The sequence below is a fragment of the Solea senegalensis genome, linkage group LG12 (genome assembly GCF_019176455.1).
Source record: "Solea senegalensis isolate Sse05_10M linkage group LG12, IFAPA_SoseM_1, whole genome shotgun sequence".
Classification (NCBI taxonomy): Eukaryota; Metazoa; Chordata; class Actinopteri; order Pleuronectiformes; family Soleidae; genus Solea; species Solea senegalensis.
Window position 1 is genome coordinate 17,854,544 of NC_058032.1, and position 142,963 is coordinate 17,997,506.

Consider the following 142,963-nt stretch of genomic DNA (forward strand, 5'->3'; position numbering starts at 1 on the left):
TATGTTATATGAAAATAATAATACCTAAGTAAAGCCTTAAGGCAATTGCAAACTGGTGAATATACATTAATATTGTGAGCATATTCTTTAATGTTGCACAAATGTGACTTTTTGGGTTTTTTTGTTGTCAGCGGAGGGAGTTCATGATGTATTCTGAAACAGTTACAAATTCCAGGTGCATCTTTTAAATGAGTTTCTTAAATTAACCTTGGATTATGTTCTGGCCCGTCATCTAATGGCTAAGAAAAATGTTGGCCCTCAACCAAACGAATGCCGTTTTCACACTGGATACATGCACAGTGTGTGATGGCAGCATTGCTGATCTGCCGCACCTCGCACGCATCTCTGCTCTGGAGCTTCTGCTATGTTTTATGCAGAGTTTTCCTTTGAAAATCATAAAAATACTCTAAATACTTCTCTGTACTCAACAAAATACCAGGACACTTCAATTATGCATCCATCTGCATAAATAAATGGAATCAGGGAACTGAAAGACTTTTACTTTGAAACAGCATGTGTTGTGTTTGCAACACATGTGACAGATAGAGATGATGAAACTGTGTTGAAAAAACATTTTGACTGTATAATTTTCACTAAAAGAGCCATGCAGTAGTGTGTTTCTGTCCCAAATGGAAGAAGATCTCTTCTATCTCTTCTTCCTGGTTAAACTAAACTATTGTCTTCCACTGTGACGATCGTTTAACGCGCCTCCAACTAACTTCCGTGTCTCTGGATCATTGTTGTCGTCGTCGTTCGAGTTGAAAATATATCTGAGCAACCAAGATGTTCAGAATAAAACGGATCTGTAAAAATCCGATCAGAATCGCATTCAAAACCACCTCTGAATGTGGTTTGAATCAGCTTTGGAAAAATCAGATCTCATGTTTTTTTTTTGCTGTCCAGACTGCCTAAAAAAATCCAGCTAGATTCAATCTGGATGTGCTTAAAAATCCGATTTGGGCTGCAGTCTAAACAAGGCCTTAGTTCCTGGGGGTTATTCCATCAAAGTCGCTAAACAAAGACAGACTCACCCAAAAAAAGTCTAAAGACTAAAACTAGCACCATCTCCCAATTAAGCCTGAAGTCGTTCCACTAACCCAACTCAGCTTTGTCTCATCCAGGCTGATGCAAGACAGACTTGCGTCGTCTCAGTGCACGAACCTGGGATATTAAAGAAGCCCAAATAAATGGATGAACGAACAGTCGATGAAATGAGTCACACAGAGAGCGCTCTTTTCTTCATCAAACACTTCTAATGGAGCTGCATGAAGAATGCAAACATATAATCATGAAAAAGTAAACAGTAAAAGGTCTACATAGTTACACCTGAAATCAGTGCATACTAAAGCCTATGTAGAGGGACATTGACTTAACATGGTATGATTCACAAACATTACAACATAAAATAATAAAGTCTAACTTTGACCACTGACTATGGATAGACCAGACTATATAGCATTTATTGTCCCATGGCATGCAGGTTCTGAAAATAGTTTTTAATAAGTAAAGAAACATGGACAAAACAGGGGTCTTTGTATAAAACTGCTCCCTCCTGTGGTACATTATGGAAACTGCAGTTGTATGGAAGAGACATCAAGAGGAATGGGAAAAGGCAATTTTAAATAAATATATTAAACTTTTGTGTAACATTACAGATAACATTGGTGCAGATGAAACATATAAGTAATATTATGGGTTTATTATGACTGTGTGTCCCTCACACTCTCTGTCGTCATGCAGGGTTTGGTCCCAGCTTAAATAGGTCTTGCTTTATTTTATTTATTTTTTTTACCAACCAATCATAGACAGAGTGGGGTGGGTCTTTGTGGAATTAATGAAATAAGGATTTATTTTTTAACAATTATAAATATATGTTGCCACTCTTTGCATTTGACTTTTGCGATATTGTTAAGGTTTTTATTAAATCAAATTTATTCTGGAGACAATGAAAGTGCTGAGATGTTAATAGGCTTTATTATTTTTATTACATGACTGGAAGACTGTTTCCACCTTTTGGCCGAAGCTAAAACAAAGCTTGACAGTTAGCCTGGTCCGGAGCAGACTTGTTCACCAGCACAAGTTACTATGGTAACCAAGTGGTGATTCATTTAAGCCATGGTGAAGGAACGGAACTCCCACTTAAATGAGACTTTCCCTTAATCCTGATTCATGGAATAATAGAATAATGGAATAATGGTGTTAGTTTTGCTTTTCTTCCATGCTAAGCTAACAGTGCGCTAACTCCAGTTCCAGCCCATGTACCATATCAATCTTTTTATGTGATCATAAACCGAAAATGAATAATGCTTTTAAAATGTCATGTTCATTTAGTCTGAAAACACAATGCTACTACATAACAATTCTTCTTAAAGTACTGCCAGTACTGCAGTGGTTTGATGAGTGTGTGTGTGTGTGTGTGTGTGGATCCTGGGTCCCGAGCCACCACATCAGACAGCATCTAAAACTGACAGAAGCCAAAAACCTAATTTTGTTTATGAGTCATTGCACCTGTGGCAGATTCGGGGTACCTTGGGGCATTTTATATGTGTGTGTGTGTGTGCATGTGTGTGTGTGTGTTAGAGAGTTTGCGTGCTGCCAGTACCTCAGTTCTTCTCAAGTCTGTCCAAGCACAACACTAGCATGGTAGCAAAATGGCCATAGCGGGCGCCTGGCGAGGCAATCCAGTGGGACAGCGCCAGGCTGAGGCAGCAAGAATCAAGTCTATGCAGAAAAAGGTCACACCCTCACCTCTGCCCTACATTCCTCGCTGCCACAACACACGCTTGTCGGACAAATTAGCAGCTCATTGTAGCAAATTACACACCTGGATATCAAATGGCATGGGAGTTCATGTTCGTATTATCAAATATATTCTTAACGGTTATTATTCAAATGTAGGTCTATGCCGTGCAAAGGTCTTAAGTAGTAAGATGCTAGTTATTGGAACACATCTAGAAAATATGGGACCCGGTGACCCAAGTATAATATAGGTTAAACCCTGTGTTTGTCCTACTATTTCATCTGTTTCATCAATATTTGCTGAGAAAAAAATCTACTAGGCCAGATTTATTCAAAACATGCTTGACCATTACATACACATGTTAAAGTTTAAAGTCGGTTTGCAACATGACAGAAATGAGACATACAAAGCTGCTGGGGCCCTTGTATATACATATATATATATGTGTGTATATATATATATATATATATATATACACACACATATATGTACACATATATACAATACTGTGCAGAAGGCTGGCTTTGGTCTCAGGAGTTTGACATTATTCAAACAGAAGCACAGAAATCCTCCCTATATGTCTTTGGGTTGCAACATAACTATTTCAAGGATTTCTGGGAAAAAAGAACCACTGATGGATTATTATTTGTCAGACCAAGCTTTACCACTCTCCACCACAGGGGAACAGTAATTAAACAACATATGGAATATTCAATTCAGGGAGGAATGGCGGGGGTGGCTAGATAGATTCAGCATCCCTTCTGTGCTGGACAGAGCCTCCGAAATGTCCTCCATTAAGGCATATGTTCTGATGGGTGATTCAGTGTGTCTATATAGGGCAGGAACTTGAAACAGTGACATGAAAACGCACTTGGCAGCAGCTTCACAAATCCCACATCAGGCCCAGGGAAACCATAATCACCACTTTCATTTTTCAGCCTTGTTTATTTCAGAGGCTGGGGTTACAATTAAGACCATTTGCCTTGCAATTACTGTGTTAAAAATAATAAAACAATTTCTCCCTACCTAAAATACCTGCATTTTGTGTAATGATTCAGGGCGTGCAAATTGAAATTGCAATGTTTGGACATTGTCAGGGAGCTGTGTGAAGCTGCCAGAGTGATAGAACTATGTTTGTCTGGATGTTTGTCTGCCTCTGGATTGCTAGCACTTTGTCAGAATGCAGCCAAACCCCTGGTCACAATTTCTGCCTGACCTTCACAGGATAATTTTAGCTGTGTGGATGTATAATGTCATGATTTACAGCAGGGATTAGTTTTTCAACAGCCACAACGTAACTGAGGAACGTCTCCCAAGGGCCAGTAAGTAAATTCTCCTGTCAGTAACAACCCCCCCCTGCTCCGAACAGCTCCCTCTCCACCCACATGCTCCCCACCACAACACTTACCCTAATTTTCCCAATAAAGTCACACAGCGCAGCCAGTCTGTGCCCTCAGCCAGCACCATATACAACCACTGTGAAGGGCAAAGGCTTGGTTCACAAACTGACCCTTACACACACATCAGGCTGTCACCATCCGAGTCCAGGGTTTGGCTCTATATAATGTATATAAAAAGTGAATGACAAACCCTTCTATAATTGAAGAGGTTGGAGCAGAATTACACCCTTTTTTTCTACATATGAGGAAGCAGAATATTCAATGTCCACCGAATATGGTTGACATTCACAAACTTTTATTATGATTTTGAGCATCCAATAATCATAAATTGTATCATAAGCCTGGAGCCGTTTATACTCTGTCACTCAACACTTTCATGTTGCACATTTTAACATCTTCCCTCTGTTGCTCTTTTGACTGTTTCAACTGATGCACTCCATTTCTTGTCCTCCCATTGTCCTCTCAGTAAATTTAAAATATGCTCCCCCTCATGATATCAACAACTTTTGTCAAATCCATCTATTCTATCCATCTACAAAAATGAAGAAAAATAAGCAGATCTACCGGTCAGAATGATACAATGTGCAAAACGCAGGAAGCAAATGAACCAAATAAGACATTGAGAGAGAGATAAGACAGAGATTAGGGAGGCAGAGATAATCAAACACAGGTCTTGATTGTAGACTCATTAGCGTGAGGCACACAATCAAGACAGAAGACGGGACCAGAAGTAAAACAAGGGGCAACTACAAAATAAAACAGGAAACAAAGAACAGAAAATCAGACACAAAGAACTAAAAACCTGAGGCTAAAAATAACACAAAGACCAAAAAAAGTCCAAATAACATAATCCAATGAAAATCACTTGGAGTAATCCAGAGGTCATGGCAGTTACAGTGTAAACTGGTAACAACATGGCTGTCAGAGCGCTGGTAGCTTCTGCATCTTTACGTATACATTTATAAACACATTATAAACACTATGTCCTGATACAACTTTTTCACTTCCGATACAATACCGATATTGCAGCCTTTATTACTGGCCGATATCAATCCGATATGATATCAGCACGAATCATACATACTTTAATTACTTATTTTGTATTGAGGAATGTTAGAATAGGCTTGATCCAGTGATATTACTTAAACAAAGAACAATAGTCAGCAACAGTAGGTGTGAAAAAAACTGACCCATATTATTATTAATTATACAGTCTATGGTTAATTTCATCAGGAGGAAAGTACCAAGTGCTAATGGGGGTGTTTTCAGAGCACCCGTGTTTCACAGGTACCAGCGTGTCTTCAGAGAACACCCCCCTTGTTTTCACTATTTTGGATTAGCGGCTTCTAGCGGCTTCATACACTCTGATTAAATGTTTATTACCTATTACCTCTGAAATAGCAGGAGCACACACACACACTGTCGTTGTGATCATGTGGGCTCTACATGCATCCAACACGCAGAGCCCACGTGATCACAACGGGCGCTGCTGGATAGAAGTGCTGGAGCGGAATGGACTGCTTGTATCAGAGCGCTTATATCAGAGAATGTAGAGTCTGATATTATCCAATACTCGTTTTTTGGCTGATATCGGACCGATATCAATACCGGATCGGGACATCCCTAAAAACACAAGGAACATCAGTCTGTCTGTCAAATATTTACATAACTGCCCAACAGTTTGCTTGACAGGCTTCAAACTCAGCAGGTGACTTACTCAGGGCATTAGTGTGTGCAGTGCCGACTTTGACCTTGTTTGTGTAAGAAGTGACATATCGCTACAAGAGTCACTTCTGCCTCACGCAGCAAACAGCAAACGTATTGAATGGGTAGTGCGTTAGTGATGATGATGACTCATCATGGGGACTACACCGATTCCCATCCAGTCAAGCATTGTGCCGCCCTAATCGGACATTCCATTCAAATGCATCAACTCCATTGCATGGATGAGCCTGCATTTCTCGGGCCTCACTCCAGAAATGTCCTCCTCCTCCTCCTGTAGACAAGAAGCTGGTTGTTGTGTGTTATTCGCTCAGCAATGTAGCCCATTTTCATTTGTAAAATTTGCCTAATCCCCAAATCTGCATGTCTTTGGACGTTCTGCACTGGATCATTAACACAGCCATGACCAAATGACAATTTGATATTCAAAAAAACAACAACATTTTAATTCATTTAGCTCAACCTCGGTGTGGACTGCAGCTTTTCCTCAGGAAGTACAGTACATCTCCAAAGCGACTCCCCCCCACACGTTGATCCATGTTAAGAATATGGAACTATGACAGCATTTTAAATGGGACTTCCGATCTGTGGAAGGCAGTATGCCAGAACAACACAAGAAACATAGACTGTATATGGTGGACATGGTCTTCCTGTTTGCAGGGTGAACCTAACCTGGAAGTAACAATTTATTGACAAGCTGAATAGACACTAGAGAGCGATCTCACCGGTCATAAAGATAATTTCACTTGAAAGGAATGTCTGTGGAGAAAATGAGCCGACCTCTCATTTGATTTCTAATGTCAGTAAACATTGTGGTAACCCTTTATTTTACAGTCCGCTAATTACCTGGTATTTAGTAAGAAACTAGATGGTAACAATGTTCCAAAATAACTTCATGTAATTACTAAGTTATTACCTAGTAAGAACATGGAAACTAGATTGTAATACAATCTATGTATTAAGAAAGAACCCATACAGAAAGGATAGTAAGTACTACTTTATTACTTAATAAGTACATGGAAAAACTACCAAGAAAATGGATGAAATACAATCTATTTACTAAGAAAGTACCCATATGGAACGGATGTAAGTACTGAGTTATAACATACTAAGTACATGAAAACATACTAGAAAAGCAGATGGTATTTCAATATACATATTAACCAAGTACTTGAAAGAAAGATTAAAGTACAACGTTATTACCAAGTAATTAAATGGAAACGTACTAGGAAATTAGATGCTAATACAATACACATATTAGGAAAGTATCATAGTAAAAGACAGTTAGTACTAAGTTATTACCTAGTAAGTACCTACAATACATTGGTGAGCACTTATTTACCTTTAAATAGCATTTACTGCCAATCTGGAAGTATTCTATTCTGGCTTGATGATGTGTCATGGGTGCTTAATCAACTGTCAAAGTGCCATGTTCTTTTTCACTAAAATATCACTTTTTGTGTAATTAACATGTACTAAGACTGTAAAATAAAGCGGTGCATGTGTCCCTATAAATATAGAGTACTTTCTTACCAAATAAACATAGTCAACATTTAGGTGGATATGTATTAGATGTATTTAAGTATTGAAGTACTAAATTACCCATACTAAAAGGATAGGAAGTTCAAAGATATTATCTATTAGGTACATGGAAACCTACTAGGAAGCCATGGTAAATGTATGCTCTTTAGGAAAGTACCCAAATAAATGTTTAGGGAGTACTGAGTTATCACCCCACATGTACATGATACTTACAGATAAACACCACAATATGTACATGTATATAACATAGAAATGGCAACGTTAAAATGGTTGGATTGATTAATCCATCAGTCTCCTTTAACATTTACACTTCATTAAATTACCCCTCGTTAAAGCCCACAGATGTTCTTTTATATAACTAATAAATACTAATACTAATACTAATAAATATATTTGATAATAAATATCAAATATATTTAACAATTTTACCAAGTACACTGACAGTCAAGCTTCACTGGCTTGAATTACTCATTTTATTGTGAATAATTAATAATGAAGTGATGCTACTAGCATAACATTCACATGAAACTGTATGAAGTAAGTCCTCTTGGACCTTACTGCAGCGTTTGACACAGTTAACTACCAGATCCTTACTTCCTCCCTTCAGGAACTTGGTGTCTCTGCACTTGCCTGGCTCTGAACTTGCCCTATTCTCATCCTATCTTCAAAACCTAACATACAGTAACCTGGGGCCTTATGTATAAATGTTGCGTACGCACAAAAACGTGGCGTACGTCCTTTTCCACACTCACGTTCAGATGTATAAAGCGTGAAATGTGCAGTGCCCCACGCCAACTTCATGGCTGGCGTATGCAGCATGTAAATAGGCAAGGACAGAATTTACTTGTACACAAGTGCATTTATTGATTTGCTTCTATCACTGAGTACATTAATTAGTTGATCCAGACGATCATTTATGCCACCGATGGCTCTCACTATTTCCTCCTGTGATTCCAGCACAGCTCGGGTGAGGACACGGCCAGTCGGGCGGACGTCAGCAGTACTTACTAAGTAATAACATAGTTATAATTAGTTAATAATTACATTAAGTTATTTTGGAACTTTCCTATTAATTATGTTTTGTTACCATCTAGTTTCCTAGTAAATACCAGGTAACATTTCTCCTGAGGGGTGAAGGGTCCCAATCTCTAGTTTCAGTTTTGGAAATGATGTTCCCATTTCGAGGAAAATAGACAGTTAAGCACAGGACATTTGAGCGACTGACCGCTTGTACTGTCTAATACTGGTGGCAGGTGACATCTGTAAACTCGCAGTTACAAAAACTGACATGATGCCGGTCAAACTGCAAATTTTGAGGCTTCAAAACGGCAGTTTGTTTTGCCACCAAAGGAGAAAAAGTCGAGGCTCCAAACGATTAAAAAAAAAAAAAAGAAAAGAAATTAAAAGGAAAAAAAGTATTTATCATAAAACAACTTTTTTTTTACATTCCTTGATTACTTGATTTCATTGCAGTAAGCAAAAAATTGCTTTTGTTTTCCCACTGTCTTGGGTTTGGTTCTGCATGGGCAGGTTAGTGCGTACAGTAAATATATCAGTGTTTTTGTGTTGAAAGCATCTGTCTTACAGTGGTGTGAGAGTGAACCAAAACCAAAAAATCTTGGACCATAAATCCAAAACAACGAGCTGCAAAATGCTAAACAGACTTCAGTCATGGTTTCGGTGCACTTGTCACCACGAGCAAATCATTTCCCATCGCGCGGTGATTTCATTAAATGCTGGTGTGAAGACGTGTTTTCAGCAAATTGTGAGACAAAGAGCAGATGATCTTTTTTGACATTCCTAATTACACTGTGGTCATTATTTTACACATTCAAACCTCTTTGTGATTTTGCTTTATTTGAATGCTTTCTGACAAGCTATTCACTTTGCTGCATCCCGTGAACTTTACCCCACAGCTTTACTTCTCTCCAGCCCTCTGTTGTCTTTCAAAAGCTCCAATACAAATCCTCCTGCAAGAATTGTGAGACATTTGGCACTGATGAGCACCGCAGCGTGTTTGCGGGGGCGGCACACGGATATGGATGTCTGTGTTTCCGATGTTTGCGATCCAGTTGTTGTGGAATCTTATTCAGACTGTGACACATGTGCTGCTGAGATGAGAAATAGTGAGCCCATAAAAGATGTGCGTCACATCCCACGCAATAAAAAGCCGTATACGCATGAGAGTCTGGCCGTGTCGTGCCGGGGACAGATCACGGTGCACGGAAAGCTCATGTCTTACACCGAGCTCTGTGCTGCAGGCCCACGTTCACTAATTAGACCTGATATACAGTCTGATGTGAGCTGATTGAAAGCAGGCTCATGTAACTCAGGACAGGGTCCTGTTGCACTGCTGTGCAACGCCGGAGGGTGTCATTTCGTTGCCAGGCAGTGGCCTAAGGTCAGTGTCATGGTGTCCTGATAAATGTCTTTGGTAGTGATTTAGTGAGAGCGTTCTTCCCCATCTTATCGACGGCGTTGTGCTCTCTGCAGCTCGCAATAAGCTGTCCATGCTTCGCACAGAAATGAGTGGCATTCCCGAGGAAGCACAGACCACGGCAGTATGCCAACCATGCCAGGCACTCCCTCTGTGCCTCTTGCAGCATGCACCCTGTTGAATGTGCTAGATTTTAACTCCTTGCCAAGAAAAGTGATAACATAGACAATAAGCCCCTCATCTCGTCGTCCCGTTTCATTCATGTCATACAGTTTGTGTGTCATACATCATAGCAAGGTACATCCATTATCCTCTCTGTCTCATGAAATGGATCAGTTGGTAGACTAGAGCATCTGGAACATCCATAATCAACCTTTTAGCTAAAGGCGTTGCTATTTTCTGTCATGTCAGTTAATGTATTTGTTCTTCGTTTCGATGTGGATTCCAGTAGGAATGATATGACATGAGCTTGGATGTGAGGCTTTCACTTCAGGACATATCCAGTGCATCCTCAAGAATAGAACAGAAGCATCCTCAGTGACCTTGAGCAGTTTTGCCAAAGTGAAAATGTGCAAAATGTCTTCATTCCGACTGGTATTTATATTTCCATTGTTTACATAGTCGGAAAATTAAACAATCTGAGTGTGGTGTGCACACACATGCATCAAAGGTTTAGTCAGAATGGACTATTTTGACATGCACAGTGTTGTCTAATTCTCCGGTCATAGAGACAGAAGAAGAAGCTTCACTTCCGCTTCCATTGTAAGCAAACGTTGAACGTGTCTGCTCGTCCCCTCGCTGTCCTCCTCTTCCACGTCTGTATGTATCTGCTCGTCATTCTTTTTTGGAATGGTATTTTCCAGCAGTAACAAAACAGACAAATGTCACGTTCAAGTGGATGAGACACGCGAGGACCGGACAGACTGTTTATTTGAACAGCGATCCGAATGATGGTCAGCGTATAACAGCCCTCTTGTTTCCGAATGAGCTGTATCGGATCAGATCGACATGTTTACCTGACATATTTTCATTCCAGTTTTTTATTCCCTAAATTTGTGTCGATGAAAACATAGCTAATGTTGCAGTCTGGTGAAAAAAAAACAACAAAAATTGTTATGTTTAAGGTGGAAAAACCACTATGATCCTTTTCCCAACATTTGTCTTTGTAATCAACCAAAACTGGAACAGGAACCAAAGATAGATTTTTGTACAAAGCTTTTTGTACAAAGCCTAAACACATTGTGTTCCAGTGACACGCAGGTGATTTGAATTTCCTACAATGTGCACATCATTAGTCAAAATAGCTCATCGTGTGTGTGCAATCAGCTCGGTTGCTGAGTTGACAGGTGGTGGACACTGCTGAATAAAATAAAATCACCTGTGGTTTGTGGGGGTTTTTCCAAGCTCATAGGCATGGCTAACACTGCTGGCACAACTGAATACTTGACAGTATGGGACTAATACTGAGAGGCTACGTTGCAGATGGGATGCTCTTCTCACTCTTGCTCTGATGTAGTTAAAGTTAGTGTGTAACATTTAGGTCGAAATTGAATATAATACCCATAATTGTGTTGCTATAAGTGTTTAATTACTTATACATATACTTAAAGCACAGGCTTTCCTTTACAGAGGCCACCATTTTGTGCCGCAATGTTTCCACAGCAACTCAGACAGACAAGAGCACGAGTGTGTTTCACTTTTTGAAGCAGAAGAGAAGAAGAACATCCTTTCTGGTATGTGAAGGCTACCGTAGTTACAGTCTGTGGTCTCACAATTAGATTTCACAGACTCTTAGATACTGGACGTTTTGTATATAATATGCACCTCTGACTACCAGCACTCATTGATCATATTTGTAGTGTAAAAACAACTACAATCTGTCACACCAGACATTCACACACGACCCGTAACTCGGAGAATTTCTTTAATTTAAGTTGTCAGTTGTCCTTTTTTGCCGCATCCTTGACGAGTTTCGTTCCGCAATCTCCGCAGTGTGAATGCGTTGTGCGGTTGTACAGAAAAGACAGCATAAATATAGAATGTGTTTGGAACTGGTCCCAGCCAAATGTAGCACGTCAAGGCAGATGTCATGAACACTCCCACCACAAATTTACTTTTCATGTCATTATTGGTGCACTTCAAATTTAAAGCTTCTCTCTCTCTCTCTCTCTCTCGCTCTCTCTCTCGCTCTCTCTCTCTTTTGAAATACCAGACATCTTACAGAATGACATGCCTATGAGCCAACATAGAGACACAAGTCTGGTGGAAGGATATGCTGATTCAGCTGTTATATACTGAACACTGTGTTTGAAAGAGAGCAGGCTGTGCAACTGACAGCGGATGAATGTGGGAGAGATGCATGATGGGGGGACACTGGCTTGACCTGTGATTAAGCTACCAGATGGAACATGTCGCAGTGACACTGTTTCACTTATACAAGTCATTTCAGTAGCGCCGGCTAAGGCCAGCGGTAATCACGAGTTGCAGGATGCCAACCGCACGGTGGACACTGTCTCACCAACTGCCTCCTCAGTCTGTCTGCGCAGACTTACACCTGGAGTGTTTGGGAAGGGAGGAATGTGCCAGAAAACACCCTGTCATTTTTATCCGCTTATCAAACTGAGCTTTCCTACTGTGTGCGCGTGCACAGAGGAAGCCATTGATGCAAACACGGAGGGCTCTTAAAACGTTCTACACACAGGTGATACCGTTGACACAGTTAATATTTGACTCTATTCGTGTTGTCTTACTTGCTCTTCTTTCTCGCCATCCAAATGTCTTCTTCCCGTCTCTCCTCCTCCTCCTCCTCCTCCTCCTCCGTCCCTTTTCTGTCTCCCACTTGAAGCTGCTTCTCCTCTCTGTTGACAGCTTTGCTCAGCTGAAAAAAAGAGGCAGAATTACTGAGTAAAAGGGAAAAAGAGAGCAAATAACAGCTCTTAGAATGTTTGGATTGTGAAACCAGAACATTAGTACAAACCATAATGGCTGGCCCAGAGAGTCCTGCAGAGCCTCTCCAGAACTTCACTCTCACAGGCAATGATGTAACGCCAGCCATTTCACATGAAGCTTTCGCTTGTTGCACTCCTCAAAGTCTATTTATACCTTGTTCGTCTACTCAAAATAAAGCAGTCTATGTTCGACTGATGTCCTTTAAATAGCTTTAGATAGTTTGTTAAAGCTGAGGGAAGTAGGGTGTCACTTTATGGTGGCGATAGCTCGCAGTAACTCAGTGAGACGTTGGATGGCTGCGTTCTCGCAAAGACGGCTAGAGACACGAGGCATCTATCACAAGCTCACCTGTTTGTGCTGATGTCCTGCTCTCAGATAGTTATAAACGACTTAATTAATGGACATAAAATGCAAGTGACTCACTCAACTGGCAGGTACAACCTGCTGCGCTGACCAGGATAGATACTTTTACTATTATTACAAAGCAGAGAGTGTGTGTGTGTGTGTGTGGGTCAGTCAGTGGGTGGGTGGGGGTTGCGGGGGGAACACGTGTGTTTGTGGTGCCAACCAGGCCTCAGTGTATACTACGCAGCAGAATAAACAAGTCTGTCTGTGTTCACAGTCTGTAATTAAAGCCGTATAAAAGTGCACACGCATGCAGTAACAGCACACGTCATGGCCCTGAGCGACTCTGTTTCCCTCAGCCCTCAGCATGGGTTTGACAACAGCTGACCTAAACCACCTATGGCTCGCTTCTCCGCACATATGAAACATAAAAACCTTGCTTTTTTTTGTTGTTGTTGTTGAAAAGGCCACATCTTAAGCGTCTTCAAAGCTGGAGTGACAGAGCAACTCTCTGCGTCTGCCTCTGCAGGGAGTTTTGATCGTGCCGACTTAATTTCAAAGGGCGATCAGACCTCCCAATGACTCGACCACCACCTCAGCCATAAAAATAACCTAGACATGAGAAACGATCGCGTCATGCCGAGTCCTGCCAGAGTTTGGCTTGAACCAAGACAAACTCCAGCAGCTCATAATCTACCACGAGGACAGCTTAAAAAATGAGTCTGTATGAAGACCTCACAGCGCACACACACACACACATCAGCTACCTGTTAAAGTATGACCACTGTGAACACTGAAATAAATTCAGGGCCCAATTCATCATCACACTAAATGGGATATTTTCATCAAAGTCAGCTGTAAGTGCCAATCATGGCATTACAGGAGAAGGAGGTTATTTTAGTGTTCGCTCAGTCTGGTATACATCCACATCTACAGCATATGCACCGCAGAATGTGCAATAAACTGTTCACGCTGTGAACTGTTTAGACTATATGTTACCACGGGTGAAAGAATGCAAATGCTGACATGAGGGGGTTTATATATATGTGTGTGTGTGTGTGTGTGAATACATGCACGGGAGCTTGAGAGAGACTCTCCATTATAGTTTCTGACCAGATTTTGCCCTCTGCTGGTGCACTCCAGGCAGCACTGGTGTGGCGTCAGCTCACTCAACAAGTGGAAAGCGTCTCAAACAGAATGCAGACCACACACGCATGATGACATTTCACTGCTTAAATGCACACATGTGCCACAAATTGATCAGCAGCTTTAACGTTTCAGATCTCACAGAAGCAGAGTGAAGTCAGACAGATTGTGACTGAGTGAGCAAAGCCAAATCAAATGAAGGGCTCTGCACTTGGCTTTTTGAATCATCATTATTATTATTATTAATATTATTGTTATCATCATTATTATTATTATTATTATTGCAACCTTTATTTCACCAGAAAAAAAGGATAATTGAAATTAAAGATACAAAGTGGTCAACACAGTATTCTTGTATGTGTATCTTCATGGGGACCCAAAAACTATAAACCACAGGGAGTGAGGACATTTTGTCAATTCCTCACAACTTTATAGGTTAAGACCCATAAAGGTTTTATTATTAGGGTTAGAAATAGGTTTAAGCTTGGGTTATATGGTAAGGTTAAGGCCTTTAGTTGTGATGGTTAAGGTTAGGGTAAAACCAGTACTCCTCACCTCATGGAGACCAAAACCTGGTCATAATGAGGCAGAACCAAATTTCTGAAAAAAAACCCAGTTACATTTAGGGCTAATGTTTGAATTGTGGTTGGGGTTAAGGCTTTGTTTAGGTTGTCTTAATGGAGTTCAATGCAGTGTCCTACAAAGTATAGCTGCACAAACCCGTGTGTGTGTGTGTATATATCCATGCATACATGTATGTCAGTTTGTGTGTGTCAGTCACCACCAAACACATCCCCTCTGAGATGGTCCAGAGGTCCCACGCATTTCCCATGCTCACTCACACCAGGCAGTTAGTTCCACCACACTCTCTCTCCTCTGCCTTGTCTCTCATATTCACCCTGTCATGTCCTCTTCTACTCTCCTTTTCACTCTCTCTCTCACCCTCGCTCTTGTCGTCTCAGCTGTCATTATCGTCCCACTTTTTTTTTTTTTCTCCGCTGATTTTCAGCCTGACCTCATCTCTAGGGGAGGACAATTACCAAATGGGGACACCGTGTTTTAACAGTGATTTTGAGGTCAACTCCTCGCTCACGTTTACTGGTCGTTTTTGTTCTCAGCTATGAAACTTGCCAGTGTGCTTGTTCAACTCCCCCTCTTCCTCCTCCTCCTCCATCTCTCCTCTGACCCCTGTGCATACATCATTCCATAGTGAGATTGCTTTAGGAATAATCACTGTAATCTCTCACTGTCGGAGGACTTGGCAGTGCACCCTCCACGTCGTGGAACATTGTGTCCATGCAGTGCTAGATGTTAAAGAGTGGTGATTGCGGAGAATGTGGCATGGTTTCGCAGAATGCCAGCCTATTAAGTTCAGCCATGCCCAAGCTATATTTGTGTTCCAAATGTTCTGCTGAATTGCAAAATACAATGTACTGTACATTTCTAAATGTGCACAACACAAGAAAAGGTTTGACTTTCACACAAAACAATTAAAAAACTATATCTAGCCCTCATAATTGTCCGCATTTTATGTGTGTGTGTGTGGAGCCTGAGAGGCTGCTATGTGGCCACGTGTACTGTAGTTTTCATTTGTGTGACCTGGTTAGGGGACGGTGTTGGAGCAGGTGGTCAGTGGGATGACAGGGCAGAAAAATGGGGGCGCTGAGGGAGTACTGTACCGTGCAGGGCTGACAGGAGCTGCACTGGCACTCCACTCACCTTCAGCATTTAAAACACTATCCCTGTGGACGCAGCGTGAGGCTGGGGGAAGGAGCTGGACACGGATCAGCATGGGACTGAGGCTGCCTCGGCCATGGAGGTCAACTGCAGCAAAAGCTTCACATCAGTGTCACCTTGATCCTGCACGTGAACAAAACAAGAAAGAGGAAGTAGTGAGTTATCGGGCTAATAAATCAACATGACCCTCATAGCTGGCATGCCATTTTAATCAAATTCCATTCACGGGATAGTTCAGCTTTTTGATTTTATCAACACTGATTTCTGGACGCTCACTCTTACTGATAATATGGCTGCCAACAGGGACAGGAGATAAAAAGTGACTTCAGTCCTTTCACAAGAGGTTTACCAAATAAAACCTACACATGCTTAAAGCTTCAGTGGTGAATTTCAATGTTATTATTCTGCGTCTGTATGGTCTCATCTTGAAATGTGCTCTGTGACCAGACTGAGAGAGCGTTTGTGTGTATACAGTGGCAGTGCAGGGGTGGGCGGGGACAAGAAGCGCTTATCCCATCAAACTGCTGAACGACTGTTTTCTTTTTAGCAGTAAAATTCACTTTTGGAACTTTTTGTAGGCCCCTTTTTCATTAGTAGTAGTGCATTTTCATTCACTCTCCAACCTGTATGTTGCTTCTGCCTCCATCTGTCTTAAAACAAATGACTTCCTGAGTGTAGGAATGTTGCAGAGCGACACAAGATTTAAACACTGCTGTATGAAGAAACACAAAGAGGCAAGGCAAGTTTATTTGTACAGCACTATTCATACACAGGGCAACTCAAATGGCCCTTTATGGTCCCAGCTTGCCTCGGCACAGCACGGCATGGTTTAGGTTGGTTTTTCACTACAAAAAAAGTACGTACTCAACGTGGGAAGAGTCAGCACTGCACTGCACGGCTGCATGAAACTGTGGTGACTTAGTTTTAAAGCCCACATAGACCGGAAGCTCCAATTAACGCTGCGTTTGTGTGTGTATCTGCGTCATTACCTCGTTTATGAAACCCTAAAGTTTCAGAACAAACAGTTCAGCCACTGCTGAGAAAATAGTGTTGTATTGTTTTCCTGGGCTCTGCGAAGCGGATCGGCACTTCCGTAATTTGATGTCGTCATCAGAAATCCTCACCACTCCTCTCACCACCGTAGCGCCTCCCGGTGCGGGCACTAGTCCGGGCACATCCGGTTGCGTACATTCAACCGCAGAAGAAGAAGAACTACTCTCGTTGTAGCTGCTGAGATGCAGAGCATCCACCGTGCCAGAAGGGGGAGCTGTGTATCTGAGAGCTGGCCTATCTATTACGTCACTTCCAGGTACCTGGCCAATCACAGGACAGTGGGAAAGCTCTTGTTGGCTGGCCAATCACAACACAGTCCACGTTCTGGGGGTGTGGTTTTGGTCTGAAACAGCGCGGCTGACTACAGCGTCAGTGAGGAGATATTTTGACCGGCTCGTTTGCAGCGATTAGGAGGTTTTTAACCATGAAAACAAGTTAATATATGTAAGTAGACCTCCATAAAAAACATATATGTGTGATACAAGCATTCGATGTCGCCTTTAAACGCGACACACACAAACAAGTGACTAGTGACTTTTAAGCAGTTGTTTTCAGTGTAACTGAATCATTAGAATCAGTTAATTAAAACTATTAGTTCAGTACGTCCTCCATGACTGCAGCACAGGCTCCGTCTGACACAGTTACTGGACTGAAATACAGCGGCAGGGTTTGTGATGCCGCTCGGGATCAGCAGTGCTTCCACTAAACACACCAGACTCCTCTCTTAAATATTGAGATTTAATGTTTGTAGGACTGTTAAGTCTTTTTAACTGAGCTACAATTAGGTATTGCTCGGTTTGATTCTTATGTCGGACGTCTCTTCCTGTGACGGCACTCTGACCAATCAGTGGTATAAAAAAACGTTATGAATTCATTATTGTCTAAAAAATGCGACAACATTTGAAAATTTAAGAGAAAGCTTCAGTAAACAGTAATGTTTTCAGGCCTGATTTAAATGCATTGACAGTCTGAGCAGACCTCAGGTATTTAGGAAGTTTGTTCCACAGGTGAGGAGCAGAAACTGAATAACTCAATGCTGCTTCACTTTGTTTGGTTCTGCATCTTGGAAACACACCTGTCCCTGATGATCTTAGGGCTCTGGGAGTTTCATAGTGAACTAATGAATCAATAATGTATTTTAATCCAAGATTATTCAGTGCTTTGTAGACCAAGAGTACGATTTTGAAATCTATCCTTTGACTCACAGGAAGCCAGTTCAGTGATCTGAGGACTGTTGTGATGTGGTCCAGTTTCCTGGTATTAGTCAGAGAGAGTCGTGTGGAACTTTCCATAGTACAGTTCTAGCTCTACTTGGCTCTACTTGGCTCTACTTGGCTCTACTTGGCTCTACTGTACTCAGATTAGTTCAGTTCTTCCTGCATGACCGGAGCACAGACTCCAACTGACAGTGACTGAACAGAAATCCCACTGAATGGGTCGTGTTTTGCCTCACGATCACCGGCTTACACCAGACTCCTCTGTTAAATATTAAGATTTTAGAAATGTCCTTGCTAAATGTTGGATTAACGCACGTTTTCTTGATTTTTAAGTCTTTTTAACTGGACGACGGACGAAGCGCTTGTGACTCTTCCCGTGACAACACTCTCTGATCAATCGGTGGCCGGCAGTCTGTCAATGTCACACAGCAAGTACCAAAGATACCAGGCATTACTATCGCTAATGGAAAAGCAAAAAAATTGAGTAGCGTCAAGCCGAGAAGTGCTAAAATGGTATAAAGAAAAGTGGCATTAATCAGCATTGTGTAAACTAATTTAACAATGGTTTGAATGTAATGAACAATTTATATTCAAAATTACACACACACACACAAAATACAGGTTTAAGTTAATGACATCTCAGTAGGTTTGCTGCTTTTTCTCACGTTAGACACACACCCTTTATGACTGGAAACTAAAGTGGGGAAACACAGGAGCTGCTGGTCTACTGGTCTCAGGCTGGTTCACAGGTTCCATGCCCTGCGGAGTCATTGTTGATGATGTGTCGATACCTTACACAACCACACTTCAAAAAACTTGCACTATCCCATTAATCCACACCCATCACTGCCCTATTCATTCCACAGTGACGCCCATCACTGGCCTTTACGTGTCTGTGAGTGCGTGTGTGTGTGAAGGAGCAGCATTCAGGGAATGCAACTCATGTCGTACGTGCCTCGATGTTGCCACAAAAATGAAGCACATAGGTGTAAAGAAATGCCAGTCAGCCTCTCCGTGGCTGCTTCAGTGCAGCTCCTGGCAGAGTACTGGTGAGGCCCGAGGCCCAGGAATCTCTGTGCCCATCTGTCAACACAGAGCTGCCTTCCCTGGCAGATGCCACAGAGAGGATTTTTGTAACCTGGCCCTGGGTGGATTTCATAACCTGGCCTGGCACTGAAGCAGCGAAGGCCTTAGGGCTACAGGAAGATTATGTGCTGGGAAAAGCTGCATACCTGTGTGTGTGTGTGTGTCTGCGTGTACTTGACTGTATATGATTGTGAGGACCATTTTGAATTATAAACCTAGTAAGTAGGAATATTTTGGCTGGACAAGACAAACACTAATGCGGTAGCTACGGCAACTTTCTGTTGTTCACTGGTCACTTTCCTGTTCCTGCACAAACTACAACTCACTTGTTAAGGCCCATTTACACGCAAAATACGGAGACAGACGGAGCTTTTCGTCCATAGTTTGTGTTCATTTCGTCCGTCATTGTACACCTCGCAGGGGAGCTTACGATAATAGACAAAATGGAGCAACATCTGAAATCGTGGGGGTAGTATAGAGTTAATAGTCCAGTCAGTCAGAAAAATGACCTAGAAGAGTATATAAGCCAGAGTTTGCAGAGTTTATCCCTGCAGCCAGGAAATGGAGAGTGACTAGCTGGCTTCCGCTTCAGTCACTTTGCGCTGTGGTTTGATTTGAGGGGCTATCCACGATCTGCTAAGGTTTCAGTCTATTTTGGTTCAAGCACAATAAAATAACCTCTTCATGGTACATGGTACTAACTTGGTACACTGCCCTCTAGAGGTAGTATTGCATAAACGCCCGTACCAACACAAACAGTGCATGGAGGTATGTAGGATAGTGATGGAGTGTGTATGTGTGAGTCAAGGTTGTTTTTTTAAGTTTTTTTAAAAACGACAACTAAGTGAAACTGAAATGTGTGTTTATAAAACTAACTAACGTTGTAATGAAAATGTGCTTAGTTTTCATCTTTGTAAATTAATTTCATATATAAGCCTTTTGGGATCATATGAAGTGTATTTATTTTTTCCTCTGCCAGCAATTTTGAAAGGTTGTATTTGAGACAGCCTTTTCATTCATAATAATAAAAAAAAATTGTTTACAACGTGGGACATATAGCTATGCAGGTCAAACATAACATTTATTATGTAGTTAGTTGGGTTGAGTTTGTTCATCTAAGTGAATCAAACCTCTAGTCTTTTATTAGTTTGGGTTTTTTTTTTAAATTGTGCTCATGTTTTTCATTATTGAGCTCCCTGAGACTCCTGGCTCACAAACAATGTGTTCTTATTATTTATGCTGTTGTGTTTATGTGTGTCTTTAGGTCTTTTGGCTATATTTTTTTACCTTTCACACTAACTGCATCCAACCACAACAACTTTTTTTTAACCCTAACGTCATGGTTAAAGTCAAAACTAAAAAAAAACTAAAGAAAAATCCCAAACTATTATAACCTTTGTATGGGTATCTTTGTGAGGACAAAAAAACAACAACTTAGAAACCATGTTCAGTCACCCCTTAAAGGAGGTTTTAGGGTTATGGTTAGATACAATAAGGTTTAGGTTATGGTTCTTAGTTGTGATGATTAAGGTTAGGGTAACAGGTTACAGAATGTATTATGGTTATGATGTGTCCTCACTAAGGCATAAAAACAAGTTTGTGTGTGTGTGTGTAACCTCTGGGATGAGTGGATTATAGAAGACACTAAACGTCTTGCCTCTGTAGAATTTATTGAAATGTCACCTAGCAAACATTTACCATCTACCTGTGCTGCACTCCTCCACTCTCATTGTCTGCATATCTCCTCCTCCGCCTCCTCCTCTGCTTCTTTGCCCTCTCATATCTCTTCCCACCACTCATGCTCTGCCCCTCTAGCTCTGATATTTATAATGAATGGTGTTCTCTATGTGGGGCCTAAATTTGTGCGGTGGAGCCAAGGGAACACCACCTGAGTGATGATTCTGTCTGCCCAACAAACACACACAAACACACACACCAACACACATGCACACACTCACTCTCACACACTCTCACACACATATGCCTGAACTGCTGGGAACACAGGGTCTTGCTGTATCAGGCCTCTGTGGCAGGAGCAATTAGAAAGGTCCAGACAGAGCACAAGCTCTCTTCTCATACTGTCCCCATTAGAGATGGAGAGACAGGCAGTGAGGGAAGACAGGAAGAGGACACACATTAACACACTGTCGGTCTGCCTCCCTCTCCCACTCTCTCGCTCTCTCTCACACACACACGCACACATATTGGCTGTACAGTAACCATTTGCCACCTTCTGCTTGCTTAAAGTGACTTTGTGGCTATGTCTTCACCTGCTCAACAGACTCCTCAGTGAGTGTCCAGGACCTGTGTCCAGCCTCCACGCTGCTGTCCCACAAGTCCACTGTCAGACTAATTGGCTGGTGTTGGATGCAGCACTGTTCGATTCAGGCCAGCCGAGCTCTCGGTGCCAAGATGACGACATGATGATTGATGCACTGAATGGTGCAGAACTCGCCACACAATTAGAGTTACTGAAAATGGGTTGAGAGTAACTGAACGATGTGTTTGTGTTTGTGTGCACTGCCAGAGTTTATGCACAGGAGCCACTCATACTGAGGCCAAGGATGTGGTGACCTCCCTGGCAATGTACAGTATGTACATCACAGCTTAATATGTGTCAGTGTGTGTGTGTCTGTGTTGCCTATTTAGGACCTTTTCTGACATAAACTCTGACCTTGCCAGGACCAGTAAGCCCTAATGGAGACCAAAACCTTGTCCTAATGAGGCAGAACTTAATTTCTGAGGAACTGGTTCAGTTTTGGGCTAAGATTTGAATCGTGGTTAGGTTACGGTCAGGGGTAGACATGAACTGGTTATAGTTAAGGTTGGAACATTGCTTTGTTCAGGCTATCCAAATGAATGGAAGTCCCAGTGTGCTGTCTGCTTGACTGGGGATGGGAGTGGCGTGAGCACCGCCTGTCATGTACTTTCAGTGTTGCCGTAGTTGACCCGGAAGTTGTTACATAGGTTAATGTCCATTATTTTTTCATCGTCTGGCATCGAAAAACATTTGCCTTAAGTATGTGTACGTTCTACCGCGTTATTATTGTTTGTGAAAACGGCGTGTGATGTCAACGAATGTTTGAAATACGTAGTAGAGTGTGTAACCGTTAGCTGACTCGCGGCCGATGCTAACCGCTAGTTTGTGCGTGTATTTTGCTACGGACGTTAGCGTGAAGCTAACGTAGCGACTTTATACTGTGCTTTCTGTACACCGAATTAATGTGCGTGTTCTTGTATGCTTAGTTTAACAGTGTTTCTCAAGAAAAGTTCGAAAGATGAACTTCTGGAGCGGAATATGTCTTGTCGAGTTGTGATAGCAGCGACAGAATTCAATGAGAGTCCTTAAAAGTGTGGCTACACGAGCCTGTGTGTGTTAGAGGTAGAGAACCTTATGAGTGGCAGTGGCCTCACCCTTGACCAGAGACTAGTGTTCTTTCCACATTACCTCTGTCTCCACATGAATTATCTATCAGGCCAACAGTGGTAATCAAGCTGCTCCTGCTCTGCCTTATTGCAATGGTGGTCATTTAGCCTATTAGCAAGGCTCTTACCTCATTTCTTGGTCAACTCCAATTGCATGGAAACCTTAGCAGTCAGCATGTTAAATGGGCTCAGGGAAGACTCTGCGAATTAAGGACCATAAAGCGACGGCAGCTGATACAGCACAAACGGGAGATATGCTGTAAAACCTCAGAGCACATAGTCGGTGCTTGGTCACTGAAACACTCTGGTATGATGAGATCACAATCATGAAAACTAATATTTAAAGAGGGGACACAGAGTTTGTCTGTATATTTACAAATACGCTAAGCATTAGGGGAAATTATATAGCTGCTAGTACAGCAGTCAAGTGTAATTTAAAGTTTAAGTTTGGACGAGGAAGAGTTAAGATAAACAAACTCCAGACGCCAGAATCACTTGTAAAGAAGTAGGTAGGCAACATGGGATGGAAAAAATATCTGGATAAAGAAAATTCACATTCAATCGGCATATTGAAACGATACAATGGTTATTAGTTGTACAAAAAAAGAGTAAGAGATTACAGCCATTTCAGTGGGACAGTTAAAAAAGCGTTGTATGATGCTGCCCCCCTGTGGTCAATTTGCAGGCAAACGCAGCAAAACTCAGTCAGATGCCACAGTCGATCAGTCAGCAGCATTGTTAGTTATCAGTGGGGAAATTGACATTGTCATAGCAGTAAAGATAATAAATATTGAGCATACATTTCCAAGACAGTACAACATATAAAGATATTAACAATCGAAGAATATATACAGTATGGGTTTGATATTTACAGTATAAACAAGGATTGAACGTGATATATTGTGTATGTATATTGCACTTATGCAAAGTATGTTATTATATACATACATTATATTGCACGTGAGATTTTAGATCCTACTGTCAAACGCAAAATAATGTTTTGTCATCTTCCCCCTTTACGTCGCCACAGTACCAACTGTCCTCTTGTCCTCCTTCACAACAGCCATGATCCTCCCTCTTTTCCTGCTGCCCTGCAGCTCTATCATCTACCAAACAGGTAGAATAATAACATCAACAACAATAAAAGCGCTGCAGCTTTAAATGTTTAATATGGTTGTTTTTATTTCTGTTGCACATCCAGACAACATATGTCATCGTAGCACAACCTGTCCCTTAAAGTCCATTCATCAGCTCATGAGCTGCAGCACAGCAGTATCCCACGAGTGACCTCTCACACATCAGCTGTAGACAAAACTAAATCAGGCACAGAGTAAGATCCATCCTCTCCAGTTCCCCAGAAGCCTTAGCATCACCTTGAACTCAGCAGAGAACTGTGTGAAGCTCTGCCAAGCATCTGAACATGTGTGTGTGAAGGCTGTGAGAAGCAGGAGGCGTGGGGGGGGGATGGAGGGCAGATGAATGGGCTGCTGCTCCCTCCATCACAGACAAGACAAATGATGCACAGACAGATGGCACTCGACATCGCTGCCATATTCAGCCAGTTTCCATTTGCACAGGACCTGACTCTGGCCCAGCGGATGCTTATGGTTGCTGTCACGTCATGCAGTGAGTGACATGGTGTGCAGGATCTCTACGGTTTTCTTTTTCACTACAGAACGTTGCCATCATCACCAACAAGTCATGTGTTCTTGCAGCAACCATGTGGTGGCACTGTGGCTAAATACAGGGGTAATCAGCAGAGATAAAAGCATTTAACTCATCAGGCCTTCAACCACATCAGTCACAGTGCAGTTACTAATATTACATGACAGCAGAGATGGAGATGAAGTTGCCAAGACCTGACCTTGGACTATAAAGCACATTTGACTCTGCACTGGCCTCAGACTGCTACATGTAAGTAAGAAAACCCTCAAGGGGAAATAAAACACATAACAAAGTCTTTAAAAAGGAGGATGGAAAAACAGGTGGTGATGTGAATTAATCACTGTATCAGGCTACAGATATGATGAGCTGAGATGTCAGACCATTAAGGGGACTGTTTTATTTTAACTTGATATTTCATAAATTATTTTGTGTTTTAAATGGACAGGTCACATTTGAAGTTTTTTGTGTGCATGACACCACATGGTACATAGAATATGTTTATTCTGGAGCAGTGTGTTGTTTCACTGGATTATTATTACATTATTTGAGAGGTTGGTTGACTGAATGGGTTATACTCCAGGATTTGTTAATGACAGTGGGAAAGTGATGTGATAAATTACTGTAGGATTAGTTTTTCATCTTGGCTTGTAATGTCAATTTCAGAATAAAATAAACTTGTAATATCCACCAAATTGAGCTGATTTCCTTTATTTTATATTTGTTTCAAATGAAAGAAACAATGGTATTTTCCTCTAATCTGGTTTATTTACATTTCCTCATCAAATGGCTGCAGGTAATCTGAATCTATCAAAATAGTGCCAACAGGTGAATTGGGACACAAAAATGTGAGGGTTGCTCTCTCTCAACAACAACAAGGAGAAGAAGAAAAATAATAACAGCATAAAATAAAATAAAAACAATTGTGCAGTTGTGTTTTGGGCCACAGCTAATGACTTTTTCCAGCATTTAATACTTTTCTTCTTCTTCTGCACTGTCTCTCTCCATCTCTCTCTCTCTCCCTCCCTCTCTCTCTCTCTCTCTTACACACACACACATAGGAAGAGAGAGAGACTCCACGCTCAAACATCCTCAAAATCAACAGCTAAATGGCTGCAAATAGCATATAAGCTTAACATATTTGGTTTGATTTTGTAGTTGAATATTTGCTTATTTAGTGCTCATCTCTTCGATGTTTTAAAAACCAAAGGTTAGGATACTTGTTTAATTCAAGTTCAGTATCACCACATTAATTCTAGGCCACTTCTATAGGTGATTTTACTGCCCTCATTTGTGTCAATAATAGTCAAGCAGCTACTCCAAGGTGGCTGGAGGGAGGAAGGGAGGGAGGGAGGCTCCCCCAAATCTAATTCTGCACAGGGCCCCATAAAGGCTTGGGCCGGCACTGCTCTAAATACTCACACATCGGTGCAGCGGAAGTTTTTAAGCAACCTTATCTGCAGCTTTATCTGAGCTGGAGATGTGCTGCAGACAGACAGGTCAAAGGGGAGGACAGGCTGCTGCAGGACCAAGCATTAGGGAAATGAAACACATGCCAGACCTGTCATGTTCAATTTACAGTTAGAAAGTAGGGTTTTCAGTTTAAGAAGTGGATTATTTTTGACACGTTTAAATGTATACTTCTTTCTTTTATATATATATATATATAGGCAGAAAACAATGGAAAACAACATATACAGTCAAACTGCACAGGGACAGAGGAAATGAATCATGTCTTGTGCTTCTCTCCGCTGTGCGTTTACTTTATATCGCCTATTATTTCAGCGAGAGCTGGGTCCGTGTTGACTCTCAGCGCGCTCAGCGCGCCGGGGGAAGATTTTACTGCCATTCATCAGCTGGCGACGCGCACAAATAGTCTTTAAAAACTATAAACACCATCGCTGGGTCGGAGACAGGGAGACCCATTTACCCCTGTGGCTGCGCTAAACGCTGAAGATAAAACAAACGATAATACTGTCTGTCTCCTGTGACCGTCTCCACAGGCATTAATAGCAGCTTTAGTGCCAACCGCGCGGGGGGAACGCCGTGGAAGGCCATGCGTCATTGCGCACGCTTGTCTCGCTTTTACTGCCGCGAGGTGAAATGATTTGCACGTTGTTATTGTAACATATAAACAGCGTGTTAATCGTGTGCTAAGTTGAACATCAGCTCCTATAAGCTCGAGAATCCAGCAGTGGAGACGAGCTTTAAGGAGACATGGTTCTGGACAAAAAATTCACAACGACGGTAAAAAAAAGGTTAAAGGACACAAAATGGGGTCCATTAATTGGATAAAGCTTGGGTGTCATTTGCGACACTTCTTTCAGGATACCCTGCAGCGTGGGTGGGAGTGTGTGTCTGTGTGTGTGTGTGTGTGTGAGGTGCAGGTTTGTTGTCATCTGTTATCACGTCCTGATAAGACAGACAGTGGCTCCAGAATCTCTTGGAGGCAGACAGCACAGCAGAGTGTGTCGCTCCATGGTTTCACATTCGGTGTCCAGACTCTCGTCCTGCTCTCTGTCCTTTTTTTCTCCTTCCTTCCTTTAAAAAAAAAAAGTCTGTTCCGTATCCCGTCGGATGAAGGACAGACCAAGGCCTCAAAACTCATCATCATACAAGTCACTGGATATATGATATATGATTGGAAAATAATCTAAATAATCCACATGTCAGGGCTGGTGGAAGCCTGTATGGGGGCCCCTCCCACCACCTCAGAGTAGCTGTAACACTTTAAATTGCATCAATTATAGTTGTGTTATTTACACCAAACCAGGGTCACCCTTGTGTTTTTTTAACCTTAGAGGGCAGTAAAATCACTGTAAAATGACTCAATGTATTCAAGTGTGGTTTCACTTAACTTGAATTATTAAACAAGTAAACCCGTCTTTATTAAAACATGAAAATGTGCAGTAAATGAGCAAATGAAATAAAATAACGAGCTCAACACTATTTACATATCTAAATATATCTAAAAAATATCTAGATTTCTTTAATATGTTAAAGTGCTTTTTGGCGGCCCCCTGGTCATCAAGGGCCCCATTACACATATCCACAAATATAGAAATGATAAGGTGATTACACTGTCATGTAAAGGGCTCTTTACACAGCAGCCATGTTGACAGGTCACAAAGGTGAAAAACACAGGTGTAAATTGTGCAGTTAAAAACACTAACTGCACAGAGCAGCATACATGTGATCAGTAACACCCACAGCTGGCTCAAGGCATAAGTGGCTGCTTGCTAAAGTTTTTTTTGAACATATTTAAGACATCTAAAAAGTGTTTATCTTAAGTTTTTTGGTTTTATTATGCAGTTGACAAGTGCACATTTGGTGCACATCCGCACATCTGTTTTAATTTTAAACACAATTCATTAAACTGGTTAAAATTCATTACAGCAAATGCAGTGTCTGCTGTTGTGTTTTGTTATGTTTTTAATTCAAACTCAGTGTCAACACACGTTGCACTTACCTTAGAATATGAAAGTGCAAATGACTACTGAGGTTTTTAATGACCTCTGAGGTGAAAACAAAAACAAAAAACATGTATAGTGTTACAACTGTATCAAGCACAGGTGACTCTGAGGTGGTGATTCTGCTTAGGGCCCCATACAGGCTTGGGCCGGCACTGGTAACACCTGTACTTTTTCAACATACAAAAAATGGCTGCTGTGCAAAGAGATGATTAGGGCAAAATTTATCTGTCTTAATCAGACAAAGAAACTGGCTGATTTATGGAAATATAAACAGCATTTTTATTTTTCTAACAGATGAACCCCTTCTCCTCCTCCTCCTCCTCCTCCTCCTCCCTGCGTCACTGGGGAGGAGAGGGAGGCCATGAAGAGAAAAGTTTGGAGACAGAGTTGACATTCAAAATGCACACTTCACTCAAGCTCAGTCTGGTGTTCCAAACTGATACTTAAATCCAGTAAATATTACCAGACAAGAGAGGAAGTTTGTTGACGTCTCCCTGTTGCGTCCATATGACAGGTTAATAGTTTTTCTTCTTCTTTATTTCTAAGTCCTCGTGACAATGTTTGCCAGTGGCAGCACGTCCACTCCCTTCTCTGTGAAGGATATATTAAACTTGGAGCAGAGTCATGGCGTCATGGTGTCTTCTCTGGACGTTTCTGCGCGCATGGACTGCTGCACAGTGCCGGACTCTTCACTCTCCTCCTCATCCTCCTCCTCTTCTCCCTCCTGCATGCTGGCCCGCATGAAGCAGGAGCCTCTGCGGGACATGGCGACCGCAGCAGCCGCAGCTGCAGCCGCAGCCGCCGCGTCCTCGCTGTTTGGAGAAGAGCTGCAGGAGTCCAGAGCAGGCAGAGGGAGCTCTGCGCTCAGCTTTGCCTCCAACTTTTATGGCAAATCGCTCTTGGATATGGATTTAATGAAGGATGAGAAACCAGACGGGTTTGAGGGGAAACGCAGAAAAGGTAAGATGATAACCTGGAGGTGACTTTGTGATTAGAGGCCTAAACTCTGTTGTTAATCAATTAAACAACAGACTAAACACAACCGAACTCCACAAAAAAACCCAAATCAGAATCAGTTTATTGTCACTTCCAAATACAAGTCAGGCAAACCATGATACATGGAGAACATATTGTACACTAAGGTTTACACAAGAAAAACATGCAATTTTTAATCTACCGAATAATGGATATTTTTGTATAGTTCAGACATGCAGTGTAAGAATTATTTTAGAAAACGTTGCATTAACATCAATTAAATAATTCAAATAAATGTAATTATTAAATTAATGTGTTGATATGCATTAATATGTTGTTGTATTTCGTGGTTTTAGCAGCCTACAAACAATCAGAATCCGATTATTGCCACTTCAGTTTGGCAACAATAATTAAAGACAGACAATTTAACAGTTATTAAAAAACAATTACAGCAAAAGTTGCATTGGAACACTTTAAATGTATTATATACATTGTCCTGTAGACTGCGCATCTTTTTTCCAAGCTTACTCTAAATGCCTCTTTAATGGGAACTGAACCAACACACATGGTAGAATTTACACTATGATATAATATAATATAATATAATATAATATAATATAATATAATATGATATGATATAATATAATGTTGAATTGAACGTGTGATTATGAACAAATGAAAAGACACTTAAAGTAAAATATAAACACGTCCTTTTACAAAACTCACATTTACATTAATCTATTGTTTTGTGTTGTTATATCAGTGGAGTTCACTTCTGCTCTCGGGTCCGTGGAGGACGTTAAATCCCAGGATGCGGATCCACCAAAGCCCCGCAGACGCAGGAAGCCGCGGGTCCTCTTCTCTCAGGCGCAGGTGTATGAGCTGGAGCGCCGCTTCAAGCAGCAGAGGTACCTGTCCGCCCCGGAGAGGGACCACCTGGCCGGGCTGCTCAAACTCACCCCGACCCAGGTGAAGATTTGGTTCCAGAACAGGAGGTACAAGTGCAAGCGGCAGCGGCAGGACCAGAGCCTGGAGATGGTGTCTCTGCCGCCGCCCAGGCGGGTGTCAGTGCCGGTGCTGGTGCGGGACGGGAGGCCCTGCATGGCGGCGGACACGAGCTCCTACAACCCGTCCTACATCAACCATTTCAACTACAACAATTACCCGCCTTTCACTAACTACACCGGGCCCGGCTGCAACACAAACTACGCGTGTAATTACCCCGCAGCCACAATGCAAACTGTGCAGGGATCCAACAACAACAACAGCGGGACTTACATGAACTTTGCACCGGGGGATCTGAACAACGTGCAGAGCATGTTTCCCTCCACTAACGGCCTACATGGCATCAGGACATGGTGAATATCAAACACAGGATCATTATTGTTGTTATTATTATTATTATTGTTGTTGTTGTTGTTGTTGTTATTATTATTATTATAATTATTGTTATTATTATTGTTATTGTTGTTATTATTTTGCTGACTGCATGCATTTGTAAACGTGGTGGAGTTTGTGTAAAGTCTCTCATATTTAATGACTTGATTTTGGTTGTGTCTGTTTTGTTTTGAGCACCATAAAATAAATAAATTACAATTTGCAATTTAGGTTCTATGAATAATTTAAAAATGCCCCACACTTAAGTGAAATGCCATTCTAATTATTAGTTGTGGCTTTGGAGATAATTAAAACATTTGGATGAAATTGTATTATTATACTTATTAAGTCTTGTTTAAATTATACACTCATATTTCATTTGAAAACTATTAAACCTACAGTATATAATTTATATAAAAATTAACTTTTATAATGAAAGTCAGTTGTGTAGGAACAAAATCTTGGTAAGATTATGGTGAATGCAGAAATAAAGACTATAAGCAAAACAGTTGTCTTTGTGTTTTATTCTTAGCAGAGCACACAGTATCACAGCAGTCACATTTGGCCTAAATTGGCAGGAATATACCTGTCTCTGCACATTATGAACAGCAAATAGTGAGTAGACGGTGGTGCCATGACAGACAGAGAATACAAGAAATCAGTTAATAAACCGTAAACTTTCTATTACAAAATCTCCGACTGATTGAGATGGCTCCAGGTCCACTTCAAGGAGCCCAACATCTGCCACATGGTTTGTGTCTGGTTAAAATGTTCAAGTGGCTATTAGGATGTTTCCTTCAATATGCTCCTGAGGGTTCAAAGGTTGTTAAAAAAGTTTACACTTTCTTACAACCCCCGCTGTCAGCCACGTGTACACGCCACGGGTGTTCAAGAGCCACCGTAGGACAGTGACGCTTGAATAAATGTTTAAAAGGAAATGGGGATATTATTGTTAAAGCCACACTAAAAGTCACCTGACATGTAACTGTTAGGACATTAGAGATGTGAGCCCGTCAATGACACTACAACAGATTATCAAAAGTTCACTATTTGTAAGGTAATGTGCCGCGAAGCCTGAGTAGACCAGGTTTAGCAGGACTCGGGCTCAATGGTGAACGAGTTAACACTGGAGATTACAGCACAGCAACAATATGGTAATAATTTTGTATTTGGGGAGTAATATTATGGTAATACCATGTTATTTCTATGGTAATCACCAAGTAATAACAGCGGAAAAACATGCAACCAAGCTATGACCTGGTTAGTACTGTGGAAATAACATAATATTACTGTTATTGTACTGTAAATCCCACTAGAAATAAGGTGCATTACCATAGTTTAAAAAACTGTAAAGTGTTACAGGTGAGGCTGACGATAATGTAGATGAAAGTAGCTGTTGAGTTTACTGCTCAGGTATCAGGTCACGGTTTGTTTCCTGTGTTTACAGCGTCAGTTTGGTGCCGTGTGTGTTCCTGTGAGACCTTGACCCACTTGTCCACATACAAACCAAAACACTCGACGGACACTGTCGCAGTGCTAAATTCAAGAATAGTCCAATTTGCTTGACAGAGAGCCAGAGGCCTGGTCTAAGTGTGCAGTTATATGAACAGGCTAAGAACCAGCTCAGCCCAACAGCGGCCACTTTACATGAGTACGCAATGCTTGGGGGTCTCTTCACGCACTCTGTTGTCTTTTGTATCACTTGAAAAACAATATTCACTCACTAACACACACACACACACACGTGTCCAACATATGAAAGGAGACTTTGACTCTGTGTTTATTGGTAAATCAGTACTGACAGCTTTTACATACCAATAACAACGTAGCAATGCCAGGCGATTGCACAGAAGGGTGGCAAGGTCATGTAGCTCCTCTGGCCACCCTCTCCTCCGAGGCGCTGAAAAGGCAATGTCAGATAACAGCGCCATGCAAACCTAAAAATACTCCCACCTCAACCTCCACCCACGGTGGACAGGGAGAGGGAAACGGGTTGGAATAATCTGCTTTTCCGGGTCTTATCTGAAGAAAGGCAGGAGTGAATGCTGCTCTATATCTTTGCCAGTGTGATGACTGCCACTGCTTTTCTGAGCTTTTCTGCTGAAGGCCAGAGACAGAGGACACTGTGTCCACTCTTACCAGGAATAAAGTTTCTTTTTTCCCCCGCTGTTTGCTAATGAGTCAACAACTGTGAGCGAGTGCAGACGTGCTTAAATCATGATAAAGTTAAAAAGCATTTAAAAATAGTACCAGCTCAATATGATCTAATAATAAATTATACCTTTCAGTAATTATACAGTATAGCATTATAAATAACAATTACAACACAGGCTTGTTTTTTAGAATAATTGTCAAAAAAAACAAAACAGCCATTGGTCACTAGTTTGTTTAAATGTTACTGAGGAAAGTATGTTAATAAAAACTGATATGAACAGTGCTAATAGATAATCACATCAAATTATAAATCATATTCAGGTAGTTTCCCCTCAAGATTCTGATTCTTTAGACTTGTGATTTCAATGTGTGACATCCTACACTTTGAGTTCTACAGCTAAAAACACACAGGTACAGTACTGTGCTTCCACCTTTGCTTCAGCGGGAAATGGCTTCACAGGAGTGTGTCAGAGAAACTATTTGTATGGGTCGTCCCTCCTTCCATGTCTGACTTTCACAGCATCACTGTCTCACTCCCTGAACACGAACCTCTGGAATGACTCCTTTCAAAATCAACCTAAAAATCTTTTTTAGTAAATGAAAAAGCACAGCGTAGAGATATACAGTAGGTGCAGAGGTTGGTGTTGTGGTTAATACTTTAGCCTCAGTGACATCACAGTTCAGAAGACAACATTGCTCGTTGATCATGCGAGTGCGATTTGGCACAAAGGATTAAGAGATTTGTTTGAGGAAAGTACGGCATTTGTGGTTATGGGAGAGTTCCTCTGTGGTACCTTGGTCTACAGGAAGGGGAACAGTCTCTTCTTGAGGATGTAGAGGACTGTGGCGAGGAAGAGAGCCACTGCCAGGAAGATGAGCAGTTTATCTGTGAGCTCCCTGCGGTTGTACTTGGTGATGAGCTTTCTCCCGAGCTGGATGGTCCCCGTCATGGCCTTAAACTCTTCGTTGGTCTCCTGGATTGTCCTCGAGGAGGTTGCTTCAAACAGAAGAGAAAGTCACTTTCAGCACAGAGGAGGGTGGTCTGCATTAAACCAGATTAACCTCAAAAACTATACTTGAGCACATTGAGTTTATTTAAAGAAGCAGGATGATTAGGATTTGGGTAAACAATCCTTCACTAACCCAGTGATGTCATGGTCTCCTCGCTCTGCTGAACCTGCTGCGCCATCATCCGGCTGATGCTCATCAGGTTTTCTGTGATGTCGCTGCTCGTCTGTGCCAGACCCTCTTTGGTCATCTTCCTGGAATAAGAAATACAATATACAAGATTTTTATCTGTGTCCTAACGTTAAACACATCCCAAATGTGGTGATCTAAATACAACCCTAATAATATGACATTTGAGGATAATCTGAGCAGTAAAACTGATGCCTGTGTCTCTTTTGCCATGATGACAGAGTGTCAGCTCACCTCTGTCTCACTGTGCTGTCTGCTTCATTAAGAAGTGCCTGCTTCTCCATGTTGTCTATAGACAGTTTGCTGGCAAGGTTAGCTTTCCTCCAAGCTGTCTGATTACTGTGAACACACATAAATCACAAAAGGAAAAATACTGAAGAATATTAAAGGCAATTCAACAGCATTCACAACTCAGAAAACAGACGTTACCTCAGCATCTGTTTCCTGTGTCTCTCCACCTGACTGATCAAGGTTTGCCTGTCTGACTCTTTGTCTTGCTCCATCGCCATTTGCTCTAAATCCTGTCGAGGAAATAAAACAACACAAATGTTTTTGAGTCACCTATTAGTTTGTTAATATGATGTTCCTACTGTAATTAATCTGCACCTAAAACGCAGTACAGTAACTCTGAGATGTTCTCATATTTGCAATTTTACTGTCAAAGAGAAACGACTGTATTAACGTTGAGGTTTTCCTTGATAATGTTTTTATCCTTTAAACTTTAAATGTGCATTTTCTTGTATGGACAGATCTATATAAATAAGTAGTAATAATATATAATTTGATTTGAATACTTTATTGGTAATTGATGTAACACCATATGAGAACCATTACATAATGTCCCTTGCCATGTTTCATAGAAGTATCCATTTCTATTGCATGCTGCATCATTATCAAGTTCACAGATCAAGTGCTTCTTACCTGGATTCTTAATCTGAGATTATGGAAATTCTTCTTCACATCTGCGTTCAGTTCTGTCAGCTTGCTCTGAGGACCTGCGCACTCATTAATATCCTGGTGACACGTTGAAGCAAAAACATTAGAAATGTCTGCGCGTCATGCTCAGTGTTAGCTGAAGTTATCGACATGCTGTGTAAAACAATATCACAACATTGTTGTATGAACAGCCCAAGGTAAACACTTTAAGGGATCACAGTTTTTACTTTCACCAAGGAGGTTATGTTTTTGGCTGCTTTTGTGAGGAGCACAATTTGAAAAGAAATTCTGGGGATGCAGTTGATGATACAAGGAGGAAATCATTTAATTAGGTGGTTTATTTTTTAAAAACTACCATAACCTTGTGAGACAGGGGAGGATATTGACACTGTGGCCAAGAGATGCCATGGCAGAGGTTTGCACTACCCAAGTGCTTTCTCCAGTTTTCATTATCATTTTACCTGTACATTGTTATATAATTCACTGTTAGGTTTTCAAATGTCAAAAAGCAAGAAAGCATATTTTGCTCTTAAACCCTTCAATAAAAACAATTGTTATTAATGTCTGTTTTATACAGACTTTCAATAATTATTTCCTAATGAAATTACTTATTTCTCATAACTTAAATATGTATATGTATATTGAAGAAAATCTCTAAAACGTAATATTATGTGTAATACGCTAACATAAGAATATACAGAATAAAAACTTCAGTGCGATCATAGAGCTACGTGGTTCTATTGAAAAACATTAAAAGATAAAGTCAGTCATAAATGTAACGACATGTAACGTAAAATCATTAATAACAGCTGCAGCTACCGTTGTTGGTGATGTGTCTACAGCGGCTAACAGCAGCTGCTAAAACTATATGCTAACAGACACAAACACAGTTCTGCTAAATGACAAGCTCAAGCGCTCCCATGTTGCAACTCGACACAAAGTGGTCTTACCAAAGAAATACTCGCACCTGGATGAGAGCTTTAATTTCCAAGTCATATTTGAGTATTTCTTGCTCACATATTCGGACGTGGACATCTGAGGACGCCATGTTTGCCAACGTCGCCGGCTCAAGCTACGGGAAGCAGGAAGGCGGTTTTGTAACGCGACGTAAGAACCACTTTCATGTACAGGCGTAATTAAACATTTATTAAATCCAAACGGAACACACACACACAAACAGTTTCTTAAACACAGTTTTATGTTCACACAAAACACATTGGTCATGGACCAATGCATTTATTTATTTACTACTATTCATTAATATAGACAAAGAGATGAGATCAGCTTCTTAAAGGCAAATGCATTTGTTAATAATAATATAATTAACACAACATATAAACATCATATATATATATATATGTATATACCAAACAACAGCAAGTGAAGGCCCTGTGAATTTAAAGTAAAGCACATCCAGTCAGATCTCTTGGAGCTCCTTTGGGAATCATTTGTTTGTACAAGGCACCAGTCAGGGCATTACTCAGTAATCACACAGGGATCTGATTTTAAGGCAAGTCAGGATGTATCATCTCCGTTGGTATGCCGCATTGTTGGGTCTCCTCTCCTGCAGAGAAACACCACAACTTATAAATATGGCATGTATATGCTGAAGGGAAATTCAGAGCTTTAGTCTTTCAGAGGAAGAGATTTTTTTTTACCTGCATACTCAGGAGTTATGGAAGTGTAATTTAAGGCCAGTGATATCTCAGGTACCAGATGGTGTCCGTGGACAGAGCAGGCCCCGCCAGTGGGTTGAGTTGGGCCAGAATTGCTATTAACCAGCTTTTGGAGGAAAAGGGTAAATAACATAACACAAACTCATCAGCAACAAAACTGAGCTCTTCAATATCAAAAAGGGCTTATATTATGTATATTATTTGGATTATTATTATTTTCATTATTCCATTATTTTATTATTCCACTAAGCATCCTGGAAATAACTGGGCTGCAACACTCTGCTGCCCTCTTTTGTCCATCTGACATGAAACATGACACTTGTGAACATAAATAATTTATCACAGGACAGAAATACTATGTGGAAACCTGGGTTGTGACAGTATTACTCACAAATTATCAGACAGTGAGAGAAGAAATCCCAAGAATCAGTTAATTATCACACAGGAAACAGAAAGCAGCAAATTATCACTTTTTTCTTCTTTGGTGTTATGTCAGATGGCTTTATTGTGCATTATTGTCTGTTTTTTTTAATCAAAGATAATCACATCTGAGCAACAGAGACAATGGAATTATGTCTGTGATTTTGATACATTTGAATCTCCACTATTTTTTTCTATGAATAGATTCAGTATATGACATAGTTTATAACAAAAAACAGGATGGCAATACTTACAACAGGTAGCAGCAAACTGCAGTTAACACCAGCATTGTGACTATAACTCTGTAGAAGTAACAGGAAAATAATTGTAAGTGATACAATTCACATTCACTGACCTTCAAATGCATCTCAGGCCATTTTGATCTCGTGATGATGATTTAAGAACAAAAAAGGAAGTTGCACTGGGCACATTGTACAAAGTGAAGTTCATTTACTCTTAAACGTGAGGAGAAAGGATTAGATTAAATTAAAACTATGGAGTTGCTGCAAAAAAGTGTCAGTAATACTGACAAAAACATGTAAGAGTAATCTAAAGTGCTGTCAAATTAGCTGTAGTTAGCGAAACCAAACTGTTCTTTACTACTTTAACGTTAACTGGCAAAAGCTAGTTTTAAACCTTGTTCAGTTCGAGCTGGGTAACCATTTTGAAAACAAATGTCACTCACTCTAAACATTTCAAGTCTACGCGTGTTGTCAAATGAGAGTTACGGAACAAACTAGAGCACCAAAAAACATGGCTAGCTAAATGCTAACGTGGAGCTAACAAACTTACCCTCGGTTTGGTCCTTTAGGGATAAACAGCGGAACTACGCCTCCAACAATAGCCCAAAACAGAGTCACCACCGACATGGCGATAACAAAACCTAACTCCGCCATTACGAAATTTAGTTTAAGGGCAAATATGAACCACAGATACCAACTTTTCACTTGAGATAACTTGAGATAAATACGACTGCGTTCAGTCGACAACAGGGAAGCAGCAGCAGCACGGGATCACATGACCGTCATCAGCCAGAGGAGGAGGGAGGTGGCGACACATCAGCCACGAGCAGAATACAAGAGTGTCTGTTTACACACATATGGGTTAACACTCACCTTCATAAGGTTTAAGGTGAAATATAAGAAATGCATAAGAAATTCTTTGACAGTATCAGCTGCCTTTGCTGTACACGTGCAACAACTTGCTCTTACTCTTCAGCATTTTTGCTTTGTGCACTTCCCGAATATTTAGTTGGAGAAATGGTGACACCTAGTCGTCATTCGGTGAAATTACAGTCCTCAGCAGCATGCAGCAGAGCCAGTGATAAGTGTGGATGACTTATGACGTTATTGACAAACATGTCATTTTCAATTTAAGATGAATGTAAATTTGTGTTCACTCACACATTCCACACTGAAATCAGACAGAAATAAATGTGGACCCATCTGCAGCATTTTTTGTACCATTATTGCTCTCTATGAACTTAGTTTTACATAATTAAATATAATTTGTTTGCTTTTTACAATTAAAATTACTATTGACAAAGTTTAAATGGAAATCATTCACATTTCAATGGAAATGTCAAACATATATTTCAAATTTCCTATTCCAGTTCATTTCCCAACAGCCTTAGGAAATCAATGGGACTAATAAAGTAATAAACAGAGTTTTAGGATTGACAAACTAAATAAATCACTATCTTGAATGTTTTTTTTTCTTCATTCCAGCACTGGATTCAAAATTGCCATTTAATAGTGATGTATATGCTTGCGTTCTACACACATCCTTAACTTCCATCTGACTTAACATAACAAAAACATGAGACAAAATGAGGTCCATTTATACAGTTTATTGATAGCAAAAGATCATTTTACTCCTGCATCTTCTCAATGGTCTCCTCCTTGTATTTGCCCTTCTCCTTTCCATCAGCGCGAGACTTGGCCTTGCGCTCCAGGATCTTCTTGCGGTCCTTGTCCAGCTTTAGCCTGGTGATGACAACCTGTCCACAGAAAAATTGATTAGTAAATAGGTCACAAGATTTTCTCTTTGCAAAGTACAAAAAAGTAAATCTGAAATATTTGAGTGAATGATTAGCAAACTTACATGAACTATCCATGTAACATATACATGTATATAGGCTCTAGCAGGCATTACACCATATTGACTACAAAAGTAATAGCTTGTGCTACTTCAGCCTTTAATATTGCAGTTATCTGACATCGGTAGAAATGTACTGTTTATCTCCAATTTGGGAGGAGTGATAATAATTTGCTCAAGTCATGCATGAAATGCTACATCCCATCTTCACAGTTAAAGCTTTCAACAGAAAAGTTGACACGTAATCAAAACTGTAAAAGCCTTATGGAAAACAGTAAATGTTAATGTTGCACAATACAAAACAACTGACAATCCAATTCCAACTCCCAAGTTGCTGTGCATGCTGTTTACCAGTATTGATTATACCAGAAAACTGAAATGGTAGGGAAAGCATCATTGCTTTACATATCAAAAAAAGCCAATAGCCGAGCCACACGCTCTGTTAGTCAGCAGTGCAGTCCCTCTGCTCTGCTCCCTCTGACTGTGGGAAACAACCACCTTCAAATGAAAAAGGATTTGATCATCTAAGAACACACATCCTTTATCTTGTGTGGGCCATATTTTGACAAAAGTAATTGCATGTAAACATGCAAAAAAGCACAATGCATCTGCATCCATGACTGAGTAAGCAGGTCACATAAAGCCAAGTTGACACAGGATTTTGAGTCAGAATTGCTGTGAATCCTTCACTGCACAACTTTTGCAGTCTGTTTACAATACATGACTAACCAGGGAGGGCATCCAAACACTACATGATTTTTCACCAGGAGGCACTGATGACAAACATACCTTACAACACAGACCGATATGCAAACCAGGCTTAACTGTTTCATGTTTACAGATGAGTGCTTTTACATTGAAAGGAGTACATGACATTTGTGACATGCATAACAGATGTAGATGTTGGTAATGTTAATTGTCTAATCTAAATGTCTATTTTTCTGTGAAATGCATGCAACTCATGGAAAAAAGTAGTAGTCCAAAAATATTTGCATGTCTCACTTGTGGGAGACACAAAAAATCACAGTGGAATAAGATTAGCGATTGGTGGCCATTACTCAAAGTCCAATGTTAAGTGTGTTTTGGTGTAATTGTGAATAATATGGACAAATTGAGGTCCGACAGTTTTGCTACAGTGAGCCAACAACATTGTCATTGGGCAATGGTTCAGACATTTTAATATAAACATTTTGAACTGCTTTACTAAAAAAAGCACTGGTATAACAAGCAAAATTAACAATGGCTTTGTTCCATTCAGGTGTCCTGGTAATAGTAAAAGTAATAGTTGGTGTGCACTGTGAAAGGGTGGGGGGGAAAAAAAGCAGATTTCTCTTAACTGTGCCTCTTTTGTGTCTGAATATCTATGGGGAAAAAAGCTGCTACAAAACAAATACCTTATAGTAAAGAGCTCCAAAAATGTATAGAAGCATGTCCATAAAATACTATATATTACTGTCATAGTCAAAAGTGCTTCTTCATCATTTGTCTTTGTGACAATGTGAAATTAATTCATTTATTTTTTATCATTCACCATAAAGAAACCATTACAAGCCAAGTACCAACAAACATAAAAGGTAGTGAACAAGAATGCCCAAGCTTAGATAAGTTATAAAAAGCTTACAAGTATAGAAACCCAGTTGACAGCTGATGGTACAAAAGTTTCAGATGACAAACACTACTACACAGATCACAATAAATGCACTGGACCATGAATTCAGTCATCTACCACTTCATCCTCAACATGAACATTATCAAACTCAATACAACGCAGCAAAATACACATACATGACTATCTACGGCCTAAAATCACCAGCATTTTAGCAAACATTTCAAATGATAGAATAGTGGAACAATACTGTACTTGGCAGCAAATCTCTCACCTGTAAGCATACACTATTAGAGCAATTCATTGAGCATTTTTCCCCTAATGCTGAACATGAAGCTGCACTGTAGTGCTGCTTACCTGCTCCAATCTTCAAAGTGCTTACAATGTGATCCATTAAGATCACATGTCATTAACACATACTGGATATCAGCATCATATGTGTGAATGTTCTGGTGGCAGTGGTTCAATGGTTGCGAGTTTGATACCCAGTTACTCTAGTCTAACCAGGAACGTGTTCCTAGGCTCCCCAGGACTAGGCTAAGTCGTTGACAGTGCTTTTTCAAAGAAAGACAAAGCGGTGCACATAGACGTGCTGTAAATGTAGATGGTGTGAATAGCTTAATTGCACAACTGTAGTGTAAAGCCACTTTAAGTGGTCACCAAGACTAGAAGTGCTACATAAATACATGCTGTATAAATAAATAATGTTCCTACAACAGTAAACTGATCTTTAGACAATAAATAACATTTTCAGGGTTGGTAAACACAACATTTAACCATTTTCATGCCATTTATGGAAAAACAGCCGACTAGGGATGTCCCGATCCGATATCAGCCAAAAAAAAAAGAGTATCAGATTATAATTGGACAGCCTCTAAAATCTCCGAGCAAGCAGTCCATTTCGCTACAGCACTTCTATCCAGCAGCACATGTTGTGATCATGTGGGCTCTGCGTGTTGGATGCATGTAGAGCCCACGTGATCACAACAGCATGTGTGATACTGCAATGTTGCAGAGGCTGCAATATTGGTATTGTATCGGAAGTGAAAAAGTTGTATCGGGACAACCAACTGCCTTTTTGAAAAAATAAAATGACAGATTAATTGACAATGACATTTGTTAGATGCAGCCCACTTGGCTGCACAGTTTCTGTGTTAATCTTTATCACATCTCCTCAATCACCTGCCGATCACTCAGAAGAACATCTCAAAATATGAATCTCGACAGGTCAACATTCAGCTTGCTTTGACAGTACATGCATCCACTTTCTCACCTTGAGTCATTTAAACTGCCGAGTACAATCAGATTCACTTTTTACACTCGTCTACAGTGAGGTAGACAAACATTTAATGACAGACATGTGCATCTCACCTTGCTGGGGTGGATGCCGACATGGACTGTGGTTCCGTTGGCCTTTTCTCTCTGCACACGCTCGATGTAGATGACATACTTCTTCCTGTAGACCTGCACTACTTTGCCAATCTGCTGGCCTTTGTAGTGTCCACGGACCACCTGTTGATAACAGCACAAACATGTCAAGCAAGCCCAGCTTACCCTTTACAATCGGTTAAGAGCAACTTTCAGCAAACTTGAATACAATACCTGGACTTCGTCATCTTTGCGGATGGGCATGGACCTCACGTTGTACTTCTGACGGAGCTCCTTGGAGAGGGGAGAAGACATGATCTTCCTCCTGATGTGTGAAGGGGCATTGAAGTGCCTCTTGCGGTTCTTGCGGCGGGAGGATGTTACAAAAGGATTGAGCTTCATGGTGCTAAGAGGGAAAACGGGACATTTAAGATTTAAGAACTGCAGTTATTTGAAGTTTTTCCCCAACGACTGACAACGTGACGCTGGCTAGCATAAACAAACCCAAATAAAAGCCGAGTTAGAAGAAAATGCTCACATGTAAATTCTAGTATCATCATACTATTAACGATTTGCGACTTCAAATCACGAGCTTTCAAACAACAGTGTGACATGATTTGAATGACGCTAGCTTCTCAACCGAATGCTAAGCTAGTGGAAAAATGCTAAAGTGTTAGCACAATACAGAGGGACGGGCTGGAGTTTTCCCACTACCAACATTCACCAAAATTAACACTACTTACTAACAGTTAACACCACAGACGGTGAACGAAGCGAATAATTTACTGCTACCACCAAAACCGAGCAGCTCCGTAACCTGAAGCTGACATGCGGATACAGCCGCGACCGAGGGGGACTGAACAGTGAGGGATTTTATTTACTCATCTATCCTAAAATGGCTCCAATACTGGTCGCATTTCGATTGTGACAAGTTATAAACTGTGTTTAGACTTTCACTTGGGATCACAGTGACATTATAAAGAGGATGGATGGAGATACTTTAGTGAAATTGCCTGACAGGAAAGCATAACCTACCCTTAGCTCCTCTATGGCCGGCGGAAAAGAGGCTCGCAAACTACTTCCGCTGGCATTAGTTCACGCTGAAGTCTCGCGAGATATTAAGAGAGTAATTACAAACATAAAAAACAGCGGTAGCATCATGTTTAATTAATATTCTCACACAGCTGCGTGTTTTTAACAGCTAAATTTGAGTTGTAACGTTTTCCCCTCGTTTTATTCACAATTACATTATACATTATATATTATATTATACAGTCACAATACATAAACATTTTACAAACACGTTTTTTTTTTAAATAAGTTTGCGATTGTTCGTTGTGTGCTGTGTTATTGCTAACGTTGCTGTTATTCTACATTTCGCCAAATCAACATCCTGTACAGCAAGTTATGTGTGTTGGCTTCACTGTATGAACCCACTGAATTGTAACTACATAAATAACACAGTGGTAAATACTATAATAACTGTAAATACACACTAAACGTATATATAATAGGCGACTGAAACATTTTTCGGAGGACTAGTTTAATCGTTTGGCTACTAATCAGTTGTAATGACTCTTTCCCCCCAAATCTAGACTAACATAATTGGTTGAAGTGCTTTTCTTACGCATTTCTATTTATTATATATTTTACTTTACTTTTAGCTCAGTCTTATTATGTTAATCATTTATCAATTCGTTTATTTAACCCTTTCAAAGTTGTTAATAACACTTGTATATATGTATATATACATATATATTTATATATACATATAGATAGATAGATATATTTATTTATGCATATGTATGTATATGTAAAGGGTATATATATTTTTTAGTTCTTACGTGATTTCTTTTTTCATCAAATGCTTCTAATTCAGTGTATGGTCCCTTTTAACAAATTATTATGGACTGTATATTTTGCCCACTTTGTATTGATTTCTTCCAGATCCGTCTCTTGGTGTGTTTAATGTCTCTGGGCAGCACTTAAATTTATAAAGTGCTATATAAATAAAAGTGCCTTGTCTCGCTTCATACTTGGTGTAGACGGGGGGAGGGGGTTGTGATTGGGACAGACCTCATGTGTGACCTTATATCAGAGCGGACAGGAGCGAGACACACCGTGTTCTCACTCACGTGAACCACAGTGACACGAGTGGAGGCGCACTGACACCGTGCGCTGTTTGCTCCCCGGGCGGCGCGCAGTTCCACCACAGCCCGCTGCCTGACTCCTTCCCTGCCTTCCTTCCTGCGCTGCCTGAGAAAAAGTGATGCTGTCATAGCCTCCTGCACCGCGGACACACACAGAGCCTCTTCCCCCCTCCCGCAGCTTCTTCTCTGGCTGGCTGTCGCGGCGGCAGTGCGGATGTGGAGCCCGCAACGCAACGCTTTTCACCCTTCTGCACGCACCGGAGAGGAAGATGAAATGTTTTTCCCGTTATCTCCCGTACCTCTTCCGCCCTCCGAGCACCATCCTGTCCTCCACTTGCCACACCGAAGGTAAGGGTGGGACGCCGAGAGGAGGCTGTCAGCGAGCTGCGAGTTGTTTACTTTGAGCGAGTGACATGAACGTCCAGGCTGTTTATCTGTCCGACACATACATGTGTGCATGTGTGCAGAAGTTAGAGTGGACAGCTGAAGGGCCACACTCACTGACCACTGCATTTGTCACAGTGCATGAAGTTATATACACATATGGGGCAGATGTAATGGATCCTGATGCAATTGTCCTGTAGAATCACGTACATAGAGTGTTGAGTGTGCTTGTTTTGGAGACTACAGTGGCTGTTTCTGTTGAAGTAGAACTTATTTAGCTTTTCATGGAAGCTGTCAGCACACAGGCCTGCAGCATGCCTGCCAGGAGAGACCCTCTTGTTAGTTTGTGGAGTTGCATGACAAGCAGGGCTGGGTGATGTGGGCAAACATTTTGTCTGGATAAAAGTAAATCAAGTTGGCCAATTTAGATCATAATTGCAATGCATGTCCGCTAATTAAAGTGCTGTTTTACCCATGTTTTTTTTTTCTCTTGGTCAAATGAAGAATACACTTAAATTGATGCTGCTGCTGCTGGGTTTGTTTAATTCACATTCTGTTATATAGTTGAAGAGCAGTGCAGGGCTTTTATTTTCTGTTAAGGAAGTGACTTTGACATCAACCTTTTTGTATTTCATTTATTTTTGTCCATTTTTCAATCCCAACCTCTTCTGTTGTTGTGGGAACAAAACATGTCTCTCAGCTGTACTGTCTGATGATAAATTAACACATTTATCTCTGGAAATTATTACAAAACTGTAATTTTTTGGGGTTTAGTGGCCCTTTAAAGCTCAAGGTTTTTTTTCCTCAGAGAAAGTTGAATAAACCAGTTAATTGTGTTTTTTAAAACATTTAAATCAACAACATATTTCACAAATCTGAGCTAAAGCACCCAAAGCAATTACAACGTCTCAAAGAGTGTTAGTGAATAAATATTATATTGATATATAAACTGAACATTTGTTGAAGTTTTGTCATTTTGTTATCTATGCTGTTATTGAGTTATAACAACTACTTGCTGTTGTTTCTCTTAATTTATTTCTGCCCTCACGTTATCCCTTAATGCATTTTAATAACTGTTTGTAATCAGACTGCAGTTCAGCCAAATGAGAGGAGGCTCCAAACTGTTCCCTCTCAACACACCAGACATTTATTTGCCTTGAGTCGTACAAAGTGAATATGTTGTTTTGGCTTAAATTGACCCCGGTAATGATAGCAGGAGAAAAGAGCTGTGCAATTCATCCTGTAGATTGTGCTGTCAGAGCAGCGCAGCCCACTGAGGGTCTGTGTGTTTGTATAACCAGCCATTTACTAGGTCATAATGTGGAGACTGAGCCTCTGCATTATTTAGCTTTGCATGGTCGCCCTCCTTCCCATGTGAGCTCTGCCCTCAGTCCTCAGCCCTGTGGCACAGGAAGTGAGAGACTCGGAGTATGTGTGTGGTGGTCGCATAAACAGGGCCTTTCACAGGAGCTGCTGACCTATATACTGCTGTATATATACATTCAGTATGAGGAGACAGAGCAAAAAAGCATGAATCAACTCACCCTTGTGACCCATTTTATATTAATTACCCATTTAAATAATAATCACATTGCTCACAATGTGTGGGATAAATGAAGGCTCCAAACAGTTTCATTGCATTTATTGTCAAACACAGAGTGTAAATTATTAATTAAACAACATTAAGGGTTTATTTGTATTTATTCCGTGCAACCTAAAGGAATTAATCGTGGATTATTATATAAGCACTTCACATCAAAAAGTCATTATTTAAAATGTAATGTAAAATGATTTGCAACCTTTAACATTTAAAATGGTTCCTGCAATCTCAACCCAAAACATTGTAGAGTTGCCAAAAGAGTTGCTAAAGTTTCTGGAACTCGGAGCTGCACTCTGCACATACGTGACTGTCTCATGATCTGTTTTTGTTTCATAAACATTGAAGGTATTTCACAGTGGAGACTGAGAGTGAAACTGTGCTGAGAGCAGCGGTGGAGAATTATCGCAATAAGAGGCTGAAACAAAAGATAACAGAAACAAAGTTTGTGGGCTGCAAATGAGAAGTAGAACTGTGAATGTACTGGCTTTACCTTTGTGCTCTACCTCAGTTTCCTTCAGTTCTGATTACATGTCAAATGATGGTCATTTTATGGCATAATAAAATACATTCCTTTCATACAGCCCCCCATAAAATTCATTGTGTATTTATGCACCTCACTTCTGACCATGGAGAATCATTTATTAGGTGGAAAGTTAGACTTTCTCAATTTGTTTTCAGCCAGTTGGACCCCTGTAAATTAAAATATGTTCCAGGGACCTACTCCTTGATGATACATTGTTTGTTTAAAAAATTAATCTATGAACTATGTCAGATTACAACATGAATGTTCCTTTTACTTCATTCATTTTCAAGGTCTATTTGTGAAGCTCTGATTTAAATAAAAGCACAACACTCATTGAAACTCTGTAGTATTTTTACTTCAACCACCTGTTATGCATATAGTTTCAAACGTAATATTAACTTAAAATTGAAATCATGTTAAGCAGTCGTGTCTCTACCTCGGTTTTCGCAAACATGCAAATCATAAACCACAAACCGTGAGTCGAGTCTCTATACGTGACAAGGTGAGGTCAACAAACACAATCCTACTCTCTCCTCTCACACACGCTCATCTCCCCCCTCCTCCCCCGCCTGAGACACGGGGAGTGGTGGATAATAGAGGAAATGATAGATCAGTAAACATGGAGATGCAGAGCCCAGTCACAGTAATGCGATACATGATCCTGGTTGTGCTTTCTGTGTGTGTGTGTGTGTGAGAGAGAAATATGAAACAGTTTTACGCATCAAGTGAGAGATGTCGAGTCTCATGTGCTGGAGGCCAGCGGCTGTGATGGTGCAGCAGACGACCTTGAGAATATCATGTGTAAAAGTGACACATGGCGACATCTCTGGGCGATAGCTACAAAAATATTCATGAAAAAACCCCCAAAAACATGTGGTAAAGGAGAGTTGAAATGCATGTGTATGAGAGTGTGTTTGTGTCACATGGAAGCCTATAAGTGGTTGTTGACGCATGTGTTTGCACTTCCTGTCATGACCTGCTGGTCTGGAGGAGGCTGCCCTGCTTCTGTCCTCCCTCTGTTCATGTCAGCTCCAGCTGAGCAGAGTTCACCCCAGGGAAGAGGAGCGAGCAGTTACAATGTTAGTCGGAAATACATCATATAAGCTCTGTTCTGGACCATAGTGTGAGTGTGTGTGTGTGTGTGTGTGTGTGTCTTCTCTGTGTGTATCTGGGCCATTGTATACAGCAGTGTGCCACTATCAGTCAGGTTCACCTGGGTCCAGACACAGACCTCCTGTGTCCGTTCACTGTGTTTGTGTGCCACTGCAGGACTCCCGGTGTCTGTCATACACACATATTGTTTTTGTTCTTTTGGCCCTCAATGTTCTCGCTCACCCCCCTGGTTTCACATCAGCCTGTCACGTCTGGTGTGATGGATTAAGTCTCAAAGGTTTCTGATCGGTGTGAGCTTTCGTGGTCGTCTCCCCGTGGCTGTCTTTTGTTTGAATCAGGGTTGGAAAAAATATGAGTGTCCCCAAATAACAGCATCTCATTCTGCGTTGTCCTCCTCATCTTCCTGCAGGTTTGGTTTGAGTGGAAGTGAATGTTTATGATCAGACCCGTGCCAACAACTTCTGTGAGATTTTTACATAGTAAGTGTTTTATTTATAAGACGAGCAGTGAGTGTCTTATGACAGTGGCTGGGGTGTGTGAGTGGACGCTTGGTGGGTGAGGAACCTGGCCGGTGCTGCTGCTGTGTCCGGGTTATCGTACATTCCACAGTGTTGCAGTTACACCCACTTCAACGCTGCAGGACACACGTCTCGTAGTTGTCCTGTCCTTGCATACCACTGGGGACAAACACCCTGCAATCCACACACTGAAAAAAGCTTCTGCCCTCGTGTACACGTGACTGTTGAGTCTAGTTTAGTCAGCCTTTCTGTGCAGAAGGTGGAGCGATTGAGCAGCAAAGGGATTATAAAATAATATCACAGAGAAAAGGTAAAGATTGATAGTTTTCCAGTTTAAATGTGGGAAGGAAGTAGCAGTTAACCACCACCACCTTTGGCTAAATTAGCCTTCTTCTTTGATTTATAACAGCAGTGCGCATTTTCCTTAGGAGTTAATGTTTTCACTCTTTTAGTTTCAGGTCTTTTTCAAAAGCACAAGATATCAAGTTTGTAAATGATGTTCCAATTCAGAGGACAATAGACGATAAACCACGACACACCTGAGTGCTCTCCACTAGTCTACATGCCGATGTGTCCTTGGGTAAGACACTTAACCCCACGTTGCTCCTGGCAGCGTATGAATGGGTATGAAAGATGAGTGATAGAAAATGTGCTGCACAGCGATGCGCTGTATGAAAGTGTGTGTGAATGGGTGTGAACGGGTAAAATGGGCAAAACTGTAGTGTAAAGAGGCTTTGAGTGGTCATCAAGACGAGAAAAGAGCTATAGAAACACAGACCATTTTACCATTACACCTGAGTGACTGACAGCTGGTATACAATAGGAGCCTGTTTGCAGGTGACATCAGTATATTTCTCATATATGTATCATATCATCAAATTATTGCCAATACACAGTCCTAATCTGCACTTGTTTTTCCCATAATCCCTGACCTTAAAACAGCAACAGAACAATTGTGTAAACACTCTTGGACAGGGAGCTTGAGTGATGGGACCTTGGCACATTTTGCTCCCTTGAGGTGAAGCTCCTCACTGACACACACACATATTGCATCAGGCATTTGCAGAACATGGTCTGTAATACAGTGTGTACCCTCCTGAGTCTAACAGGGCAGCTAACAATAATATAGAGTGCACTGGGAAACATCATCATCATCATCATCATCATCGACAAACTTTATTATCCCATCGGGGGAAATTTGATTGCAGTCAGGCAAAGGACACATCATCACATCCGTAAAAGTACGTAACACAACACTTCACAAAACAGACAATATAATGGACTCTCAAGTGTGTGTCACGCAAATGGAGACATACTATATTTTTGTTAGAAAATAGTGAGAACGTGTGAGAACTGTGGAACAGGGGCGGGCGATAATTAGTTGATTTTCTTTAAAAATGGGATTTTAATTGTTTAAGCCGTTTATTGTTGCTGACATCATTATATCAACGGACACAATTTTTCAGGAAAACAACCTTAACATTCAAAATCAGACTTATAACTAAACTACCGTGTAGAAAGATTAAACTCTAATGTCAATTATCGACATTATAACATTCACAATGTTATCTCAAATCATTTGGGGGCCACTGAGTGTCTAATCTGGCCAGGCAAGGGCAACGTTTCACAGAATTTCAAAATAAAATGGAACAATATATATATAGTGTTCACAATAGTAAACATATTTATAGTTCAAAATTAATCTGTAATTAAAAAAAATAAAAAAAAACATTGACATTGATATTGAGTGGTGGGCCACATGAAGAAGCTGATATACCTTTCCCACCTCTACAAGACTAAAACTATATTTTCTCCAGTTTTCTGTTCATATTCTTTTGTGTCTAAAATATGGCTCACATTATGGTAACATGACAACATAACTGCTCTTTAAACTGCTCATGAGTAACTGCACCTGCTCCTACAGTAACTGCCTTTGGTTTTCTTGCTGAGATGTCTCTCTCTTGAAGATGAAACCCTGATACTTTATTTAAATTTTCAAAAGATGAAGAAATGAACTAAAGAAGAACAAGAAGAAGAGCAGACTCTTTCTGAGAGGCTGCAGGAACCACAAATGATAGAGACAGAGAGCAGGACTGTGGCTGAACCAACTCTGGGTTTGTGTACAGTATATGTCGTTAAACTCTGAGCAAAATGGTCAAAATGCTGCTTGTTGAACAAGTGGTTTGATAGTGTAGCATTAATATTCTATGTAAACCCTAACAAACAATGCTCACCCGACCCATGTTTATTAGGTTCTGGTCGTAATGAGGCAGAACCTGATTTCTGAGGAACTGAGGAAGATTAAGGCTTAGGCATTAACTGATCAGGGTTAAGGTTAGGGATAAGGATATTCAAATGAATGGAAGGTAATGCAGTGTCCTCAGAAGAATAGCTTCTCAAACCTGTCCCAGCGCTTCAGGACAGAGAATGTTGCTGATTTGAAACCTTTTTTTAGCAATAGTTTTTGATTATTAACACAATTCCCTGTAGGGTGAAAAACTCAGATGAGACATGGCCTTGCATGCACTTTGAATAATGACTTCCAAGCCAGAGCCAAAAACCAGGTGAATGTGAAAATGCTGATCAGCTGAATGTTACAAAATACATAACAATCTAAAGGTGTAAATCCATAAAAAAAAGCACAAGCTAAAGTGCAGAGACCACATGTGCAAATTCAGGATTCTAACTGCTGTGCAGACAAAAGAGACTGTATATATATTATTGTCCTCTAAGCATGAACTCTGTATCTATGGCCTGAAGGTCAGAGGTGGAACTCCCTCTGCAGTGGGGGATCGGGACAATTCAATAAAGCCTGGACCGTCCTCAGGAGCTGCCCACATTAGAGGTCAGAGGGCTGCAGCTTACTGACTCCAATCATTTTACTGGCCACTTTAACAAGCTGCCCAATCCTATTGGTCAGATTTAAGTTAGAACACCATGACACCACACAGAAGGACAGAAACACACAAGTAAAGGTGGAACACAGTCAGAATCTCAGACATCTGTGTCTGCTTGTAAGTTAATCTTATACCCAAACACTTGTGATTTTCCACCAGGTGAATTCTGCTTCCATAACTAAGTCAATGTGGGGCAAAAGGGAGAGAAATGCAAAGCAAATAATATTATTTTTAGCATAAACGGTGGACAACTTGTGCGTAATGTCGGAAATGTAAATATTTGATTTCCCAGCAGTTTCTCCTCTTGGTTCTTTTCACGAGCAAGTGAGTGCATCATGGAGATGAAGTGGGTCTGTGCAGTAATCACCCTTATAACAATAACATTTCATTAAAAATATAAAATATTAAAATGTATCATTTCTGCCACTAGGGGTCTCTCAATCAAAAAAACAAACAACCTATTTGACGACAGGGGAGCAGCATTGGATTATGGGAATCGTGACAAATAAACACAACACAATGCCACACTGACGAACCTTAAATATCGGACATTTCTTTCCATACTTTGGTCTTTTATTGTCTTTTATTTATTTGCCTCCGTAGTTACAGCAGAAATTATAAAGCAGATGTTGTTGTTTAAAGGAGACAAAAATGTTAATCGTTAAATAGAAATATTGTATTTCTTTGAATGCATTGGAAAGTATTTGGCTAATTTAAGTAAACTCACTCACTCACTCACTCACTCACTCATCTTCTCCTTTTAGCCAATCTCAGCTGACATAGGGCAAATGGTGTGGTTCACCCTGGACAGGTCACCAGTCCATCACAGGGTCACATAGAGACAAAACAAACATCCACTCTCACACTTACACATATATTTAGAGTGTCCAATTTGCCTAACCCCCAAATCTGCATGTTTTTGGACTGTGGGAGGAAACCGGAGAAAACCCACGCACACACGGGGAGAACATGCATTTAAGTAAACAAAATATGTAACATTAGTCTTCTTGTTTTTATATATTTTAATGTGAAATGTTACGTATTATATCTTTAACTGTAATTTGGATGTAATCCGGTGGATCTGGATTGAACTGTTCCGTGTCTCCAAAACAAAAACATCGTAACATATCAGTGTCTTTCTCACGCCGCACGCATCCACATTAGCAGAAACACGTCCTGCTAGGTCTCCTCAGTAAGTCTACGTGAAAACAGTGAAGGGAGAGAGCAGGTGCAGTATCACTGAGACCCCCTTCGCACCCACAGCCCCGACAAAAGGCAGTGTATCATTACAGCAAACACAGAGACAGAAAAACCATTCTTTCTTTCTTCTATTTATCTCTGACTCACACCGTGTACAACCAGTTGAAATGTTTCACCTCTGACCTGTAACTTAACGGTGAGCCAGAGTGTTTTGAAGCCCCTGTGGTTACACAGCATTGACTAAACCTCTGATGGGAGCTATAGAGCCAGACAAAGAGGCTCCTTATCGAGCTGCACTGCTGGGCCTTTGCTCGAGCTGGCAGACTGCAGCACACACACACACACACAGCCACTATTGGATCTGAGGTGTATATATATATATAGAACATCAGGATGTCTCTTGCAGGCTCCCTCTCCACCCGTCTGTCTCTGCAGTTGTATAAAACTGCCTGATATGTTGCGAGACAGGTGACTGCATATTTATTCATAATTCCTGCAAATAAAAAGCTTTTAAAACTATGTAGAGAAAAAAATGCAATACATTTTCTTCACTGTTAGATATTTGACAATAAAGAATTAGAATCTCAGTTTCTTTTTTGAAGTCTCTAAAATTGTAAAATTCACATCATGTTCTATTGAAGAAGAGCTGAAACTAGTGATCGAGACCATTAACTTCTCAGAAAATAGTTGTCTGATCTTATAAATCTTATAAAAGTGACATATTTTTTCCAGAGTTGCCCCCTGGTGGCAGTGCAAGATCCTGCCTGATGCTCTTTTAGCATTTTTAAAACCAACTTAAAAAGTCTCAGCTTTGCACTCAGTGATTCTGACACCTGTTGGTGTTAATGACTTGATTTTGTCTCCTTCATTTATACAGACATATAACTATAATGTTTTTTATTTGCTGTGCACTGTGTGTTGTTTTGACCACAGATATGAAGCTATAATCTGATACAGTGCACCAAATGGTAATATGTATGTTTTAAGGAAAGATAAATAAGTGAATCAAATAAATGAATCAAACCCTGACACAAGGTCCTTTTCAGCCATTAAAATAATGTTATTGAGTAATGAAAACAAATAATAACTGAAACATTTTATTTCAATGTTATGCAACCGACTTATTTTCGTGAGAGGCAATTTGGGTTGAGTGGTCTCCTGGTGTAATTAAAAAAAAGTTTTACAGGCACAATTAATTTTTTTTGATGTGTTTTACCACAGGTGAATCCTCGTCTTTTTATTCTGTGTTTTTAATAATCTGGGAATTATGTGTCCTTTGTTGGCTGTTTGCTGTTCTGGGGCTTTTGCAGCACATTTGCCCTTGATTTGATTTGATTTGAAATGTCAGCACACACTGTTTGCATCTCAGCCTGTATAAGGTGCAGGGTGGTGTTAGTGAGGGTAGAAGATGATGTCATGCATCAATGAAAGAGTGACTATTGAGCTGTAAAGAAGAACAGATAGTGTTGCAGCAGAGGTTAACATTTGGAGTAATAATCACCTAATCACGTGTATTCTTGGGGTTAAGGCAGTCAAAGTTTCCATCCAGCAGTATTTATTAGAATATGTGTGTAAACACAAGCATATCATGTGCCAAGAATAACACAGTTTACCTGCAAGGGGTGCTTACAACCAAGTTGTTTTGTTTTGGTTTGATTTTGGAGCAACAACAAGGAACTATTTATACTTAGAAATTAGTGTCACAGAGATACGTGCTACAAGTGAATAAAAACAATATAGCTAGTTAGTGAGCAGTTGAAAATAGCTTGCAAGACACATTTTGAGTGTGAATGGTAGTTTTTGTACTAAATACTAAATGAGTAATCTATAAAAAAAGGAAAATAAACCATAATATGCACTTGGCAAAAATGGCAGCATATTGTGAGCTTATGAGATGTTACTGAATCAATGTGGTAGCAGATGCTGTGCTGGAAGTATTGAGATGTCAGGTGCAGTGTTGATTAAAGCCAGTGGGTGGCAGCAGACGCAGTTAACGCAGTGCAGTGCATAACGGAAAACATCGCTTGTCCTTGCTGGTCAACTTTAATCAAGCAGTGTTATTGGCTAAAAAGAGACTTGTTGCCTCCACCTTCATGGCTGTACTCGAGATGGAGATGTTATTTGTAGGAATGCTCCCTCACATAGTCTGTCCACACCCGACTCTGGTTGTCATGGTGCACTAAAGGTACATTACGAACTTTAAAGCCTGTACTCACTATTGCCTTTTACATAGCTGAGTTGGTTGGTCCGATTTGTCCTGGCACAGACGTAAACATGAGTTTTTATTGGTCAAAAAGCAAGTACAGGATTTGTTTTTATTGTCAGTTCCATTAGTCAGAACTGAACGTGGAAATATTGCTTATAAGTGACTCGAGTCATCGCAGCAAAATGACTTAAAACTGAAGGAGGTGGGCTCACTGAAGATTTTTTAAAGGGCTACTGAATGACTTACACGAACTTCTGGCTGTAGATGATTTGAACTGATTTTAATTGCCTTTAGTGTCACTAAGCCTATATTTGTTGAACACTTATACTTTAATCTGTTTACTGTCTATTTATTTCTTACATGTGTGATGATTACAGTGCTGTTATGGTGTTGTTCATGTGTGTAATTTGTAAATTGTGCTGTTGCCTGTCTTGGAGAGGAGACTCTTGTAAAAGAAATTCTTAGTCTTATCCTGGTTAAATAAAGGTTTATTCATTATAATAATAATAGTACATTCTGTGTAGGATAGAGTAATTTTGAAAAAATAAAAATAACCGTCTATCTCAATATCTATTGTATTGGGTGGGGGAATGCGTTTGACATTATCTAATGGAAACGCTAAAAAAAACATACTGCAATGTCCCAAACTGAATCCTTCCACTTAAAGGAAACACAGCTATACACATATGATGAACACACTTATACTTGACCGAGAGGCTCCACAAGGTCACAGTGTGCAACCACAAGCAAGAGTGGACAGACGGTTGTACAAGTACTGAGTCATTGCTGGGGTTTTATCTCAGCTGCCTGCAGAAACCCAGCCATACCCACAAAAACAATGGCTGTGTTCCAGATCTTTCTTTAGGTTTCCTTTTATAGTTTCCCAGCATAGGATTTCAACAGCCCTCTGAAAATAGCCAATCTGTTTGTTGCAGAGTCATCACAGTCCTGTTTGTACACAAAAACCTGAGTAACACAGTCGATATGGAGCAGCGATCAAAACCAGGACTTTGTCTGAAGCGGAGATGACAACAGGAAGCTGTTTACAAGGCATTTGTTGTGTTTTCTGTCGGTCAGCACCACGGACAGAGACGAGTAGTCCATGTCTTTATGCATATGTGTGTGTGTGAGACAGAGACACTTCATCACTCCTGCAGTACTGAAGGGTTTTACTGTTCTGTCTGAATGGTCTGCTACACATGAGACATGGCACTGGATAAATAATGTAGCCTAATGCTACTGTATGAGGCAGCAGACAGCAGCAGTACATGAAGTACCAGCCTGTCTCTCCTTCCTGTCTCCTCCTCATCACTCGCTCCGCCGTGCAACACAACCTCCACACACGTATAAAACACAGTTATTTTCTGATAAATGACAAGTCAGGGGTGGGAATCACAGGGTACCTGAAGATACGATATGATACGTGGTCCACGATACCATAATATCATGACACAACAACAACAAGCTGAAAGTGCAGGATTTCTCTATTTATTTTAAAACATAGAGAACAAAGTCCATACAGTCATTGAACATGGACAAGGACCTACACCTTACTACAAACATGCTCACGGGCAAATTCAGACACACACAGGCACACATTAAGAACCCACAGGGTGTACTCTTCACAACCAAGGAAGACCAGATGAAGAGATGGAACAAACACTTCAGAGATCTGCTCAACAGGCAGGCTCCTCAACTGACAGCAGATATGCCAGCAGCCCCAAACCCGCCAGAGATAAACTGCAACCCCCCCACCAAAATGGAAATCAAGAAAGCCATTAAGGCCTTGAAAGGAGGAAAAGGGACAAGAAGGGATCCCAGCAGAGACATTGAAACCTCCACCAACATGCTTCACCACCTCATGAAAATCATCTGGGAGGAAGAAAATGTCCCATCTGACTGGAAGGATAGACACATTGTCCCAAATCCCAAAGAAAGGAGACCTCTGGGAGTGTAAAAACTACAGAGGAGTAATACTCCTGTAAACACCTGGGAAGGTGCTCAACCACATACTGCTGGAAAGACTCCAGAAGGGAGTCGATGAGAAACTGAAGGAAAACCAGGAAAAATAAATAAATCATAAACATCATCAGGAACACATACCATGGGACGAGATGTCAAGTCCTCATCAAAGGAAGCATTTCTGAGGCGTTTGAGGTCCTGACTGGTGTGAGGCAAGGATGCCTGCTCTCCCCCTTTCTTTTCCTCCTTTGCATAGACTGGGTGATGAAAAAAACCACCAACAATAGACAAACCAGCATACAGTAGAGTCTGACTAAGCAGCTAGAAGATCTAGATTTTGCTGATGACCTAGCACTGCTGGCACACACACACCAGCAGATGCAGGAAAAGTGTGTAAAACTGGTGGAAACTGCTGCCCTGCTCCGACTCAAAATAAACACATCAAAAACAAAGGCCATGCGCATCAACAGCAAGAACAACACAGGCATCACCATGGATCAAAACCCACTAGAGGATAAAAACAGCTTCACTTACCTCTGTAGCATCATTTCTGTTGAAGGTGGTACGGGAGATGATGTCCAAGCAAGGATCGGAAAGGCAAGGACAACATTAAGCACGATAAACAACATCTGGAAGGCAAAAAATCTGTCACTCAAGAGAAAGAAGAAAGAAGTCAATCACTGAGCAGGCACTGAAGTGGAACCCACAGGGCAAGATGAAGCGAGGCGACCGAGAACCACCTGGAGAAGAGGCACAGAACAGGAGATGAAGGACGAAGGGCTGTCGTGGCAACATCTGGAGTGAAGGGCCCGGAGAGGATGGAAGATGGCCTATGTTCCTCTAGGAACTTAAAGAAGAAGAAGATTGAACATGGATGGAGCATCTCTTAACACCATTACCCCGCTGTAAACTCCCTCTCCTAATCTCGCCCAAGTTTAATTTGAGCAGCACCCCCTCAATGAGACATGAAGTAGCGACACCTGGCGAGTCAAACTGGCAGGGACTGTTTACTTTACTAGCTCCATAATTTGATAATTAAAATATCGATAATTGCCCTTACGTATTGATTCTCGTATTGCATGAGGACGGACGACGATACACTGTATCACTAAGTCTTTATTTTGACTCACGGCTACACTCCATCTGCTACAGCCTTTTTTATGTTTCTATATATCTTCTGATGATTTTTAAGATAAACAGCATCTACAGGAACAAACAGCAGGAAACACAGTAGGATGGCAGAGTTCAAACCCGGTGTATTGCGTTTGGGTTTTATTTACTGTGAAACTACTATTATAATGTTTTTATAGTGTGAGATTTAGTGACATCTTATGGTGAAACAAGAGAGTGTAACAAATGGACTTCTCCACTCACCCCTAGAGAATTAGTGTCATTCCTCTTTATTTGCATAGAAAGTTTCTGCTTCAAATAGCAAAAAGCAAACTGTGGCTGGCTTGTCCTTAGAAACATGGCGGCACAAGATGCCGCAAAGTAAAGCCCATACTCTAGTGCAGAAATGGCTAGATAAGTCTATATGTTTATTTTTAATATTGCATTTTTGACAATATACTCTCCTAAATGTTATATACTGGACCTTTAATTACAATTCTTGAAGTGAATCTGTAGCTTATATAACACCATATGGCTGTTTGTTTATAATTTCTGCTCCGTTCTAAAGGCACACTTAGCTCAATAACAATCATTTTCAGTACTATAAACATCTAAATCCTTGATACTGTATTGTAAGTTCTTAAATATAAATAATTGCATATACTCATGAACATCTACTCAGTAAATACACCTGATTTACAAGGTCTGTGCATTATTATTAGTATTCATGGCATGTTTGAAAAATGTTGACAAAAGCAAAGGAAAAAAAAAAACATTGGATCTGACCCTTTTTATGCATCTGCAAAATAATTTAACACTTTTTTATTGGCCGAGACTCAACCAGGTTTGGAGAAATCTGTTTCATAATTTTTGAGTTATCCTGTCAACAATCAAATCAAAGAACAAACACAAGTGAAACCACCTTGACAGAGGTGACACGGTGTAGGTGGCTTTCATGCTGAAGTGCTCGAGGCTCTGCTGTAAATAAACATGGCCTCATAGAACTCAGAGCCTGTTTGTGTTCTCGTCTCAGGTTGCAGGTTGTTTTATTTCTTCAAATGATTTCAGCTACAAATACTTAACCCGATTTAGACTCTCTTCTGGTTGTTAATGATCTTGTTTCGGCAAAGTTGTTCACCGGCTTTGTTTTGCCACCGAAACCGTATCTTGAAAATCAATGCTGACACGGTTTTATGCATATTTTAGATTCACTCCTGCCTGAGCTCCAGTGGGATCACAGACAGACGTGACAGAATGAGACTGAGGCGGATCAGAGATTAGAATTTTCATTGGGTCACAATTCCAACTTGATGCCACTCATGGTACCAATGCTGGTATGTGGATCCCGTGGAGAAGCAGTCTGCATTTTGACAGGTTAGAGAGCCAAATACACCAGTGTGGACGAATCCAATTCACCATTTCATAGTTTGTCAATGATATTAAACCTGAAAAGATGAACATTACATGGTGGAAGTTTGGGGTTTCAATGGATGGACAACATGGCTGACAAAAAGCCACTGCTGTGCTTGTTTTTCCATAAACATTTTCTTTTTTCAGTTCTTTTTCTTTCTTTTTTCCAGTTATTGACACCACACTTGTGTACATTTGGTGGAAATGCATAAATCTCCCAACAGTTGTTTGATTCAATTCTCATTGACGGAGAGAAAAACGATGTGTCTGAAACATTTTCAGTTTTGATAATCATAATCTAAGATGAGCCTTTCAAGATTCACAATTCTTTATCGATCTCTCTCTCTCTCTCTCTTTCAGAATCTGCAAGTAGCCTACATTTGCAGACATTCCAGTCTTATACTTAAGATTTATAGTATGTGTTTTAGATATCATGCATTGAATCAAGATGTGATACATTAACCAAACACGTCTCTTACAAAAGTCTGGTTTACGTGTTCAAAATACCATGAGAAATCACTGTTAAATTCACAATTTATTTTGTGACTAGTGTTGTGATATGTTGATCATGCTTAAAAAGTTAGACCCCATGTGAAAAAGTGTGAGGAAGACTTATTATTAGTCTTATTACTATTGTTTAGGAAAATCTCATCAAATTGCACTAAAATGTGGCGTGATGAAAATGTTCACATTATAAAGTGGGCATGGTAATATGTTCAATTCTGATATACACATTATAGTAAGTCATGTCCAGACATGTTTTAATCTAGCAGCCACAAGAGTTCCACCCTTAACGCATAGACATGTAATTAATGGGTGACAGTTATTGCGCCACCTACTGACAGCAGGAAGTGAACCTCATGTGACAAAAATCATTTGACTTACATGAAATTTAAGATTGATATACTCTATAGTAATAATAGATTTTTATAGTGCGTTCACTTTATGTACAGTTCTTATTTCTTGTTTATATGCATATGTTTACACTTATTTTATGCATATATGTTATTCTAGTTATTTGTAATATTTATATTTTTCTTATGTATATTTATACTTTTTTTTCTACAAAAGCATCTCTTTTTCTACTTTATGCTGGTGTTTTGTGAGTGGACAGCAAAGTAAGAATTTCATTGTACAGGGAAACGTGTTTCTTTACTGTGCATATGACAATAAACACTTTGAACTGAATTGAATTGAATTGAATACAGGAACCAATGTCTTAACCAGCCACACCCAAACTTAAGAGTGTCTCGACCCATTTTAAAATCTGAAATCTTCTGTGGTCCACCAAAACTTCAATTATCTCAAATTTATTCGATAAATGGGCTGTTGTATAGTGTAAAATGTGATAAGTGAAACAACTGGAGCAGGAAGTGGACAAGCAGGACTGTAGAGGACAATAGTTTGGTACATGAGGGCACAGAGTCACAGAGAACAAGGGTCACACACACTAGAGACAACACAGGGAAAATGCTTTAACACTTCTGTGCATCAGGAGACTGAAGAGACACATGGCAGAGACTGACTGATGAGAGAAGGCTGCATATATAGATAATATAGATATACTGTACTGCAGGTGTGGCTAATTCAACACAGGTGCAAGTAATGAAGGTGGGACATGCAATTAAAGTGGTGGGTGTGGAATTATGACAGGAAGTAAATTGCACTGCAATGAGAGAAGAATGTTAGTTTTCAAAATAAAACAGGGATTGCACTTTTCCCCAAACATCCGGGAAACTGCTTGCCTTGTTGACTTTGTTCCAGATTTATTTGGATTGACTTAATGTTGTGAAGTTGTTACACAGTGAGCGCACGCGGCTAGCACAGTAGCCTCACCGCAAGAAGGTTGCTGGTTCGTGTGTGTGTTTCCTCCCACATGTCCAAAAACACACAGAGATAATTGGACACTCTAAATTGACTGTAGGTGTGAATGTGAGAGTGAATGGTTGTTTATCTATGTTGACCCTGTGATGGACTGGTGACCTGGCCAGGGTGTATCTCGCCTTTCGCCCTGTGTCAGCTGGGATTGGCACCAGCAGCCCTCCAAGCTGACAATGGATGGATGTTACAATTAAAATAAGGAATTGAACTTTAATTAATCAAGAATATTTTACAAATATTGAAAGCTGAAAAAACAACTTGTTTTCGATTTTATTTATGTTTTAAAATATGTTCTCTCGTTTACAGTCAAGTGAATGACCGAGCAACCGTCACAGCAACTGTGACATATGTTCATGTTCAAGTCTGTTACAGTCTGTTACATACGTGTGAGCATCACTCTCGGGCTGCAACCAATGACTATTTTCAGATTATTTGTGGCAGAAATAGTGTCAGAAAAATGTTAATCCGTGTTTCCCAAACCTGGAAATTATTAATCCATTTATTCATTCATCATCTATTGCTTTATCCTCCACATGAGGGTCACGGGGCTGTTGGTGCTAATCCCAGCTGACAAAGGGGCGAAAGGTGGGGTTCACCTGGAAATGATGACGTTTTCAAATGTCTTGTTTTGTCCACAAAGCAAAAATGATTCTGTTTTAATGATTTCTATGGTAGATGAGCAAATAAACCAGAACATGTTCACATTTAAGAAGCTAAAAAATCAGCTTTAATTCTTAAAAAAAACCCCACTCAAACCAAATTATCGATTATGAAAATGGTTGACGATTCATTCATCAAGTAATTGTCTCAGCTCTACATAGTTCGGTCGTCAACCTTGGCTCACATTGATTTGGATAAATTCCTCAGTGAACCACCCGAGCACAGAATGTATTCAGAATGATAAAATGTCTGATAAAAAAAAACATACTCAGTCTAAATTAAGTTTTCCACCAGCAGCTAAACAGAAAATGACTTACAGTAAAATGTTTTTGAGTGCCAAGACTCGACATGACTCGCTCTTTGTCTTTGGTTTTTAATGAGCGACACATTCCCAGCCTGCTCACTGTCACACTTTAGCCACTTTCTCAAAACTGTCCTTGAAGATAAAGCAGCCCAGGAGAGCAGTAACATTATAGTGATAGATCGCTGGAGACAGTCGGGTGTATTTCATCGAACCCATCTGGCCTGTTTGAAAGTGTTGCTGAGTCTAAGAGAGGCGGGCAGGCGCTGGAATACAGAGAGTGATGGATGGGGTGATGGATGAAGGGGAGGAGGGGAGATGATGAGAGTGCAGATTTGGGGGAAAGGAAGTATTTTCCCGCAGAGCTGAATCTCAGGCTTGGCTGCTGCACACTGCTCTGCCTGTTTTCATACCAAGCACTCAGCTCTGGCTCCGCACCAGCTTCAATTCCACCAGTGTCTCCGAACAACAACCTACAACCCACCAGCTCGCTCGCTTTCTCTTTCCTTCCCTGATATTTTGGCTCCTCTGCTTGCTGTTTTTTTTTCCATTCACTTCCTCCTTCCTTTGGCTCTCTCCTTACCTTCACTCGGTGTTTTCCACTGCTGTCGGGCCTTTTCTCTGTAGCCTTCCGGTAGTACAGAGGATTGGGGGATACAGCCTCCAGGTTTCCATAGTGACACTTTGTGTCCTGATGTCATTAGTATTGACGGTGTGCAGCTAGGCCAAGCTGTCCTGGCAGAGGAGCTGTTCACTGTTTACCCCAAACTTTAAGCATTCACTCTGTGTGTATGTGTGAATGTGTGTGCGTGTTTTACCTATTAAGGACCTTTTCTGGTATAAAGACTGAATGTGAATTGTGTTTAAGTTCAGGTTAAACTGTCCAAAAGGATTGGTTTTAGGATTAGGTGTTTTAGTTAGACTTGGGTTAAAATGAGTTTAAGTTAGGGCAAGGGTGGGGGTTTAGCATTTATGATGGAATGAATTAAGGTTTTAACAACTAAATGATTAATCAGTTATTAATCGATGACTTAATGAATCCAGAATGATTTGGATATTCGATTTGTCAGTTTGAGTAAACTCTGGGATTTCAGAGTCTAAAATATGAACATGTTTCGGTTTCTTTGAGGACAGTCAACCCAAAATCTTTGATGACATGGTTTTGGGAAACACTGGTTGACATTTTTCACCTTTTTGTGCAATGTATGAACAAAACAGCCAATCCATTAATCTAGGAAATAATCAACAGTTTAATAATTTATGATAACAATCATCAGCTGCATAATACATGGGGAAAAAAAGCTAGCATTTGATTGACTGGAAGCTCTCAGTGTGAAGCTGTGTGGTCTGATTCCAGGAGCTGGACTTACCCAATGGAGCGTCGCCTCCATCTCCTTTGCTGGGTGTTTGATTATTGAAGCGTGTCTGAAGAGCACAGCTCCCAGCTTTGTTCCCACGTTTCCCTCCTCATTCCTCCGGTTGTTTCAGTTGATCTGAGGTGATTGAGTTCCCCGAAGCACTCTGAAATATATGAGCGTTTGCTTGTGTGACCACGTGTATGACCTTGTACATCTGTGAAGTCACAGGGCTGCTCCCATGTTACTGCAGCTTGCTGATGTCAGAGCAGATCCTGCAGGCTCTCAGCTGGCAGACTGTGGCCTCTGTGTTGCGGAGTAATTAGTTCTGCTTGGTGTCTAAAGCCAAGGGTTGACTAAATATGGATCCCATATTGATGCTACCACATCGAATGCAGGGAGAGCACATCTACAGTCATCTGGCACGGGCATTTGCCCTGAGCTTGTTTCCACATATGTGCGCACAATATCCTCTTTGCGTTGTACTCTGATAGTCCTTCACATTCAAAACAATGGCATCCAGGAAAAGACACTTCCTGCATTGATTGAAATGTGATCTGAGGCCTGTCCATATATGATATGAAAAGATATAAGAAATAAGGACATGGGAGTTTTATTTAGAACCATTTTCTGTCCTCATACATGAGTCAGCAGTAGAGAGCGGACAGGAAATGAGAGGAGAGTCTCAATAAATGTTCCCAAAGCTTGTTATTTTTCCTCTTGTCCAAACACTGACCACAAAGAGATTCCCTTACTAAAGGATTTCTAAATAAGTGATGAATGAATAAAGGCAGGTCTGCTGTGTGTGTTGATATTGTACAATTAATCTACAATGATTATGCAGAACTGTGACTTTTTGACTTTCTAGTCACTTGATTTGGTGTTTTATGGCATCTGGCATATGTAATGTTACATGACTTCATTCCTCTGTAGCTATGATGAGTGTTTACACAGAACAAGAGGAACAGTCATAGCAAAGAGAAAAGCCTTAAATGTACTTGTGAGCATGTGAGTATTGCTTTAAGACAGACCTGAACCATCATTTGTCTTCGGTAAGTAAGTTAATTAGTCAAATGTGAAACAGTCTGACTCAGTACGTTTTGACTCATAATCAATAATGCTCGTGGAAATATTTGCATTTATCATGTTCGTGTTTAATCAATTGAGTATTGACCTGAGCTCTGCATGTGATATTTCCTTTTTGCCAGATGGTGGTGCTATAACATTAGCTCTGACATGCTGAAGTCACCCAGGCTGGAGTAAAAAAGAAAGAAAGAAAGAAAAAAGAAAGAATATACATTAAATACACACAATAAGACAGAATGGCATGTGCAGTATTTCCATTGCTTCATATTGACTCTGTATTGTATCACAGCAGAGGAGATTGCTTTGACACACCGACAGACAGCGTGATAAACAGACAGATGGACAGAGTCTTTTTTCCAGCCAGTCTTCTCTCCTCACACTGTGCTGTGTCAGAAAAGGCCAGTCCTTCAGGCTGATTTGCAACAGAGATCCCTCATCCCAGATCAGTCAGCTGAGCAAAATGAGAAAAATAAAAAAAATGACTGGCTCCATGAGTCTACTGAGGTGTTTCTATTAAAAGAAGTGGCATGAATTTATTGTCACAGTGGTCGGGGACTTTTAAAGCCTGCTTTTAAATGTGTTTGTGTGAGTCTGGGTGATAGAGAAGTGTGGACGGACAGCTTGCCACGCCGTGGGCACCACAACTACAGTCTATCTGTGATCCACGCTGACAGCTGCTCTGCCAAATGGGATTTTCCTGGAGATTACAGCGTCTAAGTGTGACACGGTTGCATGTGTTTGTCTTTGTTGTTGACGGAGTGTGTGTGGACTATTGTAATAAAACTGTGTATGTGTCTGTGTGTGTCTCAGTTGTATGTGTGTGTGGTAGTGAAAGGGCGGGGAGGGGGGGAGGGGGGGCTGTTGTGTGTTGAGCCGAGGTGCACAGAGAACATGTTGGGTTGTCACATGGGGCTGGTTGAAACATGACTGCATGGCTTCAGGGGAACCTCTCTGGCAGAGGGAAGGGGACGTGCTCAGATTTGGGTTTTTCCACTGTGCTGCTGCTGCTGCTGCTGTTGCAGCTCTTATTAGCAACATTGTTGCCTCATCCCACAGTTACATGTGTGTTCATTAGCTCCAACTACAGCTCCAGTATAATAACCAATTACTATTGTCATCAGTGTAACAGCCAGGGGACAAGGAATTAGCCTCTCTTTTTTTTTCTTTTTTAATTCCAATGTATTTTAATTTATTGTTCATCAGCTCAGTTGAGAGGTACATATATTGTTAATCATTTCTGACATAAAATACCAAATGATTACTTGATTTATCAGGAAAATAATATTTAAATGGACGCAGTCGTCACAGCAGAAAATCACAAGTAATCCATTTTGTTTTTAGTCTATACAAATCTAGCTAAATCACCTAAATGATCACTGATTGAATTATTTCAGCTTTCTTGCTCATCAGTTAAAAAAAAAATAAAAATGCATTTTTCTTGCTCGTAGAACGACATCATGAGTCTACACAGTCCTGACATGCCAATATTTCAATATTTTATTATATTCAATATTTTGAATATTTACCACTGGTGTCTTAAATCATTGTCTCACCGAGTGTGATTTGATAATGAGACATTTGGAGCTGATTCACTGATCATAATAGTGGCAGTTAATGAGATATATTTTATTTAAATGGCAACTAAAAAGAAAAATGTCCTTTAATTCCAATACTATTATTATGTGCGGTGAAATAATGTCCTCAGTGTTGTTCCATTTTTTATTTTACTGTACTTTAGTGCCGCCCTAGGCTTGGTTTTTAGATGACATCATTAAACTGAGCTGTGCGATATCATTAACTGCCATGTATGAATTCAAGGTTTAGGCTGGATTTTTTTTCCCTTTAACCCAATTTTCCTCAGCGTCTGCTCTGTGGAGAGCTGTGCGATGTGCATGCATCTCTGGTCGTTTATGGTGAGGTAGCGTTATAGTCACTCACTAACCTGCTTAACCTACTTTCCACATGCTGGTCTTTCATCTGTCCACAGAGAGAGAGAGAAGTGCTGTTGGATAAATATAGCTTACTTAACGACACTGTCCTTCCAAGCTTTTCAAGCAACACAAATGGCATCATGCTTTGTTGTAGTTCTACTCCCTTTCCCTTGATGCATCGCTGATCATTCCACTAATGAAATCCCGCTCCGCTTGGAACATGAACTCCCCATGTTTGGCCCATTAACCCAACTAGTAACAAACGTGTTGGGATGCGCTTGAACCTTTATTGAGATGAATATGAGCAAAATAATGACGTTTTAAGATCTTAATTGTCCAATTGTGTAGACAGCTGTTGTGCTGCATTGCAATGCCAGTTCAATTGCTAGTTTCCTAGCAACCAGTGAGGTACAACGCAATGATTTTCTGCTTTAAGTGGCTTTTTTTTTCTTCACTCTGAGTGAGACAAGTCGGTGCATTCACACAACAAATCTAAATCTACAGTGTGCTCATATTTCTTTACCTTTGGGCTGCTGTTTGCACGGTGTTACTGCCTGTAACACAGAGGCATTTGCAAGTGTGTGTGTGTGTGTGTGTGTGTGTGTGTGTGTTTTTCTACCTTTTCTGAATGAGTGCCAGCATATGTTGATGTCCATATGGGTCATGTGCGAGTCTCTATACTCTTGAGGTGTGGTGGAGTCCAAATAGCCTTGTGGCTTCAAACGGAATAATTTCATTTGATTAATTTTCACCCAAAATGCTCCGTCCTGTGCTAATCATTGTACACACATTCTTTTCAATTAATTCATTATCAAGGGAGGCAGGGCGAAAGAGGGGGGAGGTTGGGGGAGGGGAAAGGAGAGTCAGGGGGAAACAGAAAATCCAATCCTGCTGGTCTGAAGTCTGCGCAGTAGAGCATTAGTCTCATCCTGATGTAATTGGAATGACACCAAGAGTAAAGCCTGCTGATTTAGGGACAGCCCTGAGGCTTGATTTAATACCCTCAACCAAAACTATACATCTATCTTTTTATCTTCTTCTGCTTCCCTCTCCAAGGCTCTCCGCTCTTCTCAGTCCCTCCCCCACCCTGCCTTGCACTGTATTCAGTCACCAGCCATGTATCTCCATCTGCACTCCATTAAAAGAACAGTAGCCACCTTTTATTTTATTAATTTCTTTTAAAAGCCAGAAGGTTATAAACTCCCTGAAGAGTGTGCATTTCCCAGCATGTTACTTACTCCTAGTGGCATTTACACACTTGAGTGGCTGTGTTTTACTCTCTCAAAGGTTATGTTTTAATCCTGACTAAATATCTCCAGAGAAAAGTGCTAAGAAAGGGCAGAGAGAGCAGGTGTGTCCAGGCCAGGGTGCTGCGTCCCCAAGGTTTGTTGCTGCTCAGTCCCCCTGACAGATGGACAACCAGGACAATCCTATTACCCCCGTGTGTTCAGATGTTCTTAATGCCAGGGCATTTCATGGCCAGTGGAAGGCAATGGATGTTTGGAGGGACAATTTCATGCAAACCAGTGAACAGGCAGTGAAAATAATATCTATGATGACTTTGCAACTCAGCTAATACAGCTTGTCTCAATCAGGGATGTATTAACATGGGCACACACTGCTTTCTTCTTTATCTGGCAAAAAAGGGACAAAGGTGACTTAAACTTGTGTTTATTTTATGTTTTCTTGCTTCTTTTATCCCCTTGGCCTCAAAAGGCATGCTCCGTCCACTGTCACTATCACCAACAACGAGGAACTATGTGTGTTTCTGATAAAAAAGTAGCATCCATCCATCCATCATCTACCGCTTATAACCCCACGGGTGTGCTGTGCCAGTCTCATTTATCTAATCCCCATATTGTATGTTTTTGGGCTGTGGGAGGAAGGTGGAGAAAAGCCACACACACAAGTGGAGAACATGCAGAAAGGCCCTTGTTCCAACTGAGCCTCGAACCCGGGTCTTCTTCCTGCAAAGGCAAGAGCGCTAACCACTACACCCATCTTGTGGCCCATTTAGAGGGCACTTTGCTACAAATTTCCCAGGGACAGTCTTTGGTTGTACCATCATTTATTTTAAAGTATACCATGTTAACTCAATTTATTTTAAAGAGACTATGAAATATTGAATTAAAAAAGATTGGGATTGATCTGCCACAACCACTCATCTGCTGGATTAAGGATGAAATAATCAATATCTATCCTATTTAAACCTAACATTATCCAGTGGTCAATATTATTGACTCCTGCAGATATGAGAGAATTGCAGTGAATACAAACATATAACTGTGCTGTGCAGGTGCTGTGTGGTGGAATATCTATACCGTGTGTGTGAGCATATGCCTATGTCGCCTATGTTGTTTGGTATGCAGACAGCATCTCCACCGCCTGTGGCCCCACACCAGCATTCCTAGGTCAAGCAATTACCACACATCAAGGAAAGCAATTGGGCATGACTAAAACATCATTGCCATGTGATCGTGTCCCTATGTTTGGTGCTGCTCGGGCCTAATTTAACCCACTTTGTCCATACGATCGTGGAAAATTGAGGACACGCTCTCCAATTCTGGTGCCTCCCCCGAGCATTTCCTGCAATTCTGACACTCAGAAGCTGGATAGTATAGATGCATTGTCACTGGACTGTCACCCAGTGGAGTGGGCGATGGGGGGTAATGAATGGGAGAAGTAAGGGAACAGAAGAAAGCGAGTAGCTGGAGGTGTGTAGGAGGGAAGATTTGATGAGCCATGAGTGGTAGAAATTTGAGCAATTCTGTCATTTTTTCAGTGTAAAAGTCCATTTATAGACATTATTTATGTGTAATGTTATCTACCCTACATACCTCCATGTGTCCTTTGTTTTGGTACGGACGTTACACAATACTAATAAATAATAATAAGTGCCAAGTTGCAGACATCAACAAACATGGCGACAATTGAAGCGTTTTTTGTATTGTGCTTGATCCAAAATAGTCAGAAATGACTGAACGTAAGTTGTCCCACTAATGGCAAATATGACTTGTGACTGACTCTATACTGCCCCCATGATTTCGGGTGGTATTGCTCGGTTTCATCATTGCAAGCTCTGCTATAAATGGACCTTAAAAGGATTGTATTAAACACATGACCATACACTTACCTGAATACAAACATACCTGAAGTATAATTAATTACAGTCAATATCAGAGATTGGAGTACATCATACAAGTCTTAAGCAAGTCCAAAGTCATTCTTGCAAAAAGGACTGCTTCAAGGTCTCAAACAACTGAATTGTTCATAAAATATATATATCATTGATCAAATGAATCAATAAAATTAAGATAAATAAACCCACAGAGCCTAAAATGTAAAGAATACTGAAATTAGGCCTACATTAAACTGTAGAAATATTAATCTAAAAAAACGGCACGTTTTGTGCACCAGGACTAACCAAGATTGGGACTTTAACTCAATATATTAAAATAGCAACCAACACACTTCCTGTCTTCCCTTTGTTTGTGGGATTTAAAATGTTGAATGACATTTCTCGTAGTGGTGTTGGTGCCGCTTGGTTGCCAGGTTTGTATGCAAGCCCGCCAAAGCAGGAACCCAATGTTTTTTCTGTGTTTCAAAATCAAAATGTAACATTAAATATAAATATTCCATTAGTCACGTCATTTCAAGTCATTTTACTCAAGTCTAAGTCAAGTCCCCCACCTCTGGTTAATAGTACCCTCCGAATTGTTATACACTGGACCTTTAATGAGAAAGGAGACTGGCATATGCGCACAGGCTCTGGCATAGAGAGGCTCCCTCTTCATATTCCTTCATTACACAGTCAAATATGTCTGTGCCTTTAACTGTCACTCCTGCTCTTCATCTGTCTGCCTCACAATTCTCCCCCTCACCTCAACAAAAGCTGACAAACCTGAACCTCTCATCCATGCCGCTTCATTCTTCGAAATCCATTATTTCACTGATTCCATTTCAATTTCATTCAGTCTCACTGCTCAGCTGTAACTTAGCTGAAGTCTAAGTTACAGCTGAGGGGGGCGGGAGAGGAGCGATGTGTGCCTCTTTTGTCCTCACGGTGCCTGTTTAAATATTGATAGAGATGGGGAAACACCACTGACCACTCAGTCAGATCTGAGGGGGTCAAGGATGGCAGAGTTTCTCTGCAGATTTCATTAGGGGAGCAGAGGACTGTAAATATGGAAGTATGTGAATCACCAGGCCCTCGCTGACGCTCCAGCAGCCTTCATTATCCCCCTGCATGGATAATGCCCTGTAATGTATTCCAATGGAGGTGGAGGTTGGAGGGTGATGGGGTGTAAAATAGCATGTGTAGGAAGGTTATGTGTTTTTTTTTTTTCTACAAGCAGGCTGCCTCTCACAGCCAGATTCCCATTAGTGCAGGAGCCGAGGATTGGATGTGCAAATGGTCCCGAGGATTAGAGCGCTGTAATGTATTTAGGAGAGAGGGTCCCACAATCTCTTTATTGCTGCTGCTGATGTGTGTTGGGACTAGCACGGGGGAGATGCACAGTCCCTTTGTGGAACCACAGAGATTTAGGGTAAAGTGAGTTGATTAGGGCAGGAATGCACTGCACACACACACACACACAAACACACACTCAGAGATTATGATTTGAGTTGTGTGTGGTGTTATTAAAATCAGCATGGAAATGAGATCTTCCCAGAAAGCGATGCAGACGGTGGCACTACTAATCTCATTAATCAGTGTCTGGGGTGTTTTTTTTTTCCCCTCATCTTTTCTCTCATCTTCTTTTCCATCCTCTCCTTCACCCCTCCCTCTGTTTCCTTTCTCTCCTGATGTGAACTTTATTTAACCTTTATTTCACTGGTTAGTCACACTGGGATTTAAATTTTACGGTCAGTTAGCGCCATCATCCATGCAACTGGACAACCATGTTGACCAATAAACACTAGTTTCAAATGTGAACACAAGGCAGCTATAAATTGCCATTTATTTTGTTTGTTACAGGTATATTTGTGTAAGTGTACAAGTGCTTTAAAACATTTTTGTTTTTGTAGAATAAGCCTTTTGTAATTATACGTAAGGCAAGGATCTTACTTTATGGAGACCGCCATATTGCGCCGCCATATTTCTACAGCAGCCTAATGGCGTATTTCCACTGGCTCTACTCGCCTCGCCACGGCGCAGTTTAAGCAGCGTTTCCAATAGCATAGTACCTGGTACCAGGTACTATTTTTAGTTCCTGCACTGACGAGGTTCCAAAAGCATGCTGAGTAGGTACTATGCAATATTGGTCAGACTGCCGGCCACTGACTGGCCAGAGTGCCGTCACAGGAAGAGACGTCCGACATAGAAATCAAATCAAAAAACAGCGGCAAACTGTAGATCACTTAAAACTACTTAACAGTCACCGCAGTTTCACACAGCCATGCAGTGATGACTCCGCCCACGTTGAGTAGGTACTTTTTTTGTAGTGGAGATGCAACGTAAACCGCGCCGTGCCGAAGCGAGGCCAGTAGAGCCAGTGGAAATACGGCATAAATGGACCAACCAGTCAGAGAAGTTAAGTGTTCCACGTTTCAAAAGCCAAAGTTTCATACTGTCAGTATGTGAAGGCCATTGTAATTCCCTACAAGCAGCAATCTCATTCCATTACACGTAACTTGTATTACACATTGGACCTTTAGAGCAATTAGGGCTGCAACAAATGATTATTTTCATAATCGATTAATCGAATACTTGCTTGGTCCATATAATGTTGATCAGTGTCTCCCAAATCTGGAAATGATGATGTTCTCAAACGTCTTGTTTTGTCCACGAACCAAAATGATTCAGTTATAGTGATTTCTTTGTTACATGAAGCAAAGCAACCAGAACATATTCACATTTAGGAAGCTGAAAAATCAGAAAACTTGTTTAAATTATTAAAACAAAACCCGAAAAACTGATTAATCGATTATCAGAATAGTCGAACATTAATTTGGTAATCAATTAGCATTTGATTAATAATCGAGTTATCGTAGCCCTATACGAGCAGTTGCAGTTAGCAGTATCTTCTTTATGTATTCCATGTCTTAAATGATTTAAGTGGACAAACCTTTCAAGTTTGAGTTTGAACTGAAGATTGTTCCAGGACAAGATGCCAAAAATGTTAGATTGACCCGTCTTTGTTCTGACAGACAGCTCTTAAACTGTAGCTGATTGTGAAACCTGAGATGACTTTGTCTTACAAGATTGCCTGAGATAACTTTTAATTAAAATATTAAAATGTACTAATGTTATGTTGATAACCAATTAAAGCTCCAGTTTGTAACTTCTGTTGGCCCCTGAGGGTTTCAGAGTATGTCTATGTAATCTCACACCACCGGCCACTCCTCCACTACCTGCTGAAATCAAAGTGTTGAATGACCAGAGTTTCTTAGCTGTCAGTCATACTCTGACTTGTTGCTGTTGGAGTTATTCTATTTAGCCATCGTGCTTCAGTCTTGCCTGCACTTGGGGAATGTCATGTGCAGTTGATAGGCTAAATCAAACCACAGGCTAAAGAATTGGGTGTTGAGAGCAGACGTGGTGCTGAACCTCAGGACTTCTTGCTCCCTCTGCATCAGAAATGTGCCATGTCATGCCCTTCTCATAAGGCTGCACTTGTCTGACCTGAATGTCTGCTGTCAGGGGAAATGGATGTGAATGTGCAGAGAAAAAGCATAGAAAGTAAAGTAGCTTAAAGCTCGACCTGCTCTGACTATGTATATATGTCTATATAGAGTGAAGGACGCGATGGGGGTGCATGTGTAGGATCTGCCAGGCTTAAGAGGCATGAGGCAGCTGTCGTCTTTACACACACAGAGCTGGTCAACACTTTGAACCAAGTCTGTTGTCAGGGGACAGAAGGTGGCTCAGCTCTCCACTTATACTGTACATGTGACTCTATGATTAACACCTTCAATGTTTAAATCCAATTCAATTGGATTACATTTTTTTACAGGTACTGTTATCAATCAAAACGCAACTCTGACCCAGGACTTTACCATATCATACCATACCATACTGTACCAAACCGACCATACCTTGATGGAAACACAGCAAAAGTGGAGGAGAAATGGAGAAAGACAAACAGGTGTTTCTACTGAATCTACCTCCCTCCTGCTGATTTTGCCTGAAAGTCATTAATAAATAGCCTATAAAACAATATTTAGTGCTGTGCTACATTTATGTTAGTTTGCTGGTCACCTATTCTTCTATTAATAACTCTGAAACAGTTGTGTAATGTTATTTGGCCTGTTTGAAGGTTTTCTAGTGTCAAATCAATTCCTTTTGTTTGATGAATATAAAAGCTATGTGCCACATGGTGGAGTCGTAGTTAGCGCTGTTGTCTTACAGCAGAAATACCCAGGTTCATGACTTGGTTTGACTGAAGGCCTTTGTGTATGGAGTTTGCATGTTCTCCCCATGTGTGCATGTTTTCTCCAGGTTCTCTGTTTCCTTCCACAGTCCACGTTAACAGCAGGTGTGAATGTGAGAGAGAATGGTCAGCTGGGATTGGCTCCAGCATCCTGCTGAGCCTTTATCCTCATGCAGAGGATAAAGGCCTGTTTATACTCCATTCTTGAGAATATGCAATACTTCCTCTAGAGCAGGGGTGTCAAACTCAAATGACCTGGTGGCCAATGAGCATCTAGTCTGGTCAAGCGGGGACCGACATAGAGGTGGGCAATATAAGATATTCATTATGATATTAGACAGAATTGCAAAGTAAAAGTGCTTGTTTTGATATAAAATGATTAGCAAAAAAAACAGAGAATTAAATAGAAAATTTAGCAAATAATGACGAGGATAACTGTGATTAAAACAGCTTAAATATATGTAATTTCATGTTGAGTGTAATACATTTAATAAACCAATGATTACAACCAAATGTCTTATTACTATTATAAAAATATTGCTGGCAAATACATTTAGTCTTATATTCTGTCTCTATTCCATCACCTTGCATAGTGGTGGGCGGGCCCATGTAATCGACCGGGCCGCCAGTTTGACACAGGGCCAAGTGTCAAGTTGTGGGCATCAACAAACATGGCGACCATTGAAGAGGTTATTTTATTGTGCTTGATCCAAAATAGACTGAAACGCATGCAGATTTCACATCGATGAAATGTCAAACCACTGAAGGTAAATCATCAAATTCTGCACCATCTCACAGAGATGCTCTTCGAAACTTCCCGACATTTTTAAATGGCAGTATAGACTCTTCTTCGTCATTTTCCTGACTGATTGGACTATTGACTCTATACTGCCCCCATGATTTCCGGTGGTATAGCTCCGTTACATCCGTCATTGTAAGCTCTCATGCGACATGCACCATTATGGACAAAAGTCTCCGTCCGTCTCCACATTTTGCTTATAAATGGAACTTATAAATGGAGCTCCCCCTACACTTTGGGAGTAAAACACCACTGTAAACACCCATCAGTCTATTGTCCATTTATTTTCAATGGAGCTGGTGAACGCAATCCGTGGAGCCATGTCCATGCCAGCGATGCCAACGCTTACTTGTGTTTGTGGCCCCTCGCTCGGTCATTTCCTCTTCCTCGCTTCCTTCAGCAACCGTTTATTTCTCTGCTTCTTCTTGGTCGGCTTTGACACGATGAACATCAAGCCATTCCTGTGACTCGCGAGACCAGGATGGCCATGATCTTGCAAGGCTGTACAGTTGAGGGAGCTGAGACAGCTCCTAATTTAGCCAGCACAATGACTCTGAAGCGGTTAAATTAATCCTGCATAGTTATGCTTTAAGCAGTAGACAATAAATGAATGAATGAATGAATGAATGAATGAAAAAAGTTGTCACAATTTTTGAAACAGGACCTTCAGCCACTTCCTCTGGTGCCAGGACTGATCTGGACTCTCTCTGTGTGTTTGGTGATGGTTCAGCTGAGCGTCACATTTGCAGTTTTCAAGAGGCAGCAGCCACACAGCATGGGAGGGGCCGACCTCTGCTCGCGCACAGCAGCAGCAGCGCATCAGTGGGCAACTACAGCACAGGATGGCGCAGTGAGTCAGCTGAGCTGCCCGTGGACCAGAGCCGCAGAGAGACACAGAGACACACAGCACAGAGAGAGACACTTTGCAGGGTGTTGAGACAAAATAAAAGAGCAATGTGCAACTTCTGAGAGTCTGACATGGAAATACTGAAGTGATCGGAGAAGCTTGTTGACGCATTATCCCGCCCGCCCCGCTGGCTCAGAGAGAGAGAGAGGGGGAGAGAGAGAGAGAGAGAGAGAGAGATCCAGTCTGTCTAAACTAAACCAAATCCTCCATCAGACACTTAGGACGTGCGCTGCTGCGGATTCACCACCTACAGGAGGACATGATTTGATGTTTCTTTTAGTGGAGAATAAACGATGAATCGTCGCACACGGAGGACGTAACGCTCTTTAATCACTCTTTAAATCCACTGTTGGAATCGGCGCAGTTTCTGTCTCGCGGACGCTTTCGGCTAAATCACAAGGTATTTGATCGCGATCGTGTCTTTTCCACCGGTGACCTGGAACCATGACAGCCTCCCCGCTGGTCCCACAGTCCGCCTGCTGACGGTACCGGGCATGATGGGAGCAGGTCTGACGCTTTCAGGATCCCAAACCTGCCGATTTATCAATGGAGGAGGAAAGTGACACCCGGAAAATCAACAACAGCTTCCTTCGCGACCACAACTATGCAACCGAAGGTATTTAAAAAGCGCTGATGTTAACCTGACACTGTTGCTATGGAGGGATGACAGCATATGGAAGTGACTGCATGATATCATAAATGATTCAGAGGAGCTAATAGGCAAATATTACAATACATGAATGTCTTGTTAGGCTTCCTTGGCTTTTATTAAGGTCATTTAAAACCAATGTAATCGCAGTGTAAGCTTATTTAATCATGTTAATTAAACAAGTAACATCATGTTACATTCAGATGGAGGCTGGTGTGTCAATAGCAGGGAATGATGAGGTGGTGTAGTCATTAACCTGCTATATTTTTAATGACCACACTGACTCGGATTAAATCTGTATGGACAAGGGAATAAAGCTGCTTATATAATGCGGTCAGAAAGTGATCAATAAATCATGAATAAAATGTATTTTCCTCATTCTGTATTCACTTGTTGAAAGAAGGAGACACAGGGATGGTGGCCTAATTCAAGGAGGCAGCACATTGAAACATGGATCTCTCTCTCTTACACACACACACAGGTTTGGCCTCTGCACCGTAACCCTAACCTAAACCTTAATTTAAATCTTAGCCCTCAACACAACCAGTTCCTCAGATATGAGCTTCTGCCTCATTAGGACCAGGTTTTGGTCTCCATGCGGCCTACTGGTCCTGACAAGATCAGTCTTTATGGCAGAAATCCTGAAAGCCATCACAGATACAAGCACACACACACTCACTTTCGACACCCCCGTCACCATGCACTGAACAATAGCTGTAGATGTTGCAGAGCCATAAATGCTGCCCCTGCACACGAGTGAGTTTCTCCTCACTGACCACACACCAGCTTCTTCAACATCCGCTTAATAGTTCCCTTATGCTCCTCCAATCAGCTCCATCTGTCCCCTGCAAGCTGCTTAGCTCGCCGAAACAACATTAAACACTGATTTACAGGTAAAAGTTACCTCTGATGTCCTCACCGCCTCGGTGCCATGCATGCACTGATTATGCAGATTGTTCCCATGGACGCTAAGTGCCGTTATTATAAAATAATAAAAGCACTGCAGACCGAGAGCTTTTCATTATACAGACAAAGCCCAACGTCAACATCATTAGCTGCTCTTGTGTGTGTAATGTCTTTCGTTAAGGGTTGTGATTTATGATCACAATCATTATTGATTCGTTTGCAACGCATTCTCTAAACAAGTCAGATTATTTTTCCGTCAATTAAATGAGTAAAACATCTGTTTTCATTTCAACCATCGCCATAACCGTGATTGGGTTCACACTGCCTGTTGTAGTCAGCCAAATTTTTATTTCACCATCATATGTGGCAAAGAAAATTCTCATATTAAAAAAGATCTGGATGATATATTAAAGCCGTGGATTTATCTCACACTATTCCTGGCACCCACATCATTTTTAAAAAAGAAACACAATGGGACAAAATAGAAATTTGGATTATGAAAATAACCGAAGAAATCAATTATAGGTTGCTCGATCGACCCTGACGTTGTCTACAGGAAAGAAAATGAGTGTAGAATAGAGGTTGTTGGAGGGTGTGTGTGGCCGCAGGGTGGGTCAGGCCTCAGTGCCTTCTTGGATTTACCATTAGCTCAGGTTACTGACGCCAGTGCAGGTTGGAGGAGAGTCAAAGTCAGAGCTCATTCTCCATCTCACACATTCCTCAATGTTTCTCTTTTAATTCAAACGCAGGAGAGCATCATCATTTGTGCAGCTCCCGGGCACTTATAGATGATTCCCTGTCATTGCTAAACACACAGTCAGTGGTTCATAGCAGGAGGAAGTGAAGTGGGGGTGGGAGTGGGTGTGATGGATATCTTTGTGTGATGTGTGTGCTCAGAGGAAAACCAGGAGGGGAGCTTCCTCCAGCTTCTCTCCTCTCTGTCTCTGTCTCATTCCTTTGATCAAGAAAAAGTGGATTAGAGTTTTACCGGTTGTAAAACGTGTCCCCTTAAAGAAAGGACGGTCTAGTCGGTGGCCCATCTGTGCTCTTCAAACAATGAGAGTCGACTTTTGTTATTTTTTATAGCTATAATTTATGGCTGATCGTCACACCTCATATATCATGAATGGGTGTATGCTTGCGTCCATTCACTCGCTCACATCGTGTCACGTAAATGGTATGAAGTCAGTTTGCAGCCAAAGATCATACGAGCCGGTGTCTGGGTCCGTTGCTCTCCTCATAAATTCAGCAAAGTGCACATGTTCCATCAGGCAACATCCATTCAGACCACACACACACACACACACACACATATTTGCTCTCACATGCATATACAAAGGTCCCTGATGAGTGTCGACGAGCTGGTAAGGGTTTCCCCTCGGGCTGTGCCACAGCAGCAGGACACTTTAATGATGTCACACTTTAATGATGTCACTCTTGCTGACCTTTGCCTTGCACCAATTCCACGCCTCGCTGGATCTGAGGGTGGTTACAGTGACTCTGAGTGAGCAAAGCTGGTCATTTATGGTTGAGTATCAAATTTCAAAGTCTCCTCAACATTAAAGTTCCCCAAAAGGGAGTTGACTATAGATCATAGATTGTAAATAAAAATGGACAAAGTCGTCTAGTAGCAAAATCCCACTTTGAAGCCTCGAGAGTTGCAGTTTTGCAACAAGGCACCTGATGGACAATATCAGCTGTCAATCACACCGGTGTCCACACATATGTACCATGCTCTTTTTTCTATTTTCCTCTAAATTGACATCATGTTCAGTTGAGGAAAATCTGTAATGAAGATGATTAAGAACTAGTTTTTTTCCCATAGATTTTCATTCACATTGAGTTATTTTTTGTGATCATTGGAGTCGCCCCCTGGTGGCTCGCTGCTACATTTGTCCTGTTTCCTGGGCTTTACTTTTTCAAAATGGGAGACTACGTCCATGTTTACAAACTGTCTGTGGTCTATAGAGGAAAGAAAATTGCATTACACTGTAATTTGCATTCACCATCTTCCTGCACATGACACAGTGCTAATGGTGACAGAATGGATGGTTCTGGGCTCTCTCTCTCTCTCTCTCTTTGTGTATGTGTGTGTGTGTGTGCATGTTTCAAAGCAGTTGTGTTTAAGTGTGTGTTAAATCAATGTACCGTTACACTCCTACAACATGGGTGTCGGTTAATTTTCATAATCTCCACCTTGAATGTGTTTTCAGTAATGGATGAATCTGTCAAGTGTTGGTACACTAACGCCACAGTGGATGTAAAAATGTAAACGGCTTCCTCGCTGTGAGGCAGGACCTAACCTAACGTCTGCTTTAGTATTGATTTCTGGTCCTTTACAATTTAGCTACCGGAACAATGACCTAAAGATCTATTGGTAGGACATGTAATCCCTTCCTCCCTGTCTCCCCTGCCCCCCTCTGTCTCACTCCCTTCCCTTTGCTGCTTGTATACTGTATGTCGGTCTGAAACCATACAAGCCTGAGTGTGTTGTGACCCCTGTAGCCCGGCTGAATACTGATGCAGACCCGTAACAGAGATCCTACAGCCTTTATTGCCGCTGCAGATGCTGATGAGAGCAGGAGCGAGCCTGGATGCTTGTGCCAAGGCAAACGGCCTGGGGCCACACTTTAAGACCCCGGCATAAAAAAAGACTTATCCCACCATACCCCGAGGTCCCATCCATTATTCACTATACGGAACACTCAAAACGCAGAGCCCCACCTCGCCGCTATAGCACGAGAAAGATAATGTCTATGTGTGCTGCGTGTATTGGGGGGTGGTGTCAGGGTGGCAGGGGCTTAATGGCAAGCTGTGAAGTTGGGGAGAGTCGCACTCCTTATTCAGCAGCTGCTTTCATCTCTTGATTAGCTTCTTATTAAGTCTGCAGTTCCATTAAATTTAATGAGAATGTATTGAGAATACCCGTGGTGTTGCTACTGTAGGACTGTGGCAAAGGAAATATCCTACGTCTCAACCCACAAAATAGCTTTATGGCGAGTGGAGTTGAGGTGCGGCTGTGATAGATGTGTTGCGTGTGAGTCATTCAGAGCGCTGCTAGCCTGCAGGCTGAGCAGAGTTTGACCTTTCTGGACTTTAAAATGGAATACATTTGTAAGTTTTGATAGCTAATTCCTGTGTCCTGCGTGTCACTAGAAGTGCTTTGTGTTTTGTTGATAAGGTCATCGAAAGCACGTTTTTTTTTTTTTAACAGCAGCTCTTCTTTGATTCATCCCAGTCTTGAAAACAAGGAAGATGAAAGGATTCGCACCAAAGCAGCACATGCAGACAGACAGCGAGGGAGAGAGTTTTTGTTTTGGTGGTGGATTATAATTCTCTATGCCCCCACTTCACCATCCCCCCCTCCTTCCACATCTTCAATTTCTGAGAGAATACCAAATAAGAAGCATTTGAAATGAATCCTCTTGGCATACAGCTCAGTGCGTGCAAGGCTCGGTTACTTGTTTCACTCCCTTTCGCGCCACCTGTCCTCTCCTTCTGTTTCAACCTGTCCCGTGTTGTGTCTGTAGTCCGATGTGTGCCACGCCAACGTGTTAATGAAGTGTGAGGAGTGAGGCACTAACATGTCTCGCCCATTCCACCATCAGCTCCCCGTGGGGGGAGAGTGGGGATGCAGAAAGGCACATGCACACACACAAGATGCACAAAAGAGTGCGCACACATTCACACTCATCTCAAGGGGCTGATCCTGGAGAAACCAGGTTAATTAGCTTGTTCACTCCAGATCTTACAAAGAGTCATGCTCTTCAGATGAAGAGAGCTGCGTTGTTCTCTGTTTCTGTGTGTGCAGCTAATAAAGCCTTAATCATATGGCTGGGTACCAGAGCAGGAGGTAGCTGGGCTGGTTCAGAATTGTATTTGATCTCCATTGTTGGTCTCCATTCCCGCGCTTGTACAGCACGGGAATTGGATTTCATGTAAATCATTTCTACATGAAATGTTCCTAGAAGAAAAAGATGTGCTGACCGATGCATTATTGTTTGTTATCATTAAAAGGAACGAGAGCAACGAGTGAAAGAGAGTCCGAGACCGGAATTATCCCCCAGTCTGATCCTTTGACGTAGGCAGCTCAGCGTAATCCTCTCTTCTCTGAGTCTAACTCTGACAAACATTTACACAACACTCACGTACCTCCCTCTACCTGGACTTTCTCCACACCTCTTATACAACTGTCTCTCCATGTATAGACATACAACCGTCCAATGCCACTGGATCAAGACTGTTTCTGTTTTTTGTTGTGTTTTTTTCACCCCTGACAGGATTATGTGCTGTCTAGAGGTTAGCCAGGGTGTTACTATTTTGGCGTTTGCTTTCCTCTGTGCTGATGAGACTCACTGTACTTTTTGTTGACCTACTTAGTGCAACAAACCTCCATCCCCAGACCCCCCATCATCACAATCATTTCCTTTTGTGGCCCCTTCTGTTATGTGTGATAGATGTTGCAGGCTTGGGGGATATCTATAAATACATTCAATATCCTCACTCTGGTTTTCATTCCAGAATCAATGCATATCTATGTTTCCATCCAGTCGCTTTGACGCACAATTCTATATTGCATGCTGACGGGTGTTATTGCAGTTCACGTTGGCGAATAGGAACAGATAAGAGCGGTACCATGCACACACACACACACACACACATACACACACAACAGCAGCAGCAGGCCAACAGGCTTGTCTGCGTTATTACTGGTGATGGATGTGCGTTATCTCTGATGCATCAAGAAGCTCTGACCTGTCTGTGTCAGACCTGGCTGACCACAGGATTTATGGGCTTCATCTGGTTATGGTCTGCTGATGAAGCTGTGTGTGTGTGTGTGTGTGTGTGTGTGTGAGGGAGAGAGAGATTGTGTGTTCTTTGAGAAGAATCCCCACCCAGCTGCTAATTCCACTCTTCCTTGACCCTGCATGGTGCTCGTACTAAAAATCTGATCTGACGCAGGTGCAAATCATTCAGGAGACGCCGCCCACCTGCAGGTCTGCTGCTAATCAATTTGTTCCCTGTAATGAAATTTCATGTGGAAAAAAAAACAGAACACAAAAAGCGCTGCAATTCAAACACAGGTCCACGAGGCTGTCGGGTTAGAATACATCTGCATGGGGCGGGGGGAAGCGTTCCAACACGTTATGAGTTTCATCTCGGTGGTTCTGCCCGATTCTGCATTTACTGAGATGATGGAAGGAAGCATGCTTGTGTAAACTCGTTAAACAGCAGCCATCAATTACTGTTTCTCCTCAGTGACTTAATGCGTTGATGATCATGGGAGGAGAGAGGGAAACGGGGGAGACGTGCAAAAAGGGGAGTATGAAGGACAAAGAGAGAGAAAGAGGCTTTGATAGAAGAATGCTGACTGCTAAGCCGATTCCACTCGATTCACACCAGTGGCTTTGGCTTGGTGGTGCCGGGGAAGACAATATTGTGTGTGACTGTGTGTGTGCGTGTGTGTGTGTGTGTTGCGCATGTACAGCTCTGTGCATTCAGGGGGGTCAATATATGCAGATAATCAGAAAGCGAGATAACTCCACTTGTGTTGTGTGTTTCTCGGTTGCGTGTGCAAAAAGGGTGTGAGTGTGTTTTCAGTCAGTGAAGGTCTGGTGAAAGTAGGTCAGAGTGTGTGTAGTCTGTGAAAAAGTTATTAGCTTCTAAATTCAAATATGATTAAGATTCCCGCCACACCCCACCCCCACCTCAGCCCGCCTCCACCTCAGCAGCTCCAGTACATGGCCACAAGACTCCATCTGGCCTTGTATCAGACTGTGGCTGTTCTCTCCAACAATTGAATCAAACAACTGGAACACACACACACGCATGAAAACATGACGCTTTGTCATTTGCGCCGTACACAGCAGCTTTATGTGAAGCGATGAGCCCGTCCACAGGGACTCCATTGTCTGAAGTTGTGTACTGCGTTTAACTGCGCACACTCCCCCAGATGCAGAAGCAGGTTTTCACTCTATTGCAGCACTAACTCTGTCTGCTGAATTACAGCTAGCATCAGCAACTAAGTCTGAGAGCTATTGGCACACACACACACACACACACACACTCTGACTGCTGCTGCTAGAGATGGAAACTGTCTCCATAGCAACATTCCCCTCTCCTGTTCAGAGCTCCGCCAGTAGCAGGTCCACAGAGGGCGTGGGGGGTACAAAACAACAAGCTCACTCTCTCTTTCTCTCTCTACCTCTGTCTCATATTATTGTCACTATTAAATTGAGGACTAGCCTCTGCTCTACGTATATGTGTGTGTGTGTGTGTGTGAGAGAGACAGACATTATGCGGTGCCCTTTTAGCCTGAGGCTACATGCTAATTGCAGCCACCATTAGCCTCTCCTACATCCAGGCAAATGTATGTCTTTGAGGAGGAGAGGAAAAGCTACCTTAAGGGTAGGTGTCTGTTATTTAAATCTTGGGGGAAGTTATACTGTACTGATGTGGCAAAACTAAGAAATGATGGAGATGCAGAACGGATAAATCAATTTGATCTTTCTACTGTTATATTGTTGCTGTCCTGTTGATGCACCAACTAGATTGGAAGTTAAGAAATGACAGGTAACATGTATCATCAGAATACAAGTGCATGGTTTAGTTTTCTCTTAAATGAAGGAGCAGGAGAGTCACTGAGCAGCATGGGGTCTCACAGCCGGGAAACAGGGAAGAGAGATGAATGGCATTATTAGTGCGGTGAAAGTGTCCAATAAAAAACAAGAGTGCTCTGAAATGGCACAGATTGGATCACTTCAGTGAGACACTGGGCTGAATAAGTTGATATCATGCAGTGACTCATCTAATGGTTCGTCCTATAACCTATATTTCTCCAAACTAGGGTATCTGTGCCACAGAATCCTCTGTGGGTTAGAGATGAGATTCCCCTCCCTACTCAGATGTGTTTTCCAGAAGTCACTGTACCAGATCTCACTGAAACGCCTTTCTTCTTGTCTGACTTGTACCTTGACAGCCCTGTGCACATCCACACTGACATGTTCTCCCCCTTTCTCTGCTCTGCTTCCTGTGTTGCAGCTGACATTATCTCAACGGTTGAGTTTAACTCATCGGGGGAGCTGTTGGCCACCGGGGATAAAGGAGGCAGAGTTGTTGTCTTCCAGAGGGAGCAGGAGGTAGGAAATGCTACAATAATTATACTGCCCCACTGTTAAAATGATTTAAATGTTTTAAGTTTCCTTTCTAGTTGAGATCCCAGGATTTCCAATGATACCAAATATTTATCAATTAAACATGTGTGGAATTCCACATTGCATGCAATGACGAAGATATATGTAAAAAAAAAAGATTTAGCTACAGCAACAACAACGATACAATGATGATTTATATTTAACATAATAGTGACAAGAATTCCTGACTTTTCAAATCATGAAGAATGCAGCTCTGTATTAGATGTAAATAATGATCCCTGTCATGACCTCAGTGAAACCAACAGTGAAGAGTCTCTAACTGTTTTTCCTCCTCATGCAGAGTAAGAGCCAGCCTCAGCGTCGAGGAGAGTACAATGTTTACAGCACATTCCAGAGTCACGAGCCGGAGTTTGACTACCTGAAGAGCTTGGAGATTGAGGAGAAGATCAACAAGATCAAATGGCTTCCTCAACAGAACGCTGCCTACTTCCTGCTCTCTACTAACGGTCAGTCACTTAGCCGAAGCCTCCCTGCCTCCTTCTGCAGGAGCAACACTAGGCGGCCAAATGGTCAAAGGGAGACTTTGTGTTTGAATGTGGGTGTAGTGTTGTTGTTCTGTCAGTGGACGACATGATTCATGCTTCATATGGCAGAGTAGTCAGAGATAAAGCTGATATAAAAGGCAGTGTTATTAATATCTCGTAAAAATGCAATTGTTTGACTTTTCCTGCAAACATATTGTTGCGCTTGACTGAGTGAGTGTCGCCAGCAGAGGTGTTTAATGACTTCATGCATGGCTGCCACAGCAGGAAGACGCTCACATGTGCATATACAGTATCATGCACTTGTTCCATAACGTACACACAAACATCAGAGAGACATCTTGCAGATTGTTGGCTTCATGCATGGCTGCTACAGTAGTGCTCGTGGTGGCTGGAGCAGATGGTGGAGGCTCCTGTGGCGATGGCCTCGTCGGTCTGACACAGATATTCACTGTGGAAATTAAAAAAATAAATAAATAAATAAATAAATAAAAACCTGCAGCAACCTGACGGCTGCCGCCACCCACTTTCTCTGAGAAGCTGGGATGTAACTGGTGTTTATGTGATGCAGAAAAGAAACGCACACAGATGGCGTTTTCAGGGGTAGCACACACTGCAGCAGGGAAATGAAGTCAACTAGTAGATTGATATCAGTGACACCACAATCTACACAAGGAGCCGCAATTCATCATCCTCGCTGGCTGCTGCCCAGCTACATGCCAGATTGTCCACCCAACCCCCCACATCCATCTCGTATGTGAGCTTCACTGTGGTGAGCCATGATCATAACTTCTGTGTGTGTGTGTGTGTGTGTGTGTGTGTGTGCTGTATTCCAGATAAGACAGTAAAGCTGTGGAAGATCAGTGAGAGAGACAAGCGTCCTGAGGGCTACAACCTGAAGGATGAGGACGGACGCATCAGAGACCCGTCGACCATCACCTCGCTACGGGTAAGTGTCTCTACTTCAGAACTGGGAGTGACCTCAGAGTTCCAGTTGAGAAGTCAGAAAAAAACAAGGATGCCAGTGTATCTCGGTCTAGTGACTGTTAGCAATACTAGTCCATAACAACGTCCCACAGGCCATTATTATATGAATATTAAAATATTATTTTTTTGTTAGTGTTTAAGGCAGTACATATATATTCAGACACACATTTTGGGGAAATACACTTTTGCACTAAGAGACAGATCCCATCTACAGTCTGATGTCTGTAGAATACATATGAAGCTAGAGATAGTAGTAGCAGGGTTGCCAATTTCCTGATAAAATACAGTTTACATGCTGTTTTACAGTATCCTCCTGTCGCCATTTTACCTTTACATCTCGCCGCATCTCCTTTGCTTCGAGCAATTAAAAGTTCCCATTTTCTGTAGGACCATGAGGACCTGACAGCAGAAGGAGGATTTTATCTTCCCTCATACAAATTGCGCAATCGCCATTCATGGACTAATCTGTAATGTTCCTGTCATGGTTTTGCACTGACTCGATTATCAAAAATATGAAACAAAGTGGGTTTCTTATCTGTTCAATATGCAACACGTCTTTTGTCTTTCAAATGTGGAACAAATCTGTAATTTACAGAATGGTTGGCAACCCTCGATAGTAGCAAGTTAGCTTAGCATAAGGACTGCAACAACAAAATCCACAAAATTATTGAGTAAATTAAAGGAAAACTGTCAATAAGAGAGCTTTAGAGAGGCAGGTATATTAATCTTGTTACACAGTACATGCTAGCTGTTTCTTCTTGTTTCCAGTCTTTATGCTAAGCTAAGGCATGCGGCCACTGGCAGTAACATAGCATTAAGATTATTAGAATTAGAATTCGATAGTGAATTTGACCTCTGCATGTGACCCATTATATTTTGAACATACACAACTGTTTTGGTTTTTTTATTGGGTACCTTGCTCAGGGGCACCCCAGCCCTTGACCTGTCCTGGAATTTGAACCACAAGCTTTCCAGTTTCAATCCCAATTCCTATACCAAATCATATGATAATGACTGGAATATTAACATAGAGACACAAGACTGTTATGAATCAATGGCATTAAATTACAGAATAGACATAACAAGAATTTGAATTTTACAAATTTTACCATTTATGATTTAACCATATCTTTCTAGCAGGACAGTTATTGCTGTTGCATAATATCAGGACCCAAAAACTGAACTCTACTGTAATAAGCATGTATGGCATGATTTTCCTATTGTGACAAATCAAAATGTGACAAATGCCAATCCTCAGTTTGCACATTGAGTCTTAATACTGAATAGGAACAGTTAAGATAAGCCGATTAGAGTAAATCAGAAATTGCCATTCAGCTTATAGCGTTTAGCTTTTAATCCTGCACAAACATCTTCACAACGCATTCAGTGCTACAGTATATTTTCACAAAGTCCATTTATTTTCCTTTTTTAATAATAGCTGGATGTCATATGCGCCATGTGTCAGTGCTGGGGAATAAAAGACTGACGTCATCCAACACACACATTCGTCCTGTTTGGGCTAATTTGAACTTCTGAGAGTGGCAGAAGAAAGTGAAAATGAGCGATCAATATGTGCAGTGAGGTGAAGACCACGAAAGGATCATCCTCTCATTCTTATCTCTCCAATACCACTTTAATTTTCACACAAAGCAGACGGGCACATATTTTGTGTGTGTGTGTATCTGCCATAGTAGATTAGTGCTGTGTTCAGCGTGTCGTCCCGCTTTGTCTGGCTGGCGTGGGGATCATAGCAACCTGGAGGACAGTCCAGGACTGTGACAATCCTGTTTAAAGACTGTGAGATCTTTTCAGGGCAATGAAGCAATAAAACAGAGGAAGAGAGGGTAAAATATAAATATAGCCGCAAAAAATGTTATTTTTGTCATTTTTTAAAAAATAAATATCATATAATCATAATTTGTCATATCAATTACACACAAATTGTTTTGTATTTCACTGTTTTGGGAAATGCTGCTGTAACAGGAGAAACTACTTTTACAACTTGTAAGCTTAGATCTTAAATATATATTTACATGTGACAAGGAAAAAGATGTGTGAGGTTGTTGGTGAAGGTGCAGGGCCAAGCTTAATAGTGCAACTGTCAGGTTATGGGTTAATAAGGTCCATGTCTCTTTGGACACCCAGTGAAAGACATGGAAATGAAGTGACACCCATGGAGATACAGCAGCCTGCTGGGCTGCCGTGTCTCTCTGTCAGTGCCAGCAATGAACGACAGAAAGAGGGAAGAAGCAGCCGATTTGTTCTCTTCTCTCCCTCCCCTCCCTTCTCTCTTTGTCTGGGTTTTATCTGGCCAACGGGGGGCTGCATGCAGACTGATGCAAGGTCTCTTTGATGCTGAAGCAGCACTGTGAACCTGCATGTATATATGTGTGTGTGTGGTATACACACACACACACACATATATATATATCTATACATATATATCTATATATATATATATATAGATAGATATATATGCAGAGAGAGAGAGAGACAGGAATCATCTGTAAAGTTCAGTTATCATTCCTCAGCAGGGCCTTGCGACGGCCTCGGGCCATTTCTCTTTCTGCCTCCTTTGCTTTCTTTCTCTTTTTCTCTTCTTCAGCATATTATGAGACAGACGGAGACATGGGGGGGGGGGGGGGCTTGGGGGGGGGTCATCGAGTAGCTGTGTTGCACAGATATTCTCAGGCTGATTGAAGCAGCTCATCAAACAGGCCCGGAGCCCCCTCAGCCACTGTTTCTGTTGCATTAAGATTTGTGCAGTAAATGTCATATGAATCCCTGGGGTCGTCTGTGCCTCACAATAACATGCACACGCACACACACAAACAGTTGCTTTATATTCACATAATTCATGCAGATAAGTACATGCACAGCCACACACACACACTCACATCACAGATACATACTGTATCTCTGAAGGCCTCTGGGAAACCAGCTTCAAAGTGCCTCAAATAATGTATCAGCCCAAATCTTCAGGATTATCCTTTTTCATTACATTTTCTTTCCCCCCTCTCTGAACTGATGATTGACAGGTGCCAGTGCTGCAGCCCATGGACTTGATGGTCGAGGCTACAGCCAGACGTGTGTTCAGCAATGCCCACACCTACCACATCAACTCCATCTCGGTCAACTCCGACGTTCAGACGTACATCTCCACTGACGACCTGAGGGTGAACCTGTGGAACCTGGAGATCACAGACCGCAGCTTCAGTATCCTTTCAGTCGTGATTAGGAGCTGACCTTTGTTATTCAAAACTGTTTAGACGTGAAACAAGTCAATTACACAACTGCATGTGTTAGTTGTCAGTTGAATGATTCATAACGGAAGCTGTCTACGAATCAGTGTTTGTCCTTAGCGTCTGTCTCTCAGACATTGTGGACATCAAGCCAGCCAACATGGAGGAGCTGACGGAAGTGATCACCTCAGCTGAGTTTCACCCGCAGCATTGTCACACCTTTGCCTACAGCAGCAGCAAGGGCTCGATACGCCTGTGTGACATGAGACAGGCCGCTCTCTGTGACAAGCACTGCAAATGTGAGTATGCAAACAGCACATGACCATTCTGTAGGCACTCCTGCTCTCTTTACCTCAGGAGCACGTGTGGTGTGGTCATCGATTCACTCATTCACTCTTTATGGAGTTCTGGCTCCTGATTGGATAGTGAAACGCTGAAAGGTTTCTCTGAGGTTTACTGTCAGGTCTTTGAGACCGAGAGACCAATGTCACGGAGCAGACGATTGTTAGAATGTAGAGCTACTTATCATGTAGCTCAGCTAAAGGAATTCAATGACAGCTGGTACAGTAGTGAGGATCTTGTGGCTTTATTGATCAATAATTTGATATCCACCTTTCAGCTTAACTCTCTCTGATCATGGATCAGAGAGAGAACTAGACTTCAGCTCCTACTCTGGGCTTTGTTTACAGCCAAAGATCTGGCTTGTCTTGGGACACTGACCAATCAAAGGGCAGCTGCTTCAAAAACTTAAAGAGAACTGGACAAGAAAGTCAACAAAACGTGTGTCAGTATCAGCAGAGAGAGTCTCAGTGATGAAGAGATTGCCTCGGCTCACCTGTCACAAATGAATGTCCATGTTCATTTAATAAGAAGAGCTCAGGACAGAACTCTGTATTTGTCAGTATAGCAGGGTTGGAGGCAACAGCAACATTGAGCTAGTAAAGTTGCAAAACAGTTTGGACTGTGACCGAAAACACAAAGTAAACATTTTCAGAAGTGAATTCTACTGCTCAAAAACCCCTGTTGGTTCAGCAGGTAAATGCTTCTTACCTCAGTCAGGCCTAATCATCCGTGTTTCCATCAAGGTACAGTACGGTACTGTTTAAAGCCCTGGGTCAGGCTTGTGTCTTGACTGACGGGCGGAGTGTGTGCTCTGCTCGATGGCCGCCTCAGCAAGTTACGTAGCTTGACATGGTATGGGTGCGACAACAATGAACAACATTGAACGTGACACAACAGCTGAGTGCTTAGTTTTTTAGCTGTTTGTCTTTTAAACTTCGTATGTGAATAGACAGTGGGCTTTGAAGAAACACTGGTCGCAGGGGAGTGACCCTTTTCTGTCCAGCTCTACCTGTACTCTTGTAACCCAAGGGAAGGATACTGCAAAATGGAACGGACCATTCCATATCGAGGCAGAATAATAACATTAACAACAAAAATCACCAAAAAGTGACGCACTGCACCTTTAACCACCTGCAGATTGAACTCCACAGTCAATGTGTTTTATAGTAATTCTGCCTACTGCAGCTTTAATTATTATGTCCACGCTACTGTACCTCATTATGTCTACCTTTGTTGTTATAATTGGAAAGCGGAGAGAGTGCTGCATGTTCACCAGAAGAACAGATACACACTCGGCGCTCATGCTGCAAAGTCACACTCAATGATTCCGCTTCAGCAACACCTTTGTGTAGCACTGACATGCAGCCGTCCACCTGCTCCATCCACCAAGATGACTAATTTGTTCATGCATCTGTGTATCCGTGCGTGTGCTTCAACCAATGAACGGCCTTTTATAAAGCGTCGCGTCGCATGCATACACTTTGTTGGAATGAATTATGAATACATTGACATTTTCGCTGGGAAATCAATGTCTTAAAAGCAACCACATTAGTCCCTCGTGGACACGCCTTGCCGCTCGATAATGTCAGTCATTTCCTCAGACATATTGACGTGCTCACTGGACCGTGCGCTCACACACCGACTGTTACATTTCACATGAGCGCTGTGAGGGTTAAATAAGAATCACACAAAAATGTGTGTGTGTAGATTTCAAATTGTGGGATTCAGAGATACACACACACACACACACACACACAGGGAAGCGGCAGGTGCTCTTGTTAGCCTCAGGACAGGTCTGTTAATACAGACCTACTGTCTCACTGAATGAATGTGAATGGCTCAGAGCCACATGCAATGCCCTGCCTCACGCTCTCTCTCCCTCCCACACACACACATATAAGTTTTTTTTCGTCAGGACACAGCATTGACTTCCATTCATTTGTACAGCCCAATGAAACCCTCACAACGTCTGTGTTTATGCCAGAAGGGGTCCCAAACAGCTTCAAATACAAGCACTCCCACACACACATAAATAAATATAGAGAGAAATCCTCCTGTACCTCCTACACAAACAATAAAAAACACAATCACAACGTATCCTCTCCTGTACCTATAAATCCTGCTGGTATCAACCAGAATGGATTACTGGATGTGAGGATGGATGGGTGGATGAGGAAAGGATGGAGGGATAGGAGAGGATTGTGAAAGCGCTGAGCCCCCGGACAGAGCGGCAGGGACCAAAGAGATCCCCTGCCAACTCCCCAGGGACCCTATTATACACCGCTGGAGTGGGAGGGGAGGGAGGGCGGGGACAAATGCATATATACATGCACACACCCATTTATGCACAAACACTCATTCACTGACATATAAAAAAATCCAGCGGGGCTCAAAAGGGCCCAGGACTTTGACATTGATTTGTTTTCCTCATCCCCCCCCTATTTTTCTATCTCTCTCACCACATCCCTCGTTAGACTCCCCGCTGACACATCTCAGAGCTGTTCTCCAAGACTTGGCTGAGGAGCAGGGAGGACATGGGAGGGGAGAGAATGGTGGGGGCATTTTTGGAGGAGCAAGGGGAGGGTGGGAGAAAAAGGAGGAGGAGGAACAATAAGTTGACAGCTAACGATGGAATGTCTGGCTCTTATCCCCAGCGTGCTGGCCTGCACACCGATGAGCAGCTGCCAAAATCAATATGAATCATAACCAATATTTACCCAGCATGCTGACCCATGACTGTCTCCCTAAACACACAGAGAAATAATCCTGTGAAGAGATGCAGCTGCCGCTACAAACTCAGCGCCCAGGCATTGTTGTGGCTGTTATTGTTCACTAATGAAGGCTCCCACCTACCCAAACAAAACCTACCGTGTGTTTTCTTGCTGTGAATGATTAAAGAAATATCTTAAACACCTACGACTACGATGGTGTATAAATGTGTTTCCTCCTGTCAGACGATGACAGCTTCTTGCTCTTTTCTGTCTCAGACTTTGAAGAGCCAGAGGATCCCTCCACCCGCTCCTTTTTCTCTGAAATCATCTCATCCATCTCCGACGTGAAGTTCAGCCACAACGGGCGCTATCTGATGACGAGGGACTACCTTACTGTCAAAGTGTGGGACCTTCAGATGGAGAACAAACCACTAGAGACATACCAGGTACAGTTTCATCACGCTTACATGTGCTCTGTGGACAACTAGAAAGCCTCCAAAGATGCCCCTCGACTGGTGAAGCTAGCAAATACTGGTTAGGCCCGGATCAAATAACAACTTATTGATTTCAGACTAATCACTCAACATAATCCAGTTGCAGTGTCTCTCTGTCCGTGTTAGTGATTAGCCCAGGAGGGCGTACTGAAAACCAACTGTCCCTGAGAAAAGACAGATAGTGTCAGAGCTGATTCAACCTGAAGGACAAAACCTCCCAGTGTGCGGTCACTGAGGTCAGATCAGGGGAAGCCATCTTAGGGCGGGTCATGATTGATAAGGCCATCAGCTACATCAGCAGCTCGTCCTCCACCTGCTACCTAACATCTTAGCATAGGTCACCAGGTCTGGATAGATGTCTGAAAGTGGAGCTTATGGTCATGTGGCTAACATGGCAGTGAGGGGACATTTAGATGCTTGAAGAATCCACACATAATCCATCAAGTGGGCTTAGATCAGTGATGCCCAAAGTGTAGACTTTAGCCCCCTTAGTGGGCTGTGAAGGTACTGCAGGTGAGCGACAAGAGGCTGTTACGTTTTGACAGTAACAGCTTCAAATAATCTTCATATATTTAGTATTAGAGTCCTTTGTACCCCAAACAAACTTAAAACATTTATAAACAACTTAACAAATTAAATAAAATATCAACAAGTAGATAAAGCTGAAGATATTACATTTACTTAACTTTGTAAGTTAAGTGAACATTTTAAAGTATATATTAAAATGTTATTTTTGATCTGTTCATTTTTGTTGAGCTGAAGAGGACTTTCACAATTTAAAATCATCTTTTTTGTTTGTTTTCAGGTTCATGAATACTTGCGTGGCAAACTTTGTTCTCTATATGAGAATGACTGCATCTTTGACAAGTTTGAGTGTGTCTGGAATGGATCCGACAGGTAAGTCTCCATCCATCCATCCACCATCCATCCATCCATCCATCCATCCATCCATCCCAATAACACGCCACTCTTTTTTGTGTCTCTTTAGCGTCATAATGACCGGCTCCTATAACAATTTCTTTCGAATGTTTGACCGCAACACCAAACGTGACGTCACATTGGAAGCGTCCAGAGAAAACAGTAAACCCAGAGCCATTCTCAAGCCTCGCAAGGTACAGAAACTCACATCTTTCTCTCCTAACTCATCACCTTTTCCTGAGTAGACTCTTAGACCCAGAACAAGCTGTATGTCATCAGGCTGGGCAATGCCTCAAGAGCAACTGAGAAACTTTTTTATTTAGCATTTTTGCCCTCATTTGATAGCTTTAGTAACAATAGACAGAGGCATGCAACAGGGCAATTGCCTGGGGCCCCAAGCTAAGAGGGGGGGCCTTTAAAGCAGCTGAAAAACATCAAACTTAAAATTCCATGACTTATTTTTGTACTTTTTGACTGTTTTGTGATGTTTTTATGAATTATTCAAACCTAAACTCATACATAAATTGACAAATATAAGCATTAATTGAAATCTATTGTTAAGTGAAGCTAGTGATAACCTTGAATGCTATTGTATTCTGTTCTTTTCTATTCTATTTCATTATAGTGTAGTGTTTCTCAAAATATAGAATTACTATTATTATTAACGTAGTATTTTAATACTGTACGTATGATTTGAATGATCTTATGCTTTGTGGGAGTCAAAAAAGAAAGTTCAATGGGGCCCTGTATTCCTTAAAAGCACCCCTGGATGTAGACAGGGAGTGTGAGGTGGAGTATGACATGCAACAATAGGTCCATGTCCATTTGTCATTTTAATGTAGCAGCTAAATTGATGTCAGTGTTGTGCTTCTTCTGTTGCCCCACGTGGTCAAAATAGAATTCCTAGAACTGAAATCAGTGTTTTTAAATGGTCTCCTAATGTTTTCCTGCAGGTGTGTGTAGGAGGTAAGCGCCGTAAAGATGAGATCAGCGTCGACAGCTTAGATTTCAGCAAGAAGATCCTTCACACCACGTGGCACCCACACGAGAACATCATCGCTGTGGCTGCCACCAACAACCTCTACATCTTTCAAGACAAGGTGAACTAGAGGGTGATCTGCCCCGCTGACTCCTGACCTCTACTCATGTCACTGGGCACGGGGAGAGGGTGGGCATTAAAAGGAGAGAGAGAGAGAGATGGACTCTTTACCCTCTCCGTCCTTCTCCTCCTCTCCCTACATCTTGTTGCTGCTGGTGTGTTTATTTTTTGCTGCTCAGCTGTGGACGTACAGAACTGAGTTTTCAGTGGCCGGAGTGGAAGAGTGGACAGAGTGAATTCTGGGAAGTGGGAAATCAGTACAACACGTGGAAGAAGCTTCCAGGAAAATCAAGAATGGACTTTGGTTCTTCAAACTGACGGAGAGTTTTATTTATTTAGCCAATGCGGACGCCCGAGGAAGCAAATCTTGTGTATTTATGCAACAAGAGGATTGCTGCATGAATAACATGACGTAGCAGCCATTTGGACACTGAGGAAAGGAGCTGATCGACATTTAAAAGAGCACACAGACAGAAACCAAGCGTTCATGATGGTGGATTACTGTCATGTAGCAACAGTGCCCCCTGTCTTTGAGTCTGCTCTTTTAGGGACAGTAGTGCACCCTGCTTCAGAATTCCCAGAGGAGGATGAGACTGTTATATATCTCTGATTGGGAGAGTTTGTTTCTCTGCCTGTGACACAAACACAGTCAGTCTTTCTAGCACCAGTTCTGTGTCTCTCTGTGGAGACAGTTGTCTGTAATGTGAAAGAAGCCCGTCCAGGCTGTGTCGATCCTTTTATTTAATGCTGTTGTTTTAATGAGTCCTTCTCTTGGTCACTGAGTCTGTTTAGAAGCTGTGGTGCCTTCTTTTGGTATGTTGGGGTTTGATGTTATGGGTGTGGGGTGGCGGGTGGTGGGGTGGGGTGGACAGAGTACAAGGCAGGAGTGCGAATGTTTTAAAATGAAATGTTAACTTTAGATTTTTTTTTTTTTCTCGCCCTCATCGTCTCTCTCTCTCTTTAGAATCAAACGTTGAATAAAGAAAAATCTTCACTGAGGTTTCAAGTGGAAAATAAACGACGTGCTCGTGAGTTCAGGGGAGGGCGCTGTGATGTGTGTACAAAGTAACCGTCGCTCTTATCACACAGCAGTCACTCAGATGTCACCACACACAACAAAGCCACAGCAAGACTGATAAAAAAAATATCAAGGCAACTTGTGCTCAACACGTTTATTTGGACAGTGCCGAAAATGATCTGTAGATGCTAAACATAACGTGACATTTCTTGGCATTACATATTGCCTGCCTGGCTCCTGATCTTGTTTTTGCATGTGTTTTTAATCTGATTCTGATTTAACTGGTCATCATCTACACATCGTTTCAGGTGCTATCAAAATAAAACCTGCTTCCTCCAGAAGGAGCCATGAAGTGTAATAAAATGCTTGATCTAAAGTTGCTGCATTGCATGACTGTCCACGTCCCCGCTCCTGCTGAAGCCGGGTGACGTGGAACAGCGGCAGGTTGTGTTTGACGCCTCTGATCAGTTTGAACGTCCTCGCTTGTCTCAGATTAACTTGGTGAGCCGGGTCCCGTAAAAGGAAAAGCAGGAAAAGGTCTACATGAACTCTGTGAAATCAGGGAATTATTAAGTGTGATTCCTTTCAACAGTGATGTCTTCTTGACAAACCTTCTTTGTGACACTTCTAATTAAAACAAAAAAAAACTTTTATAGCTCAGAATGTATTGAAATGCAATTAATGACCATGCAGTCTTTATGCTTACTGGACTTTCTTTGAATAAAAAAGAATAAAGCTGTGCAAGTTCAAACCCTGCAGTGTTGGGCCTCCTCTGTTAAGACTGTTGAATGAAAATGTCTCATGTCCTGACTATTTTCATCACTGATTATGGTGCAAGGGTGTCCTCATGTGGACACAAGAGTAGGACATGCAAAGGCTTTCACAAAGAGGGGAGGAGACATGCGTTTCATCACCCACACGACAAAGTTGTTACACAGTTTTGTTAATTTCCTGCAATTGTTCATGGTTTATTATTAGTTCACACAAATATTGACTTCTGAATAAAGGTTGCTGACCCTCCCAAGAAATAGACAAAATTGATTTGGATTGCCGATGGATTGTTTGTATGTAAGACATTTTAAAATGCTGTAGCTGCAGAAGAAAAAATAGCCAACAGTTAAAGGTGCCGTGTGTAACCTTTAGTGATTTTTGCATTTGTTGTTCTTTGTGAAATGAAACGCTGTAATATTATTTGTATGCTGTGTGTGCTATCAGACCTGACTGAGTGAGCGCTTGTGTGTATACAGTGGCATCGCAGGGGTGGGTGGGAACAAGAAGCATTTATCTCATTAAACTGCTGAATGACCAGGTTTTTGTTTTTTTGTTGAGCAGTAGAATTAACCTCTGAAACTTCTTCATGTTTTCAGTCATACTTCAAACTGTCTGCATCTGTCTTGACATAAAATACATCACTTCCTGTGAACATCTAAACATACTGAGAAACACAGAGACTTGTGTGGAGCTGCTAAACTTAATCAGCTACGCGTGAACCCTGTGCTTTCTTATTTCTTGTCTATATTACAAAAATGCACAGAAAACCTTCATGTGTAATAAGCACTTATTCACAAGCGTTAACACATTATGAATCCAATACATTCCAATGTCATACTGTGCACATTATGCAGAGTTCTTCTAATTGGCCCCGTGAGGCTGTGGTCTACGCACATTTTGTCAGCTGGGAACAGCAGCTGTCAGTCAAACAGCACCTTTAAAACCAGCCACAGAAGCTGCATCACTGTGTCTCGGGATAAACCCGGAGACAGCAGCTCCACTGTGGTTACTGATTTTCAATCGATACGTTCACTGACGCGAGAGAGCGTGGACGTTTTTAGAGACTCAATTTAGACAGCTCCAACTTTTTTGAAATCTTCTACCCTGAGTCTTTTTTCATCTCTTCGCTGCAATTGACTTTTGTATATTTTCCTCGCCATCATATCAGCATCTCTCCAGAGGAATGGAGGGGTTGAGTGGGTGCAATGCAACTTTATTGAACAACTCCGCAGACAAGGGGTTGTTAAATGAACACAGCTCCTTCCAGCACCTGAAACCTGAGGAGCTGAGGGTCCTGGTGCCGACTATCCTGGGACTCATCTGTATCTTGGGTGTGGCTTGTAATATCACTGCAATGGTCATCTTGTTCTCAAACGCACACAAAGGCAAACTGTCTCTCATCAACTCCCTGCTCTTCAACCTGATGTTCGCTGACGGCCTGGTGCTGGTATTTGCGATGCCTTTCAAGGCTGCCTTCTACTCCAAGGGCAGCTGGGATCTGGGCTGGGTTGTGTGCAAGACGGCGGACTGGTTCCTCCAGTCCTGCATGGCCGCAAAGAGTTTCACAGTGGCAGTCTTGGCCAATGCTTGCTACCGCTATGTGTCCAACCCCACTAAGCAGGTGAGCATCCACATTGGCTCTATCCTGGTGGTGCTTTTCTTCATCTGGGTGTCTGCCTGCTCCGTCACCATGCCTCACTGGTTGTTCGCGACACTGCAGAGAGGAATCCATGAGTTGGTGTGTGAGCTGATGGTTCCTCCTGAAGCCCGGTACTTCATGGCAGTGTATGTCAAAGCTTACCCCCTGTTGGTGTACTGTGCACCTCTCAGCTTTGCCCTGATGTTTTTCTGGAAGGCTTACGGCCAGTGCCAGCGCCGCTCCAGTAAGACTCAGAATCTGCGCACACAGATCAGGTCCAGAAAGCTCACGTTGATGTTATTCAGCCTGACTGTGGCTATGGCTATTCTCTGGCTTCCTCAGTGGGTTGTGTGGGTTTGGGAGCGTCATATTACAGAAAAAGAGATTGAAGGAGCTCAGCCTTTCCTCTCCTCTCCTCCCCTCCTTCTCATCCTCTCAGCTCAACTTCTCACCTTCTCTATATCGCTGGTGAATCCTCTCATTGTCCTCTCGCTCTCTGAAGAGTTCAGAGAAGGCTACAGGGGGCTGTGGAGGCGCCTCACCCTGCGCAAACAACTTCCACCAAAACCATACCCTGGACCACACAACCCTACCTCTCTCCAGTCGCCTTGCCCCAGACCAGAGACCTCAGTCCAGCTACGAGGAGAGAGCTTCAGCACAGGTTCTGGCAGAAATGCTCCATCTCAGCCTGAACAGAGCGGAGGACGAGGAGGACGGGGAGAGACAGACGTAGACAGGGTCAGCCTCAAGGACGGGATTGTCTTGTCTGATGTGGAGCAGTTCTGGCATGGGAGGGAGACGGGAACAAACGCAGGTGAAAATGATCCGGTGCCGTGGGAGCATGAGAGCAAAGAGGGCAAAAAATAATCATCGCCTTCCATCTGATCGTAACATTGCTTTCATTAAATCCTCAGACAGCAGCAGACCTCATCTCGGTACTACACCATTAATCACTGGTTATGTCAACTGTGTGCATGATATTATTCAAAGGTAAGAGAAGAGTCAGTGTGTGCACTACGAATAGAGCAGTATCATCTGTATATAAGATATTTTTTTGTTGTTAAATGAGGAACTTATATTGTTAGATTATATATATTATACTGGCATATACTGAATTAACAAGTTGCAGATATATTGTTGTATTTGAGCATTGATTGCTGATGCTCTGAGAAATGTTTTCATTTAAAAATGACATTGTAATTTACGGCACAGCATAAAATGTGTTTGCTATGCCATGTATCAAACAGTATATAACCACTTTCATGACACAAAGTGATGTGATGTTCTGCAGTTTGTGTGTAAATGTGACAGAACCTGTCGCTCCTGTCAACTTATTTGTCACTGGATCATTTGATCAGTGTTTCCCAATAAAGACAAGGCTCAATACGTTCAACGTGTGTCTGGTAAAATGGTGTCGTGTTGTGAGAAAGGCATGGATTAACAGCAGTAATCCAGTGGATTGTGTGAATCTGCATACATAAATCCTTCTGACTGACACACACAGACAAACAAGCAAAGTCTTAATGAGATGGATTAGACATCAGTGGATGGACTCCTGCTGACATGGCATCATTAGGTATATTATCATAAGGGCAACCATTAAAATTACCATGGGTTCTAATTAGAGCTGTCGTCGTTTCACTGGACTCGCCGCTCGGTGGGAGTCTCATAAGAAATTCTCTCTACATTGATCTGAAGACAGAGGATAGGTCACAATCTCACAGTTAAGGGGGTAAACAACATGAGAGGGAACCGCGCCTGAGTTGATATGTGATCGATTTGTCTCTGTGCTGTAACAGTAACCCCGCTGTGAAGAACACTGAAGCCACATGTAAGGACACATCGATGTGAGACACGCTTTTCTAAATCTTACAGACACCAGTGACGGCTGCTCGACTAAAACTGACATGTAAGGAGGGAAGAGGGATATTTAAGATGCAGGAGTCAACTCATGGTTACCTAATGCGTCTTTATTGCTGCTCACCTTCCCTTATGACATTTTCCTCTGCTTAATTATTAATGTTGACCTTTTATTGCCACAGGCAAGTACCTCGATCAGAGGAACACTTCCCGCCATCAGCCCCAGAGGTAGTGACCTGTCCTCAAACACTGAGGTCACAGATAGCCATTCAGTCATTGTTGCACTGAAAGGTTAACCATCACAGTTTTAAGAGGGTAACAATTAAAGGAACGTATAACAATAACACTCCTCCAGTATTCACTTCACTTCAGACATTTATTCTGGTAAATGAGCCCAATCAGCGTCCGCCATCCCAGGTGTTAACTTAGCTTAACTGGCCACCTGTCACCATCAATCACTGTGTCCCCATTCAAGGCATAGTACAATAAAATGGGTTCACTTTCAATCAATACAGCAATAATGCAAACGTTCCTACAGATTGATTAATAAACCTAAATTTACTTTCAACATGCACATTTTTTTTACTGAAAATCAATTTGAAGTTACAAGTGACTAAAGCTTATACTTTACATGAGAACAGAATTATGGGAATTATGAAGTCAATTATGAAGTGCATACTCTTATATTCAATCGTTGCAAATACACTAGGGATAAAATATGGTTTGATTTTTAGACGTTGAGTTTGGTGTTATCAGTGGATAATTAGCCCTGTAGTAATCACAGGTGTAAAGAATCAATATAATAATGTCTCAGTTTCATTTAGCCTCAGCAGCTTCAGAGTGCACAGTAGTTCACTGTGTCACTCTTCTTAAAGGCATTGTTAATGTCATCAGTAACATGAATTGTGTCTGTCTGCTGTGAAAATACTTAGTTAACCCTTAGAACACAGAGCATTTCAGCTGCTTTTCAGTTGTTTGCAATCACTGCTATGTGTGACATAGTGTCTTGCATCCTTTCTTTCAGCACAACCTCCATGTTTCACATTTTCACCATAAACACACCCGAGTAAAAAGTACTCATAATGTTTAAAATCAGATTGAATTTGTCAGTCAGTCATCATCTGTCCCAATATCAGCTATATCAGGGTACACCCTGGACAGTTCGCCAGTCCATCACACGGTGGTCAATTTAGAGCAGGGGTGTCAAACATACGGCCCGGGGGCCAGAACCAGCCCACCAGAGGGTCCAATCCGGCCCACAGGATGAATTTGTCAAAATTTCACACTATGATTACAATCTAAAGGTCAAATGCAATATTTTTCAATTCCAGATACCTGCGACTAAATGTTTATGCCTTTATAGATGATGTGTAAATAGTAAATTTAGGCATGATATTGTTGAAATTGCACTTATAAATTTCATGTTTTGTAAAAATATCCCTCATTAAATGTAAAACAAAGGAGAAAAAACAAAGGAGTTCTTGTGGGTCACAGGTTATTATGCTATTATTTTACTATTTTTACTGGTCCGGCCCACTTAAGATCAAATTGTGCTGTTTGTGGCCCACCCTTGATTTAGAGTGTCCAATTTACCTAGTCGCCACAGTGCATGTTTTTGGACTGTGGGAGGAAGCTGGAGAACCCGGAGAGAACCCACACACACACACGGGGAGAACATGCAAACTCCATGCAGAAAGGCCCTTGCTGCAAGGCGAGAGTGCTAACCTCTAAACTACTGTGTGGCCCCAGATTGAATTTGTGAAATCCGGAAATATTTCACAGTTTAAAGTTCACTTGGCTCATTTTTATGAACAAAAACAAAAGAAAAACGGTCTATTTTCTGACTTCTGCACAATTATTGCTACTTTATATCACTACTAAAAAAGCAATATAAAAGTAATCATAACTTTGACTCAACAACATGTAAGAAGATGAAAAAAACCTCTATTTTAAAGCTTGAATATGTGACCTATAAACACCCCCAGGATGTCCATATTAGGAGTTGTGTATTATTCCCATTGAATTTTATTATGAGTGTACCTGCTAAGTACTAAGGGTTAATCAGTGTTATTTTGGTATCGCTGATTTATTTTTGACCATCTAGTTGTAATAAGAAGGGGAAAATGTACTGTACTAAAATAGCAGTATATACTGTATATAGAGTGACTGATGGATAGAACAGTGGAAAAAGACCTGAAAAAACCTGAAGACATTTCTGTGTGATTCTTTGTCCTAAACAAGGACCTAAACCTGTCCTAAACCTCAGCTTCAGTTAGGGCACCAGGAGCTTGAATCTGTTGTACACTGTGAGCACTTGGATTACCTGGTGTCAAAAACAAGTCAAGTACAAGTGTAGCTTTTGTTTGCTGATCATTTGTATTTCAGTCAAGATAATTCTCCTGTCACGGTCGCCATAGTTACGCTGAGCAAATCATATAGTAAGACTGAACATTTACATTTTGGACATGGTAAGAACATGAAGTGGTGACTGCTTGCTCAGCAATCACTTACAAGTGGAAAAACAACTCACGTCTTAATGAGGTCATTATACAAGGCAGGGGAGATTTCAGCAGGTGAGCTCCTCTCTTTGCTGCCCTGCTCCTGCTGGGCGAGGAGGTGGGGGTGTCACCCCCAGGTTTTATACCTCAGCCAATCATCATCTCTAATAAATGAAACTCCACAGGAAGTGACACACTAGCTGACACTAATTACGCTCAGCAGGAGAGGCTGGCTGCAATTATGCCACATGCTAAAACCTTTGCCTGCCACTGTCTCGTCTCCCTCTGAGTCACAGAAGCTTTGGCCTGTAGAAGATCACCTGGCCCTTTAGTCTGCAGTGAGTGTGGTTGTTTTTGTGTTGGAGGAAGGTTAGTCCATGGGCTCCATAGCCTTGGTATTTAGCAGTCTTTTGATTAGAATAAATCAGAGAGCTTTCATCTCATTGAAGGATGTGGAGATTTAAAGGGCAGGAACCTTACAGTGTTGCCAGCACCACTTAAGAGCAGCTGCCACTGAAACCTTCACTGTAAACTATCAATTTATAACTATATATTATAAGGTTTCCTCAGCTATGCAGCAGTTTGGTCTCCTTTAACTCATTGTTTAGTTTTAACTTGGTGGTAACACTGCTAGAAATGCAGAGTCAGCAATTCACAACTATTGTTTCCTTTCCTTTGTCCCTCTTTTATTTTTTTCTGATTTCGGTGTGAATGTGAGAGTGAATGGTTGTTTGTGTATTGGCCCTAGGATGTCCCGCCTTTCGTCCTATGTCAGCTGGGATTGGCTCCAGCAACCCCGCGACCCCCATATTTCAGGACAAAGTGGGAGACGATGTAATATTTGATTATTATTTCATGAATTGAAAGGATGCAGATCGAAGAGAATGGCTTGAGTTGAACGGAAATCTTGCGCAAACCGTCCATGAATAAATCAAAGACAGACGGCGATGAGCTCATGAAAATGGGACAATAGACAATAGTTGCTGACTCTGCGTTCCAACTGATTCAGTTGGCAAACAGAAAAGGGTCATAAGAGAACAATAGTTAGGACTATTCAGCGTCACCAAATGGACTAATCCTTCCTCTACATCTTGAAGATAAATCAACATGTAGTGACGACCTGGTGAACAGTGAGTCGATGTTGGACATGTCGCTGCTGAAACTGGAGGACTTGCTAATGTTGCCCCATGTCTGATTGAACCTTTGTTTGCTAACACCTTCACTATTGACCCGCTTGTTGTCAGTGATGTTATTCTAGTGTGCGTTGCTGCCCCCAAGTGGCCGACATGCGAACTCATTTCAAATAAAATGGCTTGACCTACCCAGCACTTTCATAACTGACTTATCAGGATTACACTGAGCAGTTTAGTATAAAAGAATCTCTTGAATCTGTAAAGCATTCCGATGCTGATCCGAACACGATCACATGCACAGACAAAAGCACGTCCAGTAAACATGTGTAACATGACATTTTTAATTTTCCATGTGTTCATGTACATTCCAGTTGAAGACACAGTGTTGCTCAGGGGCCTGAGTTTGCATAGGTCTGATTAAAAAGGTAAAACATGGCAGCTGATCGACAGTATTCTCATAATACACACACACAAACTGGTTCATCCCTCAAGCACTCAAATGAACCATGGGGTTTTTTAACAGTACCATATTGTTGTTATAATAATAATAATAATAATAATAATAACGCCAGAGTTATGTTGTAACATAGCAGTCACAGTACACCGGCTCATTAAAGAGTCTACATAATATTTTGGTCATGACTGAACTCATACTGAACAGCTTTAGTAAAATCTTTAGGCAAACATATAAAATCACTTCATTTTCATGGTGCAAATTAAAGTTTAAAGCTGGGGTAGGCAAGATGTTTTTGTGTAATATTGATGGATAATTCCATACTAAGGCAGCTGTTATTGGCTGGAAAAAGTGTTAATAAACACAATGTTGATATCTATAATATTTCTGTTTCAGGTCATCTGTTGGGAGGAGCTCAGGACAACAATTAGTATTTAACAAGTGCAGGCATGAGACTCAAATATCTCTAGAACAATCCTGCCTACTACAGCTTTAACTGACACAGGTACCGTCTCATTTTTGAAAACACTTTCATCACAGACTGTCAGTGACGGAAGTAAGAAATCAAATGTAACGATGAGGGCCCTTTTTGAAAAGTGACTGTCATAACTTGGTGGAAGGACTCATTCCCTGCCTTCAGGAGTATCTGACGACTAAAAGTGCAACTGAACAGCAAAATGACATCTGAACGCTGTGAAACAAAGAAAAAGACAAATCTCTACATTTCCTTCTATACATCAGATACATATTTGTCAGCATAAGCATAGACTTACAGCATGCGTGTAGGGCTTTCACTGGTCCCCATTAGTCCAGTAAAAATCACATTATTTTTCACACTTAAGAAGCTTAAGCACTTCACTATTTGCATCTTTTCTTAATATAAGATATCCCATTACAGCTGGTGCTCTTAAAAAGGGAGAGTGCAGGTTTTCTGAGGTAACGGCACATGTCAACACTGACTTTTCTGAGTCTGCTGTTGTTTTCTCCTAAGGCCTAATAACATCCATGCCAACACAGAACATTTTAAATATCTCATTGAGAAACCAAAACACGTCCGTATATCAACAGCTACTGGCTCTTTATTTACGTCATTTAAAAATGTCCTGTTGCGCCATCTACAGTTGATCTGTGGTGAACTACCTCCCAATATTAGCTTCACAGCAGCCGGACATTTAGTTTGCACTTAATCGTAAACGTAACGTACGACAGCTCAAGAAAATGTTTGCAGTGTTGAGAATGTGTCTGGAGTTCATACAAGCACCCTTCAAAAAACAAACAAACCTGAACTATCCCATGAAGAGACACCATGTTCGGTACATAGGCTACATTGTAAACATTCCTTTTTCTTTGCGTTGAGAGTGAATCCTGCAGGAACAGTGCTTAAACACAGCTCACAGCAGGAACAGGTTCACATTCCAGTAACTTCTGGGACAAAAAAACTAAAAAAACAATTAAATGACTGTTTCAGCTGGATACAGCGGAAATGTAGACTTCAAATAAAGTTGTTGTAATTCCAACATTTTCCCTTATTACACATCATAAATATACTGCAAGTGTGTCAAGTCTAATCCCATAGTGCCATAGTGTCTTGTCCAGTACTGGGTGTGAGTGGCGTCCCCCAGTGTGTCCCTGAGATCTTAGTTTAGGGTCTAAACAAAAAAGAAAAAAGTTAACGTTGCATTACATTTGCATAGATTTACATTAAGGAGAAAACCGGAGGATCTACCTGTTTGGCTTTTTCTGTCCAGCAGATGGAGCCAAAGCAACGCCTGTCACTTTTTGTTGTTCCTGCATCAACAAGACAACATTTTGTGTCACATAAAAACTTGCATTGACCTTTACTTGAATAAAAATGTACACAAACAACACTCACCGCTGATGGTTTGTTGACAGGACAAGGTGGTGGAGGTCTGTTAGGGGGGTCAGGTCGTGGTTTAGGTGCTACAGAAGGGCGGCCTTTAGGGTCCTGGCCAGGTAAAGATGGAGCCCGGAGGATTTGTCTCTGTTTGGTCAGCTGTGCAGATTGAAGAGTAGGGGGAGTGTAAGCCTGAGAAGAAGAAGAAGGTGTCGGTTGGATGTGAGGCTCGGCCGTCTGCTTGTTTGGCTCTGCAGCGTACGCAGGAACAGGAGGAGGCTTCACTGCTGGACGCACGATGGGAGGTCTGGACCGGGTGGAGGGAGACGGGCTCGGACAGGCAGACGACTTCACCTGTGGGGAAAAAGGTTTATTCTAGTATTGAACAAAAAACAGAGACACTACGTGAGGCATCACACCATTCTTTACCAGGTTGTCTGACTGTTGTTTCTTCAGTAAGAACGTCGGGTTGGTGTGACCGTTCAAATGACCGTCAGTGCACAGAGGCTTGACCTCCACTGGGACTGAACAACTGTTAGAAACATACAGGTACAGACCAATCATTCACACAATGAATAATAAATAATGTCATTTTACACTTTATTTTCTTTGGTTTGCATCTCAAGTGACCAGGTCTATGTCTCATGAACAAAGGTTTCTAATCTCAATGTGAAAAAGAAGATGCTTCTGAAGGTTTTTCTTTAAGGAACAAAAGGAAAAGAACTTTACAACTGCCATAAAACAGTGTTTTTACTCGACTAGTCTTGTCTGTGTCTGCATGTTTGTTGTTGCTTTCTGCTCCAAGACACTTTGTCATCTCTGCTTTTGAGTGCTACATACACAGAATTATCATTATTAGTCATATTAGCATTTTTGAACACTTCTGTACATACTTTGGAGGTGGAGCTGACGCTTTCAGTGGGTGGAGCTTATGCCTGTAGCAGCACCACAGTCCAACAGCAGCCAGAACCACAAAGAGAACCAGAGGGAGGACCAGCAGCGCTGGGAGGAGACCGCCTGGTGGAGTAGGAGATACAAAAGTGTGAGTAAGTAGAAGAAATACAAAGAACGTGTATATTTGAAAATAAAAGGACATGTCTCACTTTGGCTGAGGACAGGTCCACTGTCCACACTCCCACCTGAGCCCCTCTGGTCACACAGAGGAGGAGCCCAGCCCGGGTCACAGTGACAGTTATGGTTGTTGTTACACAGCTGGAGAAAGAACATTACACACATTACAATTACAACACAAATGTTGTAATTCACTACAGAACAAGCAGGGATTCTAGAGAGACACACGTTGGGACAGCAAAAACATTGTATATATACATATATATATATATAAACTCTATAGATAGATGAATAGACAGATACATTTGACATTTTTGGTGAAAATACTCTACTTTTACTTAATCCCATTTATCTGACAGCTGCACTTACAGTATATTGTAGATAAAGACTGGACAGGTAACATCCTAATGTATAAATGGATGCATTAAATCCTGCTGATAACACTTTTCTTTATGTCTAAAGCTGTAATTTAACTTTTTCGTTAAGTGAATTATTTAAAAGGTTGTACTGCTGCCAAGGTTGCCATTTTCTGAAATAGTGGGCAAGCAGTCAAAATGTTCCCCAACTCTCCCAGACGGTCCACTTCCACTGCACCCCCCACAATCTTTCAAACTTACCCCGTGTCCCTGGCACTTGGCATTGCACTCATCAGCTCTGAGAAATGATGCATTGCGGCACTCTCCATTAAAGCAAAGCTGTGGAAACGAGGAGCGCACGGAGAGTCAGAGTAGTTTGGTGTCAAAAACATGATCATACATTTGTTAAACCAATCAACTTCACATGATACAAAACCAAACGAGGGAATAGGCTGAAGCACAAAGCTTATTTTTTATAATACAAACCATAGAAACAGTAATACTAAAGGCAAAAAAACCAAATATTACTCTAAATTCAAGTCTTTTATTTTGGTTTTTGGTATTTTTACACTTTTTTGGGTGTTCTTATTTAATAGATAGACCTGCTTTTAAATAATATAACATATTATTCTGATATCTGACTTGTCTGTGTGTGAAGTAGACTCCCACATATCATATTGAGCGGGAAGAATTAAGTTTTCTGTATCTTTCTGTGTCTGTTAAAGTCCTTCATTATTTTATTTTTAAAGTGAAGTAGATTTGAGCTAGTAGTAGTTTCAGCTCATCAGCAATTAAATGTCATAGTATGACTCCCAAAACTACAGTAAACTTCACCCACTTTAAACACTCAAAAATGATACTTTCCTACTCTTCATTTTAAAAAAGAAACCAACAAAGTGAAATCACAATAAGAGATCATGATATTTGCCACTCACCGAGTCATCGCCACACTTGGTGCCTGTCATGACCAGGCCCGGGTCCAGAGTGTCTCCCTGAACCTCCTCGTCCCCCTTGTACACGTGTGTTCCCATACACCGGATCCTCTTGCTGCCCACAGTGACCGTGGTTTCTATACACACTGCATTGCTCTCAATGGGTTTCGCAGCTGAAGATAAGCACTGGATTTTCCCACATTTAGCATCTCTGCGAGAAACATTGATCCACGTTCAACAGTGAAAACATGTCAAGATGATGAGAAGATATAGGAGCACTTCTTTAATTTCTGTTCTGGAAAAATGTAAACAACATTTATTATTCTTATTTTATTGTTAATATTTCTTTTTCTCTTTTAAAATTGTTATTTATATATTTGTATTTTGCACCAAGGGAGTGGCACCCAAATTTCGTTGTCCATAAAATAACGACAATAAAGGCCATTCTGATTCTTATTCTAATTAAAGGGGTGTGATGTAATGATGAGAACTTGATCAACTGAAATACTGGTTTCACTGAACAACGGAACAACTACAACGCCAGTTCTGCACTTTTTAGACTCACCCATAGGGGGATGAGACTTCATTCCCATGATGTAAACATGTAAATGTTGTACATCTTTTACATATATCACCTTTAAAGAAGCACTGTATCTTAATACTTTCATCTTCACCTGTCCTTGCAGCTCCTGTATTTGCCCAGCAGATCTTTGCCACAGTTCCCATACATGTCTCCAGCCTCGTTTACCTTCTGAAAACACAGGTCAGGGGCTGGACGGCCATCTGTGGTTGGCAGAAACAAGCGGCACACAAACGTATTAACACTGCTACGCACAAACGACACATTTGCACACAGAATACACATGAATACACACCTGGAAACTCTGCTTGAACATGCACTACATGTTTAACTGCTTCACTTGATTTAGAGCAATTCATCTTGTAATCTGTTTTTGATATCGCTCGTTTTGGAGGAATGGCAATACATCAATTGTGTTGTTTGGATACCTAAAAATATGTTTAATCGTTTAAAGATGTAAAATGAGACTATTTTATGGTCAAAATATTTAAATCCTCTGTGCTACTTATGCTACATTTAATCTCTTTTTATCACCCCGTTGTGTCTGTAAAGGTCTAGTGTGTAACATTTAGGAGAGTTTATTATCAGAAATGCATTACACTACCCATGAGCATGTTTGTACAATTGTATAATTGCATTAAGATGTCTGTTGTAACCTTAGAGGAAGTCTTAAATACTTAAGACGAGGGCCTTGGTGTACAGAGGCTGCCATTTTGTGCCACCATGTTTCTACAGCAGCCCAAAAGGACAAACCAGCCAGAGTTTGCCTTTTTCATTTTGAAGCGGTAGCTTAATATATATAAGTACATAATGCTGAGAGAAAGCTTGACATACTAGTTGACCACAACATAATTCCTGGTATTTAAAGGTGCAAAGAAAAGTGAAATGTTGGATCTTTAAGCAGATATTTGTAAGAGCAAATATCAAATTCCTTTACTAAATTCTGCTCCCAGTACATGTCAATTTAAATCTGAATAATATATCTAAATGTTCATCTTTTACACACTCAATGTTGATTCAGAGTAATGCTGATGTGTATTTTTTGATTACTATATTATGCATTAATCTCTCTCTCTCTCTCTCCATGTATATATGTATATATTTCTATTTTATATGTATGTACTTATTTATTTTCCCTTGTGTTTACCCCCCTTGCTTTCTGTGTATCTGACACCACCTGCCTATTTATTTTCGCTACCTGTCACACCCATATATTGACCGCTGTAAACAAAATACTATGACACATAATCCCTCACATTTACTCTATTATTATTTAGCTTTGTCCTTATTTTTGGTATGTTTGTTCAACAAGATTAGATTTCCTATCATGATCGTGAGTCGTCTTTATTTATCATCTCCCACAGTGTGGAAGTAACCAGTTTACCAACCTTGTCCCCACAGTGAGCGGCACTGCTGCTCCAGTGTCAGACACATGCCGGTGTAACAGTAAGCCTGCCCGCCTGCACACGATATACCGTCCACCAAATAGAAATTAGCAGGACAGGACTCTGCTTTCCCATCGCAGTACTCTGGCAGGTCACATGGTCCTGACGGAGCACGACACAGCACACCGGGGCTCTTCAGCTAAACAAGAGAGACGAGAACACTGGAATAAGAAGAAGCACAACGTTGTAGACCTGTGATTCAAGACTCTGGTGTTCCTGCTTTTAATTATTTTTATTATTTATATTTTATATTTTTTAATTATTAAATTATTCCCAAAGTATGAACACAGATCTATGATCTTTCTGGTGTTATAGCCCTGAATGGAATCAAGGCCTACCTTTTTAATCTGGATTTTCATTGAATTGCTTATTTATTTGTCCATTTAGTAACATTGCATTAACATGAGTATTTTACATAGATTTATTCTGTTTCAATCTATCCAAGGTTCAAGGTTCACTTTATCGTCATTCATCATGTTAAACAAATAACAATAGTTAACAACATAATAGATAAAATAATAAATAAAACCTAGTTAAAAGCAAGCAGCATGTGTAAAATATCTATATTCTTACTTATTTTTATTTTATAATAATACTTTTTCTTTTTAATTCTGATTATTTTGTGCTTAGTTATTCTGCCTTCTTTACTTTTACATTTTTTATTATTTATTTTATAATAAGTGGTAAGATAGTGATTCCTCAGCTCCTTTTCTGTGTGTTTTAAATTTTGAATCACTCTATTCTGAGTGTGTTTGTTATGATGTTACTGATGTGTGTGGTTTTATGAGATTGTTGCATTTCATGTGAATAAAAAGCTAGTAATGATCTAGTAGTGCGAATCATATGCTAGTGTGGTGTTAGTACCTTGCAGTTATCACAGCAGATGCCATGGGCGCACTCAGCTCCAGCCCTCAGAGTGCAGTTGTTGGCGTTACAGCAGGGACTGGTGCACTCCTACACAAAAGAGTGAGTCATGAGTCCTGGCAAAAACATACAAGATAAATGAACACAGCACAAACACACACAGACCTCTTCCTCTCCACAGTCACATTCCTCCCCATCCTCCAGGTAACCATTGCCGCAGCGCTGCCCTCCGTACATGGCTCTGGTGTTGGGCAGGTTAAAGAGACACTTCCCTCCTCCAGAGTTCAGGTAACTCTTTAACTCCTTCTCATTACAAGCATTAAAAACACGGGGAAACGGATGCCTGTGCCATGAAAGAAGAATAAATACATTAGAAACTAATCCCACAATACTGTCAAATATTATTCTGTGCCTTAAAAACAATACCCAGTGGCAGCAGCCATGATGCAACCTCCATCTTCTGCTCTGGCCTGACAGCAGCCTGTGCTGTCATGGCTCATGCCAAAGTTGTGACCCATCTCGTGTGCCATGGTGGCGGCAACGCCAACAGCGGATTCTGAGTGGTCCTGTGCAAGAGAAGAGCATTTGTGATTCTTAAAAAAAAAGCCTCATTTGACCTCTGACACAGTGTAGGATACAGAGATCACACTCGTGTGCTGCTTTCAAAGTCACTGACCTTCAGGGTTATGGATCAGGTCAAATTCAGAATGGCACAAGTAATGTATAATCTGCTTCCATTCAATATAGAGGAACACGTATATTAAAAAGACTATGTGATTTGAGACGAGAGATGTTTGCATCAGTCTGTGAGGTGAATCTGTATACAAATAGGTCAGGTTAAAATATGTATAAAGGATATATAGAGCTGGTCAAAGTGTTTATTTTTATATGTTTTTATTTGTATTACGCAAATAAATAATTTGAGTTACTTTTTTGTTTTGTCTCCTTCGCTCTTATTTGAATCATTTATTGTTACTGCAAGTTGAAAACCAAATTAAGTGAAGATGTCTCCCGATGGACCGAGAATGATGATCGTCTCTCACCGTGTTCACTCCCCCAGACTGGTAGTCGGAGCACATGGCTCTGAGAGGTGCCAGCCCGATAGTGGTTCCCTGGAAAGACCTCCCCCTGCAGGCAAACAAAAGGAATAAAAAAAGACACTGCAACAACAAATTCATTAATAAATGTCCTATCGATTACTTAAATAACTGCCACACTGTTTTACGATACAGTCTACTTTATTGTCCACCTTGGGAAAACAGTCTTGGACTCTAAATCTCGATGTTTCCACAGTTACAAATATTGTTCACACCCAGTGGTTAAAAACAGCATAAGACTATTGCACGAACCCTGCACCCCCAAGTTTGATTAAATAAGTTGCATGTTCATTTTTCAAATGGTTGAAATTAGACTTGATAAGCTCTTGTATTCTGCTTAAAGGATTCATGATGGATTGGTCACTCTCACCCAGGCCTTTCTAAGAACCAAAATGCTGAAACATTACATTCAAATGATTAATCCGACTGAGTGTTGTAGTTTTTTAACTAAAATTAAAAGACGTTCTCTGATTCTAGCTTCATAAATGTTAACATGTTGTGTTTTTGTTAATCTATCTTGAAGGATATTTGAGTAGATGGAAATCCTGCTGATGGTGATTTGTCTCATACAGTGATTGTAAAAGATAAACAGCGAGTGAAAGAAGGTGAGAAGACACTGACGTGATGAGCTGAGCGTTGTCGTTGGGAAGCACGCGGAGCTGTTTGCGTCTCCAGGACAGGAACGCTGCGAGAGTGCTGTGCGGGTTATCCGACACGTTGATCAGGTCCTGGCGGGTCCACACCTCCAGACCGATCAGTGCCACACGGATGCTCAAAGCCTTGTAGTACTGCAGGCGACAAATCATGAACCTCAGAAATGACAACTAAATATACGTGTGGTTTTCTCGCTTCACTTCAGACGTTACCTTGTCGACCAAATTCGCCGCCTCCAGTAGTTTCAGTTTGGTTTTCTCGAGACTGCTCCCATGCTTCTCAAACTGCAAAACGTATTAACCACATTTATTGAAACACACACCCTGTCTTATATTTACATCCTGTCAGACCACAAACGTTTTTATTTTTTCACTTCCAGTAATGAACAGGACATGATCCAGAGACTTGTATTTTAAAATGTACCACAAAATAAACACCAACACAAAAATAGACTTATCTCCCACATTTAATGACATGAGTTTGTTCGGTTGTTTGGTTAAAAAGTGATTAATATGAGCATCTTCCTCACCTCAGCCTTGTCTGCCACCATCAGCAACTCCACATACTTCATGGCTCGACTCAGGTCCCTTTTATCCTGAAAAGTCAGTTTAATGCAGATAGGTATGATGTGTACCTAATGATGTGGCAGGTGTGGCCTTCTGCTGCTGTACTTTCTAGTCATTCTCTCTAGTGACGGTTGTGCCTCAAAATCCCAATGGATCAGAAGTCTCTGAAATACTCAGACCAGCCGAACCAGCACCAAAACATCTACTCCATATTTAAAGTCTTCCTTCTAAGTTCTGATGTTGGGTTTAAACTTAGTAGGCGGTCTTGACCATGTCTGCATTAATTTCATTGGTTGTTTCCATATTTAGGCCCAAAGTTATGCTCATTTTCACCCCTACTTGGAACCTTGCCAGGGCAGGTACTATCACTGATGGTCGAGCTGAGTCGTGCTGGAACTGTGCAGCGGTAAAGCGCCAGTACTGTTCAGTACAGTTTCCTTGGATTTGCTTAATGTTTGCTCTACTGTGTACATATGGCTGTAAATGTTTCTGCATACTGTTTCTATATATAATTATTCCAATGAACACTGAGAGGTGTTATGCTGACCTCCACACATGATCACCTGACTCATCCTGTTCTCATCCTCTCATCTCCCCTGTCCCATCTGTCTTTAGTTATCTTATCTCATCTTATCTACACTCACCCTCACGTTCCCTTGTGACATCGTTCCATGGATGAAGTCATCAAGCCGCTCCTTCCGCCCGTTGCCGTGGTGATGCAGGCAGCTTCCTTTGGGGAGATGAAGACTCTCGGCTCTGAACACGGCGTGCTGCTGAGCATCAGCGTGATCGGGGAGCGGCTCGATCAGGTAGCTGACGCTTGTGTTCAGAGAAATCAGTCCCCTGGGGAAAAGAAAGGCACAGCTGATGGTTCCATGTCATCAGAGCCTAAGGAAATCAACGTGGCTGCAATCGTGCTGCTGCCTTTCTATAGGCATATTATAAAAATGCTTCCTGTGTGATTTCCTGTAAATCAAAATGCATTTACAGGCTGAAGCATGTGGAGAGCCATATGGTTGCATGCGAGATCTTATGTTTTTTATTTGGCTGTGGTGAATGAGTGGAGGGTGGAACACAGCAACACTATTTACTGGTGTATATAAATGAGGATCCGCTGGGGCAGACACAGCAACACACGATCCCTCTTGACAAAATCACGTGCATGTGCATCCGCCCATACAAAAACATGGGCGCACGAGCAGCTGCAAGAAACATCTGGAGAGGTCAGGTCGCCCACATGACAGTGTCCTTCTATGCTGTGTCTGCGTTTCTCCAGAGGATTTGCCTTCGTAAAAAGACATTACTCCACTTATCCTCCAGATGCAAAGCGATGAACCTGCACAAACACACATGGCGCTCGACAGCTCCTCCCGCACTGACAGTGTTCCCTCCTCTCTGTGTGTCTCCTGCAGGAAATATCCAGGAGAAAACACAGGATCTCTATATGGAGTTGTACTCGCTGAACCAATGCCGGACTACACAACTGTTTCCTGTCACCTTATCTATTCAGCCATGGTTTGACAACAGGATCTGCATCACACACACAAACATTATAACTCCCCTTGAACACTTCAAACCTCTGATAAGGTTTTTTTAGCGCAGATGTGTCTGTGTCTGATCATGATGTTGCATGCTGTTAGATTTACATCAACACACATTTAACCTTATTTCAAAGCACCATCCCATGATAACAATAATCTTCCAGGGGCAGCTGTGGGTCAGCGGTTAGAGGGGTTCACCTTCCAACTGGTAGGTCAGGGGTTTGAACCCCAGATCCTCTCATGCTGATGTGTCCCTGGGCAAGTCACTTGACCCTTAATTGCCCCTAGTGGCTTTGCACATGAAAGATGTGTGGTAGAAAAAAAGAAGATATATTCAAATAATGAAGAACTTGTGATATATTTTATTAAAAAAACATATTAAAAAACATTATTGTTATTAATAAGTGATTTTTTTGCAAATTAAGGCAAGTCAAATCAAGCCAGGGTTAAATGGTGGTAAAGAGATTAGCATTATTGCCTCACAGCAAGAAGTCACTGGTTCGAATCCCAATTGGAATGGGGGCTCTTTTGTGAGACGTTTGCATGTTCTTCCTGTGTGTGTGTGTGGGTTCTCTCTGGGTTCTCTGAAACATGAAGAGGTTAATTGGAGACTCTAAACTGGCCATAAGTGTGAATGTGAGAATAAATAGTAGTTTGTCTCTCTATGTTGGCCCAGTGATGGACTGGCATGACCTGTCCAGGGTCCCTGCTTATGAATCATGTCATTTCATCATCCGCCCATTGTCGAGAAAAGCCACACAGACCCTTTGCGGTTGCTTGATATTATGCGAGGAAGCCTGCTGGTCCCCACACATGAACTCACCCCTCAAAGAATACAAGCACAGACAAAACTCCTGGAGCGTAATCAACAGTTTGAGATTGAGTGTTCTTGCATGGAATGCTGGACTGTATATGTAATGTGGAAATGTGACATGGCGCTCTGCTAAGATGGAATGTGCAAAGTATGATCTAAGCCTTTATCTCACTTCGATCTCTGACTCCTTCCACTAAACTAAACTGGAAGAATTGTGCCCTCAAAAAAACTTTATCCTGACGCAATCCAGTCTGTTCCCTTTGTTCCATCTCTGTTTTTACTCTGAGGCCACAGAAACGTTCCTCTCAACTGTCTTCATGAACAGTCTTTACTTTTTTGACGAATATAGTTGTATGGGGATGTGTCTTGCACCACAGGGTCCAACTCTAAATACTAGAAAACTTCATGAATGTGGCACCTGGTGGACTTTTACTTACCTGAGTCCTGAGCATGTGCTAACAGCAACGCTGGAACCTTCAAACCCCTGGACCTCCCCATGGTAGAAACAGTGTCCCTGGGAGACAGAAACAATCACGCTGCAGATCAGCCATTATGTGTCTACATATACACCATTGTATTTGATCCTTCCATAGCAATTAAAAAAAAGTCCCTCTGCAGTGAGTGAACATCAAACTGTCCCAGAAACTCACAGTGTTGGTGGGAGAGGAGGATTTGCGGGCTCCATTAGGAGTGTACCATATTTCCTGATATCCACGGGCCAACAGCTGCCTGGAGAGAGACGACACAAACTCAGCTGCAATTTGCAAGAGGATATATATGTGTCGTGTCAGACATTCACTCAGTGAAACAGCCACAACATGGGGGAGTAGTGGTGAAAAATGTGGAGGATAATAGGTGCAGGAAACAGAGGCGATAGCAGAAGACTGATTCTCTGCAGCAGCACACAGCTCATAAAACATTTATTCTGACAGAGACACTCAGACAAAAGCAGACAGCTTTAAACATTTAGACAAACAGTCACTTAAAGGGAAATGAAGAAGAATGTGGGAAAGCGTTCTAATAAAATCCATATCTACTCATAATATATCTACTTTATCATTTTAGTCTTTTACTGGAATTTTCCATTTGTATACAATATAGACAACGCAGGGGATCTTTTTGATAATCAGATAAACATGCAAAATACTGTGAATGTATGCGTGTGACTGAGTGGATGTTTTAGCACTCTCAAGCTGTCCATAAACTTACTGAGCCAATATTTACATCTTGAACAGATGCTTGTTTTCATGTCTCTCTTTCCTTCCAATTCTGCTTCAGTCCATCTGTCCTGTTTTCATTCATAAACTCTGTTTGCCCCACAGCTGGTTTTCTTTTGCTCCATGTCCCTAAATCTCTTCTCCTCTCTCCTCCCACGGTCTCACTCAGATCCATCAAATACAGTGTGTCTGTGGTGAAATTGAGCTGTGGAGGAAAAGCTGCTGATGCTGGTTGAACGAGCAGGTCTGACTGATGTGTTTTCTTTAACAAAAAAAAAAAAGAGAGAGATCTATGTCTCCAAAATGAACTGAAGTGTGTTTTTCAAACCTGGAATTTACGATGTTTTCTAATGTCTTGTTTTGTCTGCAAACCAAAATTATTCACTTATAATGATTTGTCTTCTTAAATTAACATTTAAGGAGCAAAAAAAAAAAAAAAAAATTCAGATAACTTGTTTTAATTATTGAAAAAACACTCAAACCACAGCCATAAAGGAGTCGCTGATCTACTGATGTCTTTGTTGGGTAAATGTGTGCGATACTTAGGTCAATCCAAATGAATAATTTAAATACCAAAGTCAGAAAATAACACACTTAAATGTTGTGTGCCATCACTCATTTTGTCTTTGGACTTTGGTGCTTGGGAATAAGCCGACTACAAAATGACACAAACTTCAGAAAAGGCTGTTAAATGTTAGAAAGGATGGCAAACACATTCTTAAGATAACATCACATTTAAGGTGGTGTAGTGGCAGAAATATAATGGTCTCGATGTCCATACTGTGTGTGTGTGTGTGCCCAATATGTGTAAGTACCTCCTACAACCACTCTGAACTATGCCTTTAATAAGCTTAATTTGCATAGACAGTAATATTTTATTACTGACAGAACCAGGCTGGAGCTTTCCTCCATTTAGCATGAGGACTTGAAAGTGGCATCAATCCTTTCATTTAACTCCCAGCAAGAAAGACGGTGCTTTTCCCAAAAATGACAAACCACTTCTTTAAAGGATGGAGAAGACAAATGAGGGGAGGATGGGGGTTTTCCTTTACTCCACCCCGATGTTACCCAGATGCCCTGAAGGAGACAAGCCTCTTGAGACAATGAATGACTGTTGATGTAATCAGCGACAAAGCAAGTCAAAGACAGAAAACGGCTTCTTCATCCTTTAATAGATAGCCACTCTGAGGTTTGGGGGTCCTAAAATGATTGCTCAGTGATAATGTATCCGGCTGATGTCACCCGAAACAGGGTCACAAACTCTGTGTCGGGATGTGACCCTAACAACCCATTTATATCGGGCCATCCTCTCGTTTTCCTGCTTCACATAAGCTTAACGTGTCGTCCTCCCCTCTGTGTGACTGTGTCTATGAAGGATGATGAACTCAGCTTCACTCTGCTGCTGCTGCTGCTGCTGCTGCTGCTGCTGCTGCTCCAGTCGTTACACAGGAAATGCAATCATTTCTTACACGAGGAAACATCATGACGCCTCTCCTCGATTGACCCCTTCCCTCTCATGCCACTAATCAGCTGCCTGTCTGAGCTCAACTGTGCAGTCTTACTAGTCCCTGGGGAAAACACAGTGTATACGGCTGATAGAACGTTCCTTTGTGTGACATAAAGACTCAACATGACGCCATTAACAAACCACATAATGGATAGAACCTCCATGAACTTTGATGAAAAGTATAAAATGTGGTAAATAGTCTGTATTTATAAAGCACTTTTTTAGTTGTAAGACGACTCAAAGCTGCTTTACGCTACAATCCTGCTATTCACCCATTCACTCACACATTCAGACAATGTAGCATGTAGACTAACAGAGTATCAAACCCACAACCCTCCAATTGAAGGACAACTCACTCTACCACTGAGCTACCATGCCTATAACAAATAAATAATGTGTATTTGCTACATGCTGACATGTCATTATTAATATGTCTTCTTCTAAAAGATACATTTCGGCTTCATAATACAACAGCAATTCTTATATTTTAATGCAAGAAGTTCTGAATAAAATGAAGAAACAACTAAAACCACCACCAACCGCAGCTGTGTTTCATTTTTCTTCAGAAGAAAACTATTTCCTATGTTTCTCAGTTTCTTCATTCTGTCTTAGTGACAGTAAGTAAAAGACGAAATGATATAAATTTGTTCCAAATCAAATGGAAAATCATTGCATGTGCACTTGCACCATAAATGCATCATTGGGCATCATTATAACATCTTTACATGTGAATGACTGACAACAACATGTATTAGGACATTTGGTTTGGACGTAGGAGGAAAAAGTGAACAAACAAAAGAAATGTCGGAATATAACAGAAATAATAAAGACAACTTAATCCCAATAACCCTCGGAGATATTCACATTGTACATTTCAAAAGCAATTCCATAACTGATGATCACATAATTCTTTAGAGTAAGTAGAATAACTCTCTTAGCTAAGTATGCCAACAGATGTAAAACACCAAAGAAGAAGAAGAAGAATTAATTCATTAATTATTGCCTGCTTATCCTGTTAAAAAGTGAGTGTACACCCTGAGGGGTCACCAGTCTATCACAGAGTCAATATACAATGATAACCGGTTAATCAGTAACACATGTGCATTTCCTGCTTTATCGTGTCTAAATGGCTGAGGGAGGACGACATACTGTGGTACCCATAAGAAAACCCACAAAGGCCGAACCAGAATTCTGTCTCATTTCAAAAGACCTTGATCTGAGTCCTGAATGCATCTGGCAGCAACAGGTCAAATAAAGCTTGTAACAGTGCGTTACTTTCATTGCCAAGCATTGAGTAAACCAGTAGAAATCTCTGCATCATCACTCTCGGAATAGCCCAAACCTTTTATGCCTGATTGAATTGTGGTAAATACCACGGCTGCTTTTTAAATCAAGACATGTGAAAACGCAATGGTGTGAGTCCTCCTCACAGTTTGGACGTCCTCCAGCGTCCAGACAGATGCTGTGATTGAGCAGCAGAGTCGTGGCTGAATCACGACAGTCTGGCAGCGAAGCTGAGACAAAGGCTCGGTTCAGCCTAAGGAGGAGAAGGGAGTTGGGGGAGTAATGCTAATGTACTTGAGAGATAGGGTTGGGGGGGGGCAGAGAGGAGAATAGATGTGGGGCAATGCATTAGGGTCAGTGGGTCGCATTCTCTCACAGTATCAGATGACATCACACATGCGTGGAGGGAGGGAGAAGGCTGACGTAAAGTCAAAGTAGCACTCAGCAACGGATGATTGAGAGGCTTCTATTGCACAGGGAGGCCAATGTTCTGTTGTGTGAAGCCCAACACACACATTTACAATGAGGCCCAGATTAAGACATCGAAGCGCAGAACCACACTGCTGCCAATGTGAGACTAAACACAGACACGAGGGAAACAAGGACAGTAAACTCATCCCTGCAATCCATCAGGTCTGGGAGTTGTGTTTGTGTTCCTTTGGGGTGCTGTGTGTGTGTGTGTGTGTGTGTGTTGTCTTTGTGTGTCTGCGTGTGGCCACAGTCTCCCGAACACTGACCTGCAGGCCGCCGACGTGGGAGATGTATATTTGCGCTAAAGCCCCGGGGAATATCAGATAAGGTGAGGGAGGGGAAGAGAAGATAAAAAAAACAACAACAGGGTGTCCGTTTTTAGGATGGACAATGAAAGATACAAGGGAAGAAGTGAAACGAGAGCAGAAGAGGAATAATGGTGTGAATATTTCCCAGGGGAGTGATTAATTCAGGTTTGTGTACAGAAGGGATTACAGGAAGGGCGTCCAAACCGAAGAACGAGTGAAAGACACACAGAGGATACCCACACAATTCATATCTGAACCCGGCTGTCTTCATTTTCCATTTTCCATGACTTTCCATGCTCACCTCAACCCTGCTCCTATGATCTATTATTCACTTTCTTCCACTGTTTCTTCCTCTTACTCTGTTTTTACATCCACTCTTCCTGCTCCCTGAGTCAGCACATTGTGGCTGTTGGAGCCTTTCATCAAGATAAAAGCTCGGGCAGACACCGACGCTGATGCACAAATGTAAAAGCCAAAAAAAGACCAACATACGTGGACTGAATATAAACTCAGTGGAAGCACTCAGGACATTAACATGACAAAAACAAACTACTGTGTTAGTCTGACCAAAAAATAGACTTTTTGTAAAACCTTTCTAAAGGCTAAAATCCCCTAAAAATCTTATTTCCCCAAGAGACGTCACAGCCGTGTGTGAGCCATGGGACGGACGCTCCGGTGCAAAAACCCGGAAATAAACCCAGAAGTCCAAAACTTGTTTGCCAAACGCACTAAATGAGCAGCTTCATAGGAATGAAGGGCGCCAGAGAGGAGGTGCTCTATCCAGTTCTAATATTACATTCATGGTTTTGACCCACCAACAAAAGTTTAGATGAAATAGGCCAACCGGTAAATGCCAAAAGCTGTGTATCCACCAAGTGGAACTGTTTGTTTCCATTAGGAATAGCACCAAAATAACCGTCCCCCACCATTCCATTTCTCTGTACCCTTCCCTTGGGGTACCAGAGTAATGTGAGGGTACAGTAGGGGTGGAGCTAGACCCACGAAAGTCAGATGATATTCTCATACAAACAGCCACAAACCGAGCAGCTGGGCGTCCTCCATTCTTGTCCGTTGTGGCGTGTTCAATGTTGTTGTCGGCACACCGGTACAACGTCAAGCGTATCGCCAAACTGAACTGGGTGTCTAACCAATATACTGAAAGGGGGCGTATCGCCAGACACTCGTCATTCAATTAACAGATGTTCTGCTAGTGCTTGTAAACTGGGACAAGGACAGTTGTCCAATTAAACAGTATAGTCAAGGTACAGCCATAACTCATGTGTTCCTTTATGATTAATGAAGTAAAACATTAAGCAGAGGTGAGGTGGACAGAATTTAAAAGATGAACAGTGGGGATGAAAACTAAGGAGTAACATGCTGCAGAGGGATGAATGGAGATTTCCATGTGTACTTTAGGTTCTCCCTTATCTGCTGACAGTCAGAATAACAGTTACAGGGGTTAATGCAGAGACAAGGCAGTAGCCAGGGCACAGACACAGACTCCAGCAGCATTTGCTCTGGCTCCTCTTGCCAAACTTAGACATTGATCTTCACCGACAGTGAAACTGCTTTCTTACTATAGGACAGACGGGTGAGAGAAGGGGTGAGGAGGTAAACCTCAGACTAAATAAAACATTCTGAATGCTGTTACCAGCATGTGTTTGCTTGTTAACCTTACTGACACGTTTTTAAGATCTTGTCTTGAATGGCAGTAGAAATAAAAGTAAAAGTCGTACTGAAGCTGCATTAAAAGGAGATTAATATTATATAATAATATTTAATTCATATTTAATAGGTGAAAAATTCTGTCAATAAATTCATTAGTATTGCAAATTGCTCACTCATACAGCACATGTGTATAAAGGATCATTATTACTTGATATTTTTTATGTATGTGGAACAATAAGAGTCAACAGACTGCATGTGTAACCTAATAACACATGCAACATCTTAGTTCAGTTTATACAGTAGAGACTATAGACATTACTTTTCCATGTCAGTAAAACTCACAGAAACAGAACATTAATGAATCAATACTACACACAATGGATGTGTTTTTAAAACAGGAAACAGTCTGTTTTTACTTTGAAAAACCTGCTTCATTTGCAACAATATTCATGAGCAACTGCTTTAATTTCTGTGATTCAAATCGTTAACCAATTCAGTATTTGTTTTTTTCTGAAAAGAACAGAGTGTGAAGAAAATCAACCTGTTCCAGGAAACTACTTCTTCTTCTTGCGCAAAAATGGTTTCAAAATGTACTTTTTCTGCTGCGGTGCATGTCTTCATACTTAGATCAATCCCATTTTTGCATCAGTTTAAATGAAACAATAAAACGGACAAAAAGATTTATCAAACCAACTGTCCTTAAGTCTCTGTCCCTCATGGAGAGGGACAATGTGTGATTGATGAAAATTCCTTGCCCAGGAGGGAATCTAACAGTGTGACCACCTGCTGTGTGGGGTGGGCTAAATCCCTGAGGGGACGCTCGGTCAGACACAGTGGAGTCATGGTTTGTTAATGTGTGCGTCTGTGACCGAATGACTGACAGAGTGGACGTGCATTTGAAGGTAGAAAAATGACTTTACATCTGAGGCCCATAAAAGCTTCCTGTTCTACTTCTACCACTGGCACAAGTCCAGAAGTGATAAACCACAGCTCTGCTGTCACAACTGACATCTCAAGGGCTCTACCCCACACACACACACACACACGCACACGCACACGCACACACACACACACACACACACACACACACACACACACACACACACAGAACTATTTTGCTTCGGACACTGCATTGACTTCCACTGATTTGGACAACCTAACCTAAACAAAGCCTTAAATCCTAACTTTAACCAGTTTATACCTAAACCTAACCTTATCTTAGCCTTTATACCTCATTGAGACCAGTTTTTCTTTCTCATGAGGATCAATGGTCCTGACAAGGTCAGTGTCTATACCAGAAAAGATAACAAATACACTCATTGACATAAGGCTCTTCTGAGCCCCTTACCCTAACCTAACCTTAACCATCACAACTAACCCTAAAACCAAGTCTTAACCCTCAGAATACCCCTTTAGGGTGTGTTAGAGAACACAGTGTCCTCACACACACACACCAGTGATCACACTGTCAATTAAACTCTTGAGATACTCAGCTCACTTCCTATCACCACACCATTGTTAGTGGCCAGGAACCGCTCCATCAGATTGCAGGATATGTGGTGCCGAGGATCAGTCTTACTTCCTGTTTGCCCAAGGCACACAGATCGGGTGTCGACCCTCTGTCGTCCAAAACCATCACGCTCTCTTCCTCCCTTCATCCCTCTCTCAGCACCCACGGGGGCTTTGACCTTATAAATGCATCTGTGTGACTGTTAACATCTGGTCAAGTTTGGGGAGTCTCGTCTATGTCTTCAGATGCACAGGCCAATGTCCGCGCGCTGACTCCGCTTTAATCATGTGGGGAATATTTGAATCGCGCACTGCTTCTCAAAAAGTTGCCAATTTCCCCCTCCTCTAATTTCTAATCCTTAGTATAAAACACTGCACATTATTCTCCTAGAATCACTCACTCGTTTTTCTCCAGCTGCAGTCTGAGCTCCTGGCCCTCGGCTGAGATCACAACCTGCATCTCTGTAGGATACTGCTGCTGCTGCAAAGAGGAAAAAGGATGGAGGTTAATCCGGTTAAAGCAGGACATCACTGAATGAATGAATGAATGGGTGTCCACTGTCCAATGATTGACTGATTTACTTAAATAACATTTATTGATGGATTTGTGCATTTACTTCTAACAAGATGTTTAGGTTATTTGTCCAATTCATTATTATGGCTCAGAATAATCATTTCTCAGGGCTTCACCCCGTTCTCACCCGAGATTCTAGTGTTTATTCTGTCTAGAGTTTTTATTCTTATTGTTAAAAAAAGAACAATATCAATATCAATATCAGGCAGATGATCTGCAGTGGCGCACCCTAAAGGGAGAAGGTAAAAAAGGAGAAGAAGAACAACAATATCTATTAAGTATTTACATTTTTTCACAAATGTTTCGTTATAGTCACTGACTTCTTGTGTCCTGGAGGACAGTATAATCACAGGAGGACAGTCCAGATCAAATGGACTGTGCTTGAGGTTTAAATCATTGTTGGAAATGTTAAGGATAATCTAAATATACAAGTTTGCAAGTCCAGTTTTTAGTTATTTTAATATGGACTCAATATTTAAATAAATAGACATTGTAAACATTACGAACATCTGCTATCTTTTATTTACTGAAGATGTTCATAGACATACGTGCCTCATGTGGATAAGGGGAATACTGGCACTTAATCTTTCCCAATTCACAAACTTTTACTTTATTAAAAGTGCAAATATAAAATAATAAAAAATAACTTTGATAATGGATAAAAAATAAACACCACAGCATTCAAGTTTCTGAAAATAAAAATGTGGAAAAAAAACCTAACCTTCCTGCTGTAACAAGTTATAGTTTAACTTAATTGGCTTATTATGAAGAAAAAGGATTAAAAAAACTAGCCTCATGCAGCATCTACCGCCTGCTTATTTGATATATAAGTCAAATGGACAGAGTGACAGAGAGCCAGGTCTCACCTCTTTGTTGGCAGAGCTGCTGTGTGTCAGAGGATGCAGCCATCTGGGAGAAGTAACCTCATATCTGTGGACATGCTGGAGGCTTCTCTTCACTGACTGTGAGTCCTTTTCATTTAGTCCTGATGGAAAACAACAAAGCATGGGAAACATGTAACCATAATCCAATTCAGTGACTTTGACAAACATAATCTAATTTACCCCCATTAGTGCACTGGATGACTCGCTTTTACTATATTATAAGAATGAGCTGCATGCTGCTATTTGAATTTAGCACAAACAAACAAACAAACAAACAAACAGGTGGTGTTAGAGTCAATTTAAAAAATTCCAGTGCAGTGCATTCTCGATGTAGCTGCAGCCATGAGACACACACACACACACACACTATCATCATCATCATCATCAACATCAGACTCACCATCATGAGCAGCGCCTGCAGACACGAGAGCCTGGCACAGCAGCAGCCACTGGAGCACAACGAGGAGCCGGAGACACAGAGAGGAGCGCGCAGCACAGAGAGGAGCAGCAGGAGGAGGAGGACACGCTCCTGCTGGACGCATGCTAACAACAACAAACGGCTTCACTGAGGCGACACATTCATATGAGGCGGACTGAGTGGACGGAGGGCTTCACAGTGGATGAAGGAGGAGGAGAAGACGCCGCCGCTCAGACATCGCGATAGAAGCCGCGCTGTCTCCTCCTTTGCTGCTGCTGCTGCTCTGAATGTGACCGCCGAGCGACGCACATCACTCTCTCTCGCTCTCTCTCTCTCCTTCAATCCCTCCCCTCTGACACACACACACACACACACACACACACAGCTATCCTTTTAAGGACATGCATTGACTTCCATTCATCTGGACAACCTAAACAAAACATTATCCATAACCTTAACCATAACCAGTGAATGCCTAACCCTGACCTTAACCATAAACACAATTCAAATCTTAGCCCTAAACGTAACCTGTCCCTCAGAAATAAAGTTCTGTCTCATTAGGACCAGATTTTGGTCTCTATGAGGACAACTGGTCCTGACAAGATCAGTGTTTATGCCAGAAAAGGACCTAAATAAATACAAGTACACACACATTCTCTTGCATCATTCATAACCCTAACCCTGAGGACACTCATAGACATAATGCAGTCCACAGCCCCCTACCCTAACCATAACTATCATAACTAAATCCCTAACCTTAACCTTAACCCTAAAACCAAGTCTTAACCCATAAAAAGTTGTGAAAAACAGACACAATGTCCTCACTCCACACAGTTTACAGTTTTAGTCCTCACTAAGATGCCCATACAAGAACAGACACACACAGTCTGGTTTCCATGACTTCAGAGGACATTACATTTAATGAGTCATTTCCTGGATACTTACTCTAACCTTAACCATCACTACTTACTTAGTTAACCTCATCCTAAAATACAATGTCTTCACCTTTACCATTTGTCCCCATAATGTAAGATTTAGGTCCCCGCAACATGAGTAATACCAGGAACAAACACAGACTTTGTAGTGAGGACACACAGACATAATGCATTCCCTAGTCCCATCACAACTAAATATCTAACCTTAAGTCCACCCTTAAACCTAAAACCAAGTCTTAAGCCATTTTGAGGAGTGACAGAACATGAGGAGCAGCCAAAATGTCCTCACTTTCCCTTTGGTTTCACTTTGGTTTCCAGGTTTTTGGTCCTCACAAAGAGAACCTGAGAGAACCCACACACACGTGAGGAGAACATGCAGAGTACACACAGAAAGGTACTTTGGATTGGGTGATGGTACCAATTTTGCACTTTCGTTTCATCACTAAAATGACTCTTGCACCTTCAAAGCAGTAACATGACAAAGGGGGTGGATACTTTTGCAAGGCATTAACTTTACAGACCTCAACTGTGTCCAGATAAATAATGTAACATGAGTCCAACAAACAGAGGGAGAGTGAACGTGGTGTGGACCGTGTGGAGGACAGTCATGGTGTCAGAGACACTGTCGAAGGACACCATTCCTGCGCTATGATCCAGGAACACTCCAACTCTGGAGGAACAACCGTTTGACACTTGAGTCCAGATAGAGTCTGGATGACAGAAAAAACACTAAAGACTTCTCACTGCATCCAAATCCACATTCTCTTCAGTCTCCCGCTCTACAACAAAAACTCCTAGTCTTCTAGAGTCCACCTCACAGGAACCACGTCCACTCAGACTGTTTACTCAGGACCTGAGAGACCATCTTGAGTCATTTCATGCACATTTTGGACTCCTGTGACACTTCCTTCTTCTCTTTACCGCTTTACTTCTTGTTCTTGCCTCTAACTCCAGCAGGCTGCACACTTAGAGGTGTAATTCTGCCCTCCACAGTTTGAAGTTCTTAATCACAGTTCAAAATTAAAAAAAAGTCATTTGTCACAATGAAGTTCAAAACTCCCAGAACAAACTCCTTCTTTGTCATATTCTTGCACATAAGGAATGCATGAATTTATTTATTTAATCTTTATTTATCTTATTCTAGAACTACAACTGCTGATATTGCTCTTTCCACATCATGGCCACAGATGAAGGAAATAAACACATTATTCCAAACGTATTGTGCCTGTATATAGTTAAATATTTGCTTAAAATCAACTGATATTTATTAGAATAATAGATATGAATTATCACTCTGTGCAGCAAAGTTGTTTGGACTGAACAGTTTGATGGATAACTTGCCACATTTTTCAAGTGTCAAAGGTCATCATTCCAGCGATGTATCATGCCACTTTCCTAATGTTGGGGTACTACATAGCAATAAATTAAGCAAGAAAACACATTAGGGCTTAAATATCTTTATTGTTTTTACTAGTTCAGGGTAGACTGGACACTAGCAGTGATTCAGTAAAGGCAAATCCATTTGTCTTAACAACTAGAGTCAGCTGGGACCGACTCCAGTTGTCACTAAGAACTCACAAGATAAGTGGGAGAGAATAAAACTTTTATATTCTTTTTTCTGCACACAACGCGAGTGTGGTTTCAAACACAGATTCAGAGCCAAGTAGAAATGTTAGAAATGAGCCGATGAACATCAATTCTGTGTGCAAATGATTTGCCCTATATTTTCCGGCCAGTGACTCAGTATGCTTAATTATAGGCCCGACATGTAAACACATGCCGTCTTTTAATAACTGCACTACTCGCCACACGCTGTGGTTTTTAATATTTCTTGTCTGCTGTAAAGCCATATGTTGAGACACAGTAAGGGTTGAGTTTGGCAGTGGCCCAGAGGAAGGGATCTAAACACAGAGCTGATTTCTGTGATCAAGAAGAAAGACACGTTTTTTATAAAGTCATTATAGATTGTATGTGTGAATGATTCCAAATGACAACAGAGCGAGTTCAGTCCTGGTTACATAAATACAGTAGCTATGGATTTAACGGGGTCACAGACCCAAAAATACAGCTCTAATAGCTGCCAGTAACTGAGCCTACTACAGAAACAAAATACAGTAACACTTGAAACTCCCAGCAGCCATTCATACTGAGCCAGTCAATTCTAAGTGAGATGATAAATATGCCACACAGCACATGTCAGAAGGATAGAGTGTATGAGGGTGTGTGAGGTATTCTTAGCCGTGATGACAGTGCAGGCCAGTGAATCCATGCACATCTCTACATGGTGTCGTGGCTGCAAGAAAAGGTCGCTTGTTTCTGCCAAGGTATTGGTTTCTGCTTTACTCTGCTTCTTTGTAGCCCAGATATGATCATCTTTACTACATCCTGTTAGAGATACTGAACACGTCCTACGCAGGCTTCGTGCTTCATTAAAATTCGAACACCCTGAACTCTGCTCACTTAAAAAATTAAAGATGAATGGAAATCCAAACGCCGACACAGATGAATTAAATGTAGACAAACAGTGAGGAATCATGTTTAATCACATTAAACATGCTGTAACATGAAGACATGAAGTGCTTAATGTCATTCATGATATCAAGTAAGGATGTATTTTTAGAGGATGAACTAGACCTGGTTTACGAGAAGTCTGTGCCAGTTACAGACAGTCAACTACTGAGAGACGATGGTGCCCTTCCTCATTCACAGAGTAAGCTTCAGCTTCAAAATACTAAATGCACACTTGGCCTAGTTTGTCCATTCGGCCTGCGTTAATTAAAACTTCTGTATTTATAAAGCACTTTTCTAGTCATGATGACCACTCAGAGCTGCTTTACGGTACAGTTTTACCATTTATCCATTCACACCCATGCGCTGCTCGTAACGTGGGGTTAAGTGTCTTGCCCATGGACACGACCTTCCAGTTTCAAGACGAATCGCTCGGTCACTGAGCTACGTAAACATAAAGTCTACAAAAACCACATGATATTTAATTTCAAGTAAATAAACACTCATACAAATATACTGCAGTGTAGCATATTCAATGTGTAGGGTAACAGTTCAGTACTGTAACAACATGGTAATAGTTTTGTAATGGGGAGGTTATATTACTAACACCATCTTATTTTTACTGTAAGTTTCAGCTTGGTTATGTATGATAATAGTTTAGTAAAACAAAGAGATAAAATAACAACAGTGTTACCATGTTATTTCCAAAATGATAACTAGTTTATACTGTAACTCGGTAATGCAGATAACTATTCCTGGCTCTGCTGGTCTACATGCCGATGTGTCCTAGGGCAAGACACTTAACCTCCGCGTTGCTCCTGACGGCTGTGCTGTGCTCTCAGCGTGTGAGTGGGTATGAAAGATGCGTGAAAGAGAAAGAGCTGCACACAAGTGCACTGTGTGCATAGGTGTGAATGGGTGAATGGCAAACACTGGTGTAAAGCAGCTTTGAGTCATCAAGACTAGAAAAGTGCTATATATATATATACATATGTATATAGATATATATAAAATGTTTATATGTTTATGTATATGTATATATGTATATATATATATAAACTGTTTGCGAATGAAAAGTGATGGTTGATATTCTATTCTTCTATTCTGGAAATAACATTGTATCACCACAATATTACATCCCCAATTACACAATTGTTAGCACATTATTACCAAATTGCTAATGTACTGATGTAAAGTGATGTAAAGTGATGTAAACCTCCATTTCCACCCTCCTATATGTTACATACTGGACCTTTAGGCAGAAAATGTCCTCTTCCTAAGAAAAGATTGTGGCAGAGGTCTCAGTTTATTTTCCAGCTGAAGAACAGCAATTGTACAAATTCAGTCTATGAAAAGGCTCTTGTTAAAGAATGCAACAGGGTCACTCCTTATATTTTGGTCCACTTCAACCATTCTGGACTCAAGTTCAGAGTTGTTCACCTGCAGCAGGAGACGAGCTGTTAGCAGCCGTCATCCTCCAGAATGTCTGTGTGTTCCTCCCAGAACTGCTCTCCTATGATGTCGCAGTGATAAGCCTGCACCCTCTTCCTGCTGCGAGTCACGGACACTTCCTTCTCCTCTTCATTTGGACGCTTCATGCGTTTTGTGACCGTTTCATCTCGCTGGACACAGAGAAACAGGATTAGTGCAATTAAAGGTTTGACATTATACAAAGTGTGCTTGTTGATGACCACACTATATCAAGGTAGAGCAAGAAAACGACAAGATAATCACTATATACTTTAAGATCAGTTCATACATAACTATCCTGCTAAATCTTAGATAATTAAATTGTGTTTTTTTTTCCTCTCAAAGGAAAGATGAAGAAACCAACAACAAACACTTGTTAAGCTGTCTAAGAAGAAACATTATAACAACATTTTTTCAATTATTGATTGATATTACATATAATATATTATTCTCTTGATTAGTTGTTTGGTCCATCAAATGTCAGAAAATGTTGATCAGTGTTTCCCAAACCTCGAAATGATGATGTTCTTTAAAATAATGAAATGTTATTAATTTCTTTGTTAAATGGAACAAAGAACCCAGAAAATATTGACATTTATGAAGCTGAAAATCAAAAAACTTGTTATAAACAATTAACAAAAAAAGTTGATGATAGTGTATTTAGTTTGATTTAGTAATCATTCTGTGTATATTCAACTTTTGTTGTATTGCTATGTCTATTATTATTTTTGTTCAATCTTCCAGCCCGACATCAAGAAGATACAAGTAGTTTCAAAGTAATGTAACAAAATGTCTTTATTCTTGTTACAAAAAGCAGGTGCAATTAAAACATTGGCATGAGTCACACTTTAATAGTGGTTAAAATTGAGAAATATCAATTCACACTGGGATAACCTTACATTTTCAAAAGTGCAGGATTATAAAATGGAACCTCTGCAAAGGAAATTGTGCCACAGACTCACCTTTTCCCAGATAAGCGTGGTGCCTTTCCTGTGCAGGGCAGATTCATTGTTGTAGTTGATCTCAAACTCAGAGAACAGAATCTCGTTTTTATCTGCAGCTAATGTTCCCTGAAAGAAGAGAAAGAACACACACAGACATGAGTATGCAAATATTACATCACTTGATAAACGAAACTAAGAACAAGAGGTTTGACACATTTCTAGAACAAAGAACATTTCCAGTTAACAGCTGCGTCAGACAGCGGTAACTGCCACCAACTGTGACAGATGTGACAACGTCCCAAATAAAGATGCCGCTGTGTCTGGATAAATAGGTCTAGAACTAAGAGGAAATGCATTAATGAATTGGTTTTGTCATCTTATACCGTGAGTAAAAAGAGAAGAAAAATTGCACTGTGAATTAAAAGTAATGAGACCGTTAACATTTATTCTACTATTAAGGGACAGTTGCACGTTTGCTCATCCACATGTCGACTGAAAGAAAGGAAAAGTTACACAAAATCTTTCTGTATATTAGGATGTAGAAACAGAAATTGAGAGAATGTGTTCCAGTGGTAATATTTGCTCTTACTCTAGTCATAAGAAGGGATATAAAAATAATCACACCAACAAAAATGCCTGGTAGCATCAAGACACAAGAAGACTTTATCCCTTAAGTGAACGATCACACCCACACAGTAGCCCTATATTCAAGGGATAGACTCAGCTTCATAACTTAATAGAGAAGGACTCCAAGGGAAAACTAGAATACTACTACTACTACTAATGATAACAATAGTAATAATGATAACTGTGGCTGACATTCTGCATCTCCTCTAAAGAAAAACAGACGTGTGATTGCTTACTGTAAATCATGATTTAAATGACTGTGTGCATGTGTTATTAAAACAGTTATAGTTTAGTTTAGTTATTAACCTGTTAATATACATAGTGTAAGTCATTGGTCAAAGATCTTAAGTTTGTTGCTCTTAATTATAGGGGTAAAAATAAAAACAACAGCTCTGGTATTGTACATTGAACTTATATTTACATACAGGAAGACATTTGAAGAAACACATAGATTTTTGTGTCAATAAACTCAACATTTTAGAGTGTGTGTCACTCTCACCTTTAAACGATCCTCTGCCTGAGCTGTGGTGAGCCCTCCCTTCTGTACTAATGTCCAAAACACTGTGTTGTACAAATTATTTACGTGACCTAAAAGAGAGAATACACGAGTACAGTGCGAAATGTTGCCCTCGTTGAATGTGCTGTCTGTCACTCATTTAGGGCACTGCATATACTCACAGTCTGCTTGCCTCCAGCTGAGGTAATCTTTCAGGTTACGGTTGGTCGGATACAGGACCACGCGTCCGTCAAAGCTTGGAGGGTACAGCAGGGGCTGATCCCCAAAGAACTCCTTCCAGTAAAACACATATGAGGAGGAGAACTGGGAGGCCACATGGGTCATGAGTTTACTGCAAGAAAACAAAGTGGTCAGACAAAAACACAACGATTTGTGAGGAGCATGCATAAGAGTGTGACATTACACTTCTCCTACCTGGCTCTCCTCTTAAACCATGTTGAGGTCCTCTTGAAAACAAAGCTGAACTCATCACTTTGACCATAAGCAATGACAATATCCTCGAGTTCCTCCATAACAGAGTGTGCACTCCTGCTCATCAAGCCCAACGCTCTGTTATCATTGGGCTTTGTAAACTTGTGCTGCTCTGTAAACCTGTCTCAAAGTAAAGTCAGACATTTAAAAGATTACAGTTGCTTTTAAATTGTGCGTCAACATACTGATGTGTCACACACCACTCGTGTCATGTCCACAGAGATGACAGGTGTGTGTCTGTGCACCTTGAAAAATGACACTCACCTATGGAAATTTCGGCCGTCCAGTCTCACAACTATGTAGCAGTTTTTCAGACACGTGTCATCTGTCTCAAAATTGCGGACATACTCAAACTTGCTCTTTGCCATGTTGCTGGAGACAAAAAGACGAGCCAAGGGGGTGACAACACAAGACCTGGCACGTCCAACTAATGTCCAAGTCTTTCCAAACAGCATCAGAACGCCCCTGGTGAGGAATAATAGCGATATTATGATTCAAAACATCGTCACATTAACAGCAAATATTATTTAAAATCAGTCTCAACACACACACAGTGTCAGTACGGAATAATTACTGTTATTAGTATTACTTACACTGAGATGTTGTTAGTCCTCTATACCTTTATCGAACATAACTTAGCTACTTACTGGAAAACAAATAACTTCATGCGCGCATATGAACACAAACGCCACCATTTGATTCAGTGAGTTTTAAGGACGTTTATCTTATAATATTATTCCATAATTGTGATGTTTAGTCCATTAGCCACACATGACCCGACCACAGTGCGTCAACGAAAACCGTCGTAGTGGCACTGCAAAAAAACCCACCAAGGTTCCGGAGCACTTGTATTAAATTAACGACCAGAAAAAACGGCTAAGTAATATATTGATACCCTCGCGAATAGTATGATATTTTATTTTAGGGTTGCGCTGCAATATAATTTTTTTTTATTACATAAAGCAACCATTTATTTAAGCCACCAAACACACAGACTATTGTGTTTTAGCACCATCTTGTAGCGAAAGGGCGGAATTACAGCCAGACAAAGATCGTGTATGAAAAAGAAGCGCATCTCAATGATTTAACAGGTAAAACTATTTCCTGGTGATTTCGTTCAACTTTAAGAGTCACCATTGACACAGGAAAACACACATATAAATAAGCACACACGTACTCATAAAATATATCGTTCGATAGACGAGTTCTGGTCTTGTATGTTATGTTTAGCGTCGAGTGAGACATCGCACTCGACCCCAAACTTCCCAGGATTCTTTGCTCGACTGTGTGCAAGTCTGTTTCAAACATGGAGGAGAGGGAAAGAGAAACAGCAAAGTCTGGCAAAAAAGAAACAACACCTACAGCGTCCGAGCATGAACCACCGGCTGGCAGTAGAGCCGGAGACGATGGCGCAGATAAAGTCGATGTCTGCTCTGATCACTTTGACCCTCTGCTGGCCTTGTACTCACCGTCTGTATCAGTTCCTTTTCCAAACGTCAAATGTTTCAATAATGTGGCTGCGTACGAGAGCTTCCTTAAGGGCGGTCGGGGCAGAGCCAAGCCGGAGAATGTGGAGAAGAAGCGGCTGAAGGCGATGAAAGGGGTGGCGGACCCGGACCGCATCGAGAGGCTGAGGCGGCTCATGGTCAACAACCCGCTGCCAGATGAAGAGGAGGGTGGAAGCAGTAGAGCACCACGGAGCAGCAGGAGGAGGCAGAAGCCCCAGAAAAACGTCCTGACAAGGATGCCCTGTAGGTTCAACACACACTACTACTGCAACAACATATACTACTACTACATCAACTACTACTGCAACAACAAATACTTCCACCACCACTACTACTGCTGCTGCAGTACCACTGTTTCTAATCCTATGACCTCAACTACTACTACTACTACTACTACTACTACTATTACTACAGTACTGTTCCTAATCCTATGACCTCAACTACTACTACTACTACTACTGATACTACTGTGCTTTTAACCTGCACTCTAAAATGTTTAAGCACATATTTTACTGATAACATTAATGATGGCCCTGTTTGGTTGTAGTAGTTCCAGAGACATTCACCTTGAAACTGAGGAATCAACAGTAAAACACTTAAATTCTCTGATTGCTCACTCTAGTGCTTCTTCTGCTCTCTCAAATGTCTGTCTTGCTGAATAACTGCCCTAAATGAAAAATCCTGAAGCCAAGACGCCATGACACTACTTTTACATCCAGAATCTAATATATTTGTGCTTTTCTTCTTCTTCTCTGTTTGGAAGCAATCTTGTTCTTGTGTTTCAGAGGAACTGCATCTATGATTTATTAAACACCTGTCTAACCTGTGTGTCTTCAGTGTGTAAAGGCAGTCCACTGGGGGAGCTGCACCGATGTGTTGAGGAGAGGATAAGGGTCAAAGTTCACATCAGGACCTTTAAAGGACTGAGGGGAGTGTGTTCTGGTTTTGTTGTGGCCTTCGATAAGTTCTGGAACATGGTGAGTGCTTTTCCCTTTTCCCACTTAGTATTAAAGTGTTATTTTGTGTTGAATCTGAAATCGAACTTGTAATATCTTTATATTGTCTTTTTTTTATTTGTATTTCTCTCTGTCAGGCTTTGGTAGATGTAGATGAGACGTACAGGGAGCCTCTGCTTGGAGAGGCTTTGTACCACGAGAAAGCTCTCACTATTTCCCGGGTATGTGCTCATTTTCACTGGTTTCTCACAATCATTTTTATGTATCTCGTTTGTTCCACGACTCCAGTATTAGTATTGTAGTATAAGTATAAGTGTCGTTGTATGACACGTATACACAGAGTCAGCACTGCTGTCGCTGAGAGTCAGCCTGGGATCCAGATGCTTGCTCTGGCTGAAAACATGGCTGCCAGCAGGGACACAAAGTTCTACACTATCTTAAGACGGCCTTTTCTGGCTGGAAACCACCGACTCTCCCATACCAAAGTCCATAGAGAAAATCATTGTTTTAAGCTCACAGGGTCACAGGAGCTAGGTAAATCCAAACGAAGGATTTCAAACACCAAAGTCACAAAACAACATATTTGGACTAACTGGTGGAGTAAGCCGTGAATCATCAACTCCTTTGTGCCATAATGTAAAATCACAGATTTATTTTTCTCTGGACGTTGGTGCAGTTTGTGAGCTGTTTACAAAGAAACACAAACTTTATTTTTCAGTCAAAATAGGCCGTGTAATTGTGACACAAAGTGGCTATTTAGAGGTTAAAATCTGGAAGCCACGTTTTCAGTGAGAGTTGACATCTGTGCCCCAGGTTGGTTCTCTGCAGCAGTGGCACATGTTGCAAAGTCAGTGCTGACCATGTGACAATAGCTACAACTATAAATACCACACTTAAAAATAACTATCATTTTTATACAGCTCTTATGTGGCTTCATAAAAGAGAACCGTAAACAATGAAGCTGACAACAGTGAGATGAGGTACATATGAATCCCTCATGTGTAGGTAGATAATGATATTATTCAGCACAGGAATGGCTGATCTCTGCGTTAATGGGGTGTAAATATTTCTATGTTAATGTTGTTAATTATCTTTTATACAGCTCTTTGAGAAGCTGAACCTTCAGGAAAGCTCAGGAGGTGACGAGCCAGCAAAGACGCATAAATCACAGGAACAAGCCGGCGAGCATCAGCGCGCAAACCCCGACGCTCCTCCGCCAGCTCACAGCAGACGAGACGGCAGGGCTGAGTCCGTGCCGTCGCACGGTGGTAAACCCAAACACGATAAAGGCAAAGCGCCGTTAAAGACCCAGGGCTCTGGAGCCTGTCAGAAGAAAGTCTCCCAGAAATACGGAAAGGTTCATACACGTCATATCAACCAGCTGTTCATCAGAGGAGAGAGTGTTCTCCTAGTTAACCCACAGCCTCTCTGATTTTTGTCACTCCATTATTTCATAAAAATGTTTTTTTATTTAAAACTGAACATCAGTAGTAATAAATGTGTGAATGATGAAATGTTTGAGAGATCTTTGATTTGATGAGATTCAGAAAAATCAAGGGTTAAAATTGTATCACATTGATATGGAGGTTTCAGAGAAATCATCTTGATTCAGAGAAATAAAGAAAAAGCTTCTCAGTTGTAATTCTAATCATTTCTCTTGCCTTATTGTTCTTGTTTGTTCGTCTGCTGCAGTATGTGTGTCATGGTTGTTAGCCAGCAGGTGGCAGCATAAACACATTATTGCCATCTGCAGGGCCATTGTTTGAGAGAGACTGTCCCTTTCTGTTGCTTTTCTGTGTTAGTTTGAACAGGAATGACAGCGCAGTCTCAGCGGACTTCATAAATGCATTATGAATAATTGAGTTTGTGAAGCTGGAGATTGCAGATGGCACTCAAAAGCTGTCATTTGTCTTGACGTCTCAGATTGCTTTTACTCTTTAATGGGCACATTACCCATAAAAGCACAATTTACTGCATCTCATGGAAGTTGTAAAGATGTTTTTTTTTTTTTTTAAATGGCAGGGGTTACTTTTGGATGATGATCAGCACAGAATGAGTGTATGTGGAGATAATGTTCTCGGTCCTGCATGAAGAGTTTTTGAGTCTTATTTTAGTTTTTCTTCATTTGACATCAAGAGAGTTTAATTGACCCTTTCATATTTTTCACACGATAAATAGGACAAAATCTATCAGTAGATGAACTGCTGCTCATCTATATCCTTTTCATATAATGTATGAGAATATTATTAGTATAGCCCATTTACCAGCACTCTCCAGAGAGTGAGAATGGGGTCAATTGTTAAATGCAAGTTGTGCGATAGTTGTGTTTGTCACACCAGTGTGTTCTGACAAACCTTGATACTGTCTTACGTTTAGACACGGGACGATGTTAAAATGTCTTTTTATGATTATCCTGACCAGAACAATTGTGGTTCACAATATTGTTCACATTAATCGTAAAGAACCTAAGAATTTTTGACATAAATTTGTATTTTTCAATCATGAATGATATGATTATAAATCATGATGTCTTGGAATGAGTGGAAAGAAGCTGTCTTAGATAAATCTGTAGGACTGTATGTTGGTGACACAGCATTTTTATGTCCCTTTATGTGATATATTGACAATTTCACACATTTGTAATTATGGAATAATTTTTACCACAGTCAACGTAAAGTAAACTCTTTCTTTTAAAGGTATAGTGTGTAAACTGTGGTGACTGTTTTGGAGAAAAGGCTAATTTTGAATAATGAAAACAACAATTCCTACAATCAGGTCATCATACAATCAATTATCCATCCATCTTCCACCGGAGGGTCGCAGGGGGTGCTGTGCCAGTCTCAGCTGACACAGGGCGGTAGGCAGGACACACCCTGGACAGTTCGCCAGTCCACCATAGGGCCACACACAAAGAGACAAACAACCATGCACTCTCATATTCACACCGATGGTCCATTTAGAGGGTCCAATTTACCTAATCCCACACAGACAGGGGACAACATGCAAAAATTATTTTATCATCAATTTCTGTCAAACTAAAATAATTTCACCTAAAACTTACACATTGGCTCTTTAATTGCAAAACAATCCAAACTGCAATATGATTAAGTGTAATGTACAATTCAAAAAACACTGCAGTATTTTAATAAAGAGAAAATGTGTCAGAACTCCACTATTATGAATTTTTTTTTTCATGAAAATGAAGAATGACAAGTTGTTCCAATAGTCACAATCTGATTGTATCACCACACCCTGCAGCTCGAGCTCCATCCCCACTTTCACTCGACTTGTATATAAATATTTAAGGAGCAACAAAGTATTTTCAGATAAACTAATATTTGCTGTAAGAAAAAAATAAAATAAAATGACAGATTAGATTTCTAAATATGTTTTACAGAGCCAGTGCAGCTGACCTTATTCCTGAGCTGCTTCTTCTTCTTCTTCTTCTGTTCACTTGTTTGCTGTTACACGCTGGAATCTCCCTGTGGTTTTACTTGATCTAGTGTCTGGTCATAGTACGTTTCCAGCACAGCAGTGACTGAAAACCTATGGGTTTGGAGCTCAGTAAACATATTTAATAACCGTCTAGAGTTTACATTTACAGCTGGTGCCACGATAATTAATCGTTATCTAGTCATAATTGCAGTTAGGAACTGCTCAAATCACAGAGGCTGCACTTTTATTCATGCTATTTTTGATTGTTCTATATTAATTGCCAATTATGAAAGTGCAGTACATACATAAATATGAAGCACTCGTCCCACTATGCTTTCACTGAAGCACAGTAGTCAATATTGTAATAGATGCTCATCAAAATGTTCATCTTGTTTCAAATCTGTGAAACTTAGCTGGAATACAAACTAGTTAGATGTTGAGCTTCATAATACTAATTTGAACATGAGCACAATATTCTAGTACGTGCGTGTACAGGCCATTTTAATGGCCTCAAACTGAAGTGAACAAACTTGGCTCAACTTAATGAAATTTCAAAGTTAAAGCGCAGTGGCTTCACTTTTGCTGCTTGAAGCTCTTTTGAATGAGGCTAATGACACAGCACACCAAATAACACACGCCATTAACAGATTTCAATCAAGTGTTTAATGTTGTAGATAAAGAATCTTGATATTTTAATCAAATCAAAATGGGAATGATGCAAAATTTCATCTGTCTCAAAGGATTTTCTTCTTTTTTTTCTTTTTACATTTGCATAAACTAGTGTTTTAGAAACAATCCTATTTTAGAGAAGGTCAAAATGATTTGATGTAAAAAAAGCATAAAACAATCGACTGAGATATTTTAATAAAACAGCAAACAGACATATTTGGTCATTTTAATGCTTCAGACTCCAATGCAAGGCTACTGTGTGTTAGTGTGCTCGGCGTCTGGAGCCCACAGAGGAGAAGGGGAAGCACAACTTCAATCCTCCCGGGAGGGGCAACAGAATCCACTGCCTCCTCCACTGGACAGTGAATTATTTATCTCCACATTGACACACCAAATATGTCAGGCAGCCCACAGTTACTTATTATCAATCACTCATTACAGGGGTCAGGAGGCAACCATCAGCAGGCACTTGAATCTCAGATCGCTTCACTGCTGTACAGCTGAATGGGATTCTTCATTATCCCTTACCCTACAACACATCCTCATCCAACCACTCCAACATACTGTACTTCCTGTCAGCACACGGAATCTCACTCACTCCTCCCAACTGTCAGTACCACATGTAGACTTGGACTAATGACAGTCATTACAGCAGCAATGTTTTCAAGATTGCCGTGTTTAATGTGTAACCTTAGCAAAGACGGAAGGTGAGAAGGCAGGATTTACCATGATGCACTGTTGAACATTTTAAAGAACAGATAAATGTATGACGCTATCATAACAGTCTGCATCAACACTGGAGGTGCGGATGCTTTGATTTTTTTTTTTGAACTGAAGTTATCGCTTGTCTGAACAGAGGAAACAATAAAAATGTGCATGGGACACACACGAGAACTGGACGAGTGACATAATTACATAACTGCATCTGATTTATGTACAGAAGTACACTTGGCTTGAGGCATGAGTACAAACTCATATTTGTACATAGTACAGAAGTTGTGTCCGTAGCTGTCCTCAACACTGCACAGTTACATTGTCTCCATCAAAGAGGTGAGTGAAGAGAAAAGGCAAAGGTCTTTCAGGCACTCGGTGCTATAACGACGAACCCACAACCCCTGTACGAGGCTCTCTCTCTACCTACTGATTATCTCATTTTGATGCAAAGGTAAAATATATAGATATATATATATACTTATAATAAAGGCCACAAATGATGGTCTGTTTAAGGAGCATCTCCTAAATCTGATCAATAGCTTTCCCTCCACACACATTCATTACTGAAGCACTGCTGACAGGCCACATCTGGAGTGTGTGGACATGTATGTACAAAGAAAAGGTGTCAATGTGCTTCGTTATAGGTCTTAAGTCTTATCACATTTGGTCTGTAGGACACAACCCTTCACGATGTCACTGCCTCTTCTATTGGAACATCATAACTTATTTTTAAAGGGCTTCGATATTTCTATTTACAGGTCAAAGGAAGAACGAGGACCAAACAAAAGAAAAAGAGGTAACTTGACAACTCTTGTAAATGTTCTACATTAGAAAGTTAAAATGGCAGATCGTCATCCAAACTCATTCAGTAAAGAAAAAATGTTCTGTTCTGGTGATTTAATTTGAGGTTATAAAGCAAATCCTTCCTGACTCAGGGCGACACACACTTTCCTCTTTTTACCAACTCATAACTAACTAACAAGGCACACTGTTAAACCGCCACCCAGAGCGACAGATCATTGGCTCAAACAGTGTGCACATGTACACACTAACACACACACACACACAGTCACACACAGTCACACACACTGAGCTCTTTATCACTATGGAGTTTAACATTTAAAAAATAATGAGATTGCAGGGTGTTGGTATTATGATAGTTTACATTATTCAAGTACTCTTTGTTTGCAGCTCATAACAATCCTTCACCGATGGACGTAGAGAGACAGAGACAGAGAAAGAGAGAGCCCTACACTGCTCCTCCTGATAATGTTTGCTCTCCAGCTCCATCACTTTCCAAAGTTGCCGAAGTCAGCAAAGGCATCTTGTTTGGGCTGCTGGACCATCCCAGGATTCATCCCCATCCCCATCCCCATCCCCATGGCACCAGGCATTCCCATCATCATACCTCCTTGAGGCATTCCCATGTTCATGCCCATCCCCATCATGCCCTGGTTGGGGGTCATTCCCATCCCCATGCCCATCCCTGCACCAGGGTGCATCATGGGATTTACAGGTGGTCTGACTGCAGTAGGTCCAAGGCTCATGGTGGAAATTCCTTGGGAGAGCAGGTTGCCCTGGTTACCTGAAAAATGACACAATGACTTCAATGAATTAAAGAGCCAAATTCAAAGTCAACCATAGTTAATGCAACTATTCTTGAGTATATTAAAAAGATAAATCATTATTATTTTATTTCTTTATCCGTCTGCTCATGTGGTGTAGCTTTGTTTTGAGTCTAGGTCTGAGTGCAACAGGATGTATGAGTCATTTGATTTACTTTTAAACCTGTGGTGTTGTGTTGTAGAGCCAGGAGGAGGATTTCCTCTGACGGCTCAGAAAGATAAAAGTAACGTTCGAATTAGAACACACATGGATGTCCCCCAAAACTGCAGTGTCTCAGAGCTGCAGCCTGGTTAATGATGCGTAGCAGCGGGTTACAAACGCTATATTATTATTTATAATATAATAATATATGTAATATATTATTCTACTAATATTTTAGCCGGGTTTTCATGTTATGGTTAGTGCATCTTTAGTTTTGAGAAACCTTTAACACACGGTTTACCCAAATATCTTTTCACTTCACCTCATTCGTGTGTGTGTGTCCTTGGAGCAGACGTTGTGTGATATACACTTTCAGATGTGTTAGTATAAACATAGATTAAACCTGATAAGGAGCTGAAACACTTGCCAGTACGCAGATTGAATGTGAAAATGCTGCTTTCATATGAAAACTAAGTAGTATGAATGTAGCCATTGATGAAGAGGACAGATTCTGTGTATATAATCTCTATTCATTCCAAGTTTTTACTCACCTTGTTGGAGGGTATTGAGACTGGGCTGGTTAGGCTTGGGAGGGTGCACGCCTGGACCCAAGAAATCCAGGCTTATGTTTACAGAGTGGTCTGCCCAGGTAGAAGGGAGGGACCCTTTGGATCCTGCAGCTTGAGAGGCTGCTCCCTGCTGCATCAGCTGAAGAGGCTGTGGTTGAAGTGGACCACCCATGTTCTGGAACGGCTGGCGATGACAGACAAGCACAGATACAGAGTTAGGGAGATCCCCTATTCACAGAAATAAACAATGATAAAATACATTAAAAGTAATGAGAGGCACTGGTGTGCATCTTGTCAGTGCAACAAAGAATCTGCTTTGTTAAGTAGGTCAACAACCTCTTAACATCGACATATGTGGGTGTTTGCTGAGGTTTTAATGTTTTTGTAACTCAGACCTAATTTTTCTCATCCTGTGTGTCAGTAGCAGGAGGAGAGGGTGGTTAGTGGGTGGTCTCTAGGGGAGACGAGCATCTGGTGATACTGCATGTTATCCCTCTACCATCATGCCTGTCCTCCATCTTTCAATCATGTGAGTTACGTATGTCGCCACCAGACACACGAACACTGACTGTGGTCCGCGAGCTGTGTGAGCAGTGGGTACATTTGTGAGAATGAAAGCTTTCGTGCTGGAGTCGTCAGTTAGTTGGACAATATCTCACATCTGTTTGTCTTTACATGCCAGAATATTACTAATAGCACTGGTACTTAATGGGAAATTAATATCCCTGATGGGA

The 142,963-nt window shown here is 41.2% G+C and overlaps 10 protein-coding genes across 17 annotated transcripts in view; 4 read left to right on the plus strand and 6 right to left on the minus strand.

Moving 5' to 3' along the window:
• The first annotated feature begins 28,347 nt into the window (after positions 1-28,347).
• nkx2.5 (NK2 homeobox 5) lies at positions 28,348-30,288 on the plus strand. The gene is made up of 2 exons (XM_044040877.1): positions 28,348-28,895; positions 29,674-30,288. The coding sequence occupies exons 1-2, from the start codon at positions 28,493-28,495 to the stop codon at positions 30,270-30,272; spliced, it is 1,002 nt and encodes a 333-aa protein (XP_043896812.1). The 5' UTR covers positions 28,348-28,492; the 3' UTR covers positions 30,273-30,288.
• Positions 30,289-32,036: 1,748 nt separating this feature from the next.
• Positions 32,037-35,711, minus strand: bnip1a (BCL2 interacting protein 1a). Its single transcript, XM_044041074.1, has 6 exons — positions 35,542-35,711; positions 34,560-34,652; positions 34,068-34,159; positions 33,873-33,977; positions 33,585-33,703; positions 32,037-33,438 (listed from the first exon to the last, which is right to left on the minus strand). Exons 1-6 carry the CDS (start codon positions 35,620-35,622, stop codon positions 33,242-33,244), a joined length of 687 nt encoding a protein of 228 aa, XP_043897009.1. The 5' UTR covers positions 35,623-35,711; the 3' UTR covers positions 32,037-33,241.
• Positions 35,712-35,753: 42 nt separating this feature from the next.
• On the minus strand, positions 35,754-37,691 carry atp6v0e1 (ATPase H+ transporting V0 subunit e1). Its single transcript, XM_044041076.1, has 4 exons — positions 37,463-37,691; positions 36,925-36,972; positions 36,233-36,356; positions 35,754-36,138 (listed from the first exon to the last, which is right to left on the minus strand). The coding sequence occupies exons 1-3, from the start codon at positions 37,564-37,566 to the stop codon at positions 36,263-36,265; spliced, it is 246 nt and encodes an 81-aa protein (XP_043897011.1). The 5' UTR covers positions 37,567-37,691; the 3' UTR covers positions 35,754-36,138; positions 36,233-36,262.
• Positions 37,692-38,504: 813 nt separating this feature from the next.
• On the minus strand, positions 38,505-42,839 carry rpl26 (ribosomal protein L26). The gene is made up of 4 exons (XM_044041050.1): positions 42,777-42,839; positions 41,976-42,147; positions 41,745-41,885; positions 38,505-38,669 (listed from the first exon to the last, which is right to left on the minus strand). The coding sequence occupies exons 2-4, from the start codon at positions 42,141-42,143 to the stop codon at positions 38,541-38,543; spliced, it is 438 nt and encodes a 145-aa protein (XP_043896985.1). The 5' UTR covers positions 42,144-42,147; positions 42,777-42,839; the 3' UTR covers positions 38,505-38,540.
• A 1,105-nt stretch (positions 42,840-43,944) lies between these two features.
• ppp2r2ba (protein phosphatase 2, regulatory subunit B, beta a) lies at positions 43,945-95,920 on the plus strand. Of its 3 annotated transcripts, none has more exons than XM_044040245.1 (10): positions 43,945-44,239; positions 83,704-83,801; positions 84,157-84,322; positions 85,195-85,307; positions 88,384-88,561; positions 88,722-88,886; positions 91,917-92,086; positions 92,940-93,031; positions 93,123-93,246; positions 94,006-95,920. In XM_044040245.1, exons 1-10 carry the CDS (start codon positions 44,161-44,163, stop codon positions 94,159-94,161), a joined length of 1,341 nt encoding a protein of 446 aa, XP_043896180.1. In that variant the 5' UTR covers positions 43,945-44,160; the 3' UTR covers positions 94,162-95,920. The 3 variants fall into 3 exon arrangements, with proteins under 3 accessions (XP_043896180.1, XP_043896181.1, XP_043896182.1); XM_044040246.1 differs by lacking the exon at positions 43,945-44,239 and adding an exon at positions 75,022-75,723; XM_044040247.1 differs by lacking the exon at positions 43,945-44,239 and adding an exon at positions 82,884-83,070.
• A 1,063-nt stretch (positions 95,921-96,983) lies between these two features.
• gpr151 (G protein-coupled receptor 151) lies at positions 96,984-98,972 on the plus strand. The gene has a single exon (XM_044040769.1). The coding sequence runs from the start codon at positions 97,124-97,126 to the stop codon at positions 98,444-98,446; it is 1,323 nt and encodes a 440-aa protein (XP_043896704.1). The 5' UTR covers positions 96,984-97,123; the 3' UTR covers positions 98,447-98,972.
• A 4,423-nt stretch (positions 98,973-103,395) lies between these two features.
• adam19b (ADAM metallopeptidase domain 19b) lies at positions 103,396-125,439 on the minus strand. 2 transcript variants are annotated; one of them, XM_044041149.1, is made up of 23 exons: positions 125,122-125,439; positions 124,704-124,822; positions 123,665-123,741; positions 115,950-116,028; positions 115,737-115,813; positions 113,589-113,787; positions 112,908-112,973; positions 112,591-112,662; positions 112,346-112,512; positions 111,671-111,755; positions 111,054-111,193; positions 110,793-110,970; positions 110,628-110,717; positions 109,707-109,902; positions 108,413-108,521; positions 107,742-107,949; positions 107,068-107,145; positions 106,483-106,591; positions 106,273-106,396; positions 105,809-105,911; positions 105,398-105,733; positions 105,251-105,312; positions 103,396-105,173 (listed from the first exon to the last, which is right to left on the minus strand). In XM_044041149.1, the coding sequence occupies exons 1-23, from the start codon at positions 125,261-125,263 to the stop codon at positions 105,167-105,169; spliced, it is 2,823 nt and encodes a 940-aa protein (XP_043897084.1). In that variant the 5' UTR covers positions 125,264-125,439; the 3' UTR covers positions 103,396-105,166. The 2 variants fall into 2 exon arrangements, with proteins under 2 accessions (XP_043897084.1, XP_043897083.1); XM_044041148.1 differs by having other exon boundaries at positions 123,665-123,744.
• Positions 125,440-129,640: 4,201 nt separating this feature from the next.
• On the minus strand, positions 129,641-134,290 carry thg1l (tRNA-histidine guanylyltransferase 1-like). 3 transcript variants are annotated; one of them, XM_044041156.1, is made up of 7 exons: positions 134,081-134,290; positions 132,876-133,076; positions 132,555-132,731; positions 132,302-132,471; positions 132,123-132,211; positions 131,015-131,122; positions 129,641-130,204 (listed from the first exon to the last, which is right to left on the minus strand). In XM_044041156.1, the coding sequence occupies exons 2-7, from the start codon at positions 133,064-133,066 to the stop codon at positions 130,043-130,045; spliced, it is 897 nt and encodes a 298-aa protein (XP_043897091.1). In that variant the 5' UTR covers positions 133,067-133,076; positions 134,081-134,290; the 3' UTR covers positions 129,641-130,042. The 3 variants fall into 3 exon arrangements, with proteins under 3 accessions (XP_043897091.1, XP_043897089.1, XP_043897090.1); XM_044041154.1 differs by lacking the exon at positions 134,081-134,290 and adding an exon at positions 133,259-133,406; XM_044041155.1 differs by lacking the exon at positions 134,081-134,290 and adding an exon at positions 133,205-133,406.
• Positions 133,691-136,726, plus strand: lsm11 (LSM11, U7 small nuclear RNA associated). Its single transcript, XM_044041153.1, has 4 exons — positions 133,691-134,362; positions 134,957-135,096; positions 135,213-135,296; positions 136,178-136,726. Exons 1-4 carry the CDS (start codon positions 133,918-133,920, stop codon positions 136,505-136,507), a joined length of 999 nt encoding a protein of 332 aa, XP_043897088.1. The 5' UTR covers positions 133,691-133,917; the 3' UTR covers positions 136,508-136,726.
• A 2,626-nt stretch (positions 136,727-139,352) lies between these two features.
• Positions 139,353-142,963, minus strand: part of clint1a (clathrin interactor 1a) — a 13,628-nt gene continuing 10,017 nt past the window's right edge. For all 3 annotated transcript variants that reach the window (XM_044041151.1, XM_044041152.1, XM_044041150.1), the window contains 2 exons: positions 142,212-142,413; positions 139,353-141,478 (listed from right to left, as the gene is read on the minus strand). In XM_044041151.1, the coding sequence (XP_043897086.1) occupies positions 141,183-141,478; positions 142,212-142,413 (498 nt within the window). In that variant the 3' untranslated portion in view covers positions 139,353-141,182. The remainder of the gene's footprint in view (positions 141,479-142,211; positions 142,414-142,963) is intronic.

What these genes read in the sequence shown, in the direction of transcription:
- nkx2.5 (XM_044040877.1), top strand. Translation starts at nt 28,493, where the DNA reads ATGTTTGCCAGTGGCAGCACGTCCACTCCCTTCTCTGTGAAGGATATA. An exon ending in TGAGGGGAAACGCAGAAAAG is followed by an intron (nt 28,896 to 29,673) that starts GTAAGATGATAA and finishes TTGTTATATCAG; the next exon opens with TGGAGTTCACTTCTGCTCTC.
- adam19b (XM_044041148.1), bottom strand. Translation starts at nt 125,263, where the DNA reads ATGCGTCCAGCAGGAGCGTGTCCTCCTCCTCCTGCTGCTCCTCTCTGT. An exon ending in GTGACTGTGGAGAGGAAGAG is followed by an intron (nt 110,718 to 110,792) that starts GTCTGTGTGTGT and finishes TCTTTTGTGTAG; the next exon opens with GAGTGCACCAGTCCCTGCTG. An exon ending in TCTGCTGTGATAACTGCAAG is followed by an intron (nt 109,903 to 110,627) that starts GTACTAACACCA and finishes TCTCTTGTTTAG; the next exon opens with CTGAAGAGCCCCGGTGTGCT.
- rpl26 (XM_044041050.1), bottom strand. Translation starts at nt 42,143, where the DNA reads ATGAAGCTCAATCCTTTTGTAACATCCTCCCGCCGCAAGAACCGCAAG. An exon ending in GCAAAGATGACGAAGTCCAG is followed by an intron (nt 41,886 to 41,975) that starts GTATTGTATTCA and finishes TGTTATCAACAG; the next exon opens with GTGGTCCGTGGACACTACAA. An exon ending in TCGGCATCCACCCCAGCAAG is followed by an intron (nt 38,670 to 41,744) that starts GTGAGATGCACA and finishes TTCTGTGGACAG; the next exon opens with GTTGTCATCACCAGGCTAAA.
- lsm11 (XM_044041153.1), top strand. Translation starts at nt 133,918, where the DNA reads ATGGAGGAGAGGGAAAGAGAAACAGCAAAGTCTGGCAAAAAAGAAACA. An exon ending in TCGATAAGTTCTGGAACATG is followed by an intron (nt 135,097 to 135,212) that starts GTGAGTGCTTTT and finishes TCTCTCTGTCAG; the next exon opens with GCTTTGGTAGATGTAGATGA. An exon ending in AAGCTCTCACTATTTCCCGG is followed by an intron (nt 135,297 to 136,177) that starts GTATGTGCTCAT and finishes TCTTTTATACAG; the next exon opens with CTCTTTGAGAAGCTGAACCT.
- bnip1a (XM_044041074.1), bottom strand. Translation starts at nt 35,622, where the DNA reads ATGGCGTCCTCAGATGTCCACGTCCGAATATGTGAGCAAGAAATACTC. An exon ending in ATCTCAGATTAAGAATCCAG is followed by an intron (nt 34,160 to 34,559) that starts GTAAGAAGCACT and finishes TTTCCTCGACAG; the next exon opens with GATTTAGAGCAAATGGCGAT. An exon ending in CACAGGAAACAGATGCTGAG is followed by an intron (nt 33,978 to 34,067) that starts GTAACGTCTGTT and finishes GTGTGTTCACAG; the next exon opens with TAATCAGACAGCTTGGAGGA.
- thg1l (XM_044041154.1), bottom strand. Translation starts at nt 133,278, where the DNA reads ATGAAGTTATTTGTTTTCCA. An exon ending in GACGGCCGAAATTTCCATAG is followed by an intron (nt 132,732 to 132,875) that starts GTGAGTGTCATT and finishes ACTTTGAGACAG; the next exon opens with GTTTACAGAGCAGCACAAGT. An exon ending in TGGTTTAAGAGGAGAGCCAG is followed by an intron (nt 132,472 to 132,554) that starts GTAGGAGAAGTG and finishes GTTTTCTTGCAG; the next exon opens with TAAACTCATGACCCATGTGG.
- ppp2r2ba (XM_044040245.1), top strand. Translation starts at nt 44,161, where the DNA reads ATGAAATGTTTTTCCCGTTATCTCCCGTACCTCTTCCGCCCTCCGAGC. An exon ending in CTCCACTTGCCACACCGAAG is followed by an intron (nt 44,240 to 83,703) that starts GTAAGGGTGGGA and finishes CCTGTGTTGCAG; the next exon opens with CTGACATTATCTCAACGGTT. An exon ending in GTCTGGAATGGATCCGACAG is followed by an intron (nt 93,032 to 93,122) that starts GTAAGTCTCCAT and finishes GTGTCTCTTTAG; the next exon opens with CGTCATAATGACCGGCTCCT.
- gpr151 (XM_044040769.1), top strand. Translation starts at nt 97,124, where the DNA reads ATGGAGGGGTTGAGTGGGTGCAATGCAACTTTATTGAACAACTCCGCA.
- atp6v0e1 (XM_044041076.1), bottom strand. Translation starts at nt 37,566, where the DNA reads ATGGCGGAGTTAGGTTTTGTTATCGCCATGTCGGTGGTGACTCTGTTT. An exon ending in CCTAAAGGACCAAACCGAGG is followed by an intron (nt 36,973 to 37,462) that starts GTAAGTTTGTTA and finishes TTACTTCTACAG; the next exon opens with AGTTATAGTCACAATGCTGG. An exon ending in GCAGTTTGCTGCTACCTGTT is followed by an intron (nt 36,357 to 36,924) that starts GTAAGTATTGCC and finishes TTCCTCCAAAAG; the next exon opens with CTGGTTAATAGCAATTCTGG.